The 137,482-nt window shown below is 41.8% G+C and overlaps 2 protein-coding genes across 5 annotated transcripts; both read right to left on the bottom strand.

Annotated features, from left to right (window-relative positions):
- Nucleotides 1-20,367: 20,367 nt before the first annotated feature.
- On the bottom strand, nucleotides 20,368-42,042 carry lrrc24 (leucine rich repeat containing 24). The gene is made up of 5 exons (XM_075483801.1): nucleotides 41,788-42,042; nucleotides 33,071-33,269; nucleotides 31,948-32,226; nucleotides 25,395-25,563; nucleotides 20,368-22,822 (listed from the first exon to the last, which is right to left on the bottom strand). The coding sequence occupies exons 2-5, from the start codon at nucleotides 33,230-33,232 to the stop codon at nucleotides 21,576-21,578; spliced, it is 1,857 nt and encodes a 618-aa protein (XP_075339916.1). The 5' UTR covers nucleotides 33,233-33,269; nucleotides 41,788-42,042; the 3' UTR covers nucleotides 20,368-21,575.
- A 17,000-nt stretch (nucleotides 42,043-59,042) lies between these two features.
- On the bottom strand, nucleotides 59,043-132,141 carry slc6a9 (solute carrier family 6 member 9). Of its 4 annotated transcripts, none has more exons than XM_075483799.1 (14): nucleotides 132,111-132,141; nucleotides 119,378-119,652; nucleotides 83,637-83,793; nucleotides 80,149-80,280; nucleotides 79,665-79,941; nucleotides 76,625-76,757; nucleotides 76,355-76,489; nucleotides 76,163-76,266; nucleotides 73,074-73,311; nucleotides 71,308-71,442; nucleotides 71,116-71,215; nucleotides 68,540-68,640; nucleotides 66,590-66,760; nucleotides 59,043-64,309 (listed from the first exon to the last, which is right to left on the bottom strand). In XM_075483799.1, exons 2-14 carry the CDS (start codon nucleotides 119,405-119,407, stop codon nucleotides 64,061-64,063), a joined length of 1,962 nt encoding a protein of 653 aa, XP_075339914.1. In that variant the 5' UTR covers nucleotides 119,408-119,652; nucleotides 132,111-132,141; the 3' UTR covers nucleotides 59,043-64,060. The 4 variants fall into 4 exon arrangements, with proteins under 4 accessions (XP_075339914.1, XP_075339913.1, XP_075339915.1 ...); XM_075483798.1 differs by lacking the exon at nucleotides 132,111-132,141 and adding an exon at nucleotides 121,960-122,098; XM_075483800.1 differs by lacking the exons at nucleotides 119,378-119,652; nucleotides 132,111-132,141 and adding an exon at nucleotides 121,960-122,098.
- Nucleotides 132,142-137,482: the final 5,341 nt, after the last annotated feature.

Genomic DNA, 137,482 nt, shown 5'->3' with positions numbered 1-137,482 from the left:
CCCTCTTATACGGCTGTAATTACTATGCGTATTGTACATTTTGGATCAATTTAATGTGATGTAATCAATTTAATGGATCAATGTAAAAGAACATGGTAACGTTTACGGATCATAATTACGCCCGACCTCCATTATAAAATGCACGGCAGCTTGTAATATGATTTGTCATTTTTTAATCATGTGAAGTATAAGTGGTAATATATTAAGCGTTAATCTTGTTTTTCTTTACCAGTTTGACCATGTAGAAGACTGAATATTGGTGATATGTCATCATTTATGTTCTGCTAGGCGCAGTCTGACAATTTTTTCACTTATTGCTCTTTCTGGGCCTGCTTTGAATGATGCTGTTATATTCTGCCTGCGTATGTGTGTGTATCATTCCTCACTGCAGTTGATTCTACACTCTGTAGCTCTCCCTGCTAGTGCAGATTCACCCTCTTGTCTCCTCAGAGTTGCAAGAACTTGTCATCAATCTTTATGCGTTTCAACCTGAATCACTTCTGCCACTAGATGGAGTTCAACGCTGTGTGAAATCTCTTCTTTTTTCATCATGTTTTGTTGGTTTCTGTGCGTCTATTCATGCACAAAACAGGTTTCTTTGATTTCCTGGCCGAACAGCATGCACGGTGAAGAAAAGAGGACGGTCTTTGCAATCCCCCCACAGAGCTCTATGCAACGAAATACAACACTTCAAATCTTGATATTCATACATTTGTTGACGCTTTTTATTCTCATTTCCAAAAAGATTCCTACCGTCGCTCATGTCTATATCTTTTAGAAATTGCATTTCTGTAAACTTTCCCTCGAGTCTTGTTGTTTGCCCGTATGAGCAATCAAAACATTTGTACTCACCTTGTGCTGCAGATAATAAGACATCAGTTTGAAACATGAAGGGCCAGGCTGAGGGATGAGGCTTTTTCTCTGCAGCTATTGGTTTGAAGGCCAACCCCTGGACAAGCACGCACGATAACAATAAGTGCTGTGCAACTTGCTTATGATAGCTGCAGGGGAATTGGGAATGCGTTGAAATGAGGATAGAAATAATCTTGTGACTATAAGACACATAAAATCTTGTGCTTCGCTGCTGCCCACAAACTGAAAAAAGCCTTAAGAAGAATGCAGTTTAGAGCTCTGAAATACTCAAAAGATCTCAGTATTTTGTCAATGACTGAATTTACATGCCCACTAGAATCCTATGTTGTCCTATCGAGCCTCTTATTTTTTGGATTTACACACAGGGATTTGGTCTTATCCTGGTTTTGCAAAAGCTGTACTTGAGTAAAAGCCAGGATAGGGTTGCATGTAAACAGCTCACCCCGGTTTCTGAACATTCTCTGCTGTTAAAGATCACAGCAGCTGAAAAGACAAGAAATGATGCACAGCTGTACACACATGTTCAGAAACATAGACACCTAAAAGAGCATGTGTACAAAGAAAACCAGGTTTCAGTTAATAATATATACATATATATATGTAAACACGTTACCCTGAATGTGATCAAATCCTGGTCAGGTCTCAAAACTGCAACACTGGTATGTCTATTGCAAACGGCCCTGAGTGATAGGAATAAATTGCTCCTGTGTCTCTATAGTAACGGTACATCAAAAACAAACAAAATCAAGTGGTCCCTTGATGCAAAACTCTTTTCAACCAAGACATTCACCAAATTGTTGAGGCTAGAAAGGAAAAGTAGAGGCTTGCCCTGCTCCTGCAATCTGGGCTCAATTCATAAAGATTCTTACAGTAAAGAGTTGCTCGTGCTGATTAAATCTTTTTTTTTTTAATTCTTAGATTAAAAGGGTTCCCCTAGTAAAGACAAAACTTAGTCATTAAACATCTTAAGCCTTAAAATAGCTCTAAGGGTGAAAAACTATTCAGAGTAGGTGGGAGGACTCAAGATGCTTCGGCATTCCCTGAGCAGAGTAGAAAATGGCTTAAAAAAGAAGAGAAGATGAGCTCCAGACAGCCAATGTCAATTAATCCTTCAGTCAAACTCTATTTAGGTGGTACTTTTTCAGACAAAGTACTAACTCAGTGCTTTATAAAGCAATTAAAAGGACACAAGCGAGGAAACAAAATCTAAAAAAAAATGCAATTTGCAGATAACAGTAACATCAAACCAAATACCTTTTCGTTTAATTCAATTTTAAAATAAGAGCAATCACTACGTTAAGAAAGTTTGAGGGGGGCAAAATGCAATTATGCATTCGTGATGATTCGCTTCTGTCACGACCTTCCACAGGGAGCATGATCGCACAAACAACAACAGCACTTTCAGTGTCTGTTCGTCTCAAACACAGTAACTACAGCATTTACCGCATGATAAATCTGATGTCAATGATAGGTAGCAGATAAATCGGTAAAACAGACAGAAATAGGCACGTCATTTCAAAGTCCTGCTTATCATTTTTAAGAACACGTGTGTATGTGTGTTTCTATCACAGTCTAAGAGGTTTTTGTCCGTGGGTTTGTTCCTGAATCATTCTTAAATCATCATTTTTATCATTTTTATGAATGTGCTCCCCGAACACCCCTCACCCACTCTACTCCTTAATACTTAATATTTATATCACAAGCCGTTTTTTATGTGAACGCGATGGTGAAGAAAGCATGCATCATAGCTTTTTAACTTTTTTTTTCGACCGAAGGTCCCGATGTGGAGCCTTTCATGATGTAAAAGCAAAGTAATGTCCAAGGCTGTCTCTGTCTCAAGGCACCTTGAGACAGAATCTTTTTCTGTCTGAGGGAGAAAAAAAAACATGTTTTTTTTTATTTTGTACACTTCCAAAGTTGAAGCCCATGAACTGATTTGGATGGTTTTGCTCCTTCATCTTTTATATCTACTCTCTAAAGGGTTTTCTCTCGATTTTTACTTACTCACAGTTTATATTTGACTTTTTCTTGTCATTTTCAAAAACCTTAGATTGATCCCTGATGAACACCTCGTTTTGACCTCAACATGTTCAGCACAAAGTGACGGTTTGTATGGGATTTTCCTGAGATGCCTTCAGGACTTCTTCAGCAGCTCAGAGGACGCCAAAGAGCTTCAACACTGCTCTATCTACAGAGGCTAAGAAGATAGATATTTCAGCCTATGCAGAACTTTTTAAATACATACAGACACGTAAAAAATAAAGTCCACCATCTCTCCTTTCTAGTGTTTTCTGTATTAGTATATCAAAATAATATAGTGTGGTTCTCATTAGGTCTTTCACTTAGGTAAATACATCCGAGGGGGATCAATAACAATGATATTTTACACCATGTCATCATTTATTGAACAAAAACTGGGATAACGTGAAGAATCAGTGAAACACTAACTACCCCCCATGATCTAATTGTAATAATAGTAACTAATAGATATTCAATTCAATTCAATTCAATTCATTTTTATTTATATAGCGCCAAATACAACAAATGTCATCTCAAGGCACTTAGATAATAAGTCAAATTCAAGCCAATTGGAATTCAATTAATTGTAATCATAATTATTCATAAAATAATCCAATTCGTTCATATAGAGCCAATTCAAAAACTATTTTCTAGCTAAGGAAACCAACAGATTGCACTGAAAACTTTTTCGGTCCAATCTCCCGGCCTGAGCGTGCCTGAGGCGACTGTGGAGAGAAATGCTGTGTTTGGTTTACTCCAAACGTGCCGCTGTGCATTATGACCAAACATCTCCACTTTGATCTGCTCTGTCCAAAAGACGTTGTTCCAGAAGTCTTGTGGTTTGTTCAGATGCAACTTTACAAACCAAAGCTGTGCTGCCATGTTCTTTTTAGAGAGAAGAGGCTTTCTCCTGCAGCCCTTCCAAAACAAGCCATACTTGTTCATCTTTTTCTAATTGTGTCATTAACTTTAACATTTAACATGCTAACTGTGGCCTGTATAGTCTGAGATGTAGCCCCTGGGTTTTTTGTAGCTTCTCTGAATACTACTAAGTCTGACATTGGGGTGAACTTGAACACATGAAATGATTACTGCTGCTAAAGGTGGCTCTACAGTTAAAGAATGGACCGTAATAACATTCTCACTGGGGGATTTTCTCTTGGTTTTCCTCCTGGTCCTGGCTTCCACAGGCGTGGCTCCTGGAGTGGCCTGATTGCCTCTTGCTCTTAAGCCTGGGTCTGTTCTCCAGTCAGAGCCAGTTCGCCTGCTCTCATGCGGTATAGTTTGTCTTGAGGTCAGTGAGGCTCTTTTGTGCTAACAAAGGAAGAGGACTCTGTCAACCATGGATTTGTTTTCACTGAGGGCTTTTCTTTTCAAGACTGGAGTCAACAACCCCGATCCCATGCATTAGGAGCATTTCTCAGTTTTTCTTCATGTCAGCCATCACTTGCCTTTTCCAAGCCACTCTGCTCTGCCAGCTTCTCTGGGGGATCACTAACTCACAGTTACAAGGGAGACCCAGCCGGGTCAGTAAATCTTTAGATTTTAAACTTGGATGCAAACTTTCGCCTGGTGATTTACATGTCCTCTTCCTCTCCGCACATCATCTCAGCTCCTCTTTTTTTTTTTTTTTACCTCCTGAGACCAACACATTGAGTGTCTTGTCAATGAACATTATTCACAAGTCAGTTGAGTCAGTCTCTGATTAGGGTCCTGCCATAGAAGAAACCCTAACACTATTTAAAATGGTGCAATCTGTTATGTGTTGTAGTTCCTCTGAGGAATTATTTACTACATTTTAAGACCCGTTAATAGACAAATTATTAAAAATGTATTTATTTTTTAGTATCTGCTGACACATAAAACCTTCGGCCCGAGAGACGGTGTGCTTTCTCTTTCTCATTACTTTAAAATAATGTGCACTATGTATCAATCCTGTTGTAAGTAAGTCCAAATGAACAATGAAATGCATTACAGTGCCAATAATGGCAATAATGAGAGACTGGACAAGCAAGATCTTAGTGGCCATCGGTTGCAGGTTGGTCAAATATACAGTATATCATCTATATTGATATCTTTATCCACTGAAGACTGTTGAGTTCTGTTTAAAGCTTTTTTTTTCTTCAATGCCAAATAGAACAGATATCTCTCAGGGATTAATGTAAAACAATAGCAAATTTTTCTAATAGACTGAGGAATCTGCACAGCTCTGAAAACTTGTGCCACAAGAGGCTCTTTATAGTCTTGGAATAACAGGGAAAGCTGTTCAGACCCCCCCCCCCCCCCCCTCTTACACAGGAAGAAGATATGAGGCACAACAACAGAAGTGCATCTTTGTTTATTTATACCCAAACCTATAAATAATGCAAATGTTTATGAATAATACTTTGGAGTCATTGAGAGGTTTTGTATTTGTATAAATATTTGTCAGCATTATAGTCAATAAAAAAAAAAAAATTTAAAAAAAAGCACATGGTCCCTCGATTGCTCTAAATATGCTGATAATACTGAGTAACCAACTTTTGTTTTGTGTTCCACTAAATTGGATGTCTGAGGTTGCTGCTTCCTGCTCTATCAGGAAAAAAACGAGGAAAAAGTCGACTGTTTTGACCGTTTACTTATGGGGCCGTGTCGTGGTTCAGATGCTTTCAGAATGAGGATTGTGATTTCAAATGTCATTGCCAGCGTTTCTCAGCTTCCTCACAATGTGGCCTAACTGGGTCAAGAAGCATTGTGCTGTCATCATCTGCAGAAAATGCGCAATGATTAAAAACGGGCACTGAGAGCAAACAGAGGCCCGTCTGGAATATGATGTTGATTATCTCTGCTTTCCAGAAAAAAATGGAGAAGAAATACTCACTGTCTATTGTAAATCCCACAGTTTACAGTAGAAAGTTCGAAGGAACGTCTGTATTCCCTTCATTGCATTCAAACTCCTTAAAAAGGCTTTTTTGTATTTCAAACAAATCTTTTGCATCATTTTATTTTTTTTCATCCAGCGTGAATGTGTACTTGCAAAAACTGCCGAAGATGCACACACGGGGATCAATATCCATTTCATGCTTCTGTGGTACCATTTACAACCTATTTATTGGTGCAACAACTCAATTTTGACCCGCTCATTTGGGGATATTAAGGGGAGTTTGGCAATTTAGTAGTTGATGATGTTCATGGCTGCTCTGTGAAAGTCTGAGACATTTTTAATTCTGACTTCTCATGTGTAAAACTCTGACTCGGCACGGCCCTAATGTTTTGTGGGACATAGTTCTCTCTGCGGTATTCTTGTTGCAGTTTTCATGTTGCAGACTTCTGTGCTCATTCTGAAACTGTTGCAAAGGGAGCCGTTAGCTTTTATAAACCCTCTGGATTTAATTGCATTCATGATATTTGCGATGCCTTGGATTTGCAGGGGGCGCCTTACCCTTGTGTTTTCTTGGTTTTGTCTGTTTGCAACTGGAGATTGATTGCACATTGTGGTCTCCTCTCAGTAAAGCCATTTTCTCGCAGTAGAGACATTTTTCCATCGTCAGCAGTGTTCCACATTTGCAAACCCACAGAGAAATCTGACTAGGTGTTGATGGGCTGACACAAGCTCCAGCAACAATGCTGTGATTTATGAAAATGTATCAGAATCTCTATCGGCTCAAAAGGTTATAGATGATGGCATGTTTTGATTTATAGTACAGTGTGGTAGAGATGGGACAAAAAGTCACACATAGTCTCAAGTAAGTCTCAAGTAATTTTTTCTTGGGCAACTCAAGTCAAAGTCAAAGTCAAGTCACCTTATTATTGCAATTTTCCCTGCAGAATCTGATCTTAATAAAGTGAAAAGACAAGATATAAGTAACTGTCAGTAAAAATCATTGGCCAATGTGTCCAACCTGTCCACCGCGTATCATATCAAGCTAACGTTAGCTAACTACCGACTAGGATAACAGCATAATATTAGCTAATTTGACAAGCACTTACTGGTCAGAATGGATCTTCAAATGACGAACAAAGTTCGAAGTTATGCTAGATGGTTAACACTCAAGTCATTCAAGTCATTCAAGTCATCGTGTCTCAAGTCAAGTCAAGTGGCGAGTCTTTATCTTCCAAGTCCGAGTCGAGTCTCAAGTCTGTTTGTCAAGTCAAGTCACAAGTCATCAAAACAGCGACTCGAGTCGACTTGAGACCAAGTCACAGTGACCTGAGTCCCCATCTCTGCAGTGTGGTGAAATGGTGTTTACATGGACATTTCTGTGCAACATGAAACATGTACGAACATAAACAGAGTTTGTACAGGATTTCTAACAAGCTTGAAAGTCAATGTTTGGCATGAGCACCTTTATTCTCCAACACAGCCTGAACCCTCTAGATAAACTTTCTTGTCATTTCTTTAAGTAGTCTTCAGGAATAGTTCTCCAGGCTTCTTGAAGGACATTCCACGTTGTCAGATAGATGTAAAGTTGTGTACTGACCAAGTTCTACTCAGGGCAGGAATGGAATTCAGGATTTGATGGCAATGGAATACAATTGACGTATCTGCAATTTTTGAGTTGTTTTAGATGGCAAAAAGTCACTGTTCCTCTGTCCTTGCTCTGAGTAGTTGTTGGTTCAGCTCCCCTATTAGAATTCCTCCCTGCTTCTCCGAACATAGAGTGCTCTGACTCATAAGTGCGTCACACAACCCCAATGCAACTGTCATCTACACCAATGTGGAAATGCTTGTTGATCCCTCCTGCTGCTTATAGAGGTGGCGATTTACGGGGCGCCATTATGAGTTGTATAAAAAAACCACCTAAATAGTCGTATTGATGGGAGTACTTGGTGATTCTTTTAAGCGTTTTTCGTTGAAGACAGTTGTCTGTTGCAGGTGGACCACTTTAATAAGTTCCAAATTCATTGTAAGATCTAACAGTTGAGAGATGTCAGTATAAGGGTAGATGTTCCAGAGTTAAGGAGACACTGTGACATTAGCATTTATATGCAATGGATTGTTTGTTGTTGTTCTGTAAAACATCCAACTTCCTATTTTAATGCTAATGCATCTTTAAAAGGATTAAAGGACTCTCGTCAAAATGCCACCATTCTCTTTTCTGTTACGAGAGCTTTTCAAATCAAAGCAACTTAGACTTCATCTCAATCTGCACGCAAACCCATCAAGAAAAGTTTTCCTGCCTTTGTAGTGGAAATGTCATATTTCTTATTGGCTCCGTTAATACTTTTATCTCATTTCAATTAGTTGTTCCTGTCGTCACTCTGTGCACCAGTGAGTGGGAAAAGTAAAAGTTTGTGTATGACGCTTTTTTTGTCTCTGTTGGTGCAGACTGTGGGTATGAGTTACAGTACGGTGCATCCAGAAAGTATTCACGGTGCTCCACTTTTTCCACAATATCCTATGTTACAGCCTTAATCCCAAATAGATTAAAATTCATCATTTTACCTCAAAATTCTACCCACAATACCCCACAATGACAAAGTTTCGAATTTATTACAAATAAAAAAACAAAAATAGGACATTGTGGAAAAAGTGGAGTGCTGGGAATACTTTATCTGCATAGATACTGCATCTATGCACAGGCTGTCTATCCCATATACTCTGAAAAAGAGTAATTGAACCAAATTAAGTTTAATTTGAATTAAGTTTATAATGCTTAATAATATAGCTCATGAAGCAAGCACTCTAAGTGAACGTGTGTATATGTATATATAATGGCTTCATTGAGCAAGACCCCTTTTAGTGAAGGGGGAAAACATAAATTATTAATGATCGAGCAGGGGTCGTCACTCTCACACGCACAAACCAAAGTGAACGACATCAAAAGATCAGACCATTAAAAACAACACACTTCGGTAACTTTAAATCAAGTAGCAGCCAGTATACAACCAGGAGTTTAACAAAACAATTAGTGACGCAAAGCATGCTGGGAAACACGCCCTGGCAGACAATATTTTCTCGATGATTAGAAATTCAAGTTGATAGATCTCCAGTTTCAGATGACAAACTGTGATTTTCAAGTTAATTGAATCCACAAAAGTAAGTTGTTTTCACTAAACCAAAAAAAAAAAACGAAGTAAGACACACATGAAAAAGAGCTTTTCATCACTGCAGCCCAAATACTGTTTTTTAGAGTGTATATATGCAAAGATTGCAATGAACATTAAAGAAAAATCAATTCAAAGTCTCCAAAAACAAAGCGACCTTTTGTTAACCTCCTTTGCATGTGCCCCACTTGTGTTGGTGGCCGACACGGGACCGACAGAGGCAGAAAAAGGCTCAGTGTTCAGTGGCTCCATATTTAGGAGTTATCACAAGCGCTGCCAAGGTCTGCAATCTCGTTCAGCCGCTCACATTTCACCATATGACATTCGTCTGCTGATGGGAAGGAGGCAGCAACCGTGACGGTTAGGGATGAAGGACACACGCTGGAGCATCATTTACATCAGAGTCACGAAGGCAACTCTAGCTCCTCCTTGCTGAATACACTATCCACATTCTGCAAAGAACAAAAAAAAAAAAGATAAGAAACTTACATTTTTTTCCAAAAGCCTTGTAATTGAAGTTCATTGGATTGAATTAAATGGCTGTTTAAGAGAGCCAAAGGGAAACCAGAGCTTCCTGGCTGTGTTCTAGAAGTAAGTAACCCTTATCAACACAAAGCCTAACTGATTTTTTTATAAACCACTTTTGCTAGTGCAAGACACTGACAGGCTATGAACTGACAAAACAACTCAAAAGTAACTGCTGCTCAGGCAGAGGGAGGGATGCATCAGTCCTCCTGAGCACAGATGAAACATCAGAGCAGTATGGTGTGTATTGCAGAGAAAATCCCAGTAACTAGCAGCCGCAGTAAGCAGTTGAGCTGTTAATGACATCAGAGAGACAGGCCACAATGTATCATGGTCAGTGTTGATCAATATATTGTACAGCCTGTGAACACTACAGCTCTGTTGCCACATGATAAATTTGTAGCGCACTATGGGATGACTTTTGAAGTTTAGAATCAGAACAGCCCAACAAAATGAGTAATTCAGCAGATCGTGAAGAAATTAGTATTCCAAACACAAACATGATTTACAAGGACACTCGACGGATAAGCCAAACATTTAATTGGGGTTATTGTGTTTTTCCTGTTTCACGTCAGACCGTCTGCAGGGAAAATTATTATGAACCATTTTGATCCACTTTCAAAAGCAGTCCTTAATCTGTTTTCTACTATAGTTACTAGTTTATATAGCGTTTTTTAGTTTGCTAGATGACCTATCACTGAGTGAAAAAGCAGTCAACAACATGGCAACACCTTGGAAATGCAGTGATCAAAATCACAAGTTTGAGTCAGTCAAGTTTTTATGGTAGTATATATATATATATATATATATATATATATATATATATACATTAACCAAGAATGTGTCCTTTCAAGCTTAGAGCAAATTTCCATGGTTTCCTGCTACTCTCCCTCGAAACTCTGCCTTCACAGTCTAAAGGTACGGGCTTTTGAGTAACTATGCTTCAAATGTCGTTTCTGCCCTCAGATTCATTGATAATTGTACAAAAGTCCTGCTGTCCAGTGTGAGCCCTCCTTTGTGCACTCAGGCTTTTTTGATGAGCCTTTTGCACTTGGAATTTTGCTTTCAGACTGCTTTGTATCAACCAGTCAAAAACACTCAGCCAAACAAATGCCTGAAATGGCGCTGATGTTATCACCTTCTGGTGGGCGCACTTGTTTAACTTCACAGCATCCTCTGAAAATCATTTCTAGTTAACTGGCAGATTACTTGCCACCACACTGAAAAAAGTGACTTTTTGGTGAAGTAAACTCTATTAGAGTAACTGTCATAATTTCTACCGTGTATTTTTAAGATTCAGTAAGAACTACAGCTTCTTAGCGATACAATGTAACTTCTCAAAAATCCCACTATGGAGCTCCCTCTACAGGCTTGGAGGTAATGTACGGTTACACTGTCGTAAATACAACACCCTTTCACTTTTACGTTTCACGTTTGTTGACGAACCGGCGAGGAGTCAGAAGGTGCAAGCTATGTCGACCGAGAAGGTAAGAGTGATCAAATGTAACTGGGAGCGTGAGAGGGGTCTATTTGTTTTTGCGGTAGGTGTGCCAGAAAGCAAGTCGAAGTACTTCCGCTCAGCTCCCGGGCCGGTCCAGCAAAGTTACATAGCGCAGTTTTTCCAACTCAGACCCCCGAAGGGCATAGGAGACAGGCCAATCGTAATATTAAAACTCATTCTAGCCGCACAATTTTTTTCAAGCTGTTATTTTAAGGTAGAAATGTTACATAGTATTGCTTTAAGTAAAATTAAACATTTTATTAACGTAATACATGAAGTATGGGGGAAGAGTAAGTTTTACTTAGGTTTCCTCATACAATTTAAATGTTTAATAGCTGTATGTACATAAACCTAGAAATACTACATAAACTTTACTCTGAAAGTGTATCGTTAAAATCTACTAAGTTACTTCATAACAGCAAATACTACAGATATATAAGATTTACTTAAAATTTGGAGTAAAATGATGTTCCTGCCTATGAAAAACAAGTAGACTTTACTTAATTTGTTTAAATAAATATAACTTAAAACTTAGATGTAATTAAGTAAATGTTATTTAATATCTTCAAAACTGTTATGTTTTATGGTAAGTAAAATTTACTTGATACTGGCAAGTGAGTGTTACTTGATATTGCAGCATTAAATATTACTTAAATCATCTGAGTGGAAATACTTACAAAGGGTTTTTTAAGTAAATCTTATAAGTTGTTTTTTTCAGTGCATGGCTCGCTTACATCAGTAAAGTTATGCCCTATTCGGACGGGACTAGTTTAATGGGGGGACCTGGGGTAAAGTAATAATAACCGGGAAATCTGGTCCCGTCCGAACGCGCCATATCAGTAAAGATAGCGGAGTATGTCGGTACACTTTGCCGAGAATTCTACCTCCTGTGAAACGGTCCGGAGTATCTACCATAGGTAAAACTAATCCCGTGCGAATGCGACCTTCGGTAATAAGTACGGAATATATCGTAACATCCTTTTAAAGAGAGAAACAATTAGGTGTAAAATAGAAAATGACACTTAAGTTTCGTTGTGCAATCCTTTTTTTAAACTATACTTTACATTCAGGTAAAATAAGTATCCTGAGCAAAACTTTTGGTGAACAGTACTTTACATTAAGGTAAAAAATGAATAAATCTTCTGTTCTGTTATATTGTACAATACGTTTTAGTAATACTTATCATTCAGGTCAACAAACAAAAAAGTCTTCTGCGTTTGTATACAATAATTTTGGAGCAGAATGCTTTATATTCAAGAAAACTCCTCCCATGTTAGATGAATATTACAGGGATTTCTTGTCCCGTCCGAATTGGTCATTTCTTCTCCCTGGCGTCGTCTGGTTAACCAACATTACCATACGTCCCCCCATTGAACTAGTCCCGTCCGAATAGGGCTTTAGTATTGCTATAATGTGATGCTATAGTGATGCATAGTGATGCTATTTGCAGTGTCAGGATAACAATATAATGGCTGCATTTGTTGCAGGAGGCATTAGAAAGGTGTGTGAACCTAAAAACTGTGCACTCCTGATTCATTTGGAAGTACACTCACATTTATCATGCACATTCCTGGGCCTGAAATTGCCCTGGACTGCCCAGTGGCATGTGTTTGCAACTCCTGTTTCCGTCCCGACAGCTATCTCACAAGGAAGACTTTAGAGTAACATGTCTCATGAAAACAAACATGCATTTGCCATAAATGTCTTTCTTCGATGCGTGTTCATTTTTGTTATTATGGATACACACCATGGCAGAGGGGGCGAAGAGACAGAAGAAAAGGCTAATTGAAGAAGCAAGATAAAGAAAGGGGGCAAGAAACCAGATAATAGAATACATTTGACTGGCTTTTCATTACTGGAGAGAGCTCAGGGAAAGAAAATACCCAATGCAGGACAGATGTCATGTCATAGATATCATGTCACTTCTTGCTCTTGGTTAGTAATAACAGATTAGCTCTCCTTCTGGGTTGCACTATGTTTGCTTTGTGTGGCTCTGTCTATAAAGAAGTTGACTCATAGGTTCATAAACACGAAAAGATTCTGACCATTGCAATAGCTTTTTAGCTGCCATTAGATCTCAGTAAAGCTGACACCTGAGTTTCTTTCTGGGCTAATGTGCCACAGTGGGTTCATTTTTGGTCCAAAAAATAAAGTATTTGTGTTTTGTTCACTCTTCTCCCCTCACATTTATACATTTTAGTCAGATGTTAATTTAGCAGCACAATGTCGCCGCTTCAGTTATTTATGAATTGGCCAATTATGTCACCATCCTTTGTAGGTTGTGAATCAAATGTTGAATCAGTGGTTGGTTCCTATAATTAAACGGCTGAAAGAAATGTACAAGTTGCGCTCGCATATACTGCAATTAATTCATAACATTATATTTATGCAAATGCTGTGTTGCAACATGTTTATGTACTCCAGACATTTACTTTTGTGCTCTGAATCTTGACTAACGGGAAATGCACAAGATGATAACACCAGTGTGTTTGTTCACTCCTTTAGTTTAAACCTTATCGTTGTATTCTCCCAGTTTTTACAATTATTATTATTATTTACAAATAGTTGGGAGCCTTTCAAAGCCTTTCAGATGGAAATTTGTTTTTAAAGGTGGATTTTGTAACTTTGGTATTAAAAAATGATCAATGCAAGTTGGCAGCACCGGAAATCGTTGGGGAGTGTTGCACGTCTTTAGGATATTTTAGCTCATGTGCGACCAGCCAAAGGAAAGACAAAAACAGAAATGGTGGAACTTTTTGAGGAGTGGCTGGGCAGAAGCGCGGCACAGACCACCGCCATCTGCTGCGCAGAAGATCTCCTCCACCATCGCCATGTTTGTTATTGTCTGAAACAGACGTCGGAACTCGGAAGTGAACTCTGCACTGCCCTGTGGAAGATGTATTGCCCAACAACCATGCCAATGTAAAGCATGCATGGGAGTATGTGGGCAGTGACGCTTGACAATGTTTGGAACAGATGTATCTATTTGCGTATTTAAAGTGAGCATAAATGAGCCCCAAGACAATGGTGTTACATCCCATGACTGTAGGGGGAGCCGAGACTCTATAGTGCTACTCTAAATTATTTTTCAAGATGGGTCTAAATGGATTCTACAGGAATTAAAGACACTAAAGTTCTAATTTGTGATTAAAAAACATGGTCTATGTCTGTAATTCTTTTGAGGTCTTAAAGTCAGGGCTTTCCAAGTATGAAAAGCACAAATCTGAGTCGAGAAGGTCACAGACTGTTTACCAGGATGGTTCTACAGGCAAAAGTGAATTTCAATCTGAACAGTGAAGCCACAGTTACAGCACATTAGGTTGAGGGCTAATATTATCGATGTGTTTTTTTTTCCCCTGTCTCAGCTCAGAGTGAGAGTCTCTCTTTGTCGTTCTTTCTGGATTGTTACTTGTACATTTGTGTCTATGTGAGTCATAATGCTCATAAACTACAGGCTCGGCTCTTGGTGTGCCTCCTTTGGTCCACTTTGTCTTTGAGTGCATTTCCAATATACACACTGTTAGGCTGTGCGTGCTGCAGAAAAGGAAAGGGACAAGGCTCATTGTGGAGAACACCAATTGAGAGGAAAGTGTAGAGTTACCTCTTGGCCATTTTCAGGTATAAATGTAAGTTATTAGAGAAGAAGAGAGAAAAGATTGGAGGGCTGGGAAGTTGAACCATAAGTGCACATGAGTGCAGAAGTATGTGGCAAAAACAAACTCTTGCCAGAAAACTTCTCTCCTGGCCATTCTGCTTTCAAAACTAAAAGCTAAAGTCATCATTGCGATAACAGTTTCATTCACTGGCTACTTGCTGTTAACTAACAATAATCATATGTTGAATAGATAAAAACTATGGCTGGTCTTCCTCTAATTTAGGTCTCAAGACAGATTAGACGCTGCACATCTGACACATCTCACTGGAGAAAGTGGTACTGCATAAAGGTACAAGCTAGCATCAAACTTAAGTTCCTATCAGTATGTGGGTGTCTTTGACTAAATGTCAGAACTGTTAGTCCTTTACATGTCACCTATACGTTTGGCAAATTTTCCAGTGTTCAGTCTTTAAACCAGTTTTGCACTTGGGGCTGCTCTGGAGACCCTGGGGCAGATTCTGTAATGAAGAATGTTGCACAAGTTGCTGTAAAATATGGACAAAACTGCAGCACACAACATAGAAACTGCCCGAGTAGCAACTGAGAGTGTTCAGCCAGAGGCTTCTTCAGCTCCATTTCAACTAAGATTGGTACAGGAGGTCATCCCCGCTCACGCAAAAAAACCCTTAGAAAAAATCATTTCTATGAGCATTTATACTGCAACAAATATAATTTTCCTTCAGGGATGAATAAAATGTCATTCAGTTTAATTAGTGTTGCACTTTTTACCCTGGTCAACTACAATGATGTCCGTGCTCTTGTTTCCTTCAGAGAAAACAGCACAACTGAAGGGCATGAAATTGCAAACAAGACACGTAAGATTCAGCGTAATCAACATTCATTCTTCCCAGTGCTAGATTCCTTTTTTCACATTTTGATATCAGCTGTCTGTTTGACAGATGTTGGGTTGTTTTTAAAAAAATCCAGCTGGTACCTGAATTGATTGTCTGTCTCGCGATCATACAATCCAGGCTGTGAAATTCTGTTCATTCATGCCTTGAATGAAAGATTACCTCGTTTACCATTTTAAATCTAAACTAAACAGATTTTTTTTCCTCAGTGTGAACTGTCATCAAACAGTGCTAATGAGAGGTAGATGTTCAGGTCTATGTGCATCTTGTTATGTCTCGTCAAATTTGTTAATCATGTATATGTTATGTCAGCCCCCGATATGTCATGTCTTCACTTTTAAATGAATTCTCTTCACTTTTAAATTAATTAATTAATGATTATTTTTAATGTTTTAAAAAAAAAGTATTTTTTTTTAATGATTTTATTGCCTTCTTGTGATTTTATGTAGCTGTAAAGCACTTTGAATTACCTTGTGTACGAATTGTGCTCTATAAATAAAATTGCCTTGCCTTGTATAGTTTCATGTGTGGGTCCTGTATGTTTTAGTTTAGTCAAGTCACTCATGCCCAGTCCTGTCATGCACTTCCTGTTTTATTTTGTACTCACATTTTCCCCTCTCGTTTTCAGATCCTGACTTCCTCCCTTTGTGTGCTTTTCCTCATTGTGATTGTCAACCCCTGATTGGTTCCACCTGTGTCCCCCTACCTCATGTTCAAATAGTCTTTGTCTCCCTTTGTCTGGTTGTCGGTTCGTCTTGTTCAGTCCCAAACCAAGTTTATGTCAAGCGTGAGTGCATTCTAGTTTGAATTATTTTCGTCACCCTCTTTGAGAGCGTCTTTGGTTTTTCTGGAAAATAAATACCTTTTGAATTACCTCGCCATCTGAGTCGTGCAATTGGGTCCATCTGAACTGTGTCTCAGGTCGTGACACATCTGTAGGGGCACACAGTCCTTTGCCACCCTCTGACTGATGTCCAGTGCAGATTTTTACAGGTAACGGAGATTAGATTAATCCCACATAAAAAAAAATCAAAGGGTGATATATGAGCACAAAGTTACTGACACCAAATATGAAAAATTTTTGTACAAATCCATCACCTGGGAAAAAGCCATTGTCAAGGCCATGGGGAAACTGCATCAATAATTCAGTCTCAGATATCTTCTGAGACCTCATAGAAAAAATTAATTCCCTTGTGTTGGACCAAGGTCTGAGAGAGATGAGAACAGATAGTTGAAAGAAAGTGGGGGAAAAAAGAAGAGCGTCATCAGTATGAGAACCATGAGCTCTCCGTGGTTTGCCGCATTCACAATATACATGGTGATTGATGGGATCACGGGCAACCCTAGATGTGAAACAGCGGAAATCAAATTCTGATCGGAAAACATCCCAGCAACAAAGAAGCGTCTGCGTCTGTTGTCAGAGTGTTTATTACAATGCAAGTGGGTTAGATATTCTTGCATCTTTTCTTTTTGATCAAAGTCTGACTTTAATGTTGAAGGCCGACACTGACAAAAGCTGCAAAGATATGTCTCACAAAGACATTTTGAGTTGTAACTCCCCCGCAATGTGCTTTCTAAATGGGTCTTATGCCCCTACACACAGTGAACTATGTCCTCAAAGGGCCAGTTGATTTTTGAAAGAGGTAAATCATGCACTGCTCTGCTTAGTCGGCATGCTCTTAGCAGCACCAGCACTTTCAAACTCTGATTTCCCTTTTACCACCATCATGAGTGTGATTTCTTTTTCTTTCTTTGTCCATGAATGAATTTTGGAGGTCTTTAATCAACAGCACATACCTGTAGGTGCACTGGTTGGGATTTTTGAAAATGATTCGAAATTATTACAAAAGACAAAGTGCATGCAGCACGTACAGAGTGACAAAATGAGACACAGCCACAAATGACAAGACAGCTATGTCATACTAACTGCTGGATTGTTCTGTCTTGCTGTCTTTTTGCCTGTCTTATCTTGTCTGTGGGTACGTCAGGGAAACTGAGATTCAGCTGGTGACAGTGGCATTCGTCTGCTTACATGTATCAAATCAATTGTGCCCATGACAACCACTGTAAGCTGGCCTTCACCGAACATGCAATGACACAGCCTGAGAATTATGTTCCAGTAGACACAAAAGGAAATCCATTTTGCTTTATGGAACAACTGCAATAAGAATATTTCACATTCATTGTGTCCAATAAAGCGCGTCATCAGTGGTGATAAGGAAGGGCTTTTGTGTAGGATTTTTGTTTTTTTCAGCATATGGGTAATGTCGTATTTATGTCTCCATGTGTTAGCTCAGCTCTCTTGATTGCTCATTACTCAAATGGCATCTTTTAATCAGTAAGGTCTGCACCTAGATGAAGTGTGCATTATAAGATGTTACATGGGGGCTCCGTGGAAAGCCTGTTATTCTTGCTTCTTCCATCCAGCTGCTGAAACTGAGAAAAAAAAACGTTTAAAGGGAAAAATGTCAGCAGCAGAGGATATAAACCTTTTTAAAAATGCATCATTCTGATGTTAAAGTAATGCTCTGCATGTGAAAAAATAACAGGAAGCTGTTCTGTGTTACTGTGGCAACTGCTCCCTCAGTTTTATCACAGGAATTTGGTCTCTCCTGTATTACCTTATCTCTTGCTTTGTGCTGTCAGTTTATCCTGCAGCATTCGACTCAACACCCAAAAATCAGAGTCTAATATACCATGACTTCAGCCACAATTATTAAAACCACTGACAGGTACAGTCATCTTGTTACAGCTCAATGTTCTTCAGTTGGGAATACACGAATCATGGCATTCGCAGGGATGTTACTTTGAAAGCTGCCACGTGGCTTAAAGTGAAACTGAGAGGACAAAAATGCGTCAGGCCTACAAAACTATCTACATTGGTGAACAGTATTTGACAGTGATGTGCTTGAGAAATAGGATTTTGAAAATCTAGCGGGGATCTGACACAGGACTTGAGAGATGCATCTGACCCCTTGAACTGATCAATTTATTGGAGCCTCATCAGAACTGGTCTCTGCGGAAGGGTGGCTGTCAAGAGGCCGGGCCTCAACATTATTGAAGCAGTGTGGGATCATCTTGACAGAGAATGGAACAAAAGGTCGCCAACATCCAAAGTAAAGCTTTGGAAAGTCCTTCAAGAAGCCTGGAGAACTAATCCTGAAGACTACTTAAAGAAATGACAGAGAGCTTGTCTAAGAGCGTTCAGGCTGTGCTGAGGAATTAAAATGATGTAACCAAATAATGACTTTCAAGTTTGTTAGAGTTGTGCAAACTCTGTTTTTTTGCTTCATATGCTGTATTTCCATTCATGATTCCATGTTTCAATAAATCACTGTACCTTTTTCAATATTCTGGGATTACATTGCAGTAATGGGCTGCAACAAAGGCTTTTAGCATCATTACATGGGGCACCCACTCAACTAGTTTAGCTGCCGTCGCCAATTTTAGCAAACAAAAGAAACAGCAATCAAGCTTGGCTAATGAAAATATTGCGGCTGATCAGAAATATGACAATGAAGAAAATGTTTTTTTTACACGACCTAAAACTATCTACTATAGGTGAGACATGGAAAATGGTCACTGTTATTGCATTCAAAAGCTTTATATAGTCATTTAATGAAATAAGGATATCCACAAGTAACAATCATGCATTCAACAACGAGTATAAGATGTAAAAAGCTTCTGGGAAAAACTTATTGACCCTTTAAGCAGACATAATCTCCTCCATGCAGAAGTTGCAGGGTATCTGACATTTTTGTGTCTCTTATGTGAGTAAATTAACTTAATCAAGTTAATTTGTTTGCCTGTTGTGTTCGGAACAATTTCCATCTGATGTGCACGTTACTGTGCTTAGTTCAGTTTATTAAAAGATGGCCAGTTTGCATCAAAAGTCAACTAAGGGAAAATGTCACACTTTCTAAACAGGAAACTTAAAGGGGAAGTTAGTTTTTTTTTCAAACCTGGACCTTATTTTCGTCATAAAATACGTTCATCTACTCACTGACAACAGTTTCTCGCGTATATCCATATAACGGGAGAGAACGGGGCAGAGACAATACAGCCTCTAAATAAGGCTGCTGCGACGACAATAACGTCATCCCTGTAGACTCGTGTGTAGAAAGCCCCCGACAGCCCCAAATAACAACAACACGGCAGCTCTGAACTAACAGTGCAAAAGTACGCATTCATTCATTCATTCGTCTTAAAGTATTGGTGAAATAAAGAGAGATAATGCCAACGCCGAGTTTCACCAAACTGTTAGTGGTGAGTAGATGAACGTATTTTATGCCAGAAATAAGGTCCAGGTTAAAAAAAACAAACAAATTTCCCCTTTAACTGGGAAAAACATAGTTACAGACACTTTTGCAAGAGATTGAACCGTTCCTTCATAACTGTTAAGCTGACAGTCTGTACAAATAGGAAAGTTCAATGTTTTACTCTAAAATACATTAGAGTCCGACAGTGTTTACGGTAAAATATTGAAAAAGAGGACTTTTTTTTAGAAGACTATTGATAGGCCTTTGACACCCGATCAATGTGGCTCTCAGCATTTTGAGTAAAACAGAGATTATTTGACTTCGCAAAGCCCGTTTTCAATAGCATGTCTTTATCTATGTTCACAAGTAGCTCTGAAAGCACACCTGATACTTAGCAGCAAAGGGAAAGAATAAAAGGTCTCTGAACTGCGGATCTCTCACAGACTTACACAGTTATTGAAAGCCAGACTCTTTCTAAAAAAACATTTTCACTCAGACATGCTGCGTCTCATAAGTTGAAAAGGGAAGATAAGGAGTAAAAAGGAGAGTAATTTTAAAGAAAAGAAATTACACAGACATAACAGTCTATTCCAGGTGACCTTGGCAGAATAAGACACAGACAATTTTTAAAATACATTTTATTGTGTAGAAACTGAAGACAAAATGTACAATATTCACCGACTAATGGTTGTTACGGTCTACTGTTGGCAGAACAATTTCTTCCAGATAATGTTTCCACTGAGGTGCAAAACACAACAAGACAAAACCAAAACCAATACAAAAAATGTAAACGTTTGAAGTTAAATTTCAGAAAGTAACCACGAATCTGAAAAGACTAAACACTGTGTTTCTTCTTATGTCAAGTGTGTCAGCTGGGATGTGTTTGTTTTCTGAAATATTATTTTCTGTTTTGATGTGACATTTTTAAACATTATGCTCTCCTTTGTTCTGGTGCCGTGTCTTCTGAAAACGTTGTGGTCAGTTATTTTTTTTTTTATTGTTCTGTGAAATGCTTATTTTCTCTCTTGTTAAATTTTTTAAAAGTGTTGTCTTTGGTTTTGTTGTCATTTTTTTTTCAATCCAGCATCGTTGCATTTTTCACCTCAGGCCCTCCGAAAGTGTTCAACGTCAGAATATCAACTGTTTGTTCTGGTGTTGCAATAAATGTAAGAAAATACATTAAATGTTGATGACAAAGATTGCGATGGTATGGTGCAGACATTTCAAAAGAGGACTTGTTGCCACATTCAGATTTGACCTTTTTAATCAAGTCCACCCACCCACACCCACTCACACATATGGTATGTTATGGTAATACGGTTTCATGGAGATGATTGCTGTAGCTCTAATTCTAATCTGCAACAGGGTCCACAAAATAGCTGGACTTCACAGTGAAAATTAGCTCCATCATATTTACACAAAATGCAGACAAAACACTGAAAATTGAACGTAAGGAAATACATCTTTACAAAATATTAATCACTTACTATCCAATGAACTTTAAGCCTCTTCTGCGAGGATTTAGTTTAATTGTGATATTAACTATTTCTCGATGAGGTTAGACACTTATAATTACCTGTAAAGGGTTGATCTTCTGACAGAAAAATATGGTTCATTTCTTACTTTCCCTGTATTTTCCACGGTTCAGCTCCTTGACACATCTTAAGGTCATTTAATTAATCTGAGAACAATCTCTGGAAGGTCACATGTCATCCGGGGTTCCCTAAGAAATCACTGACACTCTCCTCTTTTGAACGCCAGAGAATAATCGAATGCATCAACTCACTGCACCACGATGATTTCTTTGATATCGTTAAAGAAGTTCATTAACTTTTTATTTGATGTTAGAACACAATGAGAATGCCTTAGCAGTGAATCTCGTAGGCAACTTGTGATCCAAAAAGAAGACTCTGGCTGAGGAAGAGCTCCTCTGGATCCGTTGTTAGAGGTCCCTCTCCACCCTCTGCAGGGTTCCTGAGAAGCCCCATTCCTGCTGATCTGGTCAGTGTCTGCACAACTTCGTGGTTGAGGAGAGCTTCCTTCATACCGTTCTGTTGGACAAACCCGCTCATCATAGGACACCTGGATGAGGAGGAGCCCATAACGGGTTTGGCCCGGTTGAGTACGTACATCTCGTGGCCATGATCGTCACGATACTCCTCCAGCTGTGCAAAGGTTGTGGGCCCATCTGAGTAATCATTCACGTAGAGAATGCTCTCCTCCTTGCTGGTGCAATAGGAGCCGCTGTCCTCTTTCCGGTACTGCTGGTGACGAGTGTAGATCATGATCAAGAGGAGAACAGCAGTGAGTGCCAGCAAGGAGATGCCAATAGCTATAGCAGTCTGCGTGGCAGGGCCCAAAGCATTGAAGTCCATGCTATCCTGCTCATACAATGGCTCTTGGCTGACATCCAAAACTTCTGGCTGATAGAAGGAGCTGGACGAAGAAGAAACAAAGGAGTGTGTGTTTAAACGAGGCCATAGCTGGGATGAATATGAAGAAGAAGACATGTTGACAGCCAGGTGAAACGTGACTTTAGCGACACCACCTGGGTTCCAAGCCTCACATTCATAGCGCCCAGCATGTGCAACAGTCACGTTACTGAGGAACAGCATACCACTGCCCATGTCTGGATCAAAGCTGTCCCTCTCGCCACCTTCCTCAGCCCCACGCACAGGCCCATGGATCCCTCTGACACCTCCCACCTTGATTCCTCCACTGCTGGGCAAAGCTGTCACCACTCCTCCAGCTCCAGGCTTGAATAGCTCTCCGTTGGGTCCCAGCTCTTGGAAAAGACCTCGAGGCGATAACTGGGCCTTACCATGGGAGGCTTTCTTCCACGTCACCTGAGGCTGAGGGTATCCCGAGGCCTGGCAAGAGACTCGGAGGCTCTCTCCGAGTCGGACAGTCAGGTGGCTGGGCTCCAGTTGCACCACGGGAGGGATGCACACAAGACTGTTGGGAGCCACCTCCACCAGGCTGAGGTGGGAAAGGCGAGGGGGCTCTGAGCACATCAGCCGACGCTGCTCTGCAGAACTCAAGAGCCGCTGACCATCCTCACTGATCCAGGTTCTAAGCCAGCCAAGAGCGCAGTCGCAGCGCCATGGGTTCTCTGGAAGAGAGGAATACAGGCCGAAATCAGCTTGTTGATGCAAAAGTACTATTTCATGTCTGTCAAACTGTTTTATCTTGCTTATTTTTTATAGCTACAACTAAAGAAATGGGAACAAATTATGGGTCTAAATATCACTTGGCTTAAGCTCCACAACTATCTTCTAACACCTTCCTGGAGTTGTGCTTCTCTTGAGATGCTTCCTCCTACCACGGCAGCTGCTGAGCAAAGCCAGGGAGAAACAAAGTGCACCAGACAGTGCAACCTTCTCGGACAGAAATCCTATAGATTTAAAGCTGGAGTCAGACCCTGAAGAGGAAGGATCTTCTTCGATGTGACCATAACGGATTCAACAGGACAGTTAGTAAATGGATAGTTTTTGTTGTGTTTGTAAAGTGGCTGAGGACACCTTGTCTTGCTGGCTATAGAACCGACTTGTTATCAAAACCTAGCCTCTGCTGTGCAATTTAATGCAATAAATGCAGACATAATGTAGCTACTCCTTCATTTACAACAATAACACTCAAAGTCTTCTTCTTTATTTAGACATAGTATATCATATAGTATTACTTTACTGATCCTGCAAGGGAAATTGTCCATCACTGGTGCGAGTTATCAGTGCCAGCAATGAAGGCTTTCTCATCAGCGGTAATGGACCAAGCAACAGACATACACAGCATGACTCATAGCAATGCTTCTGCACCAGTTGTTACTGCAATTAGATGTTTTGTATTCATTAACATGATTGAAAAATTGTTCTTGGAAGCCTCTATCGTTAAGAAAAACATATCAATCGGGGCGGTCGGTGGCGTAGTGGGTTAAGCAGCCGCCCCATGTACAGAGGCTGCAGTCCTCGCTGCAGCTGGCCCCGGTTCGAGTCCCGCACCGGGCGGCCCTTTGCTGCATGTCGTCCCCCTCTCTCTGTCCCCTGCTTCCTGTCTCTCTCTCCAACTGTCTATCCATCAAAGGCATAAAAAGCCCCAAAAAATATTTTAAAAAAAACATATCAATAAACTACATCTGCTGCACACTTACTGCAGGACGTAGTGTTCAACATAGAGTAGCCAGAGGACTGGTAACATCGCGCAGTGTTTTTGGAATACTGAGAGCTTCGCCCAGCTCTATCATACATGTTATACACACAGGTTGTCCAAATTACAGAACATAACTGTTTAAGTATAAAGCATCTATTTAATCAGCAAAGTAATAGTATGACGACAATATTCCTTATAAATCACTCCCTGGAAGTTTGTACATCAACTTTATAAGCTACGTTTTTAGCAATAACTAGCATCAAAGCACCAAAAACAAAAAAAACCAAATGCACGCATTCCCCTTGTTTGAAGTTCGGCCACAGAGAGCTGGTACTCATTCCTATTTTAGGCATAATGGCCCAAGTTTGTATATCACCCTCTAACATAAAGTTTATATAAGGCTTCTAACAGTCTATCCTCTGAGGCTAGGTTTGATGGAAGAGGCGCGTTGTTCAGTAATGCTGACAACAGAACATTGTCGTGCGAAGCTGGCGTCATCGTTCTAGCAGATGGAATGTGAGAAAGAAAATGAGACCAAGACTCGGAAGTTGAGGCCAAACAGAAGAGGCACCCAAATATGTAAACTCAAGAACAGAAAAGGTTGTCTTTTTTTTCATTGTGCATTGTTTTTAAAATGAGTTGTTTTCCAGGTTCTCTGTTAAATGGGGCCTATCCTTTGAGTAAGGATCCTTTTTCATTCTTAATGATTAATATGTCAGTTCTAATTGGTTTAAAACCAAATAGGGTCAGATACAAGGACTGGATTGAAAAGTGAAGGAGAAAGCAGGCAATGTCCAGAAGAAACAACCTTGCAAGAATTTCAGAAAGCCTGGAGAACTCTTCCTGAACTTGCACTTTTAATAATTACATGAAATTCCGGCTCCTCCAAAGCAAAATGTAAAGAAATGAGGGGTGGTTTGTGCACAGCACAGTATGTTCCCTCACAACTACTTGAACAAGTTGTTCGATTATATTGAAGGTCAAAATAGTCCTTCCAAAAACCGCACTCTTAGACAGACTGAAAAAACAGCTGCCAAGCGAGAAGTGTCATAACTAGTTGTATAAAGACCCAAAAGGAGGAAAGAAAGATTCAGTCCTGAGCTCCCGTGTCATCTGAGCACAGCTGGCCAATTACTGTAAGAAGTACATGTGAATGTCACATTGTTGGTTGCAGAGAGAGTTGGTCTGACGAGATAAAGGTGTAGGAGGAAGGGTTACTAAAGATAAACACTGGCCCCTTAATTGGCTGTTTCTTCACAGTGCACTTTAGAATAGTGTCTTTGAGTACTTCCTTTTTTTATTAGTAGGTCTTTGGTTGAGTGAAATCGTTCCATGAGTAATCTGTGCCTCAGGGCACTTCATGTTATGGAACAACTCTTTCTCTTGTGGCGAGCAGCGGACATTTTGACAGGAAAAGTTAATGAATTATTGGAGCAGTGTCAACCCCTCAGAATTGACTTTTCAAGACCCTTGATTAAAATGAGCTCTAAAGGGTTACATTACCATAACATATAATACGATCTATCAACTCGGCCTACCTGTGACACGGAGCACCTGCAGGCTGACAAGTGGTTTGAGGAAGGAGGCTCCCAGCGTGCGGAGGTGATTCCTGCTGAGGTCCAGCAGGGCCAAAGAGGACAACCCCGACAGAGCCTGCTCCGCTAGCAACTCTATGCTGTTTTCCTGCAGGTGAAGCTCCTGCAGGCGCTGCAGACAGATTAAACAAAGTTCTACAAGACCTCCAATCCAAATTCAAATGTAGTTTGCTTTTTCATATTCTTTTATACGATCTATAATGGCCTCCAGTGAATTGCCATCGCAACAATCATTAAATGGGAAATGTGACTCATATGAACATTTCCACATTGGAGCACATGTTGTTCTAAGAGCTTTTCTTTAACAAGCCTTGAAATCCTCATAAAGAGATAAGATGGAGGTTGGTTATTGTGTTACATCCAGTGCCTTTGATCATTCGTATGAAACAGCTGTATTAAAAATGTGATGAATTCCAACATATGATAACGGTAATTTCAATTATGAGTCACATTTGGTTCTAATCAAAACTACTTGGTTAGACTTTGAATATGATCATAATCAAGGCCAAAATACACCTTTATGGACACCTTTTTACCAGTTGCTTCATCCATCCATCCATCCATCCATCCATCCATTATCTTCCGCTGGTCTGGGGATCGGGTCGCGGGGGCAGCAGCTTGAGCAAAGAGACCCAGACGTCCCTGTCCCCGGCCACTTCCTCCAGCTCTTCTAGGGGAACGCCGAGGCGTTCCCAGGCCAGCCGAAAAACATAGTCTCTCCAACGTGTCCTGGGTCTTCCCCGGGGCCTCTTCCCAGTGGGACGGGCCCGGAACACCTCACCTGGGAGGCGTCCAGGAGGCATCCTAACCAGATGCCCGAACCACCTCATCTGACTCCTCTCGATGCGGAGGAGCAGCGGTTCTACTCTGAGCCCCTCCCGGATGACCGCTTCTCACCCTATCTCTAAGGGAGAGCCAAGACACCCTGCGGAGGAAACTCATTTTGGCCGCTTGTATTCGCGATCTCGTTCTTTTGGTCACTACCCACAGCTCGTGACCATAGGTGAGGATAGGAACATAGATTGACCGGCAAATTGAGAGCTTCGCCTTCTGGCTCAGCTCCTTCTTCACCACGACAGGCCGGTGCAGAGCCCGCATCACTGCAGACGCCGCACCGATCCATCTGTCAATCTCCTGCTCCATTCGTCCCTCACTCGTGAACAAGACCCCGAGATATTTGAACTCCTCCACTTGGGGAAGGATCTCATTCCCAACCCGGAGAAGGCATTCCACCCTTTTCCGACCGAAGACCATGGTCTCGGATTTGGAGGTGCTGATTCTCATCCCACTTTACACTCGGCTGCGAACCGCTCCAGTGACAGCTTAAGGTCACGGCCCGACGACGCCAACAGAACCACATCGTCCGCAAAAAGCAGAGACCCGATTCTGAGGTCGCCAAACCAGACCTCCTCAACGCCCTGGCTGCGCCTAGAAATTCTGTCCATAAAAATTATGAACAGAATCGGTGACAAAGGGCAGCCCTGACGGAGTCCATCCCTCACAGGAAACATGTCCGACTTACTACCGGCAATGCGGACCAAACTCTGACACCGGTCATACAGAGACCGGACAGCCCATATCAAGGAGTCCGGCACTCCATACTCCCGGAGCACCCTCCACAAGAGTCCCCGAGGGACATGGTCGAACGCCTTCTCCAAGTCCACAAAACACATGTAGACCAGTTGGGCGAACTCCCATGCTCCCTCCAGGATCCTGCAGAGGGTATAGAGCTGGCAGATCTGCCAGTCCAGAGGCACTGCCCCCGATGTCCACGCGATGCTGCAGAGGCGTGTCAACCAAGACAGCCCCACAACATCCAGAGCCTTGAGGAACTCAGGACGGACCTCATCCACCCCGGGGCCTTGCCACCGAGGAGTTTTTTGACCACCTCGGCAACCTCAGCCCCAGAAATGGGAGGCCCCACTTCCGAGCTCCCCAACTCTGCTTCCTCATCGGAAGGAGTGTCGGTAGAATTGAGGAGGCCCTCGAAGTATTCCCCCCCACCGACTCACGACGTCCCTAGTTGAAGTCAGCAGAGCCCCGCCCTCACCATACACGGTGTTGACGGTGCACCGCTTTCCCCCCCTGAGCCGCCGGATGGTGGACCAGAATCTCCTCGAGGCCGTCCGGAAGTCGTTCTCCATGGCCTCCCTGAACTCCTCCCAAGCCCGAGTTTTTGCCTCAGCAACCGCAGAGGCTGCGTTCCGCTTGGCCTGTCGGTACCCATCAGCTGCTTCCAGAGTCCCACTGGCCAAAAAGGCCCTATAGGACTCCTTCTTCAGCTTGACGGCTTCCCTCACCACTGGGGTCCACCAGCGGGTTCGGAGATTGCCGCCACGACAGGCACCGACCACCTTACGGCCACAGCTCCGGTCGGCCGCCTGAACAATGGAGGCACGGAACATGGCCCATTCGGGCTCAATGTCCTCCACCTCCCCCGGGACATGGTTGAAGCACTGCCGGAGGTGGGAGTTGAAACTCCTTCTTACAGGGGATTCCGCCAGCCGTTCCCAACAGACCCTCACAATACGTTTGGGCCTGCCAGGTCTGATCGGCTTCCTCCCCCACCAGCGGAGCCAACTCACCACCAGGTGGTGATCAGTTGACAGCTCCGCCCCTCTCTTCACCCGAGTGTCCAGGACATATGGCCGCAAGTCCGACGATACAACCACAAAGTCGACCATCGAGCTGCGGCCTAGGGTGTCCTGGTGCCAAGTGCACATATGGACACCCTTATGCCTGAACATGGTGTTCGTTATGGACACTCCGTGACGAGCACAGAAGTCCAACAACAAAACACCACTCTGATTCAGATCGGGGGGCCGTTCCCCCATTCATGCCCCTCCAGATCTCACTGTCATTGCCCACATGAGCATTGAAGTCCCCCAGCAGGACGAGGGAGTCTCCTGCAGGAGCACTCTCCAGTGCCTCCTCCAGGGACTCCAAAAAGGGTGGGTACTCTGAACTGCCGTTCGGTGCATAAGCAAAAACAACAGTCAGGACCCGTCCCCCCACCCTAAGGCGGAGGGAGGCTACCCTCTCGTCTACCGGGGTGAACCACAATGTACACGCGCACAGCCGGGGGGCAATAAGTATCCCCACACCTGCTCTACGCCTCTCACCGCGGGCAACTCCAGAGTGGAGTCCAACCCCTCTCGAGGAGGCTGGTTCCGGAGCCCAAGCCATGCGTCGAGGTGAGTCCGACTATATCTAGCCGGATCCGCTCAGCCTTGCGCACCAGCTCAGGCTCCTTCCCCAGCAGAGAAGTGACGTTCCACATCCCAAGAGCCGGCTTCAGTAGCCGAGGATCAGACCGCCAAGGTCCCTGCCTTCGGCTGCCGCCCAGTTCACACTGCACCCGACCCCCATGGCCCCTCCCACGGGTGGTGAGCCCGTCAGAAGGGGGACCCGTGTAATTTCTTCGGGCTGTGCCCGACCGAGTCCCACGGGCACAGACCCGGCCACCAGGCGCTCGCCGGCGGGCCCCACCCCTGGGCTTGGCTCCAGGGGGAGGCCCCGGTGACCCGCGTCTGGGCAAGGGAACACGGTGTCCATTTTTCTTCATCATCATAGGGGTTTTATGAGTTGTTCTTTGTCTGGTCCCTCATCTAGGATCTGTTTGCCATGGGTGACCCTACCAGGGGCTTAAAGCCCCAGACAACATAGCTCCCAGACTCATTGGGGCACGCAAACCCCCCCACCATGGTAAGGTGACAGCTCATGGGGAGGACCAGTTGCTTCAGTTATATGTAAACTCAAGATGCTTCAATGGCATTTTCACACTTCCTGGTTGGTTTTAGGCAATAACAACACTTTGTTCGAGAAAGATATTCAAAATTTTAAAAAAAAGAAACGTGGAAGCCATTTTTATAATTCATATGCAGATGCTCTCATGACCACTAGATGTCAAATATTTAACTATTATTTTTGATGTTATATTTAGATGTTATATTGAACAAATATTTAACTTAATTACAGATCGTTTGGCCAACATGAATCAAATCAAATCAAATCAAATCAAATCAAATCAAATCAAACTTTATTTATATAGCACCTTTCATACTAAAGAAAAAAGCAACACAAAGTGCTTTACATAATAAAATCAGTAATAAAATCAATTCAATTCATAAACTCACACACAACATCACACCGACAACCACACTGCACACATACTACCCCCCCACCACCCCCAACATGAGCAACATCAACAACAATCAACAATAATCAACATTAAAATCAACATTAAAAGCAACATTAAAATCTGGCTTGACGCTGAAGCGAGGAAACGGTATCTTGGGGATCTGTCCACACCAGGAGCCAGCCCACCAATGACCACAGAGGCCACCACCACGGGGAACCGCCCGGATCAGGGCAGGCCGGCATCCACACCACAGCCAGGGCTGCAGTGCAGGATCCCCCAGCCACCCCGAACCAGGGCGGTCCCCACAGTAATGACCCCACAGACCGAGCGGGCATAGTCTCCGGTGTGGAAGATCCCCATGAGGAAAAACACTGGATAAATAAGTATATAGTAAAATAATTTAACAAAAAATAATAATATATAAAAATAATAAATAAATAAATAAATGAAATAAAATTCAGCTGTAAGCTAAACTAAAAAGGTAGGTCTTGAGCCTCTTTTTAAAAACTTCAACAGTCTCTGCAGCCCTGAGGTTCTCTGGCAGGCTGTTCCACAAATGAGGTCCATAATAGTGGAACGACGTCTCACCATAAGTTTTTGTTCGAACCTTAGGAACAACTAAAAGGCCGGTACCAGAGGACCTCAGGGTCCGCGAGGGCTCATAATTTAAAAGCAGATCAGATAGATAAGAAGGCCCAAGACCATTAAGACATTTATAAACAACTAAAAGAACCTTAAAATCAACCCTGAAACGCACGGGGAGCCAATGCAGCGATTTTAAAACTGGTGTAATGTGTTCCCGCTCTCTGGTCTTGGTCAGCACACGTGCAGCTGAATTCTGTATTAATTGTAGGTAATGAATACTTTTTTTGGGAAGACCAGAGAGCAGGGCATTACAATAATCTATTCTACTAGAAATAAAAGCATGCATCAGCACCTCCGTGCTGGCAAGAGAGAGAAATGGGCGGACTCTGGCAAAATTTTTAAGATGATAAAATCCTGTCTTTGTTACATTTCTAATATGTTGGATAAAATCCAGCTCAGAGTCAAAAAGAACACCCAGATTTTTTACATGTTGAGAAGATTTAAAATTTTGTAGTTTGGGTAAAATTATCTCTCTCTTGTCTTCAGGACCAATAATTAAAACTTCAGTCTTGCCCTGGTTGAGCTGTAAGAAATTCTCTGCCATCCATGACTTTATATCTAAAATACAGTTTAAAAGAACGTTAACTGGTTCTAGGTCATCAGGAGACACGGCAATGTAAAGCTGTGTATCATCAGCATAGCTGTGAAAACTAATGCCATGTCTCCTGACGACATCCCCAAGTGGCAACATGTACAGATTAAAAAGCAATGGGCCTAAAATTGATCCTTGGGGAACCCCACACTTGATTTTATGGATTCTTGAGGAGCATGTATCCATACTTATAAAAAACTGTCGATCCGTGAGATAGGAATAAAACCATTTAAAAACAGTGCCAGAGACACCCACCAGGCTTCTAAGTCTGTTTAATAAAATGTGGTGAAAGGACTGAAAGCTTCTGTGAGTCCATGTTACACCTGAGATCATTTACAATCTTTAAAAGGGCTGTCTCTGTACTGTGGTTCTTCCTAAAACCAGACTGATGTTTCTCAAAAATATTGTGTTTGTTTAAAAACTCATTTAATTGGATAAAAACAACTTTTTCTATAATTTTACTTAAAAACGGTAAGTTGGATACAGGTCGGTAATTATCAAGAATCTTGTGATCTAAATTGCTCTTCTTCAGAAGGGGCCTCACCACTGCAGTTTTACAGGCAGATGGGAAAACACCCGTCTGAAGAGAGCAATTTACAATATTTAAAAGCTCACACTCGAAGAAACCATAAAATGTCTTTAAAAGAGATGTGGGAATGGGATCTAAAAGGCAGGTTGTTGGGTTTAGTTGGGAGAAAACTCGACCAAGCATCTTGGCATCAACCAGGACAAAACTATCCAGTGTTTCCTCGGGTAAAAACAATGCTTCAGAAATGTTAAAATCAACATTTTGTTGAGATAAAAGGCTGGATCTAATAGCATTGATCTTACTTCTGAAGTGGTCTGCAAAGTCCTCACATGCAGTGTCTGATGCTGGGATGGAGGACTTGTTAAAATCTGTGTTTATTAAAAGATCGAATGTTTTGAAAAGGAATTTAGGATTATTTTTGTTCTGTGTAATAAGATTTGAAAAATGGAGGGTTCTTGCCTGTTTTACTGCACTATTGTAATTTTTTTTTGAACATGAACATGAACATGAACATCCCATGTGGTTGTATTTGGGAGTACAGCGTCATCCTACGGATTTTTAGGGCTCTAAAATCAAAGTGTAATCCAACCTGCAGTCCCCTGAAGGTGTGATCCTGGACCCGGGTGATCTGGTTGCCGGCAAGGTAGAGAATCCGGAGGTGCTCCAGACCCCGAAACATGTCAGCGGTGACCAGGTGGATGAGGTTACCATTGAGTGCCAGCTCCAGCAGCTGCCCCTGGTTGAGAAAAGCCCCGGGCTCCAGGGCAGAGATGCTGTTGTTCTGGAGGTACAGATAATGGAGGCTTCTGAGGTGAGTAAGGTCCTGAAGACGGATCTGCACTATAGCATTGTCCTGGAGGAAGATCGTCTTTGTGGAGGACAGGATGAAGGAAATTAGTGGTGCTATCACAAAAAGATTTGCATAACAGAACCAGAGCATGAATGCAAAAGAAAGTGAGTGTTGCCTGTTGATTTGTTGAACTCGTTGGGTAGAAAAAAATGCCTCAACCATAAATAGTGATTACATCTGAAACGGGTCCACCTTGAAGGCTACCTCACCAGGCTGTGCAGATCTTTAAACATGAGAGCAGGCAGTGCAAACAAAGTGGAATGAGGTACTTTAGGAATATGATAATGATAACATTTACCTGTGCCCTGTTTTTCTAATTCTGTGGTTCTCTTGTCAAACTTTTTAGAAAACTGCAGAAAAATTTGATTGATTGGACCTGTATGATAAGTGCTTTGTATTCATGATCCACGATGCACAGCGGCCTGCCTGCTTTGCGCTAATGTGCCTTCATCACGAATCGAGGTAAGATATGATTGACGAGATAGACCTGCTGATTGAGGTTAATGGAACAATTTATGCAGAACTTGCTTTTCATTAATATTCATGAGCTGCGGTAATGTTGGAGGGTCTGAACCCGAGAGGAAACGAAGGTGTAATGTTAAACATCTTCTCAACAGATGATCAGGGGGTGTGAGGGAGTCACTTTCTGAAGAAGAATGAATAATTACACAGCCAGCAACGCAGCCCCTCCCTCAAGCTTACATCAAAGAGGGTCACAGCGAATTGATTAACCACAATCATTTCAGTGTAATAAGAATGGATCACAGGGGAAGTCAACTGAAAACCGCTGACGCGAGGAGGACAGGTCAGTGCAATGCACTGACAGCAAGTGCCCGGACTTTTTGTCGATTGGTCCACTGACCTCGGTGATGGAGGGGACACCCTGTGGGATTTCTTTGATCCCAAGTGAGCCGCACTCCACTGTGAGGCTGTAGCAGCGACATCCGGAGGGACAGCCTAGGGACCACTGTGGGATGAGGGCCAAGATGGTCAGGATGAGTCTGGAGAACCACAAGAGGCCCATGATGGTTTTTTTTGCAGAATGCCTTTGGAGACAGAACCTGGTGGGAGGAGGTGGAGAAGGAGAGAAAACCAAGCATCAATTGTTCACCTCAGTTGCACTACAACAAACATGTTCTCCTCTGCTGTAATGTATTTTAATCCTCCAAGCAGAGACTGGCATTAGCTGCATATGTGTCGAATAAGCAGATGAATGTGAAATAGCAAGGGAGGATCTACAAAAGCATGAGCCATATCTCTTCATTCTTAGCTGATTACTATTCAGCCGTGTCTATTCGGTGGAACTGCAGCAGCTTCTATTATGGGCTTCAATTAATTAAAGATGTGATAAAAGATGTGCAGGTTGCCTCGAGGACCTCTCTCTTGTCTGTTTAATGCATGCGCAAACACATTCATACTCTCTCTGTGGTTTTGTCTTTGTCTCATAAACACACACACATACAAATGTGCAGCCACGAAAGAGAGACTGTTTTGAAGCGAGGAATCTCAGAAACCACCTTTGCCTCCTAAAAGCAAAACCTCAAGTGGTAACAACTCTAACGATCTGATGAAAACCATCAGCACCGAACAGCAATATCTGTCTTTGATATAAACCCATCACAAAGCAACTCGTTCATGCACTTTTTCTTTACTTCTTCGCAGGCCGGAAGGGATTTATATCGTTCTGCCTGACTTCACACGTCAAAAACGGCCTCATACTGCCTGCTCAATACCATGTAGCCCAACAGCTCTCACAATCCATCCTAAGGGGCAGATCACATGAAGATACAGCGCAGTTGGGGACGTAATACATGTTGAAATGTCACACTGGATCAGTCATTCTGCTCCACTGACAGGAGGTAGATATCCTGCCCCACCTGCCTCCAGAAGCGTCTTTCTTTAGAGCAGCAGACGTCTCATTGATCCAATTGAAAGCCTTGCATCATAAAACATTCATGTGCACCCGGGCCCAGTCTCTCCATCCCATTATAGCTTGTCTTACATGTGAAATTTCTAGTTTGCTTTTGATTGCGGAGTCACCCACACAGATAACTGATAGCATTTACAGCTATCTCTGAGTGATTCGACAATCATCTCGTTTATTAATTACATGGATGTGCACAGATCTCATTAAAGCAGAGAGTGATGAAAAGGCCCTGGGCCTGAAATAAACTGTGACTGATAAATATTTAGCGTAAAAGCTGCTCATATTAAGGATGTCCCATTTGTAACGTTTTAATCCAAACCAGTAATTTAATACACAAGTGGAAAAACCACTTGGATCACTATTTCAGTAGCTGAGAAGTAATTCCCAGCGCAGCCACATCGTATTATTAAGCCAATGAGCAATGAACTGGATTTTAATATTGCATGTATGGTTTAGAGCACATGAGGATAGCCGGCCAGATTAATACAATGTGACCTACATAAGCTTTTCAATCATAGTCTTTCAGAAAAAAAACAAAAAAAAAACAGAGACACTTATTAACAGAAGTATGCCATGTCCTCTCTAGAGCTCGCAAGCATGGAGAGAAATCATGTGTTTCTATTGTTAGGGCACAGAAAGCACAAAAATTGAATTTTGAATAAGGCCTTGGTTTGTCATTGAGCTTTTGTTACTTTTCACCGTGAGATGAGTTCTAAATAGCTTTGAATCGCTCAAAACGTGTCAAAATGGAACCAGAGTGGGAGACACTCGATGTGCCAGAGGCTAAGAATACACACAGAACAGGATGCGCAGTCTGATAGTTGCTGCGAGGATATGAGCCCATCAATGCAAATGACACCCGGTCAGGTAGAGAAAAACACATTTCTCTGCTCATTACGGAGCTCCTTTCTTTAAAAAAATACCAAAAAAGGCTCTTGTTGGACAATATTGTTGCACATACAGCGTTTGGACAGCCTGGTGAGACAAGATGACATTCCATCAAGGTCTGCAATTTGAAAGAAAATGGTGACAAATAATGAAACCACAACAGGGCTCTTTAAATATCGCTGCTCACAACTATTTTACAATACAGCACGGGCTCTAAAAGTACAGATAACAAGCCTTCACCTGACTCTTCCGTCATGCTGATGTGAGATTTCAGTTGTAAGAGGTCAATTTGTTTATTTCAGTCTGAGTAATCCTCTGTGGAACATGTGTAATCTGCACAATCAGATGCTTGTCAGTTAAACCGCTCTTAGCGCTGTCAACATTTCGATAGAGGGAACTGCTTTGTTCAGCATTTGAAAAAAAAATCGAATTAAAAGAAACAAGGTCAGCCATATATCTTTGACTGTGTGAATAATGTGTAACTTAGATGAAGTGGACATAGATCTGACTATCAAAGGAGAACGGCTGCAAAAGCCTGTCGTGGCACATGTCAGTCAGCAAATGCCAAAGAGAATCTAATAAAACCGCGAGTCACACAAAGCCTTTTCAACATTCACCACAAACCCTTACACGCATCCGCAAACATCTCCGCAAATATTATCCTGCACTTCACTCCAGATCAGCTTGGACCTTGCTGATTTGGTGCATTTGTGAGATGACATATGTCTCTTTTATTCTTGACAGCGTGCCTTATTGTTGCAGCCCAAACAAATCTCCATCTCAGCAATCACGGCCTCGCTGGCTAAACAGTCACCGCAAACAAAATGTGCTGCAATGCTTTTCCAGAGGAGGTAGGTGTTGGCGTGTCGGAGGAGCAGCAGGCAGCTGAGGCGCTGCAGGCACAGACAAAGTTCACCTCCCTGTGCTGCCACTGGTGCAGGTCGACCTCATCTGTTGTTATGGTAACTCTTGTGATGAGGGAAGGTCTGCTCGCAGGGCACTGAAGGCCAGCCACGGCTCCCATGAGCTGGTGTTAAGCAAACAACTCTGCAGAAATAGGAGCTGTCATTTCCCAGGGAAAATTGCTCACAGGCACTTGAGCTATCTGATGACCCAAAGCTAAATTGTAAAGTCCAACTTTCTTTCGTTTTCTTCGGCTTTGACTTTTTCCTCTCCTTCCCTCTCTCTCCCTCTTTTCTCTCTTGTTCCCTTCACGGGTTTCTCTGAAAGACTCAATCATTTTTTTCTGCCTGAGTCTCTGACCTCTCGCTTTTCTCATCTCTCGTCCTTCTGCTCTGACTGACAGGTGCTAAATCATTTGTCTTAGAGCATCCTTTTGTCCACAAATAGACCGAGGCCGAGCCACTAACCCAAGATCAACATGTCGTCTCTGAGAGGCTGTCACAAAACCGCACAAATACACTCGCTCATTCTCATGCAGGGCACGCCTACAAAGTAGCAGTTTGGCACAAACACAGGCCACCAACAGTCAGGGACACACACACACACAGGAAGACACGCATAGATGCTTAAACCCTTGCACATCCTTCTCACAACAAGCAGCAGTCACAATCATTTAGAAGCGCAGATCAACTCCTGACACGTATTTTTGTGTCAACAGTAAAGGAAGCTCTGCTCAGTTAATAAGTCTGAATTGATTTCTTTATTTTTCCACGACTGCTTTGCCCAGTTTGGCTTCTACAGCCATTGATTTTTACCGTGAAAGCAGATAGGTGGAGGGTTAGGGGTTGGCATTTTGCGAATGTGTATGTTGAGAAAAATGCAGAGTAAATGAGTGCCCGCCTCTTTTTGCTGGAGCACTTGTGTGAGTGCGTGTGTGTTTTGTGTCTCTCTCTCTGTGTGTCTCCAGCTCACTGTCAGACTGCCTCAAGCAGAATCACCCTCTGGGAGCAGCCACAGCACTCTGCCGCTGCTCCCAGAGGAACATTTAGACCAAAACCCTCCGCCCGCCTCCACATACTCAGAAAAAGTTGATCATTTTTTTTCACATGATATACTGCTGTGACGAATAGAGACAGTCGGAGGTGCAAGCTGGCCTCAAAAAAACCCTCAAAAGTCATTGATGTGAATGCGCAAGAGGCTCAAATAAACCACAGCAAGTGATGTGATGCTTTACACGCTGTAGCAGTGGTGGCAGCGAGCAGCAGCACGGTGCTATAAGTGGAATGAAATAGAAAAATGAGCATGCCTCGTCTCCTCACGTGTAGAATTTTTCTGTGGAAATTCTCACAAGTCAATTTGATTCGCCGGCTGATAATTGAGAGCCAAAAGCACAATGGCAACCGCGTGGCTGCATAATCAATGTCCATTCTCCACACAAGATTTATTTTTCTGCTCTCGCCACTCCGACAGGGTGATTGTAACATCACCATTGTGATTGCTCAAAGCTTAAAAGGAGATTTTCAACCTCATTTAAGCCCACTGTTTGCTCTGTGCTTGCTTTCTTCTAAAGCCAGTGCTTCATCTGCATGATGAAACAGAAGCTACAAAACAAAAGCTTTGTAAAAAATGACTTTCAAACAACAACAAAAAAAAAGCATTATGCAGGGAAAAAGAAAATCCACTGCTTTCAGGGGCAAACACATTTATCCATATTGAATAAATGCAAAAATAAAATAATTCCACTTTCTAATAGAACAGCCTCTATAAACAATTTGCCAAACAGCTGCCACCCTGCTTACTAAATGCCTGGATACAAGACACATACACACTGTTCACATGTAATGCGCTGTTTTTGGTTTGCTAACATTCCACAGAATTATAACTAGATGCACAGGGAGATAATTAACTTCGGTCCTCATGGTGCAAAGCAACACAAACACCACAATGGTAGTTAGAGGCTGTCATTGATTGTTTATAATGTTAAAAGGAGTAGGCCTACTGTTGTCTACTTTGGATACAAATCTTTGCTAATCCACTTCAAAAATTATTTAGATGCTGTAATTTGTCAATAGCCTTGTTAGTTGAGAACTTTGGGGCTGACAAATTGTGAAATATTACTTGATTATTTGCAGGACATAAATATGATGCAAAATATTAGAAAATGCAAGTAGTCAGTGGTATATTCTGGTACTAAACAGGAGTAAACCAGTCTACACTTGTAACAATGTATCATAACCTGAAATAAGATCATTAGTTTGATATTTGACAAATACATTTCTTGCTGGTTTTTGGAGGAGATGACGAACACTTCCAAGAGGCTAAATCACAGCATAGCATAAAGATTGGAAAATGTGCTTTCCTTGCTGTGTCAAGAAGGTGATGATATCCCTCAGCTGTCCCAGGCAGCCACTGTCAGTAATTGACACATTTAAAAGTAAATCTATCTAAATATAACCTAAAACTATCAAAGGAATGCATTGATGTTTGAGGAGTAGATCCCTTAAACTCTCTTGCTTAAAAATCTTTCTTCATTTGGATGAAAAGATTAACAGCACTCAGATGCTAACGTTAGCTTAGCTTGGCGTAAATACAGGACATGTGGTCGATTGTCTGTTCCAAAAATTGTGATATCCTCCAACTGGTACATTTAGGAGTAAATCCATTTGTATTTTCAACAGTATATGAGAACCTGGACATAATAAAATTGAATTATTTTGCTACTTAAAAAGTATATTCTTTGGCTTTCCTGCTTATATGAGAAGATAAATGCCATTTTAGAGGCTAAGGTTAATAATGATTAAGTGTAATACAGACATGTTGTGGCATTATGGATGGGCAACAAATTGTATTGAGTGTTATCACTGAGGTGAAGAGAAGGGGTTGACAGAAACAGACAATTTGTTTTCTATTTCCAGCATTTATGCTAAGCTAAGCTGAACGTGGCTGTTAGTTTCATATTTCCAAAACAAGTATGAATATTGTCTCAATCTGCTGACCTGACATTTGGCAAGCAAATAAGCAAATTGTCAAACTGATTGAAATGGATAATTATACACATTTTGAATGAGGAACTGTACAGTAAAGTTGAATGAGCCATCAATCACCATGTTTTTTTTCTGTGTTGAAAACGCTGGCAGCATTTTCATAACCGTGTCACCTTTGTAAATATAACTGTCAGCATTTCTTGCTCTTCGCAGTCAATACTATTTGTCAGACACTTTCTCTAGTGTTTCCTGATAATCTCTTGTGTCACCCCTTTTCAAATGTCAATTTTCTCCTGCATCCCTCTGTTTCTCACACACTGTCATTCAAACAGTCAAGGTTGATTGATGCAATCGATCAGAGGAATTTTATTCACAGAGGGCTGATCGGACGCCCTGCAGAATTTACAAGTCAGTGGATTATGCCTGATCAAAGCGGGTGATTTGATTGTAACATTTAGTTTTGCTCCAGGATGGGTTTTTTATTCCACTCTGTCTTCTTTTGAGCTTTTGCATTTCTGCGCTTCCCCCTGATGTTCCACTGGGCTGAATCTGAATCGCGGATACTGTTTGTTTACTTTTTGATGGCAGTTCAGTTGAACGTGCAGGTATTACTCAAACAGCGATAAAAGCGGAAGTGTACCCAAGAACAAAATCAAAAGATGTGTTGATAATCATTGCTCATCATCCCACTCTGTTGAATTTCTGTAATATTGGGTGTGCAGTGATGTCTGCAGTAAGATTTACTGAATCCTTGTAAATTATGTTTCTTTGTTGCCATGGAAGTGACAGCTTCTATCACTTGGAGTCAGTAGATGTCAGACTGATGTGAAATCACCGTCATGCGTGAAGCCTGTATCGTGGTTATCTGGGCAGTCTCATATAAACAACAAATAATGAAGCTGTAAGAGAATCGCTTTCTTTCTCTACTTGTATCCTTATGCATTTCTCATATCTGATCTTTGCCATCTCCTCAGAGTCAAGGCAGAATTGAAGCAGCAATACAATTACAGCCTATAGAGCGAGATCAGCCATGATTGTCTGGCAGACAGTAGCCAATGAAAAATTAAAAATCTCTGCAGGCGTAAGAAGTCAACCTGTCCATACGGATCTGTCAATGCAAGACAGATTCCCCACCCTTGGAGTTAAACAAACGAGTTCCTATCTATTGGCCCGCTGCTTGGCTCCACACTGATTCCTGTGCTGAATAGTAATTAACCAGAGGGATGTGCACTACAACTCTTAATTTAAGAAAGAAACAGCAATACTGAACATTCCGGGTGAGAAAACATGGTGGTCTTCCTGTAGGGACATATAATATTTAATAGTGAGCTTGTGCTAACCTAATCATCAAATCAAATCAAATCAAATTTATTTGTATAGCACATTTCATGTACAAACAGTTCAAAGTGCTTTACATAAAATAACAGCATTGCAGCAGGGAGTGCAAGAAGCATTAAAAATACATAAAATAATATAAAGAGAAACAAATAAAATCATTTAAATGAATTTAAAATCAGGCAACAGTCTAGATAAGTTAAAAGATATTTCATGCATAGACACATGAGAAAATAAATGTTTTTAACCTGGATTTAAAAATGTCTACATTTGGTGAAAATAATCATAGCATATCGCTCCTGGCAACTAGAGTGAGACTGTAATATCCCTGCCAGATTCCAGGCTGTGTGCTGTGCCCAGCGTGCATCCTGTTAAACATAGTTTTTCCCATGACAACAGCTTCACTTTCATATTTCAATGCGATTTGGTTACACAGCTTTGCAGCAAAATATGTTTAATCTGTGAGTGAAATGTCTTCTATAGATCAAGACAGCAGTTTCAGTGTTTTAGTGATGCAGCATAATGATTCAAAACTAAAGTTCTGAATCTCCACATGGATCTGTTTGCTTTGCTAATGAATAATCAATCAAAATTATGTATCAAGAAGAGAAACGGGGAGTACCTTTGACAAGACATCACGAAAGTGAGGCCAGTTGTCAAAATATTGGGTAACTTTGCCAAACCTAATGCAGTCTTATAGAACAGCCCTGCAGCAGATCCAGCCTCTGTGATGGTCTCAGAATTCACTGAAGCTGTTTGAAAATATACCGATGGAGGACGTATTCTGCTGTGCTCTTAAGCTTAATTCAATACAGTCAGTGGACAATTTATTAGGTATATCAGCACAAAATTATTTTTGTTCTTTGGTTTTGTTCTTCACACACATAAGACACCGTAAAAATATGGGAGAGCATGATAAGCAAGTAGATTTTAGTAAGAGCTCTGTGCAAGTAGCCTATACTAAAAACATAACATACCTTACATGTGAATAGGCACATGTGTAGGCAAGCAACTATCAACATAAAAGGATAAAATACAATACAATATGGTGCTGAAATTCTCAATGTGAGGCGTTTAACTGCATTGTATCACATTAGGAGTCTATTTATTGTATGTACATGAATATGTAAATAACTATTTCTGTATAACTTATATAACTACTGACAGCCACATGTGTAACCAAATGTAACTCCTACGACAAAACACAGAGGTGCACCGTTTCAATAAGGTTTTCAATGTAGTATTTCAGTATAAATGATCATTTGGCCCTTCATTTCACTTCAACTTCAATCCCGCGATTGTTCCAGTGACAAAAAGAACTCCTTTGTTTCAGACCGTTTTCTGTAATCTCCTAAAGTGCCCACTGGACAGTTTCAAACCCTTGAAAACACATCCCAGAAAAACAAACATTTCGTTGTCGCCTTGTGAGATTAAATCTACCAACGGTCAAACGGGGTCGCAGTATTTGACAACCCTCAGTGTTACTATCCGGAGCGCACGCGTCCCCCCTTTCCCCCAGAAACACACACAATCGCCACCTACCTGCTTCCTAACGTGCAGGGACTTTACCTCCTCAGCAGTCTCCCCACTTGTTCGAGCGACTTGAAAGGAAAATGATAACGAGGAGAGATGACGAGTCCCACTTCCAATCGCCGAGGGGAGATGCTCCTTTCGCTCCTGCCTGAGCTGTGGTTTAGAGTCCACGCAGGCTGAGCCCGTCCATTGTAATTGGACAGCGGAGGGAAACTGCTCGCATCTGCCAAGGCTGGACGTCAGCGCTGATGATGGTCGACTCTGATATTGTTATGCGGCTTTGATTCGTTTCCCACTCTTCTCTGCCTTCGTTGGATGCTATCCACCAATAGTGACCCACTCCTCTAATTATCCCTGCTTGAATGGACCCCCCCCCCCTTCTCTTTCTCTCTTTCTCTCTGTGTGTGAGTGAGAAAGGGGTGGTGGGGGTCTTTGGGTCTTTGTACTCCTTATTTTTAGTTCTTCACTTCTAAAACATTAACTGCGAGGTGTCCTCATTACGTGAAATCAATTGTTACAGTTAACTTTGAGTCTGATTTCCGCTGCTGAAAAGGCTGAATTAACGGCCACTTCACGCTGACTGTGAACAGTGTGATTTCAGCACCACGGACAGCTGCCTTGTCTCTGTATTATGAAAGGTTGGTGGCATGTGAAATGTGATCCTTCGTGCTCTGATGCTGAAAGACAGACGCTTGAAGTAATATTTCCGGCTGGGACGACGACAAGAAATAAGAGTGGAAACCCGTGGCAAGACTTGGCTGAAAAAAAAGTGCCATTTCTGTCAGGACAAGGGCAAGTGAATTCAAGCTAAACTGCAACCTTTCAATGTCCTACAAAACCACATTGCGAGGCCAGAGTGCAAGGCCAGAGTGCGAGGCCAGAGTGCGAGGCCAGCGACGACTATCTGGGCAGGGGTGACTTTCTGTTTTCATCCACTATTGGGGTATCTATTACTGATTGTATCTAAATGCCTTGTACATACAAAATACATATATATATACACACACATATAGATGGACTCAAGACCATCTAAAGTATGTGTTGTGTTGTGTGTGTGTGTTTGAAATAAACCAATAAATGTTTCAAACACAAAAATATGTAATCATGAACCAATTGATATGTTCTTTGTACCAATAAAAGAGGCACTACCAAGCTTGTAGAATCACTTAAATTTTCTGCAGCTTGTAGCAATCTTTTTCTGTATGACACAATCAGTTTTTCACATTGTTGAAAGACAGTTGTCCCGTCTTTCCTTCCCATGTTGCTTCAGTTCATTGATGTTTGCAGGCAGTTGTTCGTGCGCAGCTCTCTTAAGGTTCCACAACAGCATATCAATCAGGCTGAAATCTTGACTTCATCGTTGCTTTGACTGGACCATTACAACCCCTTGATTCTTTGATTTGTCAGACATTCAGTTGTAGATTTGCTGCAGTGTTTGGGATGATTGTCCTGTTGATGAACCAGTTTCAGACAGATGGCCTCATATTTAACTCCAGAATACTTTAGTACACAGAAGAGTTCATGATGGACTCAATGTCTGCAAGGTGACTGCAAAACAAGCCCTCGTCATCATTTTCAGTGAACTTCCAAATTTTTATTTACATTTTTTTTCTTGAGGTATCGGTCACTTTTTCATGAAGACCATCTTTGTGGAGTGTGTGCCTTAAAATGGTCCAATGAATCGACTCTCCAGTTGTTGCAGGGGAACTTTGTGACTCCTTCAGGGTTGTCTTTTTTTAGCCCCTGATTACGGCCCCTCTTGCCTGGTCTGCGAGTTTTGAAGGTTTGTCCTTTCTTGGCAGGTTTGCAGTGCTTTTTTTTCCACATTCTAGTAATTGATGTAATAATGCTATAGGGCTCTTTAGAGCTTTTGATATTTTGATATTAACTTGGTCTTTGACTTGTTTGAAAAGTGAGTGTATGTGCGAATGGCTAAATGTGGCTAATAGTGTAAAAGTGCTTTGAGAGGTAAACAAGACCAAAAAGCTACATATAAATGCAGTCCATTTACCATTTACTGTTAGAGAGTGCAGTTGAATGCCAGAATGCTGGTTTTCCCAGCAGAGAAGTGCATTGTAGTACAATGAAAAGTGTTACTTTACCTTAGTTAAAGTTGATTAGTGTATACTGAGATCATGTGACACTTAGATTGTGCACAGGTGGACTTATTAAAAGTAAACTAATTCTCGGGGCGCTCTGTGGCGTAATGGGTACAGCAGGCACCCCATGTACAAGAGGCTATAGTCCTCGCTGCAGCTGGTTCTAGTCCCACATCAGATGGCCCTTTGCTGCGTGTTGTTCCCCCTCTCTCTGCGCCCTGCTTCCTGTCTCTCTACACTGTCCTATCTAATAAAGGCATAAAAAGCCCCAAAAAATTATATTAAAAAAAAGTAAACTAATTCTGTTACTCCCGAATGTAATTGGCAAAACCTGAGGTTCAGTTGAAAATCATTTCTGCTTAAAAAGGTTCCTAACTGAGTGAAATGACCGGAGAGTATATCAGTAGCAGCCATGAAAAGCACTGTTTGAATTCTTTAAATGCTTAAAAAGCCCCAGAGCTTCCTTAATGACCTATTTTAGCTTTGGAAACACTGGACCATCCTTTAAGACAGAAGATAGTTCTGTCCCACAATTTCTAGTGCCTGAACCTTTCAAAGCAACATTAAGTTGTTTTGCATTTAGTCATAGTAAATGTTATACTTTTGGATGAAGATCAGGACAAGTGGGCGAGAGAGTGAGCAGCCAACACAACTATCTTTCATCTTTTGTGCCTTTTTTCTTTCCTTTTTAATTACAAACCTTGATAACAAACCTTTCATTTGGACAACTGCACAGGTCCATGACAGAAAGTCCCCCAAAATATTAATTTAGGTTACATGTTGCACTCAACAAAATATGAAAAACACCAAGGGAGGTGACCTTTGTAGACACTGAAGTACATTAACCTACTTTAAGCTTGCCAATTTATCTCAACAGAGGCCCAAAAATATTACTCGGTATTGTTAGCAAACTACTTCAACCTTGTATTTATCCTTCATGTGACTGCCTAATCTATCATGGATGTTTAACTGATTGTTTATCAATTACATACTTGACCTGTGCTTTATCGTTAGCCGTCTTTAACTATTTATTCATGAATTTAAGCTAACTGTGTGGGCCTTTCTGCTCACCTGTTAGCTATATTTTTCTTCCAGCTGTAACAGGTAGCTACTTTTTTTTAGCTGTTACAACTTACTCATTATGGACAGTGTTTCTAGTCAAAATGCAGTTCTGTTTTTTTCAAGTCGCTACCAGCAAGAAACCCCCTACTACATCTCAACTGCCAGTGTCCATCTCAGATTGGCAGGGTTGGGATCACAGAAGTTACATGCACACGCCTCTCTGTGCGCATGTCCTCTTTGATGATGGCCTGATCACACTAATCACACACCACAGCAGTTAAAACCACACTGACCCACATTTAGAGTTGCTTGATTAACGGCTGCCTGTGTGTGTATGCATCTCTGTGTGCATGAGCAGGCACACCTAGGCAAGTCAATGCGCGCTGAAGCATAGCTACATGTGCGAAGGCACCCATGTCTTAGCGGGAACATTAGTTTGTGCCTAATTGTGTGTCTTTGAGATGCTGAACATGCTGCGGTGTGTATTTGAGCTCTGATTTTAATGATCTCCTCCCACCCCCTCTGGGCCAGCGTGAGCCTATTTCGACCCACATCAACATAATTAATACCACACTCAAATGTCTGTAAGAGCATGGGGTCCTTTCACCATCTTTCCTCACATCCTGCTGCTCTCAGCCCACCCTTTTTGGCTCGCAGGAGAAGCAACAAATGTTAGATTATAATGCATGGGCAATTTGTATGCATGCAGAGACCAATTAAGTTTTTACTTGCCCATTAACTGCTCCACAAACTTTGTTAACAAATTGTTTTTTCCATCCGTAAAAACCAAAAGCACCTTATTAAACAGCGTCAGACTGAGACTGTTTGATCCATAATGCCATAGTTGACAATTTGAAGCAACAGATCTGCAGAGAAAATCACTTCTCCAAACACATGCGCACACACACACACACACGCACACACACGCACACACACACACACACACACACACACACACACACACACACACAGCACTGCCCAACTATCTAAGTGCACTTGAACTAGTCCCAGTTCCATTAGTGCTGCTTTGAGATCGGCCGTAGAACATCAAGGATCTTTAGACTCTTTCCAGATGTGTGTATCTGTGCGAACAGTCACATTTGTGGGTGTGTTTGAATAAAAACCCTTCATCCCTTTGCAGATCCTCCCATTGGGATTTGGCTGTAATTAGGAGTCGTCTCATTCTCAACTTGCCTTGTAAATGAAAACACCACTAAATCAAAGAGAGCACATTGGGTCTGTCCCTGCCACAAAGGCTTTGCCACCTCTGATGTTGAAATGACATGTCTTTGTTGCCATTCGGCTTCTTTGCAGGCCAGAAACCTCATGTGGAAAAAAAAATAAAACAAAGTTGTTGTTTTTTTCTTTTTAACTTTTTCTCCTTTCTCCCACAGTGTGTGACAGCTTAAATCTTGCAACACAGAAGTAGACACAAGCTGTTTGTCATTGGGAGAGTATAACTGCAATAGATTAATCTATCTCTTTGTTACTAAAATTGACATGTTTGAGCAATTTTGAAAGGGCAGGAAACTCACAGTCAGATAGACAGATGGAGATTAAACGATACAGACATAACCAAATTACCAACGGGGCAGTAACCATTTACATATTTTACGGAGAAATAAAAATGAGCGCAATTTCCATATAAATGTGTAGGGGGGGGGGTTATCCAGGTGAGTAAATCACCTTATTTGTTTGGGATTTGGTCTACATGGGTTAGAATCAATAACATGCGCAGGCAGATGCTGGGGAGATAACAGTGATTTAATGCAAAACTACACACACTACACACACATTACACACACACATACACGCTGTGTAATGAGATGATCTTTCAGTGAAAAGCATGCAGGACATGTAGGCTTTACAAATGCTCGGCAAAACAACAGCTGTAATGCGACAGGCAGACATTTGTTCCACAAATCACTGAGGGGATTGTCAAATACAGCCGAATGGAGGCTACCAGAGACTTATGTTATTTGGCCCTGAAAGGATGACTCCACAACACCAACATACATACGCACACGCACACACACGCGCACACACGCGCACACACGCACACACACGCACACACTGCTGATACGTCTGTTGTCCAGCGTCCCGTCCGATGGTCCCCACACCTTGACAACGGTCAGTAATTCTAACATGTGAGATCACAGAATAATGGGATTATACTGATCGGTGGGGGGAAAAAAAACAAAAGAATGCATGTTCCTATCAGATACAAGTGGGCATGGGGTACGTATAAAAAAAAAAAAACAACAACAGTGGGTTATGCAAATCTGCAGATTAAAGGTTTAGGCTTATTCAAATTACAATAAGAACATTTTCATTTCCCATTCCAGTCTTTCTAAAATGCAGTCTTTCTACAACCCCTGGCAAAAATGATGGAATCCTAACTCTGGAAGGATGTTCATTCAGCCGTTCTATTTCATTAAAAAAAAAAAAAAGTGAACAAATCGCTGAGATGACACAAAACTATTTTATCTAACAGCTGAACATTCTAGCTCTTTAAAACAGTATGTTCAGTGGAACGTTCTGCGCCACAGGCGGCTGTAGCTCAGGAGGAAGTGCAGTCGTCAGAGGGTTGGGAGTTTGGTTCCCAGTTTCCTCAGACCTCATGTCAAACTGCCCTCGGGCAAGACAGTGAACCCAATGTTTGAACTTCAGTTGTGGTAAAAGATGTTGGTTGTTCCCAGTCAGCTGGGATTTGGAGTAAGAACAATTAAACGGGAGAGTTGTAAAAGGGAAACACACGGGTCGACCAAGGAAGACGAAACTCAAAGCAGTTTACCTCGAAAAATAGAAAAAACACAACGACAGAAATGAAAAAAAACAGACTGTGGAAGATTGGATGAAAGTGAAATTCGGTGATTAAACATAAATCAGTATTTGGCAGAGATTATGCCAAAGGTTTTGTTTGGTGCTGGTCCAGTGACTGCCTGAAGAATACTAACAGATTCTCACAATCACTGGTGATATGTGGTTGATGTTAGGTACAGCACCAGGGGAGATGTTAGCATTCATTACGTCTGAATGCACAGATGTGCATGGGAAGTCTGGACTTTTTGTCATTCCATGACTTGAAATGAGATTTGGAAATGCTGGGGGCGTTTTTTAAGGATGATAATGTATCTGGGCTCAGAGGAAAGAGCAATCAAACTTTGGTTGGGGAAAGCCGTATAAACTAAATGACACTGCCAGCGAAAAGTCCAGATCTTCATCCTGATGAAAGTTTATGATGGAATCTGAAAATAAGAAAATTGGAACCTGACCAATGAAGGACATTATTTTTCCTTACTGAGCCAAAAAAGGACAACAATGCTCTTAAATTTGTTAATGTAATCATTTCGATAATTTTCTTTATTTTTTTTATTGTTTATACATTTTTACATTTCTAGGTATGTTTCACTAAGCCAGAATCATTAGCTGTTCAGTTCTATTGTTTCGTGTCAGATCTGGGACGAAGTAATTTGTTCATTTATTTATTCTACAACAATGAATATCCTCAAAGAGTGCTATTTCCATCATTTTTTTCCAAGGGTTGTAAAATGTGCTTTGATAAAATTCTACATGCTGGGGAAAAAGAAATGTTATGTCTCTTTGGAGCAATCAGAAACGCACCCTAAAAACATTGATGAGTTATCGTATAAAGCGAATTGCCAAACATGTTAAAATAATGATAATCATTTACATATCCAGAAACTGCGGATCAACAAAAAGCATTTATTTCAATGGTCGTCCCCCAGGCAAAATCTGCAAAAATTGTTCTAGTTATTTATTTTTTACCGCCCCGGTGTCAGCTGGGAAAGGCTCCAGAACCACAGCAACCTTTTACAAGATAAAATGGGCACAGAGCCAACCAAATACTCACATCAAAATTTGCAGTAGCCGTGATGGTTTACATTGCAAAATGTATTCTTTGAAAAGGAGATTTTATTTAATGCAAACGAGCGTCTTTGAAGCCAAAGCTTAACCAAGTGTATTTGATGGCTAAAATCAACCCAACACCAACTGAAAATTAAAATTTGAAAATAAAAGTAAAACAAAACAAAGCAGTTTTCCCCTGTTTCTCTGTTCGTTTGTTTTTTAGATGCTTAGTTCAGAGTGATGCTATTCATGGGCGAAAGGTGAATGTTATAGTGTTGTCATTAACTTTGTGTTTATTTCTCTTTCGTCCCAAAGCAGGTGTTTTTGTCCCTAGTGTTGTTGTATTCGTCGCTGTCCTGTCCTCTCACGCACCAACCAATCAAGGGCAATGACCATCCTGCCAAGTCTGGTTCTGCTGGAGGTTTCTTCCCGTTTAAAACGAAGGTCTCCTGACATGGTAGACAAACATAATGTAACACGATCATCCTATTAGCATGACAACTAAAATTCCACTCACCTTCATGAAGCCAATGTGGTTTACTGAGATGCCCAGAAATTAGAGCTGGCGAGTTAACTCGTTATTATCGCGCATTAACGCAGTTTTTTTATTTGTAAAAGTCTGTTGCTGTCTGCTGCGGAACCGTAAAAGAAAGTAATTGGCGGATCCACCAAACACGGAGAAGGGTACGGAACTTTTACTCGGCCATTTCCATTTTAAAGTTCTTCCAGACGGCGGAGCCGACAGAACCAAAGTCATCTGTAAACACTGCCAAGTTGAATTGTCTTCTCACCGTAGTAGTTCCAGTCTAAAATATCACTTAAAGGCAAAACACACAACTGATAGCAGCAATTCATTCAAGGAAACAGACAGTGGAGCGAGGCTTCTACATAAAAACTACATAAAAATGCTGATGTTAAAAGTGTGTTTGCACAACAAATGTTATGGCACTTTCATTCATATGGCAGCACATTTAAAATAAAACTAAATGCTAAAAGCTATACACTACTTTTGAATTCATTTTTGGATTTTGCTTTCAAATGCGATTAATTGTGATTAAAAATTTTAATCGTTGCCCAGCCCTACCAGAAATATATCAATAAATCAAGATATTAAGCTAAAATAGTCTTCACATCAAAAGAGACAATAGAGGAAATGTTCATGCAAATGACTTTGTGACCTGATCCTTTAACAGGATCGTCTGTCAGCTACATGCATTACATGACAGAAACAGGCACCGTCTGACAGACACATATCCAAACAGATAACAAGGTGCAAAACTTCAAGGGAACAGTATTTCCCTTCTCACTGGACTTCCCCTGATGCCTTTACATTTGTGATTTCAGGAAGTCCATTACTATTGCAGAGGGGTATCGTGCTCCTGCACCACAATCAATACTCTTCCATTAAGGTGATGAACGGTCCGTTTCCTCAACCGTCTGCAGTCAAGACAAATTCTCAGGACCCACTGATCCGAATCAGTCAGTGTCAGCGTGACAGCCCAACACCCAGGCGATGTGAAGGGTAACGAGTTTTGACTGAACGCAGAAGTCTGCAGAAATCCTCAATCCTCCCATTTGGACATCTGCTGTGATATGAATTCCGCCCTTTACCCAAGCACTCAAATCTGACGCTGTCATATTTTTCTCACACCTGGAGCAAGTAATGATTTTTATCTGTCAAGTCTCTGATATCAGGTTTGAGATCATGAGCCCGGTGAATGATGACGTTATTTGGATTGAAATTGAATATTTTTGAAAACTAACTAAGCTTGGAGGTAAGATCCGCTGTCAGTTTGTGGAAAAGCACTAAAATGAAATGCTCATATCCACAAATGACACTGAATACCCTGGTATCGATATGATGGGATGGGATTTAAAGTGCATTGTGCTGCACAAAAGTTCTTCTGTCTTATAGAATACAACATTCTGGTAAATGAAAATGTGGGGTAGTTGACATTCAGCTCATCCTGGCAGCAAAAAGGTGGTATGCAAACTGACTTGGCACCTGTGCAAATTCAAGAGCCAGCACAATGCCAAGAAAACACATTTTCCCCACATCCTCAGTAAACAAAGTAACCAAAGCTGACAAAACACCCACGATTCTTTTAATTTCTATAAGGAATGCAAAGTCACCCCCTCAGGAAACAGGAATTAGTCAACAAAATTCGGTCTGCGATGGAAATGCGGTGAAAACCTTGGCAAAGACAGCAGCGTTTGATTTAATAAAGTCTGTGCTGTTGGCTTGGTCCAGAAACCGTTTTTCCCTCAATTTAACAGCTGAGGTGTTCTACTATCTTTTGGTAATCCGAAGAGGAACGCGGAGTGGCAAAGCAATTACTGTGACAGGCTCTGACTGACAGGCTCCCAGTCAAATGTTCAGCTCGGCCAACAAAGCAAATTCTGCTTAATGCTAAAACAAAGTTCAAATCTGTCTGTGACATGGATGGCATGATATGAGCATCGCTGATGAGTGCCATAGACATCCCTGGATGAATAAAATACTTTATGTTCTGTGTCTTTGACTAAATTGTCTGATTACTAACACAGGTGCAATCATAGGAAAAAAACAATGTAAAAACCGATACTAATCTTGTCTTTTAAGTTTTCATGCCAGAGGTTTAATTTTGGGTTCTTTTGTTGATGAAAATTACTTATTAATCATATAATAAACAGATCCGCAGTAAAGTCCAAGTTATCACTGTGTTTGGTTTACACAAAGACTGGTTATGTTTAGGAACCAAAGATGGTTAGGTTGAGGACATTGTAGAATTTGAGCAGCTCAAGGTAAATAATACTGATGTGACTAAAACTTCTTAAGTATGCAGGTCACAGAAATTTGTGGCTACATAAATTAAAGACACCAAATGCTACCTTTTTAAAGCAACACGAGAGAATTTAGCAAATTCTTTGCTCCTTGGCTCCCACTGCAATTGTGGGACGTAACACCACTGTCAAGAAAAAAACCAAATCTCCATATGAGCCCTGCAAATGTGGAGCCACTACACACACAATTCTTAATTATATTAAAGGCCATAAAGTTCAAAGAAATGCAGAGAGACTGTAAAGCAAAATAACGCGGTGCAGGTCTGGAAAACAAAGTCGTGAACTGCGGTATCGCAGCCTTTAAGCAGTTTAAGCTGGAAACGCACATAAAGCTTTGGAAGGAGCAGCGATTTCAACCATACGCTTTGATGTGACATGAGACCAACACCAACATACGCCAGCAGTTTTCAGTTCCGCTCATGACAACACTTTTCTAAAACACCCTTGTCAGTCCCCGGTTGTGTTTAGACTATAACATCACCTGGTTAGGGTTAGAAAATTATTTTGACTGGGGTTAAAATACACTCTTTAAAACGCAACCCTCATACCGTTTTCTTCTTGCCTTAATTATATGCAAACACAACCCATTACACCAACTTTTTCACCTCCCAGTTGGCTCCAGCATTTTTACACTTCGGATGTATTTGGTCTCAGGGTCTCAAATTCTTTGAAAGTAATTACAGGTTGTCTCTGCCTGCATGATCATCCAACCCACGGATATGGAGGGAGAGGTCATACTTGTTCTGCTTGCACTTGGGGTGCTCTGCAGAGATTTGCCATGTTTGGTAACCTTTAAAGAATGGCACTAGTCTTTCAACACAAAGCCGGACTGAGTACAGGGAGCTGTAGTGAGATACTGTTCAGGGTAGAACAGTCATAGACTTAATGAGTAACCAAATGTATTGTATTCTTCCACCTTTCTAATAAAGCGTTCTAATTTATAGTCAGTTTTAAGGCTGTGATGTTTCTGAAAAGGGGGGGAAACAAGACTCGCACACAAATCTAGTTTACACCTGACAGAACGTTGACAATCCATTAACAGAAGCCTACATAGCTTGTCCATTTAAAGTGGCTCACCTTTTAAGTTTTTAGCCATTTTGTGCCGTTGAGTGAGTGCTGTGGATGGATAATCTCCCTAAAGACCCAAAAGCTTTGCCTCAAATCAAGACCTCCTGCACGTGGCAGCACCTTTTACTCTGAAATGCCCTGCTAATCACAGTAGAGGCTTCGTAAAAAACTCCTGTCAAACTCCTTGAGTAGCTCAGCAACAGCCTGAGCCCAGTGGAGCATCTCCGTGGAGACCTGAAAACAGGTGTGCACTGATAACCAGGCTGGTTAAGCTTGAGCAAATCTGCCAAGAAGAACAGCGGAGACTTTCAACGGAAAGGTGTGCCAAGCGTTTACTACTGCTTTAAAGTTTGAGTGTGTAACATATCGGCACAATTTTTGGCAGAAATGGAATATGATGAATAGAACTATGGTTTCATAGTGCAGAGCCTAGAGCAATGAGAGCATTTTGTGTTTATCTCAACATGATTTCATATAAATTCTTGGTATGAATTATTGGCCTACCTGATTGCCTGGGGCGCATATGTAATGAATGCAATTGCATGAATTATAGGTTTCAATTCTGTTTGCCTGTTTCCCTCCAATATCACCATGAAATAAAAGTTTAAGATGGCACAATTAAATAAATAGATAAGAAAGGCTAACATTTTCCAAAGTGTGCTATCGCTTTCATGCTAACAGAAGGGGAAGACCACCAGCTTCCTCCCTGTGAACCTTAACAGTGGCTATATTTTCAGTTCTGGTAAAGAGAAATCTTGGGTTTCCAGGAAAGGAGTTGCCTTTCAAATAAACAAAATGTGACAATAGTTCTGGATGAAATTACTTTGTCCCAGGAAAAAAAAAAAAAAAAACATCTGGGAAATGTCCTTCAGCCACTGCTGACGCAGAGACTGCAGCACTTCACTGCACAATACGGTGATCATACAATGATTACAATCATCTTCCTTTATGTGTCTGACTGTCCAGAGAAGTCCGCTGCTATTTTCTGTTGTATGAGTCATGTTGTTTTTCCATTTCTCCGAAAAGGACAGCAGGAGCCCATGAGATAGTGCATCTGATAACAAAACCAGACTCAAGCAGCGTACCAGCAATCAGAACGAGAACTCTCATGTCTGCTGGCAGCTAATCGACATGTTGCTGTGTTCATTATGTGGGGTAGTCCACTGACCTGGTTGCATCCATAATGGTTGTTATGGCCCATGTTATAAAATGTCTTAGCTACAGGGCTGATGTTTGTAAAAAAAGAAAATACCGACAGCCCTAATCACACTCTTCTGGTTCCACTTAATAAGGCTTAAAGATTCGTGCTTTCATCTGTCGAGCATGATATCTGAAACACTTTCAGCCAAAGTGCAACGGAATGACGTTCGTCTCAGGCAATGATTCTTTGTGACTGCGGTCCATTAGGTTGACGCTTCACAGCAAACTATGACAAGATGCTTAAGGAACTAATGAAACTATAATGAACCAATGAAACTTAGAAAATCAATAGCCGCTTCTTTTCACTGTATCATTAGCTAACCCTATCTATCACTTGATTTGTTCAAAACTTAGGAAATAAAACCTTTTGATCCTCAAGCAAGTTCTCGAGCCCTCCATCGGTTTATAGTACCTTAAATTCACAGTTGAACTACTGCCAGCTGCTGACGATTGTGGAACGTGTATGTAACGTGTTCAGCAGAAGGAACAGGGATGCACCTCCTCGTGCCATTCTCTGGCTGAACATGCTCCTCCAGTTAACAAGAACATTGTGCAGAGAAACATTTTCCATGTTGGAGAGGGGTTTTGACAAAATTTTGTGTCTGCCCTCAGGCTCGTGTGCAATGGGGTAAGCAGAAATTTCTCCAGTGCAGAAAATTACACTGACCGCCCCAGACTCCTCTGACCCCAACAGCATGGTGCCACTTACAGGGAATCTTCCCTTCAATTTTGCACACTGACTAGATCTGTTTATCAAAATGACAAGATCACTAAGACCCCACAATTGCCGGCCGTTTTCGCTTCACTCTGCAAAAAAGAAAAAAGAAAGAAGAAAGAAAAAAGAAAAAACGCTACGGAGGGCTTCTCAGAAACAGGGTCCAAGTCAGATTTGGTTAGTCGTGACTTTCAGTGGTCACGGAGAGTGTATGAGTGGACCCAAACTCAGGCTCAGCAGAGAGCCGGGTGAAAGAAATACACTTTTATGTAGCAAGACACATAGCACTATTGCGGCAAAACTACATCTGGCATCAGGGGAAAATACACAAAAATAAACAAAGACGAGGACCTGGCAAGAAACAAAGGAAGCGCTGGGGTATGTATAATGCAGGAGGATGACCACTTAATCAGAACACTAGGACCAGGTGAGTGACATGGGCCACGCAGCATAGAGATAAGGCAAATACTATCACAGGAGTGCAACAAAAGCAATGAACCAGAAAAGCAGAAGATCAAATACAACCTAGCAGCAGAACATGACACCATGACATCCGTAATCTGATTCCCTGGAGACTCTTCTCTAAACCGTGGGTCTCGGTGAAAATTTCTCCTTTTTCGGGTGCTTACAAGCATGGCTTTGTGTTTGGTCAAATAGCCTTTTCTGCTTTGGAGGGTTCCTCACTGAGTGAAGTGACTCAGAAGAATCCAGAGCAGCAGCCATGATAAGGGCTGTTCAAATTCTTTAAATGCTTGGAAAAGAGGCTTCAACGCTTCCCCTATGACCTCCTTTAGCATAGGAAACACTGGTTATGAGTGTGAAGAGATCATTCTGTCCCACAGTTCCTGGTGGCTGAAACTTTCAAAGTGATACTTGGTTATATTTATTCAGTCGTACTAACTACAGATTGTAGTGTGCATGAATATTCTTTCCATACTTAATCATAAAGCTTGATAATGAAGTAATATTTAAATGATGGAAATTGTACAACTGTAGTTTGAGTGAAACAGACCTACAGTCCTCCTACCATCTTGTCCTTTACCTCATCCAGTTTTCCATCAACGTCAAGGCAAAGAGCTTAGGAAAATATGAAAGTAGGCCCCCTTTTTCCCATGGTTTGACCATACCCATTGTCCTTTTAAATGGGTCTAACTATTTGCCCACGTCCAATGAGATTACACCAAAACCTGACTGGAGAAAAAGAGAGTGAAACGTTGTTTTGGGGATTTTCTCGTGACACAGTATGTGATTGCTCACAGCCACAACTGGAGCTTTAAATACTCTTCATGCCACTGCAGGCTTCCTGGGGAGCAGCTGCGCCTGCATGTTGATGAGTTTTTATATTTACAGCCATGCTGCCCTCCTTTGACTCCGCGTGGTACTGTTTCACTGACTTGAATAAGCAGAGGCCTGTGAGCTTTTCTGAACACACAACAGCAATACTGTAGTACGGAGTGCTTCCTTTGACGAAACTGTTGCTATTCTGTGTCAAAGACAAACTATGTGCAAACTATTCCTCTCATCATTTTCAAATCTAAGGGACACATATGACGAACACTGGCAGGCTGTTCCATGCATTTTCATTAGTAATGGACTACTGTTGGGAAACCATACCACACTGAACCGAGGCAAGAAAGAGCACAATGAATTTTACACTTAAGGTAATAGCCTCTCCAACTCCATCTAATGGGAAAGTAATAACATGGCTCTCCACCTGCCTTCTGTGGTCCTGTGCCTCAGGCGAAGTCAGCACTGAATCACAAACAGGGCAGAGAAGTGCGGCTGCTTTGCTCTCTGTGGGTGAGTGGAGAGGTTTTTGTTGCACTACTATCCCCACAACCCATAGAGATCTGTGCATAATGTTTTCTTCTTTCTCTGTTATCTTATTTTGTGAAAGAAACTGAATAGTTCTCAGTATGCAAGCTGCAACCGGGTTCAACAATTACGCACTATTTTATTAATATTTGCAGTCTGTATGAGGTTATTAGACATTTTTCAAGTCTTGAGTCCTCTCTCGTGCCGACGTTCATTTGGTTTGTTGTGTCCTTCTGAGGAACGCGTCGACGTTAGCTCTATGCTAACATGAACACAAAAGGTCTCATTTTGTCTGGATTATACCCAAATGAAAACACAGCCATGAATTAGATTGCATTCCTGCCAAAAGACGGGCATCTTGACTGCAAATGTGTGCGCATTAAAGGGGGAAGGCGGGCCACAGTTGGCAGTCACAAGACTGGAATGAATAGCTTTAATAAATACATTCATTTTGGGGGGGTTTCTGTAAATTTATGCTGACGCGACTATAAGAATAACTGAGTCATTTCTGAATGATCTAGAAACTGTTCTACACACAAATCATTAGACATTTGATGAGAGGTTGATTTGTCACGTCCATGGGGTTTTCCCCATGTTTTAGTTTGATGTTTTTATCATGTTTTAGGTTTGTTTATGTCTTGGTTTTTTTAGTTCATGTTTAGTTTTAGTCTTTCCATTGTTTTTCCCCTCACTTCCCATGCCAGCTCATTAGTTTCACTCACATCACCTGTTTTCATTGTCTCCAGCTGCACTCAGTCACCAATCACTCTCAGTTCACTATTTAGTTTCCAAACTCCCTTTTCAGTTTGTGATTTCTTTCCCCGATCTCACCATTCCCCAGCCATGCCACGTCATAAGATAAGTGGTTATTCATGTTATGCCAAGCCATGTTCCTTGTTTTATTTTCCACAGTTTAGTTTTGACATCCGGCTCAGCCGTGCCTTGTTTTGACTTTTGTTGTTTTATAAATAAACCAAGTTTGCTTTCTCACCTCTGGAGTCCGGATCCGTGTCCTGCCAACCCACCCATGATTACATTGTCTGACACACATGTTGTATGTCACTGGACAGGCTAATGCAAAGGAAAATCTGCATAAATAGTCTCTGGATACCTATCCTTTCGATGCATATGTGTCTACGTATAAAGCCTTTTGACATGGGGTCAGAGTTTAGCGGGAAGTGAGCACTGTGAAAAAAACGTTGCTGCCTTTTAGGCACCCTGTCTGCCCTTTTTACAGGCCTGGATCCATTATATTATTTTTACTCCTGGAAAAGTGTACAACTCCTTAAAATGTTGAAAAATTTCCATCCATCTTCTCCGGTTATTGTTACAATTGACTACCTTGTCATCTCTTCATCACCTCTTGCATTAACAGCTATGCACGCACCACTGTGATGTCAATGCACAGCAAACCATCCGTGGTATGGCGGACATTTTGTTTACAGAGGGTCGTGTTGACTTACATCAGCAATATAGGGAAAAAAATGATTGAATCAAATTGAACCATGGGGACAGGATGCAACTGTCAAACAGTCTTTCAAAAAATTCAGTCAGACAAAGGCTTGTTCACTCATGTAACTTAGGTAACGTGTATGACATCATGTGTCTTACATTCGCTCCTGGTGCATGGACGGTTGTCTAATTTGTACAAAGCACTTGTGCCTGGAAGCTGTGTTGGTAAAAAGTTTCAGGGCTATTTCTTCCTTTTCCAACAATTAGAACTTTGTCATCAGCTTGTTTTGTTGTTGAAAAATGTTTGAGGTTGCACCAATGAACAAAGCAGCACATTCTCAGAATATCCAACATACTGCCTGTGGACCAACACTTATGACAACATTTTTCGACCCATTCACCTGCCCACGCAACTGCCGATCTTACTAAACAGGCAGAGGAAAAAAATGGTTGATTTTTCTTTCAAAATAATTGTTAAACAAATTTGGAAACGCCTTTGTGTCAGACATGAAGTCTCTCCCTTCCCTTGGGAGCGGGCTCACGCTGCACTCATGTGTCTTTGCTGAATTCTCGACAGGGTATACTTACCATGGCAACAAAGGTTGCACAGTTTGATCGTGTGAATTCATGTAGCTGTCAGCTGTCAGAGCGTGAAGGTAATAGAAATATTTCATACCTGCAGTGAGTGTTCCAAACAGTTGGCTTCGGTTAAAACAGGCTCTCTTTGACCCGTTACTTTGAGCTGAGCTGAGATCTTTTAATCCCTTTCTACAGATGATAATTATCATAATTTACAAGATTTTTTTTCCCACAACCCCTTTGCCTCGTATGTGCGTATCGTGACAAATTCAAAACGGTGATTTATTTAAACTTTCGTAAGTGTATCAATCTTAAAGCCGTTACTTTATAAAAACTCTAATTCTGCAAGCTCTATACTTAATAGTATGTTATTTTAAAGCGCTTAACATAAAGTCATTTTCAGAAACTAAATCTGCCATCAGCCATGTTGAGCAACTAAATAAACTGAAAATCCAAAACATGAAGAATATTTATACAAGAAAACACATGTGAAAGAGTCAATATTGAGGATCTAATGTTGAAGAATCCAATATTAAGACTGCTGTATTGTGGAAACAACACACATAATAAAACACAAGAGGTGATCTTTAAAATAGATTTTATTTACCATTTTGTAATTCAACAGTTTACGATATACAGCCGACAGGACTAAAACATTTCAATGGATTTTGGCCCTAAAGGTTGAAGAACAAGAACAGATATGGTTAGATAGATAGAAACATATATATGATAGAAGGTACCAGATAAGCTGAGTTCTCTTTTCTCACTTGTGCTTTTTTTCCTTTCCACTCCTTCAACGGAACAATAGCGACAACACTGCAAGTTCTTTCAGCCATACCGCTGAAGAAGATGATATTTACTTGACTGGTGTTGTTTCAAATGTGAAATGTTATTCATACATATATTTCCTGTTGCTTGTAAAAAATAAAAAAAAAACTGCTGATTTCTCTAAAGTGCTGCAACACAAGATTATGCTTATATGTGCAGTAGTAGGAAATTCAAGAGGTAATGGTCTGTCCTTTACTGAGAACCACAGAAATCACAGTTTTGTTTTTTCACAACAGTTGAGCACTTGTGCTTTGTATTTATGTGCAAAAAAAATGGTCCAAACCTTTGCTGAGTTTACGTTTTTTTTTGTTTGTTTGTTTCTTTTAAGCATCAGCGGCTTTCTGCACAGTGATGGAAAGACCTGGTCAATTAATGTCCATGTTCTCAGTTGTGTTTTTTTTTCTGCAGGACCAAATAAAAGGTTTCACAGCCACACAAATCATGGTTTACATTACCAGCAAGAGCAATATATCGATTTGAAATAGTACATGGATCCTTGTTTCATACGTATGCCACATTATTTGTCCAAGATGTCATCACAAAACAATATTCTCAGAAGAATGAAAATATGAGTTCCGCATGCAGATTCCACACTGGTTGCGGAGTCATTTCAGTGTTTTTGATTCTGCTCATTTTCCAACAACAGAAACAGTCAAACTGCTCGCATTTAGGGCCACGGGATATTAAAGGTAAACAGCGATGTATGACTGTTGGTACTGCACTGCATGAAACAACTTGAAAGATGTAATAATGTTAAAAAACAACAACAAACAAAAGCATCGTCATGTAGCTGCAGCTTCTGTCTCCACCAGAGCTCACAGTGAGAACTAACCATTCTTTTGTAGTTCAAGTTTCGATCCAAAGCTTTTTGTTTGGCAATGCTTTTAATTTCAGCTGGCTTTATCTCAATCTTCTGCGAATGCAATGTCAAAAACAAACAAAAAGCAGTGTCATTGAACATGGATTTAAAAATGATTTCAATCGGAAGATAATGGTTTTCTTTCTCATCTTTTAGTACAAAATGTTTTCTTTTTAAAAGATAGACTGTATGTGATTAGCAGAATAGGACAGGGCCAGTTCTGGTAGATTAGAGGTACATGGACGTCAATACTGACACTACACCTGCTCTACATGCAGGCTCCGCAGTAAGAGCTAATACAGAATACACAATACACTTGACATAATCTACATTACGTTACCAGAAATATGACAAATCAAAACTAAAATCAATCAATACTTGCCCATCCCTGACCCACAGAAAAAAAAAACACCCAACCCCTAAAGTAAACGCAGAAAAACACACATGACACAATTTATTACACCATTCTTTTTTTTTTTTTTTTTTTTTTGACCTTACTGTACAACAGAAGGAAGAGTTGCAGGGTCAGCAGAGATAACGAGGGTTGGGATATATGGGGAGATAGCATGGTGGCTAAGCTTCACTTATTACAACATGAGCATACAAGACAAGCAATCACAAGCAGGATATGGTCTGAGCTACATGCTGTCCCACTATACACTCAGCACAATAAATTCCTGATCGTATCTTTCAACAAGTAAAGCCTCATTTAAAAAGTGGATGTTTGAATGTTTAACAAGAAGCAAAACAGTACATTTAGATTAGACGAGGGAGATATACTGGCTTGTGTTACAAAGCACCTGGTTTTGCGGGAATTCAGGAATTAAAAAAAAAATAACTAAAAGAATTTTTTTTTAAAATGTATTACAAAATTTTTCACATGGGATGAATTATCAGGAATAAACCAGAAACAAAAGGTAAAACAGACGGCTAACTACCAAGCAACGCTACACTTCTCTATTTAGGGGATTAGCCAGAACACATCACTCTAAACTTTCCTGTACAAAAGACAGTTAAGAAGCTGGTTAGAAATGTGTGCTTGTTAAAGAATGCTCACTGTGCTTACTGTGTTTTTTTTTCTCTTATTGTTGCTTCCAAAACATAAAGAATTTTTTTTAATTTCTAAAAATCTAAAGTTTCTGAAATGTTCATACTAATTCCCTTTGGGATGAATAAAGTCTTTTTTTCATTTAATTTCATTAAACATATTCTCCAGCCTTGTGTCTGATGGGCTTTTTATATTCACATCTCAGCTCCACTTAATCTTAGCACTTCTCCATCTTGTGGATTATTGGAGCAACTGCATTTTCATTTTAAGATTTAATCGTAAGGAATAATGGTGAAAACGGGAATGAATATGTGCAAACTTTGTCCAAAGCTGTGCTTTAGTATTTCTAAAAAATGTCTGTCAACTATTGATAGACATCCCATAAGTACTTCAAAAAATGGTTTATCGAGATAAAAACAGTATCCTCTTCACCGTTTGCTAAGTATGAAGCTACAGACTGTATCAAGTTAGCTTAGCTTATCATAAATACTAAAAACAGGTGTAAAACATTGAGGCTATCCATAATTCATTGCCCTGCCCGTCAAAGCTAACAAATTAGCTCACAGTTTGTTAGCTTAATTTGTACATAAAACAATGGATTTATGTTGCTACAGCCCAGACCATTTATTGGCTGAGAGCTGCAGACAGGCAACTGAAATGTTATTTTCAAATAAATTATATCAAGTTAATTGGTACGAATTAGAAGTAAAGTAAGTGTTGGGAAGTAAACTGTAATTCTTTTAGACAATGCCAAGCTAACGTAATGCTAAACTAAGCTAACTGCAGCCGCTCACTAAACTCTTGACAAGAAGTGAAGAACATACCTGCATATAAATGTGCTTTATGTGATATACAGTTTTGTGTATTAAGTTCATTTAAGTGCTTACACTGGTATTACAACCCTTAATTTGATAGCGAATAAACGGTATAAACCCGAAGACATAATGCAAATAAACTGCGACAGCTGATGCAATCCCCCAAAAAGGTCCCTGCTTGTGAAGCTAAAAGCATCTCCCCACCACCCGAGCTGGTGTCTTTATACCATCACAGACCTCTACCAACAACACTGTACTTGACATAGTCTAATAAGTCACTTTTGGGAAACCCAATCCTGTATGCTAAAGAGGCCCCTCTCCATTGTACTACACCCTCCAACAAAAAAACAAAATCAAGTCACAGATGAGGAATGGTAAACAATGTTAATCATGATTCTGTAGTTTCTAAACTTTTGTACAAAATAAACATACGCTTTCTTTATTATTATTTACTAAGTTACTTTACAATGAGAGGTAAAAGAAGACATCTACTGAGAGAACACTACTGTGCAGCTACATTTAAAACTACGTAATTCATTACAGTTTTATTCTGTTTTCTGGAAACAAGCAGCATCTCTCTGCTTTCTGTCTCCCCATCAGTTACAGCACAGCTTGGCAGAGCTCAGAGCTTTATTACATTAAAGGTTCCACTGACAGTAAGACTGACAGCACGTCAGTATCTGAGATATATATGTTACCAAAAACATGTGCAACACTCACGGAACTTAGGTAATGTTTTTGGTAACATGCCTGAACGGGGCAGACTATGACGACGACCCATTGGAGACACCAACTACGACACACGGATTCTCCTTCGCATACCACATCCCAAGACGCATTTTAACCAAAAAACAATGTCTGGAAGACTTAAGAAGAGATGGCACTTCTATATCATGCAGAGTTGCATGCACCTGTTTTGGGTGCGTGTGTGTGGGTGTTTTTTTTTTTTGTTTTTTTGACAGTGAGAACAGTTTGGTGGTTTAGTCCTTGTAACAGTTTCCACAGGCAAGGAACCGCAAAGTTGACCTTCACTTGGACCCTGAGAAATGGGCACTGGGACCTCTTCTGTCAAAAAGTGTGTGTATATGTGTGAATGCAGAGCTACAGTACACGTCACTGATATTTCTCTGCCTAGTTCTCAAAGTCTAAGCAGCTTTATTAAGAAAAAAATAATATTGGATGAGAGAAAATCAGCTTTGAGCATCACTCATCTTCTCTGGTGTTTGTTAAATAGTTGTGCTCTGTCAAACTTTCTTTTTTTTTTCACTTAAAGAAAAAGCAGCATAAAAACACAACAGGCTTAGTCTTAAGCTGAGATCGACTATGTTTGAGGTCACTGTGTGCTGTGAAATATAAAAAGTGTATGAACATGACTCCTTTTCAGGCTATAGAGTAGAGCATATTTCCGTTTTTCAGCATCATTAAGACTGCGACTGGCCCGTACGGACACAGTTTACCCTCCTCCTCTACAGTTACAGCACCACGACAAGTCTCCAGCTGTCCAATCACCACTGCTACAAAGTCCCCCGTCCCAAACAGCCCCAGCTAACTGAATACAGGAGAACAATGTGTGTCTCTTTGCTGCCGCATGCACAAAATAAACACATGCAGCTTCTCAATCTACTGTACCTCTAACTGCTGATGAGGATGACATTTACAAGTTTTACAAAAAAAATGAAAGGAAAAACAAACTGCATTATTAAATTATGTGGAACAAATTGAACAACTCAGCCAAACACACGTACACACACTTCCACACGAACATACACACAAATCTTTTGGATGATGACCCAATTTCTTCTTCCTTTCGTTTTTTTTTCTTCTTCATTTATCTAGAGACAACACGCAGGCAGATAGAAGAGGTTAGGATAGAAATAATAAGCCCTTACAATATGTAAAGGTCTCCAGCGAATGGGATCTCCCCCACAGAGGACTGTGGGAAAGTGGGGTGAGGATGGAGGAGAATGGGGGGGGGGAGGGAGGAAGAGAAGGAGGAGACGGTGGGCCGCAGAGGTTGAGCCCAGTAGTGCTGATAGAGAGGGGTGGCGTCTATGCGCTGGGGTTGGGGCTGTTGTGTGTGTTGGTGGAGCCATTGCTTCCCTGGATGGTGAGGCTGATCTCATCCTTCCTCTCCTTCTCTTTTTCCTCCTCCTTCGGCTCTTCCTTCAGCTCTTCCTTCTCCTGTAACGGACGGGCTTCCACAGTGTCTTCGGAGGCCACGGGGGCGTAGCGGCCCGTCCTGTGCTCCTGCAGGGCTGGGCCCCACTTTGGATGTGCTTGGCAGGCAAACTTCAAACGCTGAGATAGAGATTGGAGAGGGACATCATTCAGAGGGTGGAGTCATTTAAACGAGTTTCAAAGTGAGAACATTTGAAGAAAGAACTTCCTACAGTCCCTGAAAAGAAGGATAAGCAATCTAGCCAAAATGTCCTGTGATGTTTGAAGGAAGGAAAATATCAAAGATAACAAGTAAATAAGTACATAAATAAGCCATTTAACGTGTTACAATTTTAGTTTAATATCTACATGAATAAAACCTGTACTCATTTATCTTTGTAATCACTTTCAATAACATCTTAGTTCACAAGTTATTGAACATTAGAATTAATTTAATGAGTTTTTGTCTTTGAATCATTTGCACTTTTATATCACTTATGTATTAGACTTTTCTTTCATTTTACAAAAGAAATCATCAATATTCCATACCTACTCTATATTATTCAGGGCTGGGTTGCAGCTTATGCAGGCAGTGTACACCCTGGACAGGTTGCCAGTCACTTTACTTTTCATTTAGCTAAGGTTTGAAATATTTTTCGTGAATCATTGTATTTTTCTCATGGATTTTCCCCATTGTATTTTCCCACTATTTACTTTCTTTTACTTCTCCTCCCACTGTTACAATATCGCTCAGTGACTTCCTCTCCCCTCGTCTAATTGTCGAGAGCTGCAGCTCTGGGCATTACTGATGCTGGCTCGAACTGATGCAGCTTTAATTATTAGAGCACTCTAGCAAATCACCATCCGCTTCAGGGGATTCTGAAGGGGAAAAGTCTTCAATGTCCTAGAAAAGCTCCGTGACAGGTGCCTTATCGTAACGTCTCCCCATTCTTATGTGTTGCAGTGAGCAGTTGCTGCTGCACACACGCACACACATATATACATATATATACTGTATATATATATATGTATGTATGTATATGCCTCAGTGGCAGTGTAATAAGATGAGAACAGACCCACCATCTCCCGGAATTGGAACCAGTGACCATCATAGTGGCAGACATCCAAGAAAGAATCTCAAGTATGAAGAGTTGGACTGCACCAGGCCATGACTTGATACCCACCTACTGACTAAAGAAACTAACTGCACTCCATGAGCCTAGGAGCACAAGTGAACCAGCTCCTGTCAGGCATCGTAGCAGATAAGTTGACTCAATACATGAGCGGGGCCCAGAGGGGAATTAGTAGTAACACCAGGGAAGCAGAACTCCAGCTACTGATCAACAGAACTGTCACTCAAGACTGTAAGATCAGACATACAAATCTGTGCACCCCGCGGATTGACAACAAGACAGCCTACGACTCAATGCCGCACACACGGACACTGGATCGCCTGGAAGTCCCAAAATCAAATAGAGGCAAGGCGATCACGACTGAAGGGCGTTGAACAACCACAGGACACCATAGCAGATGTTCAGGACAGCTACAAATGCCTTGGGATCACACAGGCAAATGGCAACCAAGGAAAACATCTGTAATGTAAGTTGAACTTTTGTTTTGGCCTTGGCACAGACAGCTGCATGTTCACTGACTGTCACTATGTATGCTTCCATCTGCTGTTGTGGTCCCAAACCAGATTTTGTCACCCTGCAGCTGGTCTGTTTTCTTAGTGTCTTTTAGGCGTACGATATTTAGCTGCTCCTGGCTTTTTGCAAGTTGCACTTTTTTTCCCCCTGCTGCTAAAGTTACCCTGTGTAATGTTATTAGTGAGACTAAGTGTTTGTCAGTGGGCCTCTGCTGGCTGATATTCTTTTATCAGTATGTGAAAATGACTAAAGAAAGTGTGCTATGCACGAAAAACATTCTTTTTTTAAAAATCACAATTGGATTCTTTGTGTCCTGATAGTCTGTAGTAAAAATAGATGAATGCAGCGATGGCCATGCATCTTTTCAGGGGGACGCGGGGGCCACGTTCTAGTACTTCTTAGCACTCCATGACACTGTACTATATTAAAAGCATAAAAGTGAGAAATGAATGTGAGATTGTTCATTTTGGGACTGTGGTTGCATTTTAGAATTTTAAGTGGTGAACTTTAAAGTTTTAATTTTAGGCTCCATGCTCCCTGTATGTGCATACGGGTGGCGCCATGGTCAGCACTGTCACCCTGCAAAAAAGTTCTAGTTTCAAACTTAAACAAACTTAACACTGTAACCCTCTGTGTGGGATTTGAACATTCATTGGTGAACTGGTAAAATTATAAAATGTATATAGTTGTTCCTTTCGCTGTTGCAAAACAGTACAGCTAATATCAGGTTAATATTAGAGTAGAGCTGTTTCAGAGGCCTTCTCGGGTGCTGTACCTCTCTGAAGGTTGCTCCTGGGGACCTATAGATCTTGTAGAGGGCATAAACGGGTATGCAGATCACTGAGGACATAGCCATGGCAAAACCGATAGCCAAAGACCAGCCTGGATACACGTAGTTATTGTAAGTGATGGGTTTGTACTGGATCACTGTGAAGATCAGGATGAACTACAGAGACACAAGAAAGACAGTTATTGCAATTTATTTTCCTTTAAATATATATAATACTGCATTATGTAAAATTTCCAAAAGTACATCTCTGAGGGAAAAGAAAGAAGACTTCTTTTTCTACATACATACAACATAAATGCATTTCAGTGACATAAGTGAATCTAAAATAAATAAGTTAGAACATATTATTTTAACATTTAATATGTAATAGAAATGAGCATTAAATCCCTGTTGAGAGAAGCATGTCAGACCATTTTTGTATAAAAGATGTATGTGTTTCTCAATTTCCGGTCCTCGGGACCCACTGCCCTGCATGTTTTCGATGTTTCCCTCCCCCAGCACACCTGATTCAAATGATCAACTCGTCATCAAGCTCTGCAGTGGCCTGATCAGGAGCCATTCATTTGAATCAGGTGTGCTGGGGGAGGGAAACATCGAAAACATGCAGGGCAGTGGGTCCCGAAAAGCATCCTTCATGTAGCAAACAGCCGAGAGCTTAGGCACAACTCTCACAGAATGCCTGAGGCGCAGCAAAGTCTTCTGTGGAGTGAAATGAAAGAGAACAAAAGTGCCTGAATTCTGACCACTAATCCACAACAATGAGTTTCTTGGTTGACCTTGTAGCTTAATGGACTAATACGCCTGTTTGGGAAGTACCATTCACAGCTGCTGCATGTGTTCAGTTCCCACTCACTAAGATTTGCTTTGAGAGCTTTATACTGGAAACAAAGCCAGCGGTAGTCAAAGAGATTAGCGCTGACGGCAGCTCAAATGTAGGTCAGGTCCCCAACAACTGGTCAACAAACGTGATGAGCAGCTACATATGTGCGGAAAGGTAACAAGAGATTCAGCCATCATGACTGGTCTCAGATCATCAGGCCACTTAAAGATATGAGATACGCAACATTAATGGTTTCATCAGTCTGTTAAAGAGACAGCATCCTGTCAACCGGGCAATGGTTACATTTCTGTTAATGTTCCGCAGGCTTCAATCAGACCTGACTTTGAGATTTGGCATTCATGGGAGACTAGGCAGTACTTAAAATGCCCATTGTATAATAGTCTTTATAGAGTCACAGTTTTCTCACAACATGTATTGCCATAATGATTAATATTACTGCGCACTGAGGCGGTGGATGAGAGCAGGTGAAAATAATAAAAAAAACCTATTTTTTAAAAAAAATCTTTGGATCAGTCAGTGTTATACTTATGAGGGATTAGCTGCATAACAGGAGCTCAACTCAAGAGTAGCATGATGTTTGGACACCTTCTAAATTCACAGTTTTCTCATAACATGTCATTTTGCTACTGACCTTCATCCAAGCTAACAAACATGCATCATTGTGGTGAAACATAACAGCACGGGACGGGAGAAGTTACTAATATTGGTATTTGGTCATACAGAGAAGCTACAGTTCAAATGTGTATAGATTTCTGTCTGTCTGAAATAATGTGAAAAAACTGCCCAACGCTCCAGCTAATTATGGTGGGTAAAAACATGAGAAGGATGGTTTGAGTGGTGCTGGTAGGTGTTTATTCAACGACACATCTGTTGGATTCTGCTTAAAAGCTGACCGTGTGTTAAATGAACCCATCTCTGCTGTGTGTGTCTGCGGTAATGTGACTGTAGCAGTTGTTCCATGTTGAAAGTCATCACAAAGTGTTATGGAAAAGCACCAGAGGGACAGTTTACGTGTTCAACTGCCATTTGCTCAATGGGAAGCAGTGTGTGTGTGATAAGGCCTTAATGTACATGTGTGTGTAGGTTTAACCTACAGAGATAATGACGGGGGAGACGAATCTCCAGCAGACTTTGAAAAAGAGAGGAGGGGGGAATCCCAGCATCATCTCAACGTCTTTGAAGTAGTTCCTGTGGCCTGAAAGAAATAAAAAAATGTTTATCCAAAGAGAGATTTTAACTTCTGAGTCCAAAGGGCTCAAGCCAGTGAAGGCAGAGAAGTGGAGATCTGTGTACTGTCTTTCTTTTCTTTTATCTGTTTAACAGTTTTCTGCTCCGTATCTTCGTGAAGTAAGCTTGATGCACTGATATTCTGATGGTGTGGTCACATTTTGTCTTTTGTTGCTTTGGATACAACTTATCCTTATTCAGGAAATGTTCATGTCTCGCATTCTCGGTGTGCCCACGATTTAACACAAAAAAAGCCCATCTTTGCTTCAAATCAGTTTGACTTATGGCATATCGCTTAGCATTGCCGTCATGTTTTGCACGATCAAAATCCAACTTAAAGGTAGGGTAGGAGATCCTGGATTTTGAGTCCAGCGAAGCTGCATTTTGAAAATACACAGGTCAAAAGTCCCAACCTCTTTCTTTAGACTTCCCCCCGAAGCCACGCCTCTAGAGTACATGAACGCGCAATGCTTGTTCACGAGCACGAAGGTGCACGAGCGCTGTTCTGACAGCAAGCATTGATTGGTTTGACTAACTTTTGCTAACTTTATATATACTTTAGTATATGCTAACTATACGTTTAATAATGCTAGGTGCTAGCCAAGCTGGCTCTAGTTTAGCTTCCTGCCAAGCTTCTGGGTACGCGCACAGGGGGAAGGAGGGGGAGGGAGGAGCAGATTGCAGTTTGATAGACGCATCAGAATCCAGTCATCGTTAAGTCCGTTCAGTATGATTGGATAGTGTTTTTCCTGGATTGTTCGTTCTAGAGGCCACTAAAACTTTTCATTTTCGTGTCAAAACTTTTAATTAATTGGTTGCAATGGGGGTGTGAAGAGTATTTCAAGCAATATGTAAAAAAATGCTCCAGAAAAAGATCCCCTACCCCACCTTTAACGATCAATGTTCTAGTGGAAACTCGACGCAAGGTTACAATAATGATTTATGAACAAAGACCGCAGGCTAATTTACTCTAACAAGTCTCTAATGAGTTCATTAAATAATCTACAAGCTGCTAAATCATAAACGCAAACTAATGACAATCTGACTGTCTGCAGTCATTATTGTCAATGCCACAAACTAGCTATCAGGTTTTTATCCATTTTACAGGTCTTGGACTTTTGATCGATTTTCATTCAGTGCTCAGACTTTCAGTTTATTTCCAGGATCAGATGAAAATTTGACAGTTCTATTAAGTGGAGGTAGATGTTTGGACCCCAGGGTCTACATTAAGGATGACACACTTTTTTTCAACTTTATCCTCCTGTCTTAGCATTTCAGTTCCACTTCCTGTCTTTAAAAACCTGGTATGAAATGTGACAACTTCACAGAATTCATATAACGATGCAAGCTACAGTTTATCAGATGCACTGACTTGAAGTGAGATCTGGTTGAAGCCGCTGGCTTCCCATGAGTCAGTATCATTCTATGAGACGAACTCAGCAGCCACGGGGAGCTGATGGACTCACGCCCAAAGCTTTGGAGATGAATCTTTTGTCATCATCCACTCCAGCTGCTCTCACTTAGTTCTTGTTTTCAGTGCATAATGAAATAAAATGAGCTGATCAGACCACTGAACTAAAGGACATTATCAAAAGGTAAAATACATCAGTAAGGTTGTTACTTTAAGTGCTCAATATCCCCGATCAGCTGCATGCTAATTAAATGATTCCTGCAAACACCAGGCTACAGTTATATGTGTGCTTGTGTGCTCGCTAACAGCATAACTAGCTTGATATGTATGGGTCTGGATTATTACTGTCTTTTTAATCATATCCTTTGCATTTGGGAGCCAAACTCTGACCCCACACTCCAAAAGTCTTAGAAGCTCAAAACTTTCCTCTTTCAGATTCACTGCTGCTTATACAAATGTCCTGCTCTCCGTTTTGAGCCCTTCCCCTTGTTCTCAGTCTTCTCCCATTCTACTGCTCTTGGATTTCTGCCTTTTGTTTTTGGATCGCTGTGAAATGACCCTCGGCTGGCAGTGCCAAACATGATGATCCTTGTGGGTTTGCTTGTTTTATTAAACAGTGTCCCCTCCAGATGATCACTAAATCAGGGTTCACAAGTGGGTTGGTAAAACATATAATTGAGAGGTAACAATAGCACTCGCGTGTTATTGGACTCAGAGAAAAGGAAAAATCCAATCAGTAAAGGTAAAAGTATCGAGAACGTTTCAAGTTTTGTCTACATTTAATGACTTTATACATCTCGCCTCACTCGGGCTGACATTTAAAACTGCCGTTTCTCTGTGAAATCTTGTCGTCTACATGCAGAGACGAGACATTTCAGAGATAAGAGAAAAGGCTGATTGGGCCAGAAGTAGACTCAAAATGGAACAGCACACAGTCAGTGTGCACCGATTTCTTGTTATATCAATTCAAAGCAATACTTTTAGAGTTTTAGCGAAAAAAAGCAAACATGTCCAGCCTTTTTCTCTCCTTACCGTAGATGTACATGATGCAGATACACATGATGCAGGAGATGATGACCAGAGAGAAGCTAGCAGCATAATTGTCCATCAGCAACAGCCAATAGATTCCTGCCTGCACACAGAAACAAGGGATTAGCTTTCCTCACGAGAGAAAACAGCACGCGTTCCAAGACGTGACCGCGAGTGTCAGGGACAGGGACTTACCTGTGTTGTTAGAGGCACTCCCAGTAGGAAACCAACTATGGCCACCGACAGTGTGACTACGGTCTTGTTCCTGATGATCCAGTCGGTGCCGATCTCATCCACGATGGCGGTCACCAGCGTCTCCAGCAGACAGAACTACAAGAAACAGGCAACAGGGAGAAACAAGAGGAAACTAAAATGAGAGTTGAAACTGGACAGTTGGCTCTCAAATATCTGCAAACATGATGGGAGAAATGCAACGGGACTCTTGACACATAGTGGGAGTCAGTCTTCCACGCTGACATTTAACACATCCAGTGATAATCAATGATGCGTTGAGATTTGTAATGTCACTCGATTCACAGGTTGACATTTAAAGGGGGGAAAATGCTCTCTGTCGTAAATGTCGTTTTACTGAAGTACTTACTATGAAGAGATACAGACGTGAAAAAGAAAGGACTAAGTCTTTCAATTTTTAGGTTTTATTAAGATATAGTGGGAATAAAAAAGGTTCCTACCAGGTCTTAAAGTGAGGTAGATGCCACCACAGAGGAACAACAACACATGATTTTTTACACTTTGTCATTAAATATTCAACGCAACTAATTCCACTCTTCTTTACAACGTTACCACAAGTCATTGAGGTTTGTGAGCATTTATTCATGTGCACCTCTCTTAAGGCCCACCACAGCATTTAAATCAGGCTGAGGTCTGGACTTTGACCATTGCAACACCTCGATTCTTTCCTTTTTCAGACATTCTGTTGTAGACTTGTCCTGTGGCCTCACATCTAACTCTAGAATACTTTGGTATACAGAGGAGTCAAGGTTCATGGCTCTTTTTGTTTATCACACACTCCTTCTTCTTCGGCTTAGTTCTTCTAAAATAAATGTCAAAGTGTAATATTTCATATGTTGTTTTTCGTCTGAGGATGCATTAAACTAAAAGAAAAAAACCTGTGAAGGAATGATCTTTAATTTTGTCCTGATACATGAAACTTGATCTATTTGAAGGAGAAAACCACCTTTTTACTGTATCACATGCATCTTAGGAAAAAAATACAAAGACTTTGTGAATTAATTAATTAATTTAGGGTCAAAAGTTATGCATTAAAATTGAATCATTTTGGATGAAAGTGTTAAGTTCTTATGAAACAAGGCCTCAATGAAACAAAAGACTGTTGGATGAATAAAGGTGAGAGTTCTCAATTCAATATTGTTGTTCCTAAAAGATAACAACCCCAACCTAAGCGTGGGATGGAGCCTGTATGGGTCAAAGAGTCAGAGAGACAATCCTTGCCCAAATGCAACCCTGTCCGGCCCGGATCTGTAAGAGCCAAGACGAGAGGCTCACCTTAATTGAGTTGATTATCGCAGGCCATGACACGTTGGACCAAGTGGTATACCAGTGAGTGTGGATTAGACTCGATCTGCTGCTACAAAAATGCCCAGATGCAGCCCAGGCTTAAAGATTATCACCCACTGGACAGAAACAGCAGTGGACCCCTGAAGCTCCCTGAGTGGCTGTTTTTAGGATTGCTCCATGGCACGGGGCGCCCCAAAAATATCCTGCCTCCTCTCAACTTGACCAGTTGGAGGGATCCTCCTTGACCATAAGTGGTCAAACGAAAGAAGTATCTTTACTCGAAAGAGAATCCCTACAACAAAAGTTAGACTCAGCTCTAAATTCATCCAAAGACATGCTTAATGGAAACATCAATCCAGTGAAAACACGAACGTGCGTCAGTGCATTCATTTCGACTTTATACCCCAGACTCCTGCTCTCACCTGAGTTCCCAGTCCCAGAAGGATGAGCATGAAGAAGAACAGCATGGACCAGATTGGTGAGATGGGCAGCAGAGTGAGAGCTTCTGGGTAAGCCACGAAGGCCAGTCCTGGGCCGTGGTCGGCCACCTCTGACACGGGGACGTTCAGGTGGTGCGCCATGAAGCCCAGGATGGAGAAAATGACAAAGCCAGCGTACACGCTGGTCGCACAGTTGGTTATGCTGATAATGATGCTGTCTCTGTTTGTTTCAAGTGTGAAAAAAAAACAAAAACAAAGCACAGTTCTGGTAAACTGATGGTGAACAAAATGGGATCAATTCAAAAAATGAGTGTCGTCAGCACTGTTACCAATTACAATGGGAACTTTTGCAGATGACCAAACACTGAGCAACACGTTTTACTTTCTCGTGCTAATTACTGTGCTTATTGCATATGAAATTAAGGGAGAGCTTTGCATTATACTTGAAGCGGGCTACATTTTGAAACTTCCACCTGTAAATCATTCTCAGATTCAGTCAGCCTCACAGCTGTGGGGCCAAACCGAACAGCTTCCCTGGAATGGACCTTGTAATTTAATGCGATCCCCATCACCAGGCCAGAATAAGAGTTAGAAACATCTCTGATGCTTTATCGGACCGTAAAGCAATTTGGCCATGTTTGTTGTTTTTAAATGTGCTTTATAATTATCAGTATAAACATCAGCGCTGTAAATTAGAGCTTCCTAAAAATGAGTTCATCTTATTGAAGATCCTCTAAAGATTCACAACAGAGTAAAAGATAACCTGATTTTGGAAAAAAAAGAGTTAAACATAAATGGAAAAGGGTCAGTAACACCTCCTTTGGGGAGCATCACGACTTGTAAACCTTGTTTGTGGACAGCTAAGAGATTTTCAGTTCTCATCGGGTAGATTTTCAAGAAAAGGCTCGTAATTCAGTACGATTTCTTTTGGCTGGCTTGGTTTTCGACAATGACAATTACTCAGTTTATGCATCTAGGTGCAGTTTTGAGATGTCTTGGAGATAATAATAACGAATAAATTTCGTTTCACAGACGAAATGATGTTTACTTTGAGAATTTACTGGTATTGATTTCTTCCGTGTGCCACTGAAACGTTCCCTTCGCCGCAGGCTGCGACAAAAAGCCCAAAGCATGATTGATCCCGCTGTGCTGAATAGTGTGAATCAACAGAGTTCTTATGAAGCGGTGGATGTCTTTTCTCCAAAGATAGCTCAGCTTGTGTCGAAGAAGTTCGACTACATCGCACATGTTTGGGTGTTCATTTGCAAACAGAATTTTGACGAAGAAAATACTCTCAGACTCAAGACGTCTGGTGCAGTGAGTTTTCAGAATAGCGACTCGCTGTCCTTATTCCGACACCGACTGATTTCAGCTACCTGCAGAGCCGCTGTTAACGTCTTCTCTTTCAGGCGTGTTCATGTTCTCTGTTGAGATTTAACACGGAAATCATTGTGGGTTCATAGATTTTTCTTTCCTCACATTTCCTGTTAGGGTTGCCTTTGATAGCTCCGATGCTTGACTGCTTTTCGTCCATGATTTTGCACTGCCCAATACGCACCAACTGGTGGTGCAACAGGAGAGCAGAAAGTGTGTGATGGAGCTGCAGAACACATCTGATTAGGGCTTCCTTGCAGCTGTGAGCACAGATAGCACTATCTCAAGCTCCTGGCAAGAGGAACAAATTGTATCTTCAACCTTCTTTTTTTCCCCCCGTGCAACTCTTCGACGCCCTCGCTATCTGCATGTGAGGACAAGCTAAGGAAGTGAATGGCATCTTTTTTTCCCTCTCTTTATCTCCACTTTCCAACATTTGAACCACGGTTTCTTGCTTTCTCCCTTGTTCACCAAACGTAGTGTGACCAGTCCAAAAATAATTATCATGGGACAGATCCCATGTGCTGTCAAACCATTTCTCTTTTAAAACATTAAGCCTTGAAGTTGGTTCCTGACTGACTTAGAGAGCAAATCCACCCTTCCCCGTCAATCTTTTGCTCTGACATGTCGGGGCATTCGGCCGCATTAAGCCAAACCTATATGGTCATCGAGCTTTCTCTGTCTCCTTGCCTTGCTGTTACATTTGTGTGCACGCGATCTGAAAAACCTCTCACATTGGCCAGAATATGGAAGGCTAAAGCAGATCACAACCACTGAGAAACATTTTCGTTTCTTCAAGCAGTTTCTTTTTATCACTCAGTTTATGCTGCCTGTCAATGACTTTGCGAATGGTGACAATATATTGCACGCTGGGTGCTTTGGTGTCGTTTTGGCCGGTCGTGAAGCTTCCAAACTGTTGCATACTGTACAAGTGAACTTCCGAAACCCGTGTAGTTCACCAAATAAAGATGCAGTCGCTTATTCTGAGGAAAGCTGATTTTTAACTCAACAGCTAAACAAACAAGGTCTCATTCAAATGATACATCCCCCAAACTGACGGGGGCATGTTGCTAAAGCGATAATGACAACTTACTGGTGGGTGGCTTTCACAACTCTTCATTTCTTTCCTTTATGCTAAGCTAAGCTAATGGTCCTCCGGTTTAGTTTAACATCAGCTTCAGCTTCATATTCTGTTCAATTTAATTCAATTCAATTTGTTTCAGTTCAAAGAAAACTTTGTGGAGAATTTAAGAATCTCTTTAAAGGAACACCGGTCCTTTGCTCTTTGGTCATAAAAAGGAATCTGTGGGAGCCCAGCAAGTGTTCAATCACACACATGAATTTGTTGTCATGTTTAAGAGGGCACAAAGACGCCATCAAAAGCCCACAAAAATGGCAAATGGCCATGAAGCTAAACGCTGTGGTGCGGGGCTGGAAACCAAAGGCGTGAACTGTGGTATGGCCTTTGGGTGCTGAGGGACAGTTTTGGGTCCTGGAGGGTGCACAACAAAAGTCAATGTAGTTCAAGAGTTAGAAGCGCATAGCTTTAAGTTTTTATGTTCACAAACTTCTTCGCTTTAAATACAGGGTATTGTTAAAATAATAAGGAAACACACAAACACTCCGGGATGTAGTGTGGAACTACTCCTTTAAATCAGGTGAGTCTTTCTTGTTTCTTCTCAGTCTGGGGTACCAACCTGAAACAGTTGTTGTGGAATTTGTTATAGGAAGCCATGGTAATGAGACCACCCCAGGCACAACCCAGGGAGTAGAAGATCTGTGAGGCAGCGTCTCCCCACACCTACAACACAATCCACATACAGGCAGAAGTAGAAAACATTTCTATTTCCAGGTTAACTCTTCATCCACCTATTGATATTCGTGCATACCCTTGCATCGAGGACCTTCTGCCACTGTGGAGTCAGGTAGTACTTGATACCATTTATGGCTCCATCCAGAGTGATGCCACGGATGAACAGGATGGTCAAAACCACATAAGGGAAAGTGGCTGTGAAGTACACCACCTGAGCACACACAGATAATCCGGCAAAGACTTAGTCACAGAAGAGCTTGCAAGACTTTTGAATATATTTGCCAGTGGCATAAAGTAGCATCTGGCAAATATGGACATTAGCGTGCATCTCTTTTTGCATGCTGACCTTTCCGGAGGATTTAACGCCCCTGATGAGACAGAGGAAGACCACGAACCAGGATATAGCCAGGCAGCCCAGGAGGGGGAGACGGACCTCGCCAAAGTTACCGATATCATCAGAGATGTTCAACACGTAGTGCCTGGCACGGACAGATGGAGGAACAGAGAAAGAGTATTGCATATTTGAACATTTCATCTTCACAGGTTTGGAATAAAAGTGTTTTCCTTTTTGTAGGGAAGAACAACGCTGAAAAAGAAAAAAATTCAATCCAACTTTAGGCTGTAATAAATTAGCAAACAGAGGCTGCGGTACTTTACAGATGTCACTAAAAATTTAAATAAGTCAAAACTGGATGTTTGTCTTGGCTCAGGGCAATGTAGTACTATTATTTTTTTATATAGTAAGTGGTGAGGGTATTGGTATTGCAGGTGCATCTAAAGGGCAGACCCAGACTACTCGGGGATGGATTATATAGCCTCTATAGACATGGAATGTATTGAAATACCCCAGAAGACCCAGAGGTGAGCATAAAGGACTTTAGCCTTCTTTCCTTTGATGCTGCTCTGTGGTAAAATCTACATAAAACCAGTTACCTACAAACATTCTGGATAATGAATCCATCACTTTTGATATTTATTCATTCAGCCTTGTGTACGTTACCTCTGCAGCTTTTCTTCTGGCTCAGTTATACAGCGCTGTGAAAAAGTCTTGAGCCAGCCCAAATTTCTTCATGCATAATACAGATGCGGCAATCTTTTCTTAACATTTGCAAACAAAGCTCGAAGCTTTTTGTATTTCTTTTATGTAGTCTTAAAGGTAGGGTAGGAGATCCTGGATTTTGAGTCCAGCGAAGCTGCATTTTGAAAATACACAGGTCAAAAGTCCCAACCCTTTTCTTCACTTTCCCCCGAAGCCACGCCTCTAGAGTCAATGCTTGGTCACGAGCACGAAGGTGCACGAGCGCTGTTCTAACAGAATGCATCGATCGTTGCCGTATTTAGTATATGCTAACTATACGTTTAATAATGCTAGGTGCTAGCCAAGCTGGCTCTAGTTTAGCTTCCTGCCAAGCTTCTGGGTATGCGCACAGGGGGGAGGAGGGGGAGGGAGGAGCAGATTGCAGTTTGATAGACGGCATCAGAATCCAATCATTGTTAACGGTCCGTTCAGTATGATTGGATACTGTTTTTCCTAGATTGTACATTCTAGAGGCCACTTTTCATTTTTGTGTCAAAACTTTTAATTAATTGGTTGCAATGGGGGTGTGAAGAGTATTTCAAGCAATATGTAAAAAAATGCTCCAGAAAAAGAACCCCTACCCCACCTTTAAGGAATATTTCTCCAGGCTACAACTTCCTAAATGTTTGTCAGTGGATTTATATTTAATTTTGCTATCGATCCATAATGCTAGCATATCTTTAATAAAAAAATAAAATTGCAGCAATGTAATTTCCCCCAGTGATTATCAAAGTATTATCCAATCAAACTAAAATGGAATTGAAGGACATCCCAAAGCTCTTCTTTTAAATAATTTTATTATACACTTATTTATCCAGTGTTTTTCCTCATGGGGATCTTCCACACTATGCCTACTCGGTCTGTGGGGTCATTGCTGTGGGGATCGCCCTGGTTCGGGGGGGCTGGGGGATCCTGGCTGTGGTGTGGATGCCGGCCTGCCCTGATCTGGGCGGTTCCCCGTGGTGGCGGCCTCTGTGGTCATTGGTGGGCTGGCTCCCGGTGTGGACAGATCCCCAAGATACCGTTTCCTCACTTCAGCGTCAAGCCAGATTTTAATGTTGATTTTAATGTTGATTGTTGTTGATATTGATGTTGCTCATGTTGGGGGGTGGTATGTGTGCAGTGTGGTTGTCGGTGTGATGTTGTGTGTGAGTTTATGCATGAATTGATTTGATTATTGATTTTATTATGTAAAGCACTTTGTGCTGCTTTTTAGTATGAAAGGTGCTATATAAATAAAGTTTGATTTGATTTGATTTAATTTGATTTGATTTGATTTGGATGTCGGCTGCCTTTTGTTTTGTTCTCTGTCAAGATGATCCCACACTGCTTCAATAATGTTGAGGTCGGGGCTCTGGGCAGGATTCATCCCTCCATCAGACCTGTTGTCACTTTTTTAAGTCCACTTCTTGTGCCATTTGTCATTCCTGAGCATCTCTCAGGTCATGTTTCAGGTCTTTGTTGGATTCTTTTTCTCTTTCTTAAGGACATCACATTCAGATGCTGCTCATCGATTTTTAGGCCTGCTACCACTTCTTTTGGCCTCAAATGATCTATTTTCCTCCCTCCATCTTTTTTTAAGGACACACTGAACACCACACTGCACACAGATTAGCCTGAGAATCACCCACTTGGTACAAAAATATATCTTGTGTCTGTAAAACTGTGAAAACAATTTGAAAGACTTTCATAAACTCGAAGGAACTACTGTTCAACATGAAAGTCTAACTGCTCGGAAGCATCATATAAAGAAATGAAGGGTGGCTCAGGACTTTTGCACAGCACTGTACTTCAGCTTGTTACGGACATACCATTTAAAAACAGACTGAACATTACAGTAATGAAGGAAAACTTGGTGACGCAATCACACCATGTTCAGAAGCTGTTGCACCTCCACTCAAATCTAGTCCAAATATTTGAATGCTCCCTACAAACATGGAGCATGTTTGATGCGAGCTTATCTAATGTGTGCAAGTCAATTTTGACCCGTGGGTCAAGTACGACAGTCCAAAGAGAGCCGAGTCAAGAGGGTTACTTGTGTAACTGGGCAAAACAAAGTGTACTAAACAGTCTTTGCATGACCAAACTTTGATGATTTATTATCATGTCAAATACTAGAATAATGATGTTACATACTTTCTATAGGAATGTTCTTCACTTTCTGGGACTATCTAAAGTTAAAACTGTTAGTATAGTGGGTGAAAACGTCCAAACCTCTTTCATTAGAATCCTTAAAAATGAGCTTGACAAATACCGACAGCGTTGTTTCAGTGTGGCTGAAGGCCCATTGCTTCCTTCTAGTTCTTACTTCCAGTACTCCTCGCTGGGGCTGGTCCTCTTGGTGCGGTTGACGACCTCTGTTACACCTGCTACCAGGCTGGTGGTGGCGTTGGCCAGGCTGCCGTTGAGCTGGGAGCCGCTGCCGACCACCCCGCTGCAGTCGGGCGTGTTCCAGGGGTTGTTGCAGTACGTCCAGGGCAGCAGGCTCGTCATGGAGGTAAAAAAGTAGTAGAAGGCAATTGAAATGACCACGTTGTAATAGATCCCAATGTAGGTGGACACCACCATCATCCCGTAGCCCACACCTGGAAGGGAGGAGAGAAAAAGGGGGAGCATATGAACATGAAATGTGCAGCAAATGGCAGACGGCATAGGTTGGGTCACAGTTCCAGGAGAGCTATTTACCTACAGTCAGGTTTGGACCAGAGATATTTTACATATAGACCACAACATAGACTTACATTTGGATTCCAAGATTAAAAGCACGACAAAAGTACACACATTACACTGACCTTTGAACATAGGACTGATCTTCCAAACACCCAGGCAGCCCTGGCTGGCAAACTGGCCAAAGGAAAGCTCAAGGAAGAAGAGGGGAATGCCACAGAATACCAACATGATTAAGTACGGAAGCATGAAGGCACCTAAGGGAAAGAAGAAACACAGCAGGAACTGAGTTTGGGTTACTGGTAAACAAGGAATACTGGTTGCAGAATTAATGGAAAGCAATTTCTTAAAAAATAAGTTCAGATCCTTTTCAAACTTTTACGTTAGTCCTGATAAAAACACTGGGAGCGGGCCTCAAGCATTCGTTAAACCGACTTCATATTTTATCTTTTCACAGAAACATCTGGACTCATTATCTGACGAAGCTTCAGCAAAACAGAGACAATTAAAGGTAATTCCAAGCTTTAATTTAATCTAAAGTAGTGATGAAGGACCTGAAGAGAAAAAAATACACTAGCAGCGATGTGGCGATACAAGTTAAAATAAGTCATTTAACCTGATCTTTCTGACTCTTACTGACAACGTTTCCAAACATATAACTAAAATGCAATGATTTCCAAGTCGTTTAAAGTCAATATTTAATGAGACTTTTTTTTGCAATAGATGCATTAGGTTTGCTTCTCTGAATCTTCTTTAATTACATTAAAGACATTATATGAACCCCCGATTCTAATTCAATTCTAATTCTGAATTATTAAGCTAATTAACTATGTAGATTTCAGAATAATGAACCTCTCCCTACCTAAAGCTGTGAAATACTGCAATACTTTTCTTTTCTTTTGCCAGTTATCAAATTGAGTTCCCATGTTCTCACTGGATGTTTTTTTGTTCTTTTTATAATTTTTTTGATGACCCCCCCAAACAACTTTTTTCTGGCATGCTACTGATGTCAAATCCAAAATTATCAAAATCTTTACAAAAAGATTTCACAGTTCCAACCTTTCGATAGTCATTTTTGATGAACAGAGGGGTTTAAATGGTTCATTTTTTCCCCCAGGGTTGTACATATACAAGACTTGTGTTGTTTGGTCAGAAGAAAAACATAAAACCAAAATGAAAAAGAAAAACAATAAAAACAAACACCCCCTTCTGTCAGCACAGAGGTCACCGAATGTCCAGCTGAGTCTGCTTTTGTTGTTAAGACCAGAGGACAAAATCAGATATCTCTAAGGAACATCTGTGTGTTTTTTATTGTACTTTGCTCACATGTAAACTAGGTCGACTCAACTGGCTGTTACCGTACAAGAGTAAAACCTTATCACTTCTGCTAAAACTCAGCCGTCCTCTCTGTATCTCTGTACCTCACAGTATCTGCCGCTGTGTATGAGCAAATGCATGGCGCGCTCACAGCCGGTCAGCGCAGGGGAATGCAGTCTCCTACATCCATAACACAAGTCCAAATATTTGCAGCGTAAACATATGATCCAAAGTGGGAGCCGTGCCATTAGAAATAATCTCAATCGCCGAGTGAGGGGACATTGACCAAACTTGCTGCCATTGACTGCACTTTGGTCATTTTCCAGCGCATTTTCAAAGCAAAATACTGAAGTGCAAAAAACATCTTTTTTTTTTTGTCTGTTAAATCCATAGATTTTGGAAAAAAAAACCACAGGCAGCAACAGAGCTTGAGTTTTCCTTGTTGCCGTCGCGCTCTTCTGATGTAAACACAGCTGCTGCATTGTGAAAGCTGCACGTCAGCAGCAACACCTGGATTCTTCCGGCGTGCTTAGACATATTTCGACACAGCTCACATCTCAATGAACAATAACCTATTTATGCAAAATGAGCATTAAAAGATGCTTCGGATTCAAGTTAGGCACATGATGTGGGATTCTGTGTGGTTCGCGAGGACAGCTGACAGCAGTGAACATCTGTATATGGAAGACAGATGACACATCTGGGCTGTTCAAAGAAAACTGGAAAGATTTTAGGGCACAAACACTCTAATATTTATACTACAAATAATAAATACACAGTCTACCTGAAATTGGAAATGATTTGCCCAGTAAATTTAGCTTACAGGTTAACACTGTTGCAGTAAAAAGCGAGAGTCAGAGATTAATTACGCAGAAAATAAAGCCGTTTTGCTGTAATCTGTCTTAGAGCAGTTTGAATACCCTCGTCTAACCTCGGTTGTTTGCAGCCTTTGACAGCTGCATGTGCTGCTCCAGCAATCACACATGCTGGCGCAGGTGATTTGATCAGACGAACTTATAGCACCAAAAGATTGATGGATGCCCTCCACAACTTTAGTAGGTTACTGCCAAAGGTGGCATCTATGGAATAAAGTTTCCACCACATGGTTATAACTGCCAAAAGTGTTCCCAAAAGTTATTTTGTTATTGATATCCAAAGAACAAAATAGGGAGTAAATAATAACAGTGCACAAACTATATTTAAAAGGCATTGCACTGCATTTTGTAACATCAAATCTTTTCAAACAAGCCATATGAGTGGATTACGTTGCATGCTGCCAACACCCCGCTTTCACCATGCAGACAAAAAGAATCGATAATTAATGATGATGATATAAACTGAAACCAAATCACTTAGGATGTGACCATTAGCATTTCCATACCTTATCTGTTTATGACCTGATTATTGCTAATGCAAGTATGACGGCTCTTACTTTTTACCAGGATAAAGTTTGAAAGAATTTGAGACCGGGGCGACACCTACAACTGCTTCACGGGAGAGGTTTGATTCATCCAGTGTTCTGCTGATGCTCTGTGCAACAGGGACAGCTTTGCGGTTTCCTCTCAGCTCCCTCATACCCAGGACCTAACTGTCAAAGAAACTGTGACTCCAGTTCCATCATAAGTTCCTAAAACCCAGCTCATCAATCACTGTGAATGGGAAGCATATTTTTGGACGCCTATCTTGCTATCTCATTGGTGACGGCATTTTTTAAACTTCTAGCAAGGTAACTGCTGTAGCTGACTGTGCTAAGTAGCAGGCAGTCTGAAGATGTTGAACACTTGATGGTAATTCATTTATAGTTGATGCATCCACTGCCTTACTTGGATGGCAGACTGGCACGAGTCAGCAGATTTGTTGCTGCTTTGCACAAAGTACAAACATATAGCATTGTACTTGTTTATTGCTATATTATTTACGGAGTAAAATCCAAAATTCTTCTGAACACCGCCTCTCAGATTAATTGGTGTCATGACTGTTCTCTTAGGATGGTTTCGCTCGCTAGTTTCCTCCATTTCTGTAGCAAAAGGGAAAACTGAACTTTATCTTATTTTACTGAGGTTATTGGGGCGTGTATATGGTCAAGATGTCACTAGGGCGCCCTCTGCTGTATCACTAGGCAGACTACTTTTAACAGTCTAATGCATCTATTTAAACAACCTGTGGTCTGAAGCCCTAACGGACTGTAATTTTTCATTGGAGCAGCTATTCAGCACATCAGAAGAAAAAGCGACAGCCCTGTTTGGCATGTAGTTGCAGCTCTGCTCTCTTTTTTCAAAGTCTAACCAATTCGTACCTCCTCCATTTCGGTAGCAGAGGTAGGGGAACCTCCAGACGTTGCCCAGACCCACTGCGTAACCCACGCTGGTGAGGACAAACTCAATCTGGTTGCCCCAGTTCCCCCTCCGGGAGTTTTCATCCTTCTTTGCTGGCTCTCCTGGAACTGCTCCATTCTGCAACAAAAATAGAGACAGACTGAGGTGACCTCAGGTGACTGGAAAGTCGACGAGTGAGTTTCTGAGCCAGTGTCGCTGCAGAGAGTCCAACAGTTGCACAAAAAAAATAAATAAATCAAACAAATTAACATGCGCATCCACAAAATGAACTCTTGCTGCTTTCTGATGCTTTTAAAGCCACTTTGAGGTAATAATCAAATAAACATTCCAAGGAGCATTTATCCTGCGGTGCAGGCTTAATGTTTTTTGTTTTTTTTTAACCAAAGCAGCACAAGCTCCAATAAAAAAAAAAAAAAACACTACATTACAATCCTAAGTCACAAATAGAGAAAAAGTATTCCAACAGCCTTTATTTCCCTTTTGTAGCACGGAAATTCTAATGTGGGGTGTATTTAAGGAATCATTTACATCAGAACCATACACTGATAATTAACTACTAACATCTTTCAGATGCGTGTGGTGTTGAATTATTCCTCCATGATGCTCAGACTTTTAGTCCCTAAATATGTTCTGCAAACTACTATCCCCTCATCCCCAAAGTTTAGCATAAGGAGTGCTCACTTGAGCAGACGGGATGTGAAGTGAACTTGGAGCCTTCAGACTAGCCCAATAGCATTTGGTGTTGTCGTCCTGATTTCCAGCCTCTCTTCTCCTCTCCTCCCTCTATCACTCCATCTGCCGGCATCAGATGGTCCCTCTCTCGTGACCTCCTCTACACCCCCAGCTGTGTCTGCCCATACTGTTACGTGCATGTGTACCTGCACGTGTGTGTGTGTGGGCTCACATGACAGCACTTGAGCGTTTGCTGAGAAATAAATGCTGAAACGTCAACATAGTCTGACCTCAGCTCAGGCAGTTTAGTTCGACATGAGCTGGGTCAACACAACAAATGTGAAGTTAATGGAATTAAAGTGAATTAAAGAAATGTTTTAATTTAAGATAACACAGTTCCTCATGCTCAAAAATCAATGACGTGGGCACACCGTACGTCTACAGTAATGACTTTGCTGTACGGGCAACTTTATTTTTCGGTTTTATTCGTCATCTCTGGGAAGCTTTCACAGAAGGAAACCCAAACTTTCCTGGGAATGTGTTTCGTATATTAAGTTCCATCAACATTAATCGACTGAACTACTGCTGTATACAAAAGTCCTGGAGAGCATGTTGCACAGATACAGAGACGCCAAAGACCAACTCTCCCTGATGAACACACCACTTCTGATTCGGAGACTGACGGAGACGTCGTTTTCATCCAAGGAAAGAAAAAAAGAAACACAGTAACAACCACATAAAAAAACTGCTGTGATATTTTCTCCAAATCTCTGCAGTTTGTCTTTGAGTCTGGCTGCTTAGATGGGAAAACATTCAGAATTTCTCCAGCATCCCTGGCCTTGCTTTGGGCAGGGCTTTAGGCTGCAGGTGCAACATACAGGAAGATCAGCAAACACTAGCTTTGTTGGTGACGGGAACCTCAAAGCGAACCCACGGCCACAGAACAGGGAGGGTCGAAAACCACCAGCCGCGAGTCCGCCATCACAGCAGGCTGCACACTACATTGTCTCCATCCGGAGTTGATTTTGGAAGGAAAAGAAGCGTCGGAGACAGCAGTTTGCAGCTGTTTGTGCATTCTTGTTTGGTTGACGGGACTTCTCATCAGAAACCAGACGTGGATCCACGGACGGCGCACACATGCATAAACACACGGGCTGACGGGTTGTGCTCCGGTCTACAGCCAAACAAACAAAAGCAGGAGAGGAGACGCTGGGAATAGCAATAGCCTTTGAATTTTTGGTGTTTTCGTTCTCCGAATCCCAACCTGATGTGTTCAGGACAGGTGCACACTCGCACGCTGTCAACAATGCAGTGGCTGAAATAAGCGGGGCAGCTGCTGCATTCAGAAGAACTGTACAACACATTCAGAGCTTTTTCTTCACACTTCACAGTCAATATAATTTGGATAAAAAAAAAAAAAGGTCCTTTGAAATAATAAGAAATAATCCTTATTTATTACAAACTATATTGCATTCTGAGTCATAAAATCAGAGAAGTATCTACTAACTGAACCTCTGTGCGAAAGCAGAAGTTGAGGTTTTTGGTGATATCCTTGAATGAGCGCCGTGCCTCCTGCATCCAGACGCTGTAGCCTGCAGTGTTGGCTCCCTCAGTCAGACATTCAGTCTGTCACCCTGACAGACTCTCCACACCCTTCCTCCTTCCATTCCACTGTCCCATGACTCTTTAGGACCATCTGGCCTTTACATAAGACCACACATAACCATTCCCTTATACCTCCTTCTATTTAGTTTTGAAACTTTTCTTTCTTTTCAAGAGGTATTCCTCTGGTGACAGATTTCAGAGTGTAGGGTGTGGAGTGATGGCTTGAATCACTGTGGTTTCATGAGTCACAGCTATTGCCTTTTAGTAAGAAAACATGTCAAGATGAGATGTTACACATAACCTCTTCCTCACTTTTCCACAATTAAGCCAATCGACGATTTGTAGGCAGTGCCGTGCTAAAGCTGAAACGACACCATAAGAAGACTTCCCAAGAAAAACGTAAAGTATCTGATGCAACTTAAGACATTAAACCTACAAAACCGCCACGTATGCCTGTTCTTTAAAGAATCTCGACTCTGCCAATCTAAAAGAAAACAGCCCACACAGAGCCTATGTATGACATATATCAACATAATGAAATGTTAACATCTTGAAGTCTCATTCACAGTCTTACAGATTTTGATTTTCGAACATCCAGCATCACAACAGGAATTTTTGCTCAAAGGACAGTTTGATACAATCCAAAGATCTAGGTCAACAAAGACAAACGTTTCTATATTTCATACAAACAGGTCAGCAACAGCTGCATTTCTTTTTTAATCCAAAGGCTGAACATTTAGCTCACCGATTTCTGAGAGCTGAAAATGTGCCTGGAGTCAGACGACCAGCTGACTGCTCTGTAGCCACACCACATAAATCCCAAAGATGGCCGACGGGTCAGGTTGTGTGAGTCGGGAAACACTTTTTCACATATCAATATAAAATCCTAATTACACTTTGCTTCTGGTGAGTTAATGTCTCACAATATCCAGAGCCTGCTGCCAAAGTATACTCAGCACAAACCGTACATCTGTGCTGGCAGCGGTGGCACTCCTTGCCTGTAATTAACTGCTCTGTAATAATTATCAAACAGGTTCGAGTCCAGCAGTCTGTCAAACAGCAGTCGACAAATCACAAGCTCCTAACTCTCATCTCCACTGAGCTGATCTGAAAAAGAACGCCAGCTCAGTGCCTAAAACGTAAATGCCAGCAGAGCTGCTGATCTGTGTTGTGCTCACTCAGAAAGTGTTGGAAGGGTTGGAAGGGACATAAGATGAGATCAGTACAATTTACCTCGAAACATGTCGCTCTACACAGGCCTGCGGTTGGAATGCGGGGGCAATAAATGCCAACATGTTGGTGGGTGAGGATGATGAAAGCAGAACAGAAGTGTTTCATCTCTGATGTCAACAAATGGTTGAGATGTCACTTTACATTAAAAGTAGTTATTTTTGCCACAGTAGTGAGTATCACAGTAGTATCACAGTAGTACTCAGTGATAAATGTGCTCTACCAAGTGGTAGAGCAGGACACTGAAGGGTTCAGTTGAAGGACTGAAAGAAATATTCAGAGCTTTCCCTTTGTACTTTGTAGTTTATACTTTTTTCAAATCACCTTGGTGGCAAAGACGGCAATTTCTCTTAGAGAAGATCCTTCAGGCTGGAATCGCCTTTGTTGTTTCACTCGCTCTTGTTTTCAGAGACGTTCCAGCTCAACCAGGCGGGATGAGAATGAGGAGGGGGTCAACTTTTACGGAGCTTTGCAGAAGCTGCTGATGTGTTTTTTTTTCTCCGCTGTGTCCTTTGGGTCGTTGTGTTATTAAATGTAAACCTTCCTTCCAGCCTGACATTGCAAGCACTCGGGAGAATGGTTTCACAAAGGATTGCACAGCTATTTTTCGGCGCTCATCTTTCCCCCTGTCCTGACTAATCTCCCAACCGCTGTAGCAGAAAAAAATCCTTCCCACAGCATAATGCTGCCACCACCATGTTTGACTGTAAAGATGACATTAATCATGTGACGCTTGGTGCCTCCTCTACAGTCACATTGTTGGGAATAGGTCATTTTCCTTTTCATCAGATCAGAGGATTTTGCGTCTCGTACTGAAAGTATTTCAGGTCCCTTTTGCTCACTGATGGCTTTTGTCGACCACACTGCTACGAGGACCTGATGAGTTGAGTCTGGCACTGCTTGTTGTTTCCTTCATGCTCTCTCAAAAGCTCTCCTACATGTACAGAACTATGCAAAAGTCTTGAGCCACCTCTCAATTCTTTGTAAACTGCCTGGAAAATGGAAAATATGTGCAGGGATTTATTTAAACATGACACAATGCTCGCTTATCCGTTGAGTTGGGAGCTTTCATGCTAGAATGGTTCACCGGTCAGTGTTAAGTAGCTTAACGAACAAAACAAGCATATTCCTCTGAAAACGGTCAGTTACAAGGATTGGACTTTAAATAAGGGAAATGAGCAGCCAGTGTCCAAAGAATGAACTTTAATAGACCTTCAGAAAGCCCCGGAGAACTGTTGCGCAACACAACAGCAGAAGATTACAAGAAAGTCTGGCTGCTTGGAAGCAAAATGTAGAGAAATGAGGGGTGGCTCAAGACTTTTGAACAGCACTGCAGACGATTCACACAAACCCGTGGCTTGGTTTTTACCCTGGCACCATCAAGAGTGAGACCAGGTTCAGACAGTTGGCTGCCTTCTTACTTACGCCCAATGACATCTGTGAGGCGCAGCTGGACTCCAGCCAAGTTGCAGAAGCATCTCAGGCACCACCGGCAGAAGCACCATGCACCGGAGCTCATTTGTGACTGACATAACAAAGTTTCTAAACACTTGTCTCGAGCTGCTTCTATAATTTGTCTTTAAAAACAAATTGGAAAACTTGAAAGGCTCTGAAAACACTCAGGGAGCCTCTCAAACGGTTTCCTGACAGCTGCAGCCCAACCTGGTAAGTGCAAAGAGATGCTGTCCGTTCGAGTGAGACAATTCCATTCAAATACACATGCACACACAGTGGATGCTACTTTCTCTCCACACACCAAAAGCAGTTACAGATTTACACGAGTGTATATTTTGACAATTCCTTGTATTATTTCCATCTCTAGCACGCTTCATTAGCTACAACTGCTAGTACTATTGCAACAAGAAAGCAGTCAGTCAGTAAAGCGCAGAGCTCTGCAAAGGCCTGATAATCTCTCCAACAGAAGGTGATTTGTTAATATCGTGCGACTGCTCACTGTGCATCTCATTTCCTGTCTGAAAGAATCTTATTTAGAGGCACCTCCAGTAGAGCGATGGCATTTTACTGACAGCTTACACCCCTCTTCCTCTCTCAGGGGATGTTGTCCTTCTGTACATGGATGAAGTGGAAGTTCATATTGCTTGTTACTTTCTAAATATCTGTATCTTTATGCTGTGTTACCTATTGGTGATTAGTAGTGGTTTAACAATGACAGATTAAGGATTCACATGCTGCATATTTCCTTGTAATTATCTATCCTGCAGCGAAATGCTTCTGACAGCCATGAGCTCTGCGCTGAGGTCACAGCACACACAGGTGAGCACAGAGGTTGCTAACGCAGGTGGGTCCACTCGTTCTTCTGTTATTAAAATGTACGACAGTTACCAACTCAGGAGAAAGACCGAGTGTTCATGTGCAACCCCAATTCTAAAAATTATTTTAGGGTCAATTATTGGCTCATTTTGAATTTGATGGCTGCAACCCATCTCAAAAAAAGTTTTTACAGGGCAACAGTCTGTGTGTCAGCCCCTCTTCTTTTAACATCTGGGGACTGAGGAGACCAGTTGTTGGACCTTTGCGAGAGGAACGCTGTTCCATTCTTGTATGATGCTGGTTTCGAGCTGCTCGACAGTCCTGGGTCTTTGTTGTATTTAGCGTTTCTAGGTGCACCCAATATTTTCAGTTGATGAAAGGTCCAACAAGACTCTTCTACTGTGAAGCACTGCTGTTGCAATAGATGCAGTGTGTGGCGCAGCATTGTCTAACTAAAATATGCAGGGCCTTCAACATTATCTGGATGGGAGCAGGTGTTGCTCTAAAACCTCTATATACCTTTCAGGTACCTTTCAGCTTTTCCAGACGTTGCCAGTCACTAATGCACCTGATGGAATATTCAAAGTATTTGTAATCACACTGAGGAACATTATTCTGTAACTGCTCCACAATTTCGAGACATAGTTTTTTGCAGTTTTCCAAAACTTCTGCCCATCTTTACCTCTGGTATAAGGTGCTATTTGTTTTTAACACCCAGTCATGTAACCGAGCAATTAACCTGATTAGTTGCACCATGTTCCTCCAGCTGTTCCTTTTCGGCACCACTTACGTTTCCAACTTTTTTTTTCTTTCTTTTTGTTCCTGTTCCAACTATTTTGAGACGGGCTGTCGCCATAAAATGCAAGATGAGGTAACATTTTTCACGAATTAGTAAAACGTCTCACCAGTGGCGGCTCCAGAAATTTTTTTCTGCAGGTGCTAAGGGGGGGCTAAGCGTTTAACTGTGGGTGCTATGAAGGATATTTTTCTACCCTAGAGTTATCAACACAAACGCAAGCACACACACGCGCACGCAACCCCCCCCCCACACACACACAGGTGCACTGAAAACTCTGACATCAGCAGTCACCAATACAGTGAATAGTGAATAATGTGGTACTCTGCAATTAATTTAAAACATAAACAAACATAATATATTTCTATACATAATATATTTTTTTGTCTTTTGAAGAAAATGCCACAACTACATATTTAAAATATTAAATTAGTTGAAGAAAAAAATCTAAAAATTTCCTGGGGGTGCTATGGAGGTGCTATTACTTTTCCAGGGGGAGCTATAGCGCCCCCTAGCGTCCCCCTGGCGCCGCCACTGCGTCTCACTTTCAACATTTGATGTGTTTTCAATGTTCTATTGCAAATCAAATATCGGTTTATGAGATCTGCAAATCACTACATTCTGGTGTCATTCACATCGCACACAGCGTCCCGACTTTTTTGGATTTGACTAAATACACAGAAAACCAAGTTGGATGGAAAATTTCAGATATTGATAAGGAACATTATCATTTTGTAGACAGTGTTTTAGCATGTGGGGAGGGTGGAGCCAGCTGCTCGTGAACAACATGGAAACAACTCCCAAACCAGATCAATTGAAATCCACCTTCCACCATAAAAACCCTCTGGCTACCAAAGTCGAATAAAATGCTTTTCATATAAGTTTTTTTTTTGATCTTTCATTGCTCGTTGATAATTGTCCCAGACTGTGTAGCTGCAGATCCTCACATCTAAACTCAGGACATCTACTCCTCTCGCTGTTCTTGAAAATGTCGAACAGACGCCGGTTTTATGACACGTTCACACAGACTGACAGGAAATCCGCACAATCATACTGTAATTACACATAGCTGCAAACATGACCTGAGCTGGAAAACATTTTTTTCATTAAGTGGTTATTGAAAACAGACATTAGCAGGACTACACTGACCAGTTAAAAGTCTAGACTGTAGTGAAAACAACAGCATTAGGCTGAATCAGTGTGAGATCAAGATCGCCCCAGATCCAAGACTTTGATTTGTTTTTTAATGAGCATATGTTACGTAAGATGTTACCGTTTGACATTCCGCTTCTTTTAAAAACAGGCATTAACTAAAGTAGTTGTGAATCTAAAGGGCAAATATGAGGCCATTTTGAATCTTAAAAAAAAAAGGAAAAAAAAGTCATAAATGCTGCTTAAATTGGCATTAAGAACGATGGAGCTGCGTTGGTGAACTGGGGTGGAGCTGCGTAGAGTGGGAAAGAAGAGGTGACACAGGGATGAGATGCAGGAAATGTCTTGTCGGCACAGACATCTGTCTAAACACTGAGAAGGGAAAGGTCAAACCAGTGTGTACGTGTGGTCTTTTTTTGAACAGTAACAAGATTGTGTCTAAGCCATGTCTAACATACTATAACCTCTGCTTGTAAGCAGAAACAATACAGATGTGGAAACACACTGAGCGCTCAACAGCTGCTTAATATGTGTGTCCCTGCACATGCAAATAAGCAGCTCCAATTTACATATGATAGAAAAAAACCCTGCTTTTAAGCATATTTATGTGTCTACAGTCCTTGCCAACTCTGAAAAAACGCAGCCTGGTAATTTGTTAAAGGGAGCTTTGGTGTGAAAATGTCCCACTCAATGAGTGGTTCAGATTTGCAGGGGATTTCTACAACATGCTCCCAGGAAATATACAGTGTCCGCATTTTTATCTCCACCTAACTTCAACCTCACATCAGGTTGCATTTGCTGTACCCAGTAAGCAGGAAGTAGAACTTTTTCTGTTACTGTTTTTTGCCTTGCTATTAAAAGTCCTTTCTCATCATCAGTTATATAGTCCTCTTGAATTAAGAAATAAATCCGCTATCAGTGCTCTCTTTTTATCTGTTTTAACAACATGCGTCAATTCAAAGAATGACTCCCACGATTGTGCCTAAAAGTGGGATTTGTACCAGCTGTTCATGGCCAAACTCCAGACAAAGGAACTATGTAAGTATTTTAGAATAAAACTTCCAGTCTAGTATTCAGTGTGTGCCAGTCTGAGCAGGGTTGCTAGTGTGTGAGCTAGTGTTAGCTCTCAGTGCAGGTGCTGTGTTATTCGGTAATTAATGAGCTTCAGGTGTTATCGAGCACTAACAATATCAAAAGAGACAGCCCTGCAGAAGAGGGAGGTGTGGTGGAACCAAGTGGGTCATTCCACCCCCAAAAACAGGCCAATCAGAGCAGAGGTGTGAATTCTTGGTATCAAAACAATTTGGTTTACCGTCTGTCACCTCAGAGCAAAATGTCTGGACTTCTCTTTCACAAAAAGTCTGAAATGAACGACTCAGCACGAGTTGGTGAAGAGGCAGACAGAGCCAATAAAAATGTTTTTCTTTGGTCGGCCCAGCATCCAGCACACCACTCAATTAAGTGCTGTTCAACTTTTTTTCTCCACCTGAAATAAGTGTTTTCGTGCTTCTGAAAAATCAGCGACTCAAAGCCCTTACTCCCATTACACTAAAATAAATCTTCTTTACATTCAAATTGCAATAATGCAACTATACGGTTTGCAGAGAAGGCACTAAAAAAGTCTTTAAATCAGTCTTTCACGTGATTCACTCCCGTCACTGTTTCCTAAAGCGAACTTCCCTGCTTAATACTCCCGTCCAATAATCAGGCTCCCAGTCATTCAGAGCGGCACACGTAATCTCTCTTGCTCCACCTAAACAGAGTTTGGTAAACATGTCTGTCTGCAGTGGCTGAGTCCACCAGGCTATTATAGAGCATAAAGCCCACCGGATCCCCCCAAAACTGGGCAGCTCAAAGCGTCCTTTATGAGTGGGCTGTGAGGTGAGAGTAATAGGCCTAAAGACAGTGTAAACCGTGGCTTCTCAACCTGCTACCATTGGGGCCACATACCAAAGAATCCCATTGGGCAGGGACTGAATAAATCCCCCTCCACGGCTGATTAATTGAATCCAATGGCTGGGGTGTCAGGACGATGAGAGAGGAGGAGGAGGACGATGAGAGAAAGTCAGATGCTGTCCGATGAAGAGCGGAACAGGGGATAGAAGTCGCCTACTGGGAACATCGATCCATACCTGCATCTCCAATGAAAAAGTAGAACCTATTTCGTTCCACAGCTTTTATGCGTCAGGAAATAATAATAAAAAACGTGATAAATACATCTAACTGAGTTGTAACTACAATGACAATTATGAATTTTTTTATTTATTTTTAAAAAAACTAAGTCAAAATGCTAAAGCAGCGTGTGGAAAACTAAGTACACACCACATTTAGTGGCTTGTAAAACTATCTTTAGCAGCAACGACTCGAGGTAATCATTTTCTGTCATGTTATCGGTTCATTGAGATATGTGTGTGTATATATTTGTTTACACACTTTTTTTTTTTTTTGAGATCCAAACACAGCATTTCAGTCAGGTTGAGGTCTGGACTTTGACTAAACCGTTGCACCATCTGGTTTATTTTATTTTTCAGCCTTAGTGTTGTAGATTTGCGGTTACTCTAGAGATCGTTGTCCTGTTGCATGACATCATTTTGTAGAGGCCTCACATGACTGCAAGGTGTCCAGGCCCTGTGGCTACTTAACAGGCCCACACCATCACCTGTCCATCACAGTGCCTCACAGTTGGTTTGTGATGTGCTGATAAACAGTGTCATATACATAAAGATTTGCAAATTTGCAAACCTAAGCCATGCTGCCATGTTCTTTTTCGGAGAGAAGAGGCTTTCTCCTGCAACCCTTCCAAACAAGCCATACATGTCTGTTCAGTGTTTTTCTAACTGTTCTGTCCTGAACTTTAACATTAGACATGCTGACTGAGGCCTGTAGAGTCTGAGATGTAGTTCTTGCCGGGTTTTTTTTTAGTTTCTCTAAGCATTACACAATCCGACCTTGCGATGACCCAAAACAAACCAGTCATACATGTTCAGTCTTCAGATATATTATACCTCAGAGGGTCAGTGAGTCAGTCAGTGAATCAAGCATTTTCAGTTGAAAAGCATCTAAGAATCCTTACTTATTGGCATTCAACAAATGCTTCCTTGGACATTTCACAGCCATTACTCAGTCCAAACGTGTCGTTTGTATGCATTCACAGAAAATAACCATCCCCACAGTGAGACGAAGCACGGTAATAAGAGGCAGTATATCTAGATGTGAAGAAAGGTTAGCACGAGACTGAACAACGATGGCAAAAAAAAAAAAAGCACACGCGAGCTTGTCTGCATATAAATGTACGATTTAATCCTCATCTGTTCCCAAGTCGACACATCTTTCACTTAAAGGTAAACGAGATGAGATTATGAACATTATGAACCGAAGGGCCCACAAGTAAATGAGGAGTCTATCCAAAACACAGCAGAATAGTTAGGGCATTGCTGTCCCTCAGCAGTTGAAGCAGCAGAATTTGACTTAAAATCACTATTTCATCTAGAGCTTTTCAATGTTTTCCATTGGTCCCATTCAGCTCCCTACCTTTAGAAAATTCTTCATGATGAGAAACTGATGAGAAGCAGCATCAGACCTTACAATCCACCAAAAAGTCAGATGACGGACCAACTTCTCAACCTCCGAGATACTTATAGCGACAAACTTACCAGGCTGGAATCCTCAAATACTTTTCCCAGGGGAAGAAGGGGAGGGAGCAGCGTGTGCGGACATCTTTGTATGAAAGCAAGGTGGGGGTCGCTGCGACGAGGGGCGTGGTCAGGGCAAAGGTTAAGGGCTTGGCATTTTCTGTCGGACTTCAAACTTTTCTTGTTCAGACACAAACACTGGGATGGAACTGTGCGAGTTTCTGAATGTGCGTATGTGTTTGACAGCTCATTTCCTAAGTATACATTCTCATGTGGATCAATGCATGCAGGTGCACTTATCCCACAGTTTGATTCCAGGAGAGATTACCTGAGATCATCATTGCATTTTCTGTGTGCTTCAGCCAGATTTATGAGCCACGTAAATGCCATAAACAAACTGATTTATTTCCGGTAACCCTCTTAACTGCACGCAGAGGCGAGATCAGTTCCGATGGTCTCCTCTGCTGTCCATTCCCTGCAAGTGTTGGATGACGGTACCCCGTCAAAGCATTGTGAAGATAATCTCCCAATGCAATTCAGAAATAGGCTGTTCTGATTAAACAATGGTATTACGTGAGCTCGAGCGGACGAGGGAGATGAGAGCAGGCGGACTGAAATAGAGATGGACACCGAGAGCTCTGAGAGGAGGACGGGGTGAGAGAAGTAGAGACAGAGGGACAACGGGCGATGATGGCTGATTTGAGAAGAGAGGCGGGCAGGTCTACTAGGAGCTGCTGTAGCCATGTGCACCCACCCACCCCCAACCCTTTTGCTTGATCACTCATTTGCTTGACAAGTTCATTTGTGCATAGGCCTTCATCAGGGTATGGCAGTCAAGTGATGCGCGAGACTGGCCTGCGGAGCTGTTGGCCCTCGCAAGCTGTTCACCTGCATCCCTTTCACCCAGCCCACAATACTCCACTTACACACACACACACACACACACACACACAAGTGCACACAACTTTGAACATGAGCAAAGACATAGCATCCAGTAATGCCAGCAGCGTGAGCAAATGGCGCCGAAATACTGGGTTCAAGCTGCTGTATTTCCACAATGTCAGCTGTGGAGCTGCAATCCAAATAACTTAGTGGACTTGTTGTGGTTCAAACAATTCAAAAACTATGCACATACATTCCAAAGACATAGAAAAGCGAAAAAGTTAGGTTTTTGCTTAATTTTCAAATCATAGTAAAAAGTTCAATCAACTGGAATCATGAGGACACATTGACCGGCTACATGTGCGTCCTGCATTCACAAAAACCATAGAGGTGTCTATTCTAACCTAAGAATCCTCAACAACGTTAAATGTTTTGAAACCATCACCGTTTTTCCCCATTTGTCTTCCCCATATTCTGATTCCTGTGGTCACTTTTTTTTGTTCTCATGTATACCTCCTGGTGGGAATCACAGGCCGGTACATCAACAGTGAAAATAAGTTCAGTCCAAGTTGATTTTTGAGTTTTGTCATGAGACTTTTTTTGGTTTTTCTCTCTCTTTGGAACCAGCTGTAGTTCTTTAAAAACAATTCAGTGTGAGAATAAATCTGAATGATCTACTGTGGTTTCTGGTTCTGTGGCTGTAATCATTCTCAAATCTGACATCCTGCCGTGCGTTTCTTTTTCTCTCACTTTCAGAAAAGAAAAAACAAAGACTCAAACTCAGTCAACAATCTTTCCCTCTTGTTTGCTCTTGTTTCAGACATGTCAGCCACCGTTAACAAATGGAATTATAGAATCGCCCTCAATCCTCGTACCACACAGCAAGTGTGCTGCTGGAACAAAAGTGTGCGTACTGCCACAAACACACACACATGCAGCCTTAAAGTACACTATCAGCCCTTAACCCCCCCCCCCCCCGTGTTTCCTTTCTAACAAGGTGAGCACACTGCCTCGACAAGCCTCATCTTCAGCTCTTTTCTCCCCTGCTCTGTGCTTCCTACAAATCCATGACAAAGCTGATGAATACGCCTCATCAGCCATTTTCTCCTCACCCAGTTTCTGAGTTCTGCTTTAACTTCACCTTCTTTCCAAAACTTGCAGCACAATGAAATGTAAATGCACAGCATGCAGAATAATGCAGTGTCTCCTTTTTAACTGCTGAGGAATGTGCCTTTGCTCCTGTGAATCACACAATGTACATTCAATGTTGGTTTCCTGAATAACACACCATGTGTCATGCAGATGTGATGCCATTAATGTGCTCTGATTCTGGTTTACCCTCATCTTTGCAATGCTGAACTGTAACTATTTGCAATATTTAGGTGTTATATCTCTATCATTCTCCCCATTTTGAGAAATCTGCCTACCCTGGACGCTGTGTAATGGAAACAGCTCAACAAAGTTTCTCATCTCTACTTAGTGTTGGCGTTTATGTAACGATATTATATCAAGTCACAGTTTGTATGATAGAAGCTTCAAAACAGGCCCTTTTCACATCAGAACCACTTTCTCCCCGTTTCCACGGATGTGGAACAACTAATAATAGAGGTCGGTCTGCTGGTAGTCATTTTTGTAAAAGAATGTAAAAGACATATCAACCGCTGTGCAAATCACAACAAATGGCGTCTCGAGGCAAGTGATCAGTTTGACTGTCAAGCTAGTAGTTTCGTTGATCCAATAACCTGGTACATAGCGTGGTTTCTCACGCTATGTACCAGGTTATTTAAATAAATAAAAAAATATTTAAAAATATTTAAATAAATAAATAAAACAAAACACATTTAAATGTACTTGAGAATAAATTCCACAGGGGGGAATAAAAGGAATTTGCTGGAGACCTATTGGAGACAATAGGAATTCTTATGAGAATGAACAGACTTCCGGCTGACTCACATACAAATGAACATGTAATTTTAATCAAAACGTTTGACTTGTACAGCACAGGTGAAGCTAATGATGGTTAAGCCCCATTAAGAATCCATTAAGTCGAAGTTCAATGCAACAAAGAAATAACAAAGAGTCTCAACTTGCTCATTTGTGTCTTTTTAAGTTGTAAGCACATAGCTTAGGTGTAGCTAGGTTATAAATAACTTGGTTTGACTGAAATCTTCCTGCTGATGAACCCAACTTCAGCCGGACAATTAAGCTTGGTTTGTCACTTGGCTAACAGTAGCTAATGTGGTTAACAGTAGATAATGTGGCTAACAGTCGCTAATGTGGCTAACAGTCGCATGGCTGACTGTCAGTTGAGAAAAGGGTCTGCTGTAGTTTTACCCCATTTCTGTATTTTTAATCAAGACAAGGAATATGAATTGCATAATGCAAAGCTACTTCCTGCTTTCCTTTTCTATTTCAAACACTGACTGTATGTAAAGATAGATGCCACGACATAAACTGCACTTACTGCCAGACACAGTGAAGGATGCCAGCGTGCATTACTGGGATATTTTAATTTCACTTTCCTGTAGTGGGGGGCGGCGGTGATGCATCAACCATCTTTTTTATGTAGCTTATATTTTAAGCTAAGTATCTAGTAAAAGGTAAGAGAGCTTCAAAGGGCCCTTTGCTGCTATAAAAATATGGCTTGCTAGAATGATACATAGTACATTGAACTGGACTGGAAAACTGTACACTGTGCCAAATATGAACCTGTGCAGAAGACACTGGCAGCAAATGCTGAATGAATCTATTCAGCAAGCTCCAATTTCCTGTAGAGGTATCATTTCACTCATGACAACCCATGAAAATGCAGGATTTACTGCATAAAGAAGAGATTAACTGAGCAGTGTAAATGTAAATGTAAAGCGGCAGCAATAACAACATAAATGGATGTCTTAAAAAGACAAATAATGGTATCTATTCTGACACATTACATATTACAAATTTACCTCCACTGTTGGTATAACTCAGTAAAAAGCTTGAGTTCATGCAGTGAAGTTAGGTGGAGTGACAATGACCTTTATTGACCTTTCCCACAGTGTTAGGCCTGCGATGTAGCACCTCACGAGTCTGAATGTGAAGTGGCTTACTGCCATTTTCACACAGAAAGGCAGATCTGAACTCGCCACAATGGTCCAGTTAGTTCTGGTTTGTAATAAAGAGTTCCAGGAACCACAATAAATGGGTGTCCACAAAAGTGTGGTACAGTCGAAGGTCAGGGGCTCCAAAAGCAAATTACCCTTAAGATTGTCATGGTGCAGATTACTTGCATTTTGGGAAACCACATTGGGTCCAAATACAAATATCTTGAAGTGTCTTTGTCTGTGTCTGTCTGTTTTATGAACTGAGATCAGGGCTGTTGAGGCCTATTCATAGCTATAAGTGCTGATATTGGAATGTATCCATGTCAGTCCTAATCTCAGCTGCCAAACACCCAAGACTGGAAAAAAAACTGCCCTGTGTCAATAAAGGCTTTGAGCTGTTCACCCTTGTCATGACCCCAGCATTCTTTAAAAGAGTGTTTTTGCCCGAGGAGGGAAACTCTAGAAGGGTTACTGACCATTTTGACCCAATGATCAAATTTGAACTTTAACCCTTTGTGAAATGATAACGAAAGGGTGAGTGGAGCTTGTAAGTGAAGCGGCATTGAGTTAATCAAAACATTGTCTTGTTTTACTACAGTTTTGGGATCCACCCTGTTTTGAAATATGATGAACAAATGAAAAATAGTATTTACATTATACAATCAGTTTTAGCACAATGATAAAAAACAAATAAAATGCTTCAAAAGTTGATTAAACAACAACCTTTTCTTGGTAAGCAAACGAAGAAAAAGCTTTCTGCCGAGTGACCTCAAGGTCTGAACCTCTTAACCTGAGTCAGCGTCTGTCTCCGTCTTTCCTGTTGCTACCAGTCATTTTTAGCATCTCTGAAGTGTAAAACACATTCTCAAAATTGCCTCTTAGTTTCTTGTTTCAGTGAAGTTATTTGGCTGCTGTGAACTATCCCACCACCCATTCATCCATCTGTATATCCATTTTCTACACCGGCCTATTCTGTTCAGTGTGTTGGAGGAGTGAAGCTTGTGCCAGCTGTCATATGGTGAGAAGCAAGTCGACAGTCCATCACAGGGCAGTTGAATGATGCCTAATGTCATGGAAGGGGATTTAATAACTGGTATGTGATGAAGCAGAAATGTAGCAAGATGTGCTCAACATAGCGTTGCTAGTTGGCTCTCCTGTTAACTTCCGATGGTTACTTTTCAAGAGTCATCATTATATCTGCTGTTTCACTCATTGACCAACTGTGCTTAAACATGATAGATAAAATGTTCAAATAATTCGATTCCTTTTAATCTACCGGTATATGTCACAAATTCATAACAAAAAGTAATTTCAGGGTACTTTGAACAGACATAAATCTAACCATTCCATCTGACCAAGTAGCATCGCCATGTGCTTCCTTAACCCGTAAATGGTCTAACGTTCAGGACAATCCTGTCTCCAGGCAGTGTTGCCTCTCAGGCTAGATTAAATGCAGATTACATATAAAATAGAAAGAAGGTTCACCAGAGGGTAACAAGATAAACCAGAACAAGCTGTCCATGGGTTGGCTAACTGTTTTACCTCTTTTTGTTATGCTAGGCTAATCAATTGGTAAACTTTTGCCTAATATGTAATACAGACATATTCTCAATGAACTCTTTGGAACTCTTTGTTCAAACTTCAATAATTTCATAGAGGTCTGAACAGACTTTATGTTGTGGATTTTCAAACTTTTGCATCAGTAACATGGACCATGTTACAGCGTGAATGTTCTGCAGTAAAGAAAATGTAGAAATGCGGTAAATAACTGTCTGATGCAGCAGTTGGGCAGTGTTAAATTCCACAATACAGCATTCATGGGACCCGTTAACATACTTCACTCGCGAGGGGGCTGTGGATCCTTTTTTTGATACATTTTTTTATTTTTTTTCGAACACATTCTGTACAAAACATTGCAGCTCTGTGACAACATATTTATTCTGATACTATCTTTAGAGGCCAGTTTCTGCCAGATTAAGATACATGTGCACTTGAAAGTGCACAATATAATAAGCTGGATGTGTTAAACAGTCTATTCTAAAGTTTGCAAAAGAGCTTTGTGAACCAAGCACACATATGTGCCTATTAGAAATATAACAGATAGGCTATGCCAAATTTCAGAATTGTCTTTCATAAGCCTTACAATAGTCTTTTAATTAGGATTTTTAGATAATAATGATATTAAATAATTCCCCATAGCTTTAAAATCTGGCTTTTCTCCATCATATAAACTCACTTTTTAATCGAGAAAATTAAAGGAACAAAGCAGAAGATTGATGATTTTCTTGTTTGTTTTTGGTAGTTATTAATATTAACTCTTTCGGTGCCATTGACGTCTATAGACGTCAATTTAAAAAAAACCGTTCACTGCCAAAGACGTCTATAGACGTCAATTGCGTTTTTTAACGGAGCGGGCTGGGGGACAATCTAGCGGAGTTCGTCACTAAATCTTAGGCTTGTAAACACTAAACAGAGAATATACTGGCAAAATTACCCGCAAGGTGGCAGCAGTGCCACTTTGCACAAAAAAAAAAGAGCTCGTTTTCTCAATTTTTTGGGTCAAACAGCTGTTTTTGGTGAAACCAACCTATGTTCTACTGTCTATTACTAAAGGACTGAAAATGGTAGAAACAAACTTTTTTTTCCTGATCAAAGAAGAGAGTCTACTCTTTCTTTTGGTAATTTCGGTGTGTACATAGTCATAAGACACACTTTTCTGTGGGTCTTGGAAAATCAGTCAAAATACTGTAAAACACTTGGCAGTATGGGTGTCTCTGCACTGAAAATGGCTGGCAGCCAATGAGTTAATATACTGACAAGTTTAAAAGCTTGCCCAATGTAATGGCATGATTTGTTGGACTTTACTGTATGATACAGTTTTAGTATTCAAACGCTGGCATACAAAAAGTGGGGGAGCAAAAGTTTAAATTTTTTTAATAATGGGGCTGCACTTGCTCCATTGATCAGATGCTTATGACAGTGTTCCATCAAACATTGTTAAAATCTTTCAAAGTTTGAGTAGTTTCAGATGGTGTAAGAATTTGCCCCTCATGCAGCCCCATTTTGAGATCCTGTTAGCATAGCTTGCTTAAGTAGCTAGCTAAAGTAGCTAGCTTAGGAATCCTGTCTGATTCAATGGTCCAACTCCACCTTCTTGCAGGTCGCAGCAAGGGGCCACTCGGACAATTGGCTCAAACTGAAAATGAAACTGAATCTGTCATGTTGTTGAGTTATCCCAGAGGATATATGAGTTTTTGTTATTTTGGCAACATTGAAGAAAAAACTGATAACTTGCACACAGCAAGTCAATAAGATTTTCCTCTAGCCCTCTCATTAGCATCCCTGTGCTCCTCTCACCAAGCTAATCAGTTGACCTCTCCACTCAGTTAATATCCATCCTTAATTCTTCTGTTCATCTGCATAATGCACATATAATCAATTTGCTGTGTGCTGTATACTATGAGTGAGTGCTTAGGCAAGGCAGCTGTGAGCCCGGAAGCCAAACTTAGTGAAGTCAGAGGCAGACAGAAGGTTAGAGCTACCACAGGGAGATGAATAGGGGGCACAAACATACACGTAAACACACACACATTTTATATCTATTTCTGTCTCTTTCTCACATGTGTCTGTTCCTCTGCTTGCTAAACCTTGGTGCAACGAGTAAACACAGCTACTTTGCACTTCCGCTCCATAAACTGCAGCACCTGCCCCCAGATGGGGAGAGTTATTCTGTTTGTGTGTGTGTGTGTGTGGGCCCATGCTGGCTTCCAACGCCAAATGTAACGTACTGAACTGTATACGTAGCCATCATAATGTTATGTATGGCGTCCGTGGATGTGTTATTTCGATAAGTTTCATAGAACTTTTCTTGCATCATCCATCCATTTTCTATACCCGCTGAATCCGTCGGTCGGTTCACCGGGGGGCTGGAGCCTATCCCAGCAGTCATCGGGCGAAAGACGGGGTATACCCTGGACAGGCCGCCAGTCCATCACAGTTCCACACAGAGACAAACAACCGCACACGCTCACTCCTAAGGACAATTTTAGAGACACCAATCAACCTAATATGCATGTTTTTGGACAGTGGGAGGAAGCCAGAGTACCCAGAGAGAACCCACACATACACAGGGAGAACATGCAAACTCCACACAGAAAAGCCCCAGCTGGGAGTTGAACCTGGAACCTTCTTGCTGTGAGGTGATGGTGCTAACCACCACACCACCGTGCAGCCTTTCTTGTCTCGTGTATTTCAAAATATTCCTGCCAGAACACCAGCCTGTGCTCGGTTTATGATAACCGAACAGAAAGGGGTTTTTTGAAGAGAACAAATTCTTCACTGAAACCTTGGCAGCCTGCAGGGCAGACAGGCTAAATATGTCTAGGTACACTCAAATAGATAAGACAGGTAGGTGTTGGAGTGCAGAAAGCCTCTGGATGAATGACTCTACAGTGAAACAATGTGTACTTTCCACACAGGCTTGATTAGCTTATTTGGCACCCTAAAATCCAGATAATCTGCTTATGAACAATATTTTGTAATAACTCGGGTCCGTTTTTGAGGCAACTTGTTGTCTTTGAGTTGGGACTATTTCAGACTAGAAGTGAACAGAGATTCAGAGTGTAATCTCAAGAGAAATGTGCAGGTAACGTGAGCACAACTCAAATAAAACAAATAATGCCTTACCAAATAATTTGCTGAGATTGCACAGAATCGGAGTAATGACAGGGTAATCAGCGCTGTTGTCTGGATACAGATATGGTATCATCTAATCTTATCTTTGGGTAAAGGGATGTCAAAGCCAATCACCAGTGTTCACTTAGCAATTACCAGATCCATCTGAACTTCTTATTACTCCAATTACTATTCGAGCATGTCTTGAAATCACACACATGACCTCAGACTATTGTCCCAACATGGGGAGGTCGGTTCTCCTGCTGTGAGGAATGACGTAAGCCATGTAACGAAGAAAAGGAAATGGAGGAATGAGGTTTTGATCAGAGCAAAAACAGCCAAACTACTTCTGAGTCAGGAAATTGAGTAACTTTAGAAGCAGTTGAAGGTAGCGATACGGATAAAGGGAATGACTGAGTGCCGTCTGTGATCTAATAGAAGAACAGTCTCTGGCCATGTGTGCAAAAATTTTAGAATACGAAAAAGAAAAGTGACGCGCTGTTTGTGCCTATATGTAAATACAAGCAAATGTTTTTCCCATATCCCAAAATGCTAATCCCAGAGCATTCTCCAGTGCTACGCAGATAAAACTGAGCATGTGAGTCTAGTACGTGGCAAATCTTCTCAAACAAAAGCTGGCCCAACGTTAACGCAGGTGCAACTCTGGTATATCCGTCCGGCCCTGTCATGTCAAAGTTAACTACAGTTCCAGTTCTGTTTTGTTTTTACTTTGTGCCAAATGAATTTCTGTGAAAAACATGTTTTTAGGTCCTGCTGAGGTGCATCCATCCAACAAATTGAACCAAAGTAGAAGGGGGACTTTGCCCATTTTCCAAAAGCAATTTGTGTCTTACCAGAACAAAGGAAAAAAGGCCTCCTGCGAAGCAAACAGAGGTGCTCATATTTCAATAACAACCTCTGCTGTACATTACAACGGTTTAAGGCAAACATGACCTACTGGAACTGAGCAGAGTATGCGGTCATATTGGGATCTGTGTCTATGAATTATATGACCAACAAACTGGATGTTTGGGGTCGTGAGATAGGGCTATGGTATAACTACGGTATTATTAATGAATAAAAATATGTAACTGCCGTTTTGACAGGAAATGACGATTGGCGACGTCACGTTACGTTGCATCTTGGGTAGTTTGAGTATGAGTAGTAACCTTCTCCCACAGCGGCAGAAGAGCTGAAACATATGTATGTGTACGCTGTGATGAACCCCTCTGCCTTCTGTTATTTCAGTTGTGTGAGGTTAATAATAAACAGAAAGCAGGAAGAGCATCTTAAAAGTACAAAAACACTCCAATTGACCTGCTCAGTGACATCAGGGAAGATGGTTCCGTAGACTTAAGGTTGCATGAAGGTTGCTCCGTTTGATTCAATTACAAATTCATTTAATTTATCCGGACTGTTAATGATAAAAAAGATATCTGCTTTTACCACTTTGGAGGGGTCTGAATGTTATTCAGCCTCTGAAGTGGGGGCATGACAAGGGAAAATGTGACGTGATAAGTTTCTGGGGATGATTTCTGGGTAAATCCAGTTTGTGGGTTTAAAAACAGCAAAGCTTTAACAGCAGCATAGGAGTTATTTATCACAGATCACAGCAACAAAACACATTCATACTTCAGATTAAAACTGACGAAAAGACGTGCAGAAGAACTGAAAACTAACAAAACTTTAACCACGAAGGCACGTCTGATTTTCTAAAAAGTCAACGACTAGAAAATCAACACTTCAGCCTGCAGCAGGCTTACTGTTACTGAAGCAAACGTTCCATTTGACAGGAGATGAGAAAGGGGATGAGTCAGTAATTAGGAACAAAAACTTGGACGCATCTGCTCAGGCAGCACTATTGTAAGTTCTAAAGACTTCAGAAAGACCTGTCAGTCAAAGCTTTGGCCTGTTCACAAATCAAAACGGTCCAGAATCACCGGATTATCGCGCACGCACGCCCGCCCGCGCGCACGTCTTGCTGAGCCCACTTGCGCTCACACTCCGCAAGCTCGAAATAACTTCAACCCTCCGCCTGCATCAACCTTCCACTCCTGAAATCTGTGTGTGAGCAATTTAAGTGTCTGTTTCGTTGGTGCGCTTGTTGTTTGAAAAAATCCACAAACATTTGTGTGTGTGCTCGTGAGTGTGCGTGCGTGCATGTGTGTGTGTCGTTGCCTAAAGAACTATAGCGAGCTGACTCAGCCTTGACAGTAGCAATCGGAAACAGGAGACAAGGACTTGGCTAACAACGCATGCCGGCAGCAAGGTCGGATGCACACACACAATTACACACACACACACACAAGCACACACCTTTTTGTCTTTACCTGCTACAATGGAAATAACTGTATATCTTATCTTCAACAGATCAGACGATTTAATTACTTCAGTCAGTCCACAGTTAATAAAGGAAAGCGGAGCGAGGGATGTATGTGCCAAAGTGTGCAATTAAATCTGCTTGTGGAGGGGGGGGTGGAGGGTGGAGGAGCATAAATATCGTCCTTTTCTGGACACTTCTACTTTTCTCCTCTGTCACTCTCTTTCACACACACGGCAGACCAGCCCACTTCCTTACCAACCCCATCTCTCACAGGGACTGCCCGGACTTCCCACTGCAATTACTTCTAAAAACTTTTCAGGGCCGCCACACGTGGTCGGGTTTTTAAAGAGCTGCGTCCCCCTCCTCACGTGGTGCGGGGGGTATTGAGTCGTCACCGGACCCCTGAATGATCACCGAAAAATAAGGCGGCGTAGACAATAGCTCGTCTTGATGAATTCAATTCTTTCAGGACCCTGTACCGTTGTCCAGGCAGCTCCGAGCAAAACAATCGTTGCTTTGATAGTCCAAGAAGCACACACTCACACTTAGTCGCTCTTAGAAACTCCCCCTAACTACTTCCGAATTAGGATCTAAAGATGATATACATCTCACCGGAACTTGGGATTCGGTTCAGTTTTTTTTCCCTCCAAGTCTCCCCACTAAGACTTCAAACAAGATGTTTCCTCCGCCTCACATCTTACACTGACGGGAGGTCCAACAAATGCAGAAGAAACATCAGCGCGCCTCTTTCCGTACGAGTCAAAATGACAGTGTGAAATAAAAAAAGATTTCAAACAAACAATATGACAGCTGAAACTGACCTGGTCTGCGGTGGAAGCGGCAATGGTGTTCGACTCGGACATGATTTGATGCTGTGACCCGGCGGTGCTTCTCTGCTTGCCACTGTAGACTCCTTCATTCACACCTTGCCTTTCAATTCCGCAGCGAAAGAGGGGGGAGAAAGCACAGTATACCCTCCCTTTTGCCCTGGCTTGATTAATGCCTGAATTACTTTCACCTCATTTCATCTGATGGAGCTCTGCTTCCTCTCCGCCTCTCCTGCTCATTCGGCATGGTAGCCCACTCTCTCTCCCATCTCTCTCTCACCCCCCTCCCTTCCCTCTGTGATCTCAGCTCTCCCCCCCACCATCCATCCCTCCCTCCCTCTGCACTCTTACTTTTTACTCCCCCCTTCTTCACTTTCTCCTCTCCTCCGTTTACTTTCTCTTTTTCTGTTGCATTTCTCCATTCCAGAAGTATGCTCCCTCCCTCCCTCCTTCTCCTCTGTCATCCAGCCCCCCTCCCCTTCTCCCCCCTCCCCCCAACTCCCACCACCTCCCAAAAAAGACACAGGAGAGATCCACAGTCTTTCGGCTCTACCTCCACAATGAATGGCTCGTTGTCACTCCAGCACCTAGGCTGAATACAGAGCAAGTAAGTGGGAGGGAGGAGGACCGATGATGGTGGAGGGTACAGGAGAGGGGGTGTTGAACTTCAAGTTTAGCTGGCCGGAGTAAAGTGGGGGGGTGGTGGGGGTTTGGGGTACCCATGGGTTTCGGCCAAGCTTCTCTCCCTCTCGTTCCCTCACTCTTTCCCTCAACAGATTAATGCAAGGAGACCAAAAAAAAGAGAAAAAAAAGTGGAAAGCCCAAGAAATGAGGAGCCCCCACGCCTTTCACCGGAGACCCCCCCCCCGCTTTCTCTGTCTCTCTTATTTCTTTCGTTTGTTTTCAGGGGCGGCTGCTGCAACTCTGCAGACCACCAACAACTTCCCTTTCAGTAGTACTTGACTCTTCCAAATACTCGTTCGTCTCTACGCCCTGACACTGCCAATGCCCCCCCCCTCATCCCCTACCCGCCCGCCATGTCGCATCGAGAGGCCAGCCCACCTCCTTCGCCTTGCCTGCGACGTGTTCGTGGAGTTACACCCTTTCAAATTCAAGCGCTTTCCTCCTGAGCCTCTGATTTGATGCCCACATTGATGCGCCTGCCTGCCAGCATATGGCTAATGGCTGCACACCACGAAAAGAGCAAGGGGACACACGGACAAACGTAAGAGTGCATCCACAATAGGGGCGTGATTGAGGGATCCACAAAAACGTCCCTCATGCGGAAGTATGAGATGCTGTCTTTCAACAAGTCACTCAGGATTAATTCTCTGACAGGATGTGGTGCAAGGCGTGTCAAAAGTTGACAAGCAACTGGCACCCGGCCTAATGGGTATTTGATAGCTGCGGACAATGGCCGCTGCCGCTTGAGTGGAGGCCCTCAAGTTATGTTTAACACGAGACGAGCAACGCAGACAGGATGCTATTCATTTGTTCATCAGTTCAGAGCAATAGAATCTCACAGGGGATGCGATAAAAGAATAATTAGCATTCACCCGCACTATTCAATGTGCTGAGAGGAAGTACTAAAGGCAAAGAAAAGAAGCGCTCCTGTCAAACAACTGCACATGTTGATACAGGCAGAACAGACTCATCGTTGTTTATGAGGCACTAAAGCAGTTTTTTGCATTACAACTGCTTACGAGCACCAACTATCAACTCTTCGACTTATATTTCATTAAATAGGTAAACTCACTTTTGAAGAGTTGTGACGCAGCAAAATTACACAGCATCTTAGGGCAAAGCCATTTTATTTTAATGTTAAACAGTGGGGGGGGCATTCTATTTTTACTGATTGGAGAAAAAAAGAATAGAAAAAAATGGAAAATTGTCTGCTTCTTCAGTACCTTCACACCCTCTGTTCCAGGAGAAGCAAGTAAGGCAGTTTGATGGTGTGGAACAGAAAAGGAGGTCAGTCCGCCTGCTCCAAAAGACACACCTGACACTGGGGCTTGTAAAACCGCTACCTTCTGCAGGTGGGGCCGACCACTCTGACACTAAAGCCCGAAAATACTGAAGCTGATGGTTTCTCACACTTACTCTGATGATCTGAGCCATTTCAGTTTGACTACGTACCCACTGAAACATCAATTGACGAAGAAATCACAATGTAAAAATGGATATGAAATCATTGTTTTCACAGAAGGCTTTCAATTCTAAAAAGTTTAGAATGAGTTTTCAATTACTTTCAAATAAAACAGTATAAGTGTAAATTAAATAAAGTTTTTTTTTTTTTTTTTCAAACAATCCTTGTTACATTTAAAGTAACATTGTAAAAGTAAAACTAGGACATCTAAAAAACAGAAAAATCTAAAAGGATGCGCATCATTAGCCATGTGCTTATTACCCTGCGATGAACGCTGATAGATCGGTGAACCTGACCTCACACACACATACGCACGCACACATTCTTGAAAAAAAGTGAGAATAATCCACTGTAATGGATATTTACAGTTTCGATGACACCAGTTTATTTCATCCAAGCAGCATTTGCTTAACTCAACCTGGAACTATGGAAAGCGCTTGCACTTGCTGGTAATTGTTGGCATCTGCTTGTTGCCCTGTTGTGTTGAGGATATCAGAAGGTTTTTCCAAAAGCAAGGAGGTGCAGGGAAGGGCTTCCATGACACACTTTACAAATAATTACAGCTATGTAAAATACACTTTATCTCAAACTGGTAAATTCTTATGTTTTAACAGATGAAAAGAAAATATTGAATCACTTAAAAAAAAAAAGGCCCAATAAGATGAAATAATTCACAGTACCTAATAACCTTAAAATACACAGTGTTTAAAGCTGAACAAACAGCTGAAGCGAAGAAGTCGGAATAGTCTGCCGTGAAGGTAGAACTGGCATTTTACTCTTAAATGCCTTTAAAATAATGCAACTGTTGAATGAAGATCCATAGACTCGACTGAACTAATCCTCCAACGATTCGAGATCATACGAAAACACAGTGGGGAGGTTATTTAACTCCGGATTGATGATCCAGTTTGGACCGTGGTCTACTCATGCGCAACCAACAGCCATTTTGTGACGCATTATGGTGTTGTGAAACATGACAGCCGTTATTATTTCTAAGAGGGAGAGCTGATTACGCTCGCTGCACTGGTCATTATAAATTGAGCGATTTGTGATGTCAACGCAGAGCCAAAACTGTTTATAACTGGGCTCGACTCACTGCAGTCAGTATACAAACATTACTCTGCACCGCACCCCTACCCCCCCTTAGAGGCATGGTTGGTAATCCTGTTCAGAAACACATTTTGTAATACTAGGTGAAATGGTCCGTCTATCCGGAGAGTAATCTATACATGAGGTATTTAGAAAAAGGGCCGAAAATAATCAGACCTCTGTGGCAGCTGCAGGATTGACGAAAAGCTGACCGATCCAAACAAAAAAAGATTCAATTCAGTCCGAACCTTCAGAGTAGAAACACTTTTGTGAGGCTACTGAAGTTGGTTCTTTAACAGTCTCTTTTAGGGCCAAAATATGGTACCAAATATGGCGCCAGTGTAACCTGGACTTCGTTGTCTGTGAATTACTGTGTGCTTCGTTACCTTTTTTTGGGCGAACGTTTGCACAGCCAGCATTTACCTATGATAACACACTGGTGGCCAGCGCTGTGTTTGTGCGTTTGACCAGTGTACACCTACGTAGTCTTAACCAGTGATGAATGTTTTTGTGCAGCAAGTTTACCAACTGAAAGACCATAAACATGTTTTATAAAAAAAATTACAATAATCACTTAATGTAGCAGCTCCCTCAACCAACAGTTTTAGGAACTATGAAAAGCTCCTCAGGTCAGAAAGCGCCTTATGGCGTATCATTTGTTGCTCCACAAGGATGCAGCCACTTATTAGCAGCTCAGCCTCGGGTCTTTTGGCCTACGATTAGGTCAAATCTAATGAAAGGCTTTAAGAGTGCATCCACCCAGACACACGCTTACACTTGACTGTGCTTTAATCATGCAGACAGCCAGTACAGAGGCTATGGGAGAAAATTCTGTTTGAATTTGACGGGGGACAAACAGATCGTAAAATAATTGCTTGTTGTGGCTGCAGCTGGCTTTTTGTGGAGGGGAGGTGGGGGGCTTGTTTTGTTAAGTAATTGCCCCATTACGTTAGGTCATTTGCCTCTAATTAGAATAGCACAGATGCTGCTGCTGATAACAAAAGCAACTTGTTCAAATTCTCCCTTATTTATTTCTTTGTGTGCCTGCTGCAACTGCAATAGTTCTGAGACGGAGAATGCCATCGCTCACACTTCAGGGTCAATGAAGCTTTTTTGATGGTGGCTGAAAGTTCTTTCTATTAATTAGCTGGCCAACTGACTCAGACTTCAAAAAGTTTTTGAGTAGGAATCGCCGTTGTGCGTACCAGTAGCATCCACACGCAAATAGAGAAACGTCCAAGTATCCGAGCGGACAGACCAGCAGCGAGGACAGGGAGCACACTGCTGATAAGGTCAGAATGGATCTCTATTGTCCTCAAGGCTCTCCTGTTAACATCCCAACACATGCCAACATCAATTACAGGCAGGCCTGAGGCCAAACATAGACACGGATTCTGAGCTCCTTCATTAGACATACGACAGAAATTCACCTTTAACTAAATTCGAAGAGAGATGGAGAAACTGAAGGAAGAAAATGAAGGCGACAGTCTTGTCGATCCTGCCTCCTTAATGGGAGGTTTAAGCTGTGAGAAAAAAAAAGTCTTTCCACTCTGCACTAGAATAAATACACAGTGGTTTGAGGATCTGTTTTTATGATAGTGTGCATGCCTTACATCACCTTGTAAGACTGGTTAATTACACGTACAAATCAGGTGGGTGGAAGACGGAACTCGAAGCTGTAATTAGCAAGCGAGCTGAACTTCTTTCAGAGTTGAACGCATGAAATCGTGTCTTTGCATCTATTTTCTTGTCAGTTTTGGCTCATTATTTGATTTATTATAGCTTAGAGGTAATACCTTTAGCCTCAAGGAGGTATCAGTGTGAAACTGTTATCACCACCAACAGGCAATGGCAGTCACAATGTCTTGTTGCCAAAGGTTGTTTGTGTTTTGCTCCAAGAGCAGCAAGGAGAGCATGCAGGTAACAATCAGATAATACTGTGGGCTTTACTATAACAGGAACTAATAGCTAAACTGGGTCATGGTAGTAAATAAGTAAGCTTTTCCATAGGCTACTTAAGCCACGCTACTTTCATTTTGAGTGGGTCGATGGTGCAACTGCAACAAGTAGTTCTGACACGATGGCTGTGGTGAGACCCCAGCATAATGAGGCCTTTTGAATCTCTCTGAAAGAGAGAAGAGGCTTTCTCCTGCAGCCCCTCTAAAGCAAGAATTCCTCGTCTAAGATCATTGCTGATGTCTTTCCTCCTTGGCGTCATAAATCAGAATTTCTCACGAGGGGGCCTCATCATCTGGATCAGTCATCAGTCAACAGGCAACATTTCGTGTTTCGTGTCACATTAGCATTTCAGTGGCAGGGGAAGTTATAGAAAGATGCACCGCTCAGACATGAAAACGCAAAGTCTGAAGAGGAGTCGGAAAAAGCACATATCATTTGAATAATTCATTCTCTTCTCTCGTGTTTTTCTCTGTTTTCTGATCTGCACTGACAAATAATCACAAACGTCTATGCATAATCATGACAGATATGCAGAATCTCTCCAATACCTTTCCGTCTGAGAGAGCTTTGTCATTCTAAAGGCCATCTAACTCAATTTAAATTCAGTGGAAAAGAGCAAACTGCATCCTTTTATACGGAAATCATGTGAGTCGGTGTCAATGTACATTTCCTCCCACAGTCCAAAGGTGATACTTATTTATACCATATGATAGTAAATGTCAGTCTGTCTTTGGCTTGTAAAGATGGGATTTTCCTCGCCTTCGGTCCAGTATGTGCTGGATGCGCTGCCTGAATTCATCTTCGCGTTGTCTCTGCTATCAGTGCATCAGTGATTAGACTGTTTAGTGTCCTGTGCAGAAAAAAAAGACGTGCAGTCTTCTAGAAATCCATTGGATTCTATATTCCTGAAAATATTCCGCCTCGAGCTCAGACGACATTTAAAGAAAGACGACAAAACGAGCAAACTTCAAAACTGAGGTCAGAGAAACCCGCTTGGAACCCGAAGAATCCTCACAGGTGCTCAGTGACCGAAGTGTCAGAGCGGAGCCAAAGCTAACAAGGTTGTTTTTTCTTTCACTGCTCCACTTAAATTTAAAGTTTGCTGCTCTGAGGTCTACTTCATTCTGTTTTTGTGCAGTTTTTGATACATCTCAATAAATTGTCAACTATCTATTCCTCAGCTACTCATAAGACTACAGCACTGTACTATAAAGGAGCTCTGGTAAACACAGTGTTACTATAAGCCTGTGCATGCATGATAGGGGATTTATATCCACATGTGAATTCAAAGTCACAACATGGCTTCTTTTGCTTCAAACAGCTAAGATCACAGGGAGCCAGCAGTCACGTCTGTACTTATTACATCCTCTGTGATCTATATATCTGTCCCTTACAGCAATTAGGTTAATTTCTCTTCACCTCTCATTAGTTCTGCATGCCTGTGATGGCACCTCCAACAGGGAAAGCTGCCTTGAACTGAAGGAAACATGGACGGGCCTGCGTCTCTCCTTCATGCTGAGTGCTTTGTGTGATGAAAAGCTGGGAGAGTGGAGGGCAGAGCAGTCGGGAGTCATGAAATAAGACTGGATGAAACGAGGGAAGGGAAGAGCAGTGAGGAGAGAACTTCACGGGACTGAAGTTCACAACAAGACAAGGACCGCAGGAGCCGTAGTGCAGAAGAAAAGGAAAGAAATGCAACGGCAGTTCGGCTTTATCCAACTTAACAAATGGACTGATGTGCTGATGCGCTAAAGGAGGGAAAATCAGATTTTTTTTTTTCAATTCTGTCCCAAACAGAACTTTAACTGGGAGTGAGGACAGAAACTGTGTGGGAGAAGGGAAGAACAGGGATTAACATCAGCTACAGAGCAAATGAAAAGCTCAGGCCGAACAGAGAGGTTAGGAAGGGAAACAGAACGATGAAGATTCAGATGAGCGGGTGAAACTCGTTCGGCGGCCCAGCTGATCTGGACACGACCTGCCCCTCGCCCGCCTCTGAACACCCCAGGGGAGGGATGCAAATGACGGCACGAAAGACAAGGGGGCAAATAAAGAGGGAACAGAGAGACATTTACAACGCTTGGTTAAACCTGAAGTTTCCATAATTTCTCCACCCATCCCCCGATCCATCATCCCTCACTGCTTTGGCTGGGAGGGCCCCAGCTGTTCGCTCTGTATAAATAGCGTGAGGCTTCGGTTCCGACCCCCGGGGAGAGCGGGGCTCATTGGAGAGAAGGCATGGGAACAAATCGGGCCGGAAAAAGCACACAACATACACGTTTTGACAAACATATGGGACCATTGCTGGGATGAAAGCGAGGCACATGTGAGAAAAGTTGGCCTCACGTGGCAGAAGTCACTGCCGTGCTGAAAATGTGACAAGAGCGAAAAACAGCCAGGACAGGAAAGACAGGAAATATGTCTTCTTCGCTTATGAAGGAAAGAAAAGCACTGTCCAAGGTCCTGCCGCGTCGTGCACACAAGTTCATCCAGTCTTTATCGTGTGCAAAGACCCAAACATCAAAGGAATAAAAATGTCTTTACGGAGGAGAGAGACTTTCAAATGTCATGTACATGACCAACTGCACATACACCAGCCAAGCACAACGAAGTCTGTTATTTGGACAACGGAATAAGCTACAAACAAATCTAAAATGAACAAACTTCTTGAATAACTTCCTATTAGGTTCCTCATGAAAAAGATTGTTTTATTAATCTTCTTCTTTTCTGTCATTCTAAAATGTTTGGATTTTACGTGGCTGGTCGGACAAAACAAGCAACACTTTTAAAAGACGCACAAACTGTTTAGTTCATAGACACGATGAGCATATATTTCGAATAATTTCCATTACAGTGTTACTTTATGTTGTGTTGACCCATAACCGCAGCTGTGGCACACGTCTTGGAGCGGTCATCCACCAGTCGTGAGGTTACTAGTTCGATCTCAAGCCATGTGAGCAAGACACTGAAGCCCAAACAGCCCTCGAGAGGCTCCACGATCCAGCTGTGAGGACAAACAGTCAACACCAAAGTGCTTTCTACAACATCACCGAGGCCGCCTGTGATTTGCTCTTTTTTTTGTCGAATCCCACTATTTTCCAGCTGAGCTGCACCTGGACCTGTCCCGTTTCACCACGATCAGCGTGGACCTTTCTCATAACAATCTGAGAGCCAAAAAGAGGCTTTTATACAATTACCGTGTTTGAAAAGACCCGGAAACGGAGAGAAGAAGAAAAGTGTTAAATAAGACAGAGGAGGTGTACGAGCAGGGAGGAGAGGGCTGTCCCGCTCAGAGAAAAACAGACCACCCCTCGTCCCAGGCTTACAGCTGCCATTCAACACTCACACGCACGCACACGCACGCACGCACACGCGCACGGTGAGGGAGCAGGTTGGGTTCAAGCGCAAAAAATTATCAAAATATGGTTCTCAAAAGGCCTTTGGAAAGAGTTCAACTGGAAGCCACTGAATAAATGATAATAATACCAAAAGAAACCAGGGGGCGGGGTGGGGGTTGCTGACTGTCCATAATTTCACAAGAGAAGTGTAAAGTCCCCCTCTTTTAAACTCGCATGTCTGTTTTCGTGGAGTCGGAGGGAGGGGAAACCCATTAAACCAGAAGAAGAAAAGGCGAGAGGAAGAAATTCAGAAAACAAAATTTTCAACCCGAGCAGTTTTTCCCTAAAGACATCAAAAGGCTCGGAGCACAATGGAGTCCGTTTTTTTTCTTCTTCTCTTGATCTGTATTTGTGTGTGGACAATACACTGGAAGTCGGTTGGTGGTGGGTTACCTTTTCAAGAGTGCCCAGCAGCGGACGTGTTTGGCAGTCGCGACCCGTGTTTCTCAATTGTGCGCTCGCCACAGTGGCTGCCGTTATGCACACACTGGGCGCCGCCTGTACCCCGTACGGATGATGGCATCGTTTGGTTTTTTTCCTTCCCAACGAGTCGGTCAGTCGGGAGGTGGAGTGAAACAAGAGACAAAATCATGTCTGACCTCAACCCCCCCCGTCTCTCTCGGGCTCTCAGTTCACATCTGTTTGTTGGCTGTTGGATCTAGAGGCAGTCGGCACGGATGCTGAGCACTGCTGTTAACTCAGCCGGCTGACTGGCAACTCAATATGTCTCTTACATAAGTGCGCATAGAGGGAGGGCGATAAACTCGCTGCGGTTTCACCTGTAAGCGTATGCAGATCATGTGGCACACGTGGTGGACAATCTGCCCATCTGACATCTGACAGCAGTCGCAGACAGACTGCACGACTAACCTCGTAGAAGTTTTGGCTGTGGGTTCTACTCTGCCTTTCTATTTAGTTTCCACTTCACAGCCTACAGCACACATTAGCCACACAACCCCTGGGAAAAGGACACACGCACAAACACATAGCCACTGAGTGAAAAAAGCTCAATCTCTCACACTTTCAGCCATTCACACACACACACACACACACACACACACTCACATGCCAAATGGCTCACAACTCTGAGGGTACACTAGACCAATCACAGTCTTACACAACAACGTTTTTGCGTAATAACACCGTCACTGACTGTACCTGTCACTATATGATATGAGGGCTGGTAACGACAATAATAATAATAATCTGCACTTTACTTAGTTTGCTAGTTTAGTATTTTGGTTCCATTAGTCACAAAATATGAAAAGAATGGACCTAATATTTAGTTTCAAGCAGAATTCACAGACACAATGACATTCCCACCGATGCATATGTTCAAAATTGTGCTGCAACAAGCAGATATAAATGAATGCTGTGACACATAATTGAGTAAATATAAAAATATCAGGGTTCAGAAGGTTGTGACTTCTTTGCTGGCAGAGCTCTAGCATCAAGCAGTGTTACTAAATAATCAGTCCAAGCTTGCAAAATCTTACAAGTTGTAAGATTAAAAAGCTTGCCAAAGATCATAGGTCAGTTGTACGTGGCCTCTTCTTCAACTTGGCCTTGACGGTTGTGGGGGAGCAGCTGTGGTCCGCACAGCCTGATTTGTGAATGCAATACTGAGTGGACATATAAACAACACCGCAGTCCAACTCCTCCTTCTTCTCCTCCTACTCTCACATCCCGGCACATACATCTAAACGGCAGACATTTTAAAGACTACAAGTGTAAAAGAAGTAACTAAGGAGTAAAAACAAAGAGACAGATATCCGCCCGTCCAGTAAAAGCTTGTGCCAGGGCACCATCTGCTCATCCGCTCAGTGGAAGTAGCGGCTTCCAGGGCGGTGAAAGACAGCGCAGGAAGATTGAGGGGATGGGGCTGCTTTTCAGAGGAGAGGAGAATTACGTTTGGACAGAAAGGGTCCTGGCAGGAGGCTACGGGCTGAACCAAGCGGTAGCAGGAAGCTACCGCCTTGTGTGTCTGGAGATTTATGGTGAACGGTCCATCCACCAACCATCTGGGCAAGTGTAAATTAATCTAACCTGACTAAAAGGGCAGGGACTTCCAAAGAAGTGGCGCAATGTTGAGGGAGAACAAGAGACAAAGGCGATTTACAAACAGAGCTGAAGATGAGCGGATTAGATGTGAAACGGGAGGCGAATAAATAACGTTTACAAATTGTTGGTGTGGATGTGAAAAGGCGTGCGGGGAGGAAGAGACGGAAGAGGCAGATAAAAGGAATTAAGGAGAGGGTGGAGTGGAGTAAAGAACGAAGTGACAGTTGGTGATGGGAGCAAGACTTTGCCTGTGTGCTGTCTCACTCTCCTACACACACACACACACACTTTCTTTGAGTCTTTGTTGACTCTAAGCCACCACTGACATCACTGTCCGATACTGCTGAAGACAACGGCCCCAGCCATCAGTGGTGACCAATCACAACAGATGGGTTCTATAAGTGTTCACGAGCAGCTGTCTGCTGGGACCGCTGGAGCTCTTCTACCAGCTCCCAGGAGCGCTGTGCATTGTTTAGCTTCATAAACCGATAAAGTCACCTGAAAGCAATCTGAAATCAAACCCTGGGCTCCTCGTCGTCGCTGTACTGAACCAACACCACAGCGTACTGAACAAAAAGTCCCAGGTGTTTTTAGTTTGGTGAATCTGAACAACAACCCTCACTGTATTTCTCTAACATCTCTACTTTTTAGAATGCATTTAAGAGATTTCCTTCAGATCTAAAAAGAACTAAACTAAACAAAAACTTGGAACACTTCAACTGTGACTTTTGACAAACTTTTAAGTTGATGCATTCACATGTTACTAAACTACAAGCCCCTTGTGGCTCGAGGATGTCGTACACCCCTGAGGTTTTAAACTCCCCACTGACCACTTATGCAGCTTAGGTCTACTAACATGCCGGCACATACAAAAAGAAAGCATTTACTTCTGCAATATAACAACCATCCACCTGAGCCAAACTATTCAAAAGGCCGACTGTTGTCAAGTTTGCAGCTCAGTTACAGACTGCCAAACTCCCCCCACCACACACACACACAAAAAGTTCTGAAAGCAAGAATCCAATCTCCTTCGTCCAACAGGAAGCGGCAGGTGAGAGCGGACCAGACTGATAACGTCCTCCTCACAAGTCAAGAAGAGGTGTATTCATTTAATGTCTTGAAAGGATGTGGCAGAGGAAAAGAATAAAGTGGAAAGCAAGGCTTCAAACAAGCGAGAATGTCAGTGGAGAGTTGGAGCTTAGTTTGTGTTCATTGCCATCTTAAGACGGACCGCAGGACTTGGACTGAGTGGGGGAGACAGAGGGAGAAGTGACCTGACTGTCAATGATGCCAAACCTCTATTTAAAGCTCCGCCGGCCGGCAGCACAGGCCTGACACTGACACGTTTACCTCTTGGCCCCGTCTCTTATCAGCAGTGAAAAACCAGCAAGGACACGTTTATTGTTTGAGGTAAAGGACAGATTGGCGGGGCACAGTAAACACAGGAGGAAACTTCTTTCTCCGTGAGTGAAGACAAACTTTGCAGACTTTTTGGGACGGGGTTGAGCTGACGATGTGTAGCAAGCATCGCCATGGTGAGCAGCAGGGGAAGACTGAACTCAAACAACAAACAGAAAGATTCAAGGAAGAAACTTGAGCTGTGCGTGGCCTTCCCAGTTAAATGAGTAAAAAAAAAGAAGAGTAATTCAGATAATTGTGAGCATAGACTTTCACTTTTGAGTACAAAATGAGAGAGACAGCCGATTGCAGTCATGTAAGTGATCACAGTGCAGTGAAACTAAACCACCTGGCTCCAAATTAGGGGGAAGGGTGAGGCGGTTACTCAACTGGTGGTCCAACAGCTGCATCCCACCCTACAGTGAAGATGTGGCTTCATCTAAAAGCCCGAGTGTCTGTTTGTGTCTGTGTGCACTGTTTACTGAGCAAAAAGGAGAACTTACCAGGATCCCAGCAAACTGCTTCTCTTCCATCCTTCAGGACCTTGTCGGCAAAGATCCTCTGCCTCTCTGCGGCTCTGTCTGGGATGGCCCGGTCCGCCACTCACTATCGGAGTTCGGAGTTTTCTGAGGTGGCCGTGGTCCGCTCGAACGTCTTTACCCCGCCGCGTCGGGCTCTCTGTCTCGGTCCCCCCTTCTTTCTGTGTCGTTTGCAAGTGTAGCTGGAGTGGCGTCGCTGCTTTGTGTTAATTCTGCCCTAATCCAGAAACTTTTCTATGCTATGAAAAGAACACGTGACAGGCAGAGAGAGGTGGAGGGAGGAGAGGAGTGGGGAAGGAGAGGGAGGCAAGGCAACACTTTTTAGTTACTTTTCCACTTGGCTATGTTCAAACCAGCTCCTCGGCCTTTAAACATGACCCGATTTGAAGTGAAAAATATTCCAATTAAGCATCAACTGTTTGTGCTCTGGGCGTGACTGAAATCAGAAGGTGAAAATCCACCTTCTGACAAAACGGTTGGAGCAGATGCAAAGAATTTCAAATACATTTTGTAAAAGATTTGCATATTGTAGCAAAGCAGCTGCCATAACAAAGTGCCCTTTTGTGTAAAGAGATTAACTGTTAGGGAAACATTCAGACTGCACACTGACTACTGCTGTACGACGGCCAAACCGGGAACAGAGCGCTGAGCCGGGATTTAGGGAAAGGTGGCAGAAAAACACTTTTTGAAGCGCTCGTCTTGGCGAGAAAACACAAATCATGACATTTAATTTGTTTGAAATTTGGTTTAACACTCACAAGTACAAAGGAAATGCTTAACAAACGTCACTGTACTTAGAAAATACAAAGTAAAATTGAAATGTGATGCCAGCAGCACACTCAAAACAAAAATGGTGGTCGGGAAGCAAATAACACAAGAATTTATAGAGTTTACAAATAATGCCATACTGGAATATTGCACTATCAGCAGATCATTTGGGCAGAGATGAGGGTGACAGGTTGTGGCTCACTACTTTGAAATAAAAAGCAAAAACATTTCTGGATGCAAGAGTACAAAGAGCTTCGGTCTTTCGAAATCTAAAGCTCATAATATTGTGGAAAGATTTAAGGAGTCTGGAACAATCTCAGTGTTTTAAGGACGGAAACCACGGTTGGATGCGAGTGTCCTTTGAGCCCTTAGGCTGGATGAGGCTGGATGAGAAACCATCACGTCACCACGATCAGTATAGCCAAATGGGCTTGTAAGTACCATTTTCCCAACACAATTCACTGTGGTTTCCAGAACTGTAACCAGAACTCTTATTACCCAAGGGGGGGAAGCTATATGTCGACTCTCTCCGTGCCCGTCACAATTAGCTAATTACATATGCGCAATCACTTGAGATTATCATGAACATGTCTGCTCAATCGCCTTCATTCAGTGGTAAAGTGTGGCAAACAGCTGGTGATAACAAACATCAATGCCATGTTTCCACACGTTTTCCACTATTTCGTCGGGTTGTGGACATGTCGGATCTGCTTTTTGCTTAGTTTTGAGGTGAAAGCCTAATAAGGCAAACGGTTATGCTCTGGCAGCCATATCCTATGGTTTCTGGATAAGAAAAGGGACAATAAAAAAACAAATTTTTAGTGTGACAGCTATTCGTCCACAAAAACTTAGTACTTTGGGATAAACTTACATCTGCCAGAGATGAAACACTCCAGCCAGGCTGTTATTGGAATTTTAGAGAAACATATGCTGCCATCAAGGTGACGTCTTTTCCTGGGAGATAAGTGGTTATTTCAGCGTGATAACACCAGACCAGATTCTGCATGACCTCCAAAAACCTGGCCTGATACACACAGAGTGTGTGTTTGACCCGTCTCCTGTTAAAAATGTATGGAGCAAAGGCTGAAGCAACCCAAGTAACAAAAGTGATAACTGGTAGGGAAAAAATCTTGACCATCTCATTACAGTGCATTGGTCTGCTTCAGATGGAGACACGGGGTCCTGGGCATTACTTTGACACATACTGCACACCTAAAGGTTCCTCCAGCTCTCTGTGGCAAAACCTCTTTATCGCACCGGCGTATCATTGCGCTTCGCCTAATTATATTCAGGAGTGACTCGAGGAACGCAACAATCAGACTGTGCCCGAACAAGTCGTATACAAGAATGTCCCTCCCTGCAGCCCTACAAAAGATCTCTTGCCCCAAAATATGAGACACGGAAAAGCAGCAAATCTTCATGTTGGTCTGAAAATAAAAACATTTAAAAAAAAGAATAAAAAATTAGATATCAAATGTTTTTTTATGTCAATCCTATATGTTGTCATATCGAGACGGCCATTGAACTCAAAGAGAGTGACTCTTTAGCATCACTCTCTCCTTCTTAACTCCATAATAGGAGTCAAATAGGAGAGAAAAGTTGCCAAATATAGCCACCATTCAGTGTTACGCTCATAAATCCTCACACAAGCAAAACCACTGCCGATCACATGTATGGGAGCCCACAAGGACTCAAAACTGCCCCAGGACATCCATCATACACAGCAGGCTGAACACTGAAGTCAAGATGACAAGAGAAAAAAAAAAACTGAACCTTACCATTCACAATATGACGCTGGAGGAAAAAGAAAAGAAAAAAACGAAAAACTGCAACTTGTATATCAGCCGGCTCAGCCCCCTGAGAAACTAACTGCTGCAAAGACTCTGCAAAGGTCTGTGATCGAACCACACAGCTCTGGCTCCGTCCCACTGGTCGACTTTACTAATGTATGTACACAAGGAGCTGAGCCAAGCCTATTGGACCACTCTGGGAGGAGTGGCAGCAAGAAGTTACAGCAAACCCACTCAAACCTGACGTGTTTGTTCGCTCTTGTGAGGGATGTCCCAGCACCTGAACAATGAGCCTCCCCGCACAGATTACATGAGGCCCCACGGCACAGCCTTGACACTGACATATAGACACTGACCTGGTTCCAGAATCTTCAACATTTGGGTTTTTTTTCCCGTCTTCTTTAAATTCTATGTCATTTTAAGCTAAACATATTTTGCTTATGGATTTGGTTTTGGGTTTTAATCTACCTTGAGATGTTTTGTTTTTTTTCTGTTTAAATTGATTTGGCCATTTCTGTCATTTACAAAGAAGCGCATAGGAAACACTCGTACCTTTCTGACTAAACTACAAGGATGACTGGCAGTGGCTTCTGAACGGACTGTTTACGTTGTGTATATGCATACTGTTCTTATCAAGAGTTACCCATGGCCAGAGTAACCTTCTACAACTGCTGGGTCCCACTTTACAGTTTATCTCCCACTCCATGCCTGAAATAATGGAGAATAATAAAGACCCTAGTGTGCTCGGAATGGCAATTCTGGCAAAAGGGCAGAAAGGCCACCAGAAATAAATTGACAGTGGAGTTTGAGCCCACTGGATGTTGAAACAGCCCACCTAAGTGGGTGTTACATTTACCCTTACAGGGTATGCAAACTGTAGGGTATGAGTAAGAAGTGCTGTGATTACCCCTCCCCACCCACTTAAGTGGGTCCATTTATGATCATGTTAAAGGTCAACAGGAACATAGTCGAATCAAGGCAGACAGGTGTGACAAAGCAGCCAACAAACGGATCAAATTCAGAGGAGAAAGAAAAATCTGCCATTGATGCATTATGTTTTACTTCAGCAGATGATTTAAAGCAGCGCCTTCACAAATATTCACTTTAACTTGCTGCGTTTCTAACTTCCAGCTGTTCGGAGGTACAGGAAAGAGCCGGGATGGGGAGCCGAGCTGGCCGATACCGAGGACAAACAGCACAGCATGTCGCCGGCATATAGGGTATGACCCTCGCCTCCATTTGAAATTATTTTCAGGGTCTGCATCAACAAACTTAAAGGATAAACAAATAATATAAAATATATACAAAGTATGATCAAATCTAAACTTTGATGCCAGTAACAAACCCCCTGGTGTCCCTGGTGCCAAATCACGGCAGCTTAATTAGACGTGTGCTACTATTTAAGAGTAACTTTTTAAACTTTTTCCTTCTGGTTGTAATGAAGGCAGTTCAGTGGCAGAATAAAATAACCGTCCCTGAAATAATCCCTTGGGCAGAAGGCAATTCCCTGTGTTTCATTGATCTACAGACTGGTCTGTGTTTTGGGATTGGTCAACTGGTGTTTTGCCCCAGGTTTTGAGGCGCTGCTTCCCTCTCAAAACCAAAGCGTGCATATCCGTGTCACATCGACAGGTTTTTGGCCCAATCAGGCGCAGGCATGCGAGGAAGACTCAATAAATACCTTTTTCTTTTTAATCGCAAACAGCCTCCCGTCGTCACACAATCGCGTGGCTGTTTGCAAACTGCATCTGCGCTGAATCAGTGTGAGAGCCCTCGGTTCCTCGTCTGACACGATGTGCAGCACAGCGTGCTCAAGACAAAACAGCATCCATTATTGCCAGACGTGCTCACAATGCTTCATATTGTTGGGCTTGCAAAGCAAGCTGTGTCTATCATCAATGAGGTCAATATGCGGCAGTATGATTGGGACTCTGTAAATTGTGTTTTGTCATGATAGACAGCCTTTTTCCCCTCACACTGTGAACGGATATACAGTTTGGAATGAGAAAATGTGGGATTTTATTAAAAAGCTCACAAATTGGGATTTTTCCCTCCCTCCCTCCCTTCTTTTTTTTTTTTTAAATAGTGACAATGGAAGAAAACTCATCATCTCTATCAGCTCATCGACCAGCGCTAAAACCAACTGCGAAGCACTGTGGGCTTTTTCTGAGCCCCCCACCAGCTCAAAAAACTGAGTGGAAATCACAGCTCACTCGTGCATAGATAATGAAAACGGAGCAGAGAAAAGATTGTCCTCTGATGACAGCCTGTGAGCAGCCGCCGCTACAACCAAAACGCACGAGCATAAACATAACAGTACAGGGGTCGTCCCTTCTTATCTTTCAATGGAGTGAAGACCTTTGCCCAGAAAATACACCAGAGAAGATAACAAGACCGTAAGAAGAAAATACATCAGTCGTCGTATTAGAAAATACAGTGAGCGGCAGATGGGAATGCTCCACTGTGCAAAAACACAAACACTCCAAAATTGTGTCACCTTACACTAATTGCACTAGTCTAAGCTAAAAAGTCAGGTATTTTCTCTTAAAGCAACTCTGGAGAAGTTTGTGAACCTTAAAACTATGTACTTCGGACTCATTTTGAAGTACTCCACAGTTTGTTATGCACATTTCCAGGCCTGAAACTGCCCCGCACCAACCGGGGGGCTGAAATACCGCAGTTCACAACTTTTGTTTCCAGCCCTGCACCGCGCTGCTTTGCTTTGCGGTCGCTTGTCATTTTAATAGGCTTTCGATGGTGCCTTTGAAACAGTTTCATGTGAATGACTTGAAGTATTTTATGTGTCAGTGCTTTACAAATTTCTCAAGAGATGTAGAGAGAGATTTTTTTCCGTGGATCTTTGCTGTGAGGTTGTGAGGCAGTGTACTTGGCAAGGTCATTTCTAAATTCTGGTTCTGGCAGTGAGCTTTGGACCATTAACGTATTGAAATGTTTCAATGCTGGCAAAATTCTTTAGGTTGGTAACTGTCTTGTCAGTCAGCAGTTTTTTAGAAAATCTACAGGTTTTCATTGTGCCAACTATGAATGTCAACTATCCGAAACCTTTTTCACTCATACCATGAGGTTGATGGGAAGCTATAACCCTCGCACTGTTTCCGCAGTCACACAAACCACTAATGTCCACTGATAACTGCCACTGTGGCACTGTTAATATCACAGTATTGCTGTATTACTGCTGTAACTTTACTGTGTTCCCAAACATTTGTAGTTGTAGGTTTTACTCTTCAGATTTTCTAGAAAGCCAAAATACTTGGAGACAATACATGTAGATAGGCACAGCGCACAGGTCCAAAACTGGGAAGGTTCTGAAGTTCAAAGGTCACTTTGGGTGCTAGTGATCACAGAGGTATTCACTTTGTTGTGTCAATTTGCTGCCATGGCACCTCTACTTGATGAAAAAGTCTTTCTAAAGTTTTTTTTTTTGTAATAATGCCGTTATTCAGAGGTGATACGCCTTAGATCTTAAATTTGAATTCAAATTATATGACATTAGGCAATACTATATAGTAGGGGTATATAGATAAACTTGTTCTATGTCTATTTTTTGTCTATTTTTGCACTTGTTGCACTAAAGAGAGTGAGGTGTAACTGGAGTCAAATTCCTCGTGTGTCCACATACCTGGCAATAAAAAGCGTTTCTGATTCTGATTCTGATACGAAACAGGACCTGATTCAGACCCCTGGATCGATGGCCCAATTTTCCATTCAAAATCCAGTTGACTGAGGTTTTACTGTAGATCAGGGATAGCCACATCCGGTCCTCGAGGGCCGCTGTCCTGCAGGTTTTAGATGTTCCCCTGCTTCAACACCTGATTCAGATGAAGTGGATCTCTTCGAAAGACTGTTAAGTTACGCACAAGCCTGCTAATGATGCACTGATCTGCATTGAGTCAAAGTGAAATTCCTCCTTCAAGATCAGAGTAAAACAAATATCCCCACTTAAACAGCATATCAGCTGACCTCCCTTGCTCATAAGACCTGTCGGTGAAAAGAGCCTACACACAGATGATCAGATTTAACATGTCCTGGCAAAGGACGTTTACAAGTCATTACTGCATCTGAGATCATATCAAAAAGATAGAACCGTTCTGATGAGTATTTCTTCAGGGATTATTTGACTCGGTGTGTTTGTTGTAAATGACTGCACGTCAGATTTTACTCATTCTCTCCTTTTTTTTAAAAAAAGGAAGAAATTTGAGCTAGTAGACTAATTTTGAATTTCCCCCACTGGGGGATGAATAAAGTATTTTTCTATTTGATTCATTTCTATTTATGTTTTGGAGATCTTATACTGAAGCAAATAAACTTATTTCCAAAGTAAAAGTAACTTGAACCCTGACAGTGCCAAAGCATTCAAAGTCCTTACACGTGCAGTTTGAACAGTTCCAGCAGAACAAGCTTTATTTAGTTCAACAGGAAACCTTAGAATTAGCATTTCTTTTAATCTGCACTGAACAATGTTTTTCATGGGAACAGTGGATCAAATAAGTGTACACGTGTAAGTATAATTGGATCAAATAATTACTTACTTACCCACGGAGTTGAAAAAACACCAACTCATAAGCTACGATAATCTACAATGCTGCGAATATCGTTGGGCCTGCAGCACTGTGCTGGTTAATGCAGGAAATATCTTTCAGACTACCTGCAACACCCCACCAGGTGATGTTTTTTTCCATTCCTTTCAGTTTCACTTTGGTATGATGTCTGGAATGTTACTGAACACAATAAACACAGCACAACAATGATTGTATCAAACATAGCTTATACAACGTATTCAAAGCTGCATCACCTCTCAATAATTGCACCATTACTAAACTGACCAATAGGGGATTTCCTCTTATAAACAGTCCGAAAACGCATACTTCAGAAAGACAACATCAGTGTAACTCCTACCTCCACTCAAATGGTGATACAATTACCTTTTATATCTCCTGATATATACAATGTCTGAGTGTCTGCATTGTGGCTTCATATAATAAAGAATTATCCGGTTAACTGATGTGATTCTTCACAAAGATGGGAAAGAATACAAAAAAGAATGTGAGCAACAGAAAATGTTCCAGCGGTGATTAGGAGGTACATAACGAGGTATAATGCCACCAATCAGAGCTGGTTATCCTCCTAAAATGATCCCAGAGGCAGTTGGCTTGTTGCACAGAGTAGCTCTGAATAGTTGACGAAACATTTCATTTCAGATATCCATTAACTGCGACAAATAAAAAGAAAGGGAAGGCGGCGACTGAACGGCCAGTTATCAGAATCAGACTCCATCTCGATCTGCTCAGCCGATTTCAATTTTCTTTTTCTCATCGTGTGATTTTTAGAAATCGCAATGGGTACATCTCTCGTTAAAATCCCTTTTTTAGATAGAGACGATTCAAATATTGGAAGAGAACTACAAGCATACTGTAGACATCTGTAGATGGGTGGGCAGAATGGCATGCCGACATGAAAGAAGTTGGTTGACAGTTATCGTTCTGATATACACAACAGCATCTACACTTGTTTGAATAAAATTCATACAGAAAATGGTATTTACATATAGCCACCCAAGCTATTAGCCCGCTAATGCCCATTGGTTAGCTGTAGCTGGTCCTGTGATGGACTGGTGATCGACCAATAGATGTACTATTTGTTTAACTTGTGCTGACAAATGACTACAGCAAGTTAATAGGTCTGTCACAATTATCAAAGTTTAACTGTCATGAAAAATATTCCATTGTCTTTTACATTAGATGCAATGCCTCTAGTTAAGCATAAGCCTAATAACAGTTTTGTAATACACATACACGAGTGGCATGTGCTGTTATATATGTAGATTACTATCCTTATAAGCTTTTCTTCTCACTGCCAGGCTGTGACAGCACTACACCTTCATTTTGCCATATTCATAATCTGTCATTTCTGTCCGACTGTGTGCACACATGATACGAGACATGGACTAGTAGCATTAAAGTCACGAGGAAGTGGTTTTCAGTCTTTTGTGAGCAGCTTTTAGACAAAAGTCTACCTCCTTACTACACCCTAATTAAACTAACGAGGGTTTTACTTTCTTTACTTTTTTTTTGTGCCAAAAGAAAGCTTTGACAACAGGTGTGAGATGGATGGCGGGCCACAGGTGGGGTTGCCTGACTGGGTAGTTTTCCACACAGATGAGTTGAATCTGATGGCTTGAAATATACTTTTTTGCACTGAGTCTAACACATCAGCTCTTCTGCCAAAACTCAAACACCCACAGTTGTTGCGCTTCAGCCGAGCTGTGCTTTGGGGCCCTCTGGTGGAATTCTATCAGTACAGAATGAACAGAGAGCTCTCACACATAACTCAGCAGCCCCATCACTCACTATATTCAATTTTAAAGATGTGCCATCAAAGCAACTCCAGACAACTGCCATGCCTTACTTGGTGGTGTTATTAAATCAGGACTAATACTCATATTAGTGTTCATGTCTGGACCAATGGTTAAATACCAATTTCGCTCTGAGCTCCTTGTATCCCCTCTGAGATAAATTAAATTAGCTATCATTAGCCATGGACATAATCTTTCACTCTGTTAAACATCAAACCAGCCAAAATGGATTGTGATTCTTTGTGACGGCACCAATCTCAAATAGTATTGTTACGTTATTTGTTAACAGACAGTTAACACATCCAGCAGCTGTACATCAATTTTTGTGTTCAGTGAGAGTTGTACTGAGTGAACTGCATCTCTCTACGTGCCCTTTATTCAGGCTGTTGTTTGGCTGCTCTTTCAGAGCCTTTCCAGCCTCCTAATGCTGATGCGGTGATGAAAGTAAGCTGAACACTGTAGTCGAGGTCTGAGAAATCAGCACTGTCTGCTCATGGATGCTAAAGCAGGCCATAATCTTAGAAAAAGAAACTAAACCAATTATAAATGATTAGAATGTGAAATTGACTCATTTTCAGCTACACTGACTGAGCCGTGTGTTAATTCTCCTAATTACTTACATTGCCATTCGGTTCTTAACATTATCTGGTCAACTGGGTAGTTTTTCATTTCTGTCCGATTATTTTTATATGCATTTATTTCTGTATTAGTTTCCTCTCTATCTGTTCCTTCCAAATGTTTGTTTTTCAGTCACTTCCCTTTTTCAACATATTCTTGTAATTCAGTTCTTGTTATTCAGCCAGAGTTCTGATGAGAACTAACAGGAGAGATCATATTTCTGCAGTTTTAGCTTCTCTTCATTGGCTCCCGGTTAAATTCAGAATTGAATTTAAGATTCTTCTCCTCTCTTAATGACCGAGCTCCATCATATCTTAAAGATCTCATTGTAAGATATTTTCCTAACAGAGCACTTCGTTCCCAAACTGCAGGTTTACTTGTGTTTCCCAGAGTTTCTAAAAGTAGAATGGGAGGCAGAGCCTTCAGTTATCAGGCCCCTCTTTGTGGAACCAGCTGCCAGTAAATGTCCGGGAAGCAGACACCCTTTCCATTTTTAAGACTAGGCTTAAAACTTTCCTTTTTGATAAAGGCTTATAGTTAGGGATGGCTCAGGTGACCCTGGAACATCCCATAGTTAAGCTGCTATAGGCCTAGACTGCTGGGGGGCCTCATCTGTCACATCTTTCCTTACTTTAGTCTCTTTTTCCCTATTTCATTTCTCATATGACACCATGTACATTTGGCATTATTGTTGTCATTAACTCGTGTTTCCCTGTTCCAACAGGTATCCTTTGAATGGTGTTCGTGTTTTTTCCCCTCTTTTCTGTCTTCTCAAACCCCAGCTGGTCGAGGCGGATGGCCACCTTTCCTGAGTCTGGTTCTGCCAGAGGTTTCTTCCTGTTAAAAGGGAGTCGTTTCTCTCCACAGTCGCTTCATGCACGCTCAGGACGGGAGATTGGACTGAAGACAAGTTTCGGTCCAATCTGTTGGTTTCCTTAGCTAGGAAATTGTTTTTGAATTGGCTCTGTATGTTACCCTGGGTGCCAGCCGAACTTAGCCCCGCCCATAAAAGTTTTGGTCGGGAAGTTCGGTCTGGCTCTGCTCAGTTGGGAAATCATTATGCGCGACCAAGAATCGGTCGACTCAATCAGATTGCCAGGGCGGGCTTTATACGATGATGGACAGATGATCAACAGGGACATTATCGACTGCGTCACTAAAGAGCTGAACATGGCTGCCGCTGGAGAGCTAGGGTGTGTAGATTCTGCCATCGAGTCTGTTCTACAGGATCTCCACATTGCATTCATTTTGAAAGACAAACAGAGGAACGCGATAAAGGCTTTTATCGATAGAAAATATGTTTTTGCCGTCCTTCCTACAACAAGTGTGTGTTGCTTAATCTACGTCACATACTACGTTGCTCTGATTGGTTGTAGGTCTATCCAATTGAGCGAAGAGGCATTTTTTCTCCTGGTTCAGTTGAAACACGCCCCAAACTCAAATCTCTATTGAGCGGTATCAGACTCACATTCTGACTAGAATCGTGAGTATGACGTAGTCAGGCTATCTGTATGTATGACTTAGACTAATTTTGAATTGAATTCATTGGATTTGATTGGATTATGATTACAACGAATTGAACTCCAATTGGCTTGAATTGGACTGTATCAGTGAAGTGCCTTGAGATGGCATTTGTTGTAATTTGGCGCTATTTAAATAAAACTGAATTTAATTGAATTATACATCTTAAACACATATGTGCTTTCTCCTTCACTTTGACTGGAGTGACGTCTGAAGTTGTCGAACTGAAGTTCAACACGCTAAACTGTCAGTTTTTAAACAGGTAACCTTTTTTTTATGTGAAGGTTTTTATGGTACACTTGTTTGAAAGCATTTGTGGCCATTCAAAGGTAGTGCTGAGGTACTTTGAAACCCTTTAGTTGCCTCCATGATGTATATTTCATTATTTCCCAGGTATCGAAGGGTAACAACAATAGAAAAGTAGCCTATAGGCTCAATGTTGGTATAGGCTGTGGGCTAAATCGTTATCTTTGACAATCTTGCTGGCCCAGAATTTCAGAGTTACAACAGCATGACTCAGTATTCATTGAGATCACACAAACAGAAAGCTTGATCAAACAGGTCAGAGCCTGTCACCAACAATGGCGTCACCACCAACTCTAAATAGTGCATTTACTCTATCATATATGAACAGGGCCATGTTTGGAAGGCTGAGATAAGAGGTCTCGTCCGCTTGTTGCTCCACTTACTGTCGACCACGCCTGGGTGTTAATCTTTGTCAAACAATGATAACACTTTGAAAACACAAACACTCAGGTAAACAAGAATTAATGGTAATAAACAGAAAGGAAACTTGAGTGAACCATCTTTTCCCCCTGGAACAGGCCTGTAAACTACTGAAAACTTGACAGAAGAGGTCCAGAAATGATGAGCACCTGAAATACTCTCATCATGAGAAAACATTTTGCCTCTAAAACTACAACAGCTGGTCACCTGACTTCCCAAAGTGAACGTCTTCAAATTTGACATGTTATTTTTCAACCGTTTTAATTAACCTACATGTTTCACGAGTCGTTTCACCCTTTTTTCTACTTTCTACACAGCATCCCAACCTCTTCTGCTTCCCAACAGTGAAGTTATAACTATCCCTGGTGAGAGTCATTTTCTATAGTGTAATAGCTCTACACTATAGAAATAGTTCCCTTAAATTATAATGTCTTACAATCACTACAAAAGAGACGATGGGGCTAAATATCCCATCAAGGACCTCCCTGCATCACAACCCCCATCGCCACTGCTTTGCTCGGCTTCTTTACTGGAGTTTTAACTGGGGGCGCCTCGCAATCAGTGCCACGTGTGTCTCCCTGCTGCCATCAATTAACAGCTTAAAAATAATCCACAGACATTTGTAAATTACCTAACCGGGTATCGTCTTTGTTTTCTCTGAAAAAGCGTCCCACGTTTTCTTTTTTTTATTATTTGTTTTATTTCCAAAATACAGACGTTCTCCCTTACACACCCGACGTGAAAACACGGACTGCTCCTTTAAGAGGATTCACCCGACGTTACGGTTCACGTTATGGCTGGAGACCGCCCGCTTATTCACCATTGAGCTGGAAGGCAACGGCAGCGGCATTAAAGCACAACATGCAACTTTCTGTTCCCCATTAAAGTGTCGCTGACTTACCTCAGAGGCGAGTCATTGGCTCCTTGCCTTCTGTCATTTAGAAGTTTGGTTTCTTTTTTTTTTCCGACAATATCGACTTATTGGAAGTTGCATCTTGGTCTTCGGTCCCGCCTCGGTCACTGCCAGGCCAACAACTCCTCCTTCAAACCCCTCCCTTGTGTTTTTTTTTTTTTCTACTCTAAAAGAGGCTGGGGGCTGCAACATGTGAGGGCTCCTGTCCAAACACACACATACAACCTGTATAAGCCCCCCCTTCCGCGTGAGCTGCCACACACAGGTGTGAGTGAGTGTGTGTGTGTCCTACTCTACCTGCTCGCTGTCATTTTAGTGCGCGTGAAGGGTCTTGGTTACGAAGGTTAATTTTAGCCTCCATTTCCAACGTGTACATAAACGCCTTGATGTGTCCGTAAACTTGAGTGCCTAAACGTCCACAGGGAATCCTGTGAGAGTAGCTGGGCGACGGACACGCGCTACATGATGCCTATTTGGTGAAGCTGCACGTGCTCAGTTTGTTAGGGGCATGAATGTGTGTGTCTTGCTCGTTCTTTTGTTATGAGAGCATGCTGCAGACCCCTGTGATTTGGACTCGTCGCGCGTCTTTGCAGGCAGGTGTGTGGAAGCAAACATGTTTATCGTGTCCATCATGCACGTTTGTGACTGGCCAGTAACCGTGAATTGTGTTCCGGCAGCAGCCCGGTGGTGGAGGCAGAGGTAACGAGCACAACGCGGTGCTCCAGACAGGTGTGGTGGTCTAGTGCTGCGGCCACTGGCGAGAAATGGAAATTTACGGGCTTTCACACAGAGACATAATGGTAGAAATAGTGGGTTGCGGAGGAATGACAGGTGCACCCGTGGGATGAACGATGACACTTGAGAGGTTTCGGCATGCAGGTGGGGGGAGGTTTACCTTGTTTTCTGGACCGATCGAGTTGGAGGGCTGCGGGGAGCGCGGAGGAGGAGACGGGCATGCGGGCGCGGTGTGGTCAGAGGCTGGGGTGAGAGGAGGGAGGAGAGGAGAGGAGGCATTGTTGTACAGATGTGTGCTTACAATGACGGATTAGAAAAAAAAAGAAGACATAATTTAATTAAAACCCTGGGACACACACACACAAAGTAAGCCAAAGCTGCCCATTTATTTTGGATAGATTTTCCAATAGTGCAATTATGGGACCCCAGTGTAATGTTATGAGATAATGGGAAAAAAAAATACCACAGACTATAGATGATTAAAAAAGGAAACATAAGGTATAAAAGTATTGATCCACCCTTCATGTCTTCATGCCTTTGCTTCCAAACAGCCAGACTTTCTTGTAATCTTTTAAAGTCATCTTGAACAATAGTTCTCCAGGTTTATCTGAGGGCCTTCCAAAGCTTTCCTTTGGATACTGGCTGCTTATTTTCAGTAGAGTCCTTGTGCCTGACCACTTTCAGAGCGATATGTTTTAGATGAGCTCGATTTGTTGCCACTTAACACCGACTCATGACTCATTCAAGCACAAAAAAAGGCACCTAAGTCAAGGGATGAACCAGTGTTGTGTCGACACAGAACAGACAACTCAGCAAAAACTAATTTAAAACTGTATCTTGAGGCACTTTGAGTCACTAAAACTGAATGTGTTTCCACCTCTTTAGTTGCATCTACGGAAAATACCAAAGATAACAACAGTTTGAAAGACAGAAAATGATATTCTTGCACAGACAGGGTCATTACCAAAGAGCCATTATCCAAAAACTTGGCATTTCTGAGCACGGTGTGTCGTGTGCCTTTAAAAAATTTCAGAAAACTGGATAAACGGAATACAAAAGCAAAAAAAAACATAATAAAGAAAAGGTTTAGTCCCTCGTGAAATATGCTCTCTATTTAATCATTTAAAAATATTAACTAGCTCTCATGATTCCTTCAGGTCTTTAACCTTTATGTCTTTGTTACTTAAAAAAAAAAATCTATGTAAAAAGATCGGCATAGTGTTTCCATTTCACTTCAGTTTTATGGAAATAAACATTTTTTGAACACAAGTCTCGTGTTACCCTCTTGTTCCATTGAATGGTGGCTCATACCACACTTCAGGCCACATTTACACATAGCCGGGTATTTAGAGAAACAAATATTTCCCCCCCTCCGTTTTCAATAATAACATCGTGCACACAACATCGTTTTCAAAATACTTGTCATAAATACGCCGTCAAGCGCCATAATAACTATGCCAAACCTATTGGCGGCAGTGTAGGGAAAGGAATAAAGCCATGCAAGCCAATGAAAATCCTCAGAATCGAGGACTTTCCTCATGTGAAGGAGGAGATAACGCGAGCAAATATCACAACAAAACTGAAGGCAATAAGGGAAAAATAGACAGTCAGTGGATACTGGACGCAGGAGCGGCCACGGAAGAGTGGTGCTCCTCTATTTTGAACTGTGCGAGCAGGTTTGGGGTGGCAAATGCAATAAGGCCACAAACGTAAAAATTAGTAGAACTTTAACATCATCCATGATAATCCTGATCAGTAGCCAAACAAACTGTAAACATAAGGCGCTGGCATGACGTTAAGCATTTTCTGGCGCATAATGTGACGTTTAAGAGCCTAAAACGCCGTTTCTCCCAGTTGACACGGCAACACATAACCGGCGTTATCAGAAATCTCCACTTTGGCCGGAGGTTTTAGAAATAATCGTTTTCTGTGATAAAAACGGGGTTTTGGTGTAAATGAGAGGCCAAACCGCAGGAAAATATCTGCGTCTTCCTATCGTGTAAACGGGGCCTCAGTCAACGTTTTTCGACGTCACAAACCAGGCATCCGTGAACCTTTTCTAACAAGCAAATGTTCGTGAAAGTACATCGTTTTGTTCATAGTTGTAACTAAGCTTGAAGATTCCCTCAAATCGAGTTTAATAAGCTTCGGCATAAGTGTTCGATCAGGAAAACCCTTGCCCTCACACCTGACCTCGTTATCTTGGCTTTTGTAACTTCTGCTTCCCACCTCACTCTTTAATTACATCATTACAACTCTGTTTCTTGCCTGCTACTCACAAGTCAATCCCTCCGATGCCACTTCTTTAAAACTGTCCTCTGACATTTCCCCCATTTCTAACCCCATTTCCCGCCTCCACCCCATCCTCCCCTCTTCCTAATACTCATCATAACTGTTCTAGATTGGCTTTATTCTTAGACTTTATGTACAGTGAACCCTCGTTTTTCGCGGGGGTTACGTTCCAAAAAGAACCCGTGATAGGCGAAATCTGTGAAGTAGTAACCTTAATTTTTTTTTACAATTATTATACAATGAAATACTCCATAATACATTGAAACCAAAGAACAAAACCTTTTTACAGGCCCAAGCATTTGTTTAACAAATAAAAGTACTGTAACGTTTTTTTTTACAAATAACTACTGCACTGTAAAATAATCATTTTAATCATCAATACGAACTGAAGGCTTCAAATTGCGGAGATCAGCACCGCCCCACCGCGACCCAAGACATTGGATTAGAACGGGAGAAAATGAAAAATGATCATAAAAAGAAATAAAAAGTACAGTAGGACAAATAGTGACTCATGTGTATTTCACTGATCTTCTGACTGAGCCGCTGCATCCTGACTCCGCTCTGTAGCGTTTTTTTCTTCTAAAGCTCGCGGTGCAGGTGTGTTTTTTCGAAGGAAGAACATAGTTATCGGTAGTCTTTGTCTCTCTTTTTTCTACTGGGCAAAAAGATTTTTATATACCGACATGCCACCATCGATTATGTTTGAGAACTGTAATGAACGTGTACGTGTACATATTAAACCGCAACGTTATTGACACACAGGTAGAGTAGAAGCGGAGAGACTGTTTAGCCAATCAGAATGCAGAACACAATGCACGATGCAAATCCGTGAAGCAGCGAGACCGTGAAAGGTGAACCGCGTTATAGTGAGGGTTTACAGTATTCATATTCTGTAGTTCACTAAATAATCTATGTTCCTAGTGTGTACATTTACACTCTGCTCATACAACGCAATGTATGTCCAACACTTTAAGATGACGTAGCGGGATAAAATAACTGGGTCAGATAAAGCGTCTCTTAGGACAGATAGGTCTGGTGCAGTAGATGCACGCCTGAAACAACACTCACACATCGCTTATCACATCCAAAGAACATGACGAAGACGGTGGATGGCCTGCTCACAGCATGAGTAAGTGTTCAATGATACGTTGTCAAGTGTAGGTACAACCTCTGTGATAAAGGTGAACATAAATATGAAATGTTTCCGGATCTCGGGACTTGGTCGGACGGATTTCATGCGAGAACTCTGTCTCTCCGAGTCCAGCGCTGATACTTGACCTGTGACCTTCAATAAATACTTTGTTTAACTTAAGACTGCTCCAACTGGTTCTTGGGCTTCCAATAAAAGAATCGGACTAACAATAACTATTTGCCACTACCTATTTCTGCTCATCCACCACCAGCTTCTGAACTTCCAGGTGGGTTCTAGTTTTTGTTGAAGCTTTACTCCAAAGTACTTTCTTTCGAAATAAAGGAGACACATAGTTGCAATCAGGAGCTTTTTGTTAACAATGTTATTAACGTGTACGTTAATCTTGCTTTAAAGATAAAACAAAAGAAACCCTGACGTGCTATTTAAAAGCTGTGAGTTCAAAAAATCCAGTAAGTAAAATGTTATAAAATATCTTGGATAAAACCTTTGAAAAGAACAGGAACTGCAGAGGCAAAGGCAGAAGAGCATTATGAAAATTTCCCGCAACAAAAACTCAAGTTCATTTATAAAACACAGTTTAAACAAGTGCTATGAACCAAGGTGCTGTGAAGGGAGCCAAAGCTCTGAGGGTACAACTTCTTTTCTTTTTTTTCTCTTCAAGGCCAAAACATCTCCCTTGAGTCTGCTGTTTTTATGTCTCCTCGGTTAACCTTATTTCAGTCTTTATTTGATCAGTTTAATGAGGATTTTTTGTTTTTTTAAAACGTAGAAACACACTGCATGCCTAGAGAGAGATCCATTCCATGATCTATTGTCAGAAATCCCAACAGGTGGCATTTTTTTTCAACAGATAAGAAACCATCTACAACATGTGTGAAAAGTCATGTAAAACCATCAAAAACAATTTACATGTGTGATGATAGAAAGACTACATTAACTCCTCACAGGGAATTATCTTTTTATGTGGTGTTCTTAGAAAGTGGGAGAGGTTTTCTGGTAAAACTGTTCACTATTCACTTGAGGTTTCACAGAATGATAACTGCTCCGGGAAGAAGACAGCAGGTTTTTCCAGCTTTTTACTTCAGAACTGAGCATATTATTTTTCATCCCCTGTTGATCTGTGATCATCATGCCTTTCACATGGAATCGGCTTCTTTAACTGTTCTGTAACTGCAATATC

Source organism: Odontesthes bonariensis, chromosome 14 (assembly GCF_027942865.1).
Source record: "Odontesthes bonariensis isolate fOdoBon6 chromosome 14, fOdoBon6.hap1, whole genome shotgun sequence".
In the NCBI taxonomy this organism is placed as follows: domain Eukaryota; kingdom Metazoa; phylum Chordata; class Actinopteri; order Atheriniformes; family Atherinopsidae; genus Odontesthes; species Odontesthes bonariensis.
This window is presented reverse-complemented; position numbering and strand designations above follow the sequence as displayed.

Excerpts from the sequence above, each read along its gene's own strand:
- slc6a9 (XM_075483797.1), bottom strand. The coding sequence starts at position 106,859 with ATGTCCGAGTCGAACACCATTGCCGCTTCCACCGCAGACCAG. Across the intron at positions 80,281-83,636 it reads CTGCTACCGAAATGGAGGAG|GTGCCTTCATGCTTCCGTAC; the intron begins GTACGAATTGGT and ends TCTTTCCCTTAG. Across the intron at positions 66,761-68,539 it reads TCTCCCCCGTCATTATCTCT|TTCATCCTGATCTTCACAGT; the intron begins GTAGGTTAAACC and ends GTGTCTCTGTAG.
- lrrc24 (XM_075483801.1), bottom strand. The coding sequence starts at position 33,232 with ATGGGCCTCTTGTGGTTCTCCAGACTCATCCTGACCATCTTGGCCCTC. Across the intron at positions 25,564-31,947 it reads ACACCTTCAGGGGACTGCAG|CGCCTGCAGGAGCTTCACCT; the intron begins GTTGGATTACAC and ends ATCTGTCTGCAG. Across the intron at positions 22,823-25,394 it reads GCAGGTGCTCCGTGTCACAG|AGAACCCATGGCGCTGCGAC; the intron begins GTAGGCCGAGTT and ends CCTCTCTTCCAG.